At 40.1% G+C, this 144179-nt stretch overlaps 1 protein-coding gene across 1 annotated transcript; it reads left to right on the top strand.

Annotated features, from left to right (window-relative positions):
- The first annotated feature begins 6110 nt into the window (after positions 1-6110).
- On the top strand, positions 6111-101609 carry MME (membrane metalloendopeptidase). The gene is made up of 23 exons (XM_081085225.1): positions 6111-6230; positions 10589-10758; positions 11498-11533; positions 41648-41809; positions 42754-42834; positions 42921-43016; positions 43140-43258; positions 45917-45982; positions 53416-53550; positions 55765-55866; positions 58176-58312; positions 58422-58515; positions 59691-59819; positions 60994-61092; positions 63831-63911; positions 66933-67036; positions 81096-81154; positions 86451-86570; positions 88032-88165; positions 88284-88349; positions 91299-91394; positions 91753-91829; positions 100359-101609. Exons 2-23 carry the CDS (start codon positions 10599-10601, stop codon positions 100456-100458), a joined length of 2253 nt encoding a protein of 750 aa, XP_080941351.1. The 5' UTR covers positions 6111-6230; positions 10589-10598; the 3' UTR covers positions 100459-101609.
- Positions 101610-144179: the final 42570 nt, after the last annotated feature.

Genomic DNA, 144179 nt, shown 5'->3' on the forward strand with positions numbered 1-144179 from the left:
GAAGCGGAATATCTTAGGATGTAGGAGAAGGGTTGATCAGATAGTCTCTAAGGGGATTTATGGAAAACAATCAGAAGTCTGGCTCCAATTTAGCTCAAGGGTCTGGCAGCACTCAGCTCATAGAATAGTTTCTCCCCCACAGGTATCCATGGCATTCTAAGTTAAGGATAAAGCAAGACACCTTGGAGTTGTGAGGGAAGAAAGGTCATCGTCAGGACAATAGGAAGACAGATGATCAGTAATTAGATGTTTGCCTTGCCCTATGGATAGGTCATAAAAAGTTATCTCTGCTAATAATTCTTATTATTGGCAAGGCCCCAAATTTAAATTCTTTAAGGGACAGGTAAAACTTTCCCATGAGCCTGCAGGATCTCAATTGCCTTCAGCTCAACCTAATGCCAAAGAGACACATCTTGGGGAGGCCTATTCTGAACTGCTCTACCAACAACCGAAGTAAGCACTTTGGAATGTCTTAACTCTAATAAATACTATCTTAACGTACACAACACCATTATCCAGTATTTTTATCCTCAAACAGTTTTTTAGTCAATGTTTGTTCAGACTTACCTATGCTGTTACCATATTCTTGGTTTATTATTTCTTCTTTGTATATCAAATATTCTATCTAGTATCATTAGGCTTCATAAATTCATCCTTAAGAAGTTCCTTTAATGAGAATTAGGTGGTAATAACTCAATTTTTGTTTTGCATAGTCTAGCTGTGTCCACTTTACTATAAATTTTTAACTTGGGAATTTTCACGCCACACAATTAGTATAAATCCAAGCCTTACTTCCTACAACAAATCATCAGAAGTCTGGATTGATTGTGAATTTACAGCTTTTTGGTGTAAATTTACTCTCCTGAATAAAGGCAGAAAAAAAAATCAAATATGTTTGTTTGGTGACGGGGGGAAGAGGGAGTAGAGAGAGTGTGGGAATTGGGTTTCAGTTTTATACCTTCTTTTTCCTAGTTCACCTTTTCACTGCAGATGTTTCTTTTCCGTAGTATCAGATTTGTGTAGAAATCTCTGATTTGACATATCACCTTGCTCTGTACTAGGCTTTGGATGAAGTTCCTGGCATTTACAAGTCCTGTGAAAGTTGAAGTTCTAGATTTGGTGAGGCCTCCTAAGATAGGTAGATGACCAAAGGGCAGTGCCATTTTTAGCACTCAATGCCTTTTTTTGGATCCCTGGCTCCCCATATTTTTGGCTTCTAAAGTTTTCCTTCACTTTCTTGCTGGCTCAATGGTGCATTTAAAGAAACTTTAAAAAATACTTTATCAAGCATTTATAAGTACTGCATACAAAGACAGCTTTTAAGAATCTACTCCACATCTTGCCAGACCAATGCATTCCATGCTTAATAACTTATACATGACAGCCAAGACGACTATTTTTTCCTCCATTCCTGTAACTCAAAAAACGGCATGACCTGGGACAACTCTGTAAACCTCTGTTTTCTGAGTTTCCTTACTGGGAATTCTTTACTGGATCCCTTAAAAGAAAATTGCTTCAAACTTCTATATCCTCCTTCTGGAAAGATAGTTAGCATTTTTTATAAAATCCTGAAACTTAGGTAAACGTTAGTGAGATTAAGACTTCAACTGAAAGTCAGAGTCTAAAAATAACTTTATGCATTTTTTCTTTTGCTATATTCTCTATATCCATCTTTTTCCTTCATAAAGTACCTCTACCAAGAGTGAATCTTTAAATTGACTTCCTGTAGGGTTTTTTGTTTGTTTGTTTGTTTTTGCTCTCTTGCAACAAGTTAAAACTAAATGAAAATTAATTTTAGGTTGTAATAAGAAATAAAAGTATTTATTTCAGCAAAAAGAACTTCAGCCTGGTACTCACAGATGCAGGTAGCAACATAAATTGAGCTCCACTAAAGACGAAGGCAAAGTCACCTTGTAGAGAGAATTTTCTTGCCCATAGTTCCCATTGTAACTCCTTTCATGTAAATGAGGTTTCTAATTGTACCATTCTGATGGCTCTAAATCATGCAGTTTTGATTGGTCGTCTACAGATACAAATGAGCATATTATTTGTGAAGTTCTGATTGGACAGAACAAGTATAAGTCCATTGGTTGAAAGATAAAGCAGGACTTCTCTGCAGTGGTTGACTCAGATGGTGTAAACAAATTCAGTCTGAGGTTCTTCCTGGTATACAGAGTCCTGAGGCGCCCCTGTCAGCAAATAGCCAGTAGACTCTTATTATTCATAAAATTTGGGCCCTCAGTTTGATACCAATGTAATTAGCTAGTTATTAATAACTAGAGGCCTGGTGCACAAATTTGTGCACGGGTGGCATCCCTTGACCTGGCCAGTGATCAGGGCCAATGTGTGTGAGGGGGAACAGCCAGCTGGGGGGAGGTTGGCTGTGGGAGCACACTGACCACCAGGGGGCAGCTCCTGCGTTGAGCTTCTGCCCCCTGGTGGTCAGTGTGCATCATAGCAACCAGTCGATCCGTCGTTCGGTTGTTATCAGTTGTTTAGGCTTTTATATAGAGAGTTAGGAAAGGAGGAAAAGGGAGGCCAGCCATTATAAACATGGTCATTTGGGCAGCTTCATAAGGAAGCTCAATTTCACACGCCCTATTGAACCACCAGCCCATTCCCCACAAATCACTGGGACTAGGGGTCCAACAAAAGGGAGATGGATGTATGCATAGTAAAGTGGGGTTGATATAGGGAAGATGCCTGTCAGTCAAACCTGGGAACAGAGATCACTGGCCAGAGAGGGCAGGGCCAATGCAAGCTCATAAAAATTTGGTAATACATAATCCTGTAGACAGGACGGAGGGAAATGGGACCTTGGAATCTCAGGGGTGTAATTCCACAGAAATAAAGCTTTCTACATCTCATCCTCCTGTGCAAATCTCAGAAAATTCCTTTTCTCAAGTTATTGCAAGAAACCCACTCCCACCAGCAACTGTTGGGGATGAGGAGCACTCCCCACCAATAACAAGCTGACCATGGGGAGTCCACCTCAGTAAACAAATTTCTTCTCAGGGTTTATGTCAAAGAAATGTTTCTTCTTTGGGGTCCACAGAACTCATAACTGAATAGTCTAAAAAGTTTTAATTTACAAATCTTTTAATTAAAAAAATTAAATGAATTCTCTTTGTTTTCAACTTTCAGCTTAGAGGTGCTATAAACAAATGAAACCATCTTACTTTCTACTGGTACTAAGGTATTCCTGAACTGCAAGGATATACTAGTACCTTCCAAATAAACTTTTCTTGTTTTAAATTTTTGTGCAAACTAGAAGACAGAATCTAGCTTTAAAAGTTTAAACTGAAATGTTAAGACCAGGCATATGAGTTTATGAACTTTTCCTGTTCATATGCATTTTTAGGGATTATTCCCAAGGCATTTCCCTCCCCACCAACATTCATTATTATGTTAATTAGAAGCAATGTATGCACAGGACTCCTTATAAAGGAACTGAGGACTACATAGATGGGGAGGGGGGGGGAGGGGGGAGGAGTGGGGGGGTGGGGAAAGAAAAGAGACTTTTGTAACTCATTATAATTCTTTGTCGATTATGTAAGGTTGAAATAACATTTTGGTAATTTAGCTGAAGGGTAATAAAAATTAAGCACTGGAGTGTTAGAAGATGTAGCTTTTTCACAAAATGTATTTTAGCAAATCACCTTTCTGTGCTTCAAACATTCTGTAACATGAGGATAACATTTGAGTCAAAATGAACTGGGTTCACATTCCAGTTGAGACACTTCCCAGTGGTTTTAACTTAGCCAAGCTCCTTATAATCATTTGTGGGGTAATTACACCCATATTTTAGGATTGCTGTGAGGATTAAGTAGTGTCTGCAAAACACACCAATAAAGAGTAAAACAGAGAGTACCTTTGAAATCTATACATTAGATTTCTCTATATTAATCTAATTTAATGATGGTTATATTCCATTTATTTTATCATTATTAAGTATGACTTTTTTTCTTTTCAGCTTTCTCTATTATGAAAAGGGTGTAAAATTTATCAGTGCAAAGGGTCTCTCAAGCAGTGAGTCATTTTGATGTTAAAAAGAGATATTGCCAAGTTTAGAAAAACCCACCTATATATCAGTCTGAATTTCCCAAGGGGTGTGTGTGTGTGTGTGTGTGTGTGTGTGTGTATGTAACATTTATTTGCTCTTTGGCCCCGCCCCCGCCCCCACCTTCAATCTCTCATCTCCACAGACAACTGGTCAATCCAATCACTCTGATCCACTGCCAGAAACGAAGTCTAGGCCAGGCCATCTGGTCGACCCCCGCTCTCTCTGGATGGTGGTGTGTGTGTCTATGTGTTGGCTGTGTTTAACAGCACCAGGGGTGTCTATGTGTTTAACAGCACCAGGGGTTAAATTGGTGGAGTCAGACCAGACCTTGGTTCAGCAATCTGAGTTCTGACTAGGAAAGAATTCAGAGCCAAGACTCAAGCTATAAGAGAAAGTTTTTTTTAGAAAGTCACAGAGGTAGAAGTGAGTGGTAGAGGAAATGGTCTCAAGAAACATGTTACAGAGACAAAAGAAGGGCCCTTGAGCTTAGGAGAGCCAAGGGTAAGGGTAACTCACCTGGGGGGAGTGGAGAGAGAGGGAGAACACGCAGTTCCTGGTCCTCTGTCTTTAGGATTATTAAGGGTGGGGATTTTAGGGGAGGTCCCAGGTGAGAATCTCAATAGAAGATTCACCAGCTTCCCAGGTGTGCCCTTTTAAGGTTGTGGTCTCCGCTGATTGCTTGGCACTAGGGCAGGGGGTCATTAGTCCATGCAGCTGGTCCTGAGGTCAGCTTGTGTAGTTCTGCTGCTTTTCTGGACCTGAAACACCACTGAGGCCCAGAGGGATTTGATGCAGGTCAGACCTTCTTGTCCTGGGGGCTTAATGCTTAAGGGCTATTCTCAGGCCTCCTTGTTCGTCCACTTCCCCCCCTGAGGAGGTCTAACCCCCATGGGTCTTGTTTCCTCAGTTTTGCTGTTCGGTATGCATCTTGCTTTCTGTCCTGGTTATGTTCTCTACCTGGCCCATTGTCCTTGCTCTCTCTGCTCACATGCGTCTGACTGCCTACCACATATGTGTTTGCAATTATATGTGATTCAAAGGAGGAAAAGGATCAATGTTAAAGCTTCTTACACATTTGGCATTGAATAATTGAACTAAAAACAAGGCAGTTTTTTATAAAGGAAAGGCCCTTGTGCCCCTTTGAGAAGGAACCACTGGTCTTAAACTGTGTGCTATTTGGCTGCATTAAAATGACAAGGGCCCAGCCCTAGCCCTAGCCGCTTTGGCTCAGTGGAGGTGTTTCTCTCTCTGTCTCTCCTCCTTCCTTCCACTCTCCACTCGCTTTAAAAATCAGTGGAAAGATGTCTTCAGGTGAGGGTTAACAAAAACAAAAACTGACAAGGGTCCAGACACATTACAGCTAATGTTAGCAGTTAGAGCAGACACACATTAGCTTATTTTTCCCTGACTCTCTCACTCTCCATCCCCAAGCCCCCAGGTACGCTCATTTCTAGATTCCCTAGAGTCAGGAGGTGGGAGTGGTGAGTTTCAGTAGGGAATGTAGCTCTTGACATAATATTGATCTGCCCAAGGAAAAGAAAGGGAAGAAAGAAAGAAGACCGGAAAAGCAAAATGGGGGGTGGGTAGGAAGGGGGGAGGCAGAAGAGAAGGAAAGGGGAAAGAGGGCCAAAGAAAATAAGAACACGAAGGAAGGAGGGCGAGAAAATAAAGGAAAATGAGGAAGCAAGTAAACTTGGATTGAAGGGAGGAAAATGAGCAAGAAAGAGCAAACCAAGAATGTGAGAAAAAGAGAGAAGATCCTTTAGACATTGAACCTTCATCAGCACTTAACAGAATATCAGAGGCGATGTATTGTTTTCTTGATTGCCCCAAGCTAAGCAATTCCAAGAATGTTTGACAAAGCTCTTTTGGGAAGGGTGAGGTGGGGCACCGGCCGGGGGTGGGGCGCGCGGGTACACACACACACACACACACACACACACACACACGGCCTCCACGCATGATGTGACAGAATTGGGGAGACCTAGCGGAAACCTTCAGGTCACCCAGGGAACTGCTCCTCTCGCTGGTCCTGCAGCGGCGAGGCGCGGGGGGGTGAGAGCGCCGAGACGCGCGGGGCGCGGAGATGAGCAAGTGGCGAAGCTTGACCCAGCGCCGGCGGGAGCAGCCGCCCAACTCCCAGCGCGGGATCTGCTGAGAGGCCACGGTGAGTCTGTCCGGGTGCGGGTCCGAGGGATGCGCGGGGACCCCGTCGCCCCGGGCCCGGGCCGAGGCGGGCCCGTCACCTCCCCGGAGTCCGGCCTCGGCTCGGCGCCGCCGCCCGCCGCCCGGAGCCCCGCGCCGCTCGTGGCGCGCCCGGGTGGACGCGCGGACTGCCCGGCGCTCGGCAGGGCTCCCGGCCCCGCGCGCTCATTGGTCGGGATGCGTCTGCTCAGCCGCCTCCAACTTCTCCCGAATCGCACCGGTGAGTCCCGGGAGGGCGAGCTGGCACCTGGGAGAAGGGTCCGAAGGGCGCGAGAGCCCGGGGTGGTGGGAGCCGTGGGACGGGCGCGGGGAGGGCTCAGCCGGCCGGGGGGAGCCGCTGCCCGCGAGGCGCGCGGAGCAGGGTCCGCGGCTCGAGTCCAGCGCGACCCCCGCGCCCCGGAGCCCGCGGCGGTGGACGAGGGAGGCGTGCCCGGGAAGGAGCCGCGCCGGGACCTGCAGAGGGAGGGAGAGGGGCCGGGAGGTGACCTGGAGGAGGGCTCTGAAGTGCAGTTAGGTCGACTCGGGAGGTTCATTTCAGAGATGCCTGCAGCCGCTGCCAGGGGGAGTTAGGAGCGGTTACCGAGATCTGGGGGCTGGGAATTTGCCATTCCGCTGTGCACAGATTTTTTTTTTTTGATTTTTTTTTTAAAGCAAGGTTTGTTTTCATTTTGATTTCTGTCGGCTAGTCTCCTCATTTCCAACTCACTTTTCTATTTTGACTTTCCCTGACCTGAAGAGCTGTTCATTTTCTCACTTCTTCACCTTGCTTTAGAATCAGTTTCCTCTTATGTAATTTATGCGATGGGGGCACTTAATCACACTAGGGTTAGTTGGCAGGGGTGTGGGGGTTGGAGGGGGCAGTTTTTTTGTAAATGAAAGTTTCCTGGCTCAACAGATCGCAATCTATTTGTATTACTGGAAAATCAGGGAGATTGCAATCGAACAGTCCTCTTTAGCCACTCGGTCTGTTCCTTACCACATCTGATGCAAATGGTAATTTTGTTAAACCGAAAAGTAGTACCCGGCCTACAGTGTCAGTATTTGGGAACTCCTCATCCGCAAGTCAGCTGTGAAGGCCTGCGCCTTCTTCACTCGGTTGCATGATTGGCTGGGTCCCCGCACTCCAAAACAACTGCCCGGACAGTGTCTTGGGCTCCACGCAGTGACTTTCGTTGTACGGCTATGGGAGTAACGTGGCTGGGACTTCATATCCAGAGCTCCATATTCTGGGCCGGGCGGACACCTACAAATGAATGTCCCAGGAAAATAAGGTGATTTCTGTTGAAGTACCTGCCTCTTCGGCTTCTGAAGCTACCATCTAAACCTGGAACCTGTTTCTCCGGCTTCCTGTGCCTCAGTTTCCATCATACACACTGTAATGGCAGAGTGTACCCTCAGGCCCTTGCTGAACTGTAAATGTTGTAATGTGTTGTGAAGATGAAAACTGCTTAGGTTTATACTAGACTTCCTCTTAACAAACCAAGTATGCGCTAAGTTCTTGGAGTTGACTATGTGATAAAGTGGTGTGTATTCTCCACTGGTATAAGCATTCTTGCTTTATATTGCTTTGCAATTCAGCTTCTACTTAAGCAAAATAATCATTTATTCTTTGGGTGATGTTGTCAAGCTGCTTTACAGGGTTCTTTTGGGTTAGAATTCTTAAATTATCTAGTCTCTCCTTCCTGTTTAAACTTGCTAACATCTGCAGTTAAGGTGAAATATGTTTTGGCATAGTTCGCTTTATTTTGGGACTACAAGTATCAACTTTATTCTTTTGTGTAATTGCTCTCCTTTTCAAACTCTCAAATGATGTTGGGTGTGGTTGAGCTGGATACTGGGTGCGGTTGAGCTTTCATCCTGAGGTTCAAGATTCTGACCCCTATTGCCTTAAAAGAAGATATTGACTCCACCAGAACTATCTGGAAATGAATGCGAAAGTTAATTAATTAGGAAGTTCAACTTGCATCACTTCTGCTTTTGCTCAGTGATGGTAAAAAGTGCTATTGAGGAACAAAAACTGAAATTTGCAGAGGGCTTACCAGAAGATGGAGAGTTTGCAAGTGGTACAAAGCTGATATTCTTTTGACATAGGCAAAAGGACGAACCTTCTTTGGTCACTGCCCCCTACAACCATTCCTGCCACCTTAGGTGCAGAACCATTAAGATCCCAGTTTTCCTGTGGAAGCCTGGTGGTGCTAGAGAGCGCCTTTAATTTACCTCTGCGGCTGCCCTGGTTCTTGGCACTGAGTTTTACTGGAGAAACTGATGGTCGTTTAAAAGAAAGAACTAGAGACAGAAGTGGGTCCTGTGACACCAGGACAATGTTTCTCTAGATTATCTTCTGAGGTATTAGAGCAGGGGGAGAAATACTCAAGAAAGGGAAATATTTGTGTGAAGTGATTAATATTCAGATGTTCTCTAGGTCAGTCTTGACCCCTTATGGGAGGACTGGCAAAATTATTTTTTTATTGTTTATCTCTGTGTATGGTGTCCAAGTGTTAAAAGTGTTCCCATACCTCCCCCCCCCCCCCCCGCCCCCAGCCACCCCTATTAAAACTATGAGGACCACGATCAATGCAATTCCATATCATAACCCCAGGGGCTGTGTGAGACTAAGCCAGCATGAGTTGCATAACCATTAAGGAAGACATTTTAACATTCAGGTACATTACATCCCACTTTTATTGAGCAGACATGGTTTTCATGGTCTAATAAAATATTTTTATTTGAAAGTCTGTCCTTGGTTATAGCCTCACGTAAGCATGCTTAAGACTTTGTATCCAGAACTTTAAAGTCCAGTTGTGGCTCACTTATTAATAATTCACCAGAGAGATTAAATTTCTAGTAATTTGCTGGATCTCCCAGGCCATGCTTCCAACGTAGACTCTGTTTCTTCGTTATCCTGTGCCTCAATTTTCACAAAACACACCCTCAGGGAATTGTGTGTGTTTAACAGAGATCTTTAACTATAACAGCAATTCTGAGCAGAGGCTTCATCTAGGAACTAAATTATATGCTTAATTTGTATCAAGCTATAAAAAGCTAATCTGTTAGTTTACAGGGCTCTTTTCTACAGCCCTGCAGGAAAATTGAAGTTGTCTGGCTGGGCTTTGGTAGATGGCCCATAGGCAATCAATTGGCTTCTAAAAGAACCATAATGACATTTGATTTTTAGGCTTATATTCCTTAAATCCCCCCCCCCGCGCCCCCCACACTTATGCAGTATGATTTAATGTAGTTTTTATTGCAAGATGATAACATTTTATGTCAAACAGTAACCAAATTCGTGTGTGTGTGTGTGTGTTTTTATAAAGAACATTTACTATAGTTATGTAGCCTTAGGCTAATTACCTGGTCTTTCTGTGCCTCAGTTTCCTAAGATATAGGATTAGAATACTAATATCCACCTTAAAAGATTAAATGAATTAGTACAGGTAAAGCATGAAGAACTATGACTGACACATGGAACGTTCTCAATAAATGTCAGCTATTAATAGTAGAAATATTAATTTAAATACAAGTTAAATAAGCATCTTAACCCTTGTTACCCTGACATACAAGGTAGACTTTTTTAAATCATATTTTTGTTCTTCAGCTACACAAAGAGATTATGGTTAATATCTTTCATTCGTGGAGGTAAACCACTGGCTTTTGGTCCAACGAGTGACCTTTTCAGAATGCCGTCTAACCAGTTAATAGATACCATATCAGCAGTACTCATAATTTTGAACTGGAAAGTCAAAAGTTGTTTTTAAGACTGAAAGTATAAACTATTGCAGGTGTTTATTTCTTTTTGTTTGTTTGTTTTTTAATCTGTACTCCTATTTTAAATTATTGCTTAGTCAAAACCTCAAAACGTTAGTCATTGATTCCCAAGCGTATAAAGGAAGCCACTGGAACAAGATATAAAATTCACCTTTGACATTGTCCAAAGTTCAGAAGGGTGGTTGGTTTAAAACTCTCCTTAATGACGGTACAGTAATTATTTGCTTACTAACTGCTGAAGGAATCCTATGTAAGTATTTAACTGAGGCTCTTGTCTACTTTTGCTTGGATCTTCTGTGAATATTTCTATTAAAAAAAGAACCAAAAGGTGGTGACAGGGACCTATCCAATTCCTCTGCCTCTATATTCTTCACTGTAAGAATAAAAATTTTGATTTTCAACCTAAAAGTTGTATTTCTCATTTAAAATAAATTAACCTTTACTTTTATTCAGCCACATTTAGCATTTGGAATGTTATATATATAGTTCCTCTTCTTTTTATCTTTTTATTCATTGGTTATTCATATTTAAAAATTATTTCATAACTTTTTGCAGATTTTAGGTGATGGGCAGATCAGAAAGTCAGATGGATATAACTGATATCAACACCCCAAAGCCAAAGAAGAAACAGCGATGGACCTCCTTGGAGATCAATCTCTCCGTCCTCGTCCTGCTCCTCACCATCATCGCTGTGACCATGATAGCCCTCTATGCAACCTATGACGGTGAGCTGCGCCCACACCTGTACACACAAGTGCAGAGGAGAGTGGACTCTTCATCTCACACGTTTCCCATCTACCAGGGTGTTAAGGAGAAAGACAGTTAAATGAAAGATAATGCTATAAAGATTCCGTTACAAAATGCAATATCAATATGTCAAAACAATTAACTGACTAAAGTACAGTGTCTTTTATGTTTGAGCTAAATTATTAATTGCCAAGTATATTTAATGCACTCATGCTTACTTTATGAGGGTTCTAATGTATAATTTTATTTGATTAAAGTATACACAATTTTGTGGTCAGCTTCAATTAGTCAGTATTGTTGTGTTATTGAAATTCTAAAGGGCTTCACAGGAATTTAAGAGGTCTCATTTGAGTCTTAGAAGTGTTTTACAATAAGGATTAGAAAAGATTGGTTTCTTAATGGCAAAAACAAAACGAAAACCCCACCATGATTACCGGACTAAGACAACTGATTATTTCAATTTAAAACACCTAGAGCTTAGTGGGTAGAGATGATGTAATACATATATTTTTATTCATAATGAAAATTTCAAATTTAGGATTTTCCCACTTTATTCCTCTATGTCTTTCTAACTACTAACAATGACATGTAATACTAGGTTTAGTTCTTGCTTTACAGAATTGACCATTTAATTGGCAATTTTTAGAAGAACAAAAGATAGGGAGAAATTAGAAAATGTAATTACAAATATTTATGTATATACCCTACTTTTTCTAGATGGTATTTGCAAGACATCAGACTGCATAAAATCAGGTAAGAAGATGGCTTTTAAATTTAATAGTTTTATAATTAATGAATCACATTTAAAAATCAAATGCTAATAGCTATATCTCTACATTTGCTTTATGATTTTATTCATTTATTTATAGATCAATTATTTATAGTAAAAAATGTATTTAAATAGTAGATTAATTAACTTGTTTATTCTAAAAAGACCTCACTCTTTTCAGCCCTGGAGTTTATGGTAGAGCGGTAGAAAACTAACTATAGTGCTAGCTTTATGGAGCTTGCCATGTAGTTGCAGAAAGAAAATCAGCATATATAAAATGGTGAGCATGCAAGTCATGTGAGGGGCAAGAAGGAAGAAGGGGGTGACATGAGCCATTTAAGCTACGTGGAGAAGTTAACATTTAGGAGGGGCCTTGAAGCAGGGTCAGGATTTGGAAGTGGAGATACAGAAGAGGGAGTTCCCAATAAGGAGAAAGAACAGCAGGAGTAAATCATATTGTTGAGAAGCAGTGAAAAAGTAGACACAAGAGATAGGGGCACGTTGCTGAGAGCTTGGAAAATCTATGTTTAGCCTTGATGTTGTGATAACAGAGAAATGGTTATTTTTCTGAACAGCTCACTTGGTAAGGCAAATGTTGAAAGATGATTCTGGGAATGCTAGGCTGGTGGATTAAGTGAGAAGTAATAATCCAGGAAGAGTGGGCTGCAGGGGCTGCTGCTGTAATTCAGGTGCGATTGGGGAGGTCGGCCTGTGGTGGATGAAACAGTTATGGGGCAGCATGAAGAGAGAATTGGCTGGCTTGATAGAGCTGACTTGCTAAATGAAGGATATGAATAATTTGGAAATGATGCCAAGTTTTAAAACCTAAGGGACTCAGGAAAATGGTGTCAGTTCACACAGAAGTAGAGAAGTTAGGAGGTAAGTTTGTTTTAGGGAGAGATGTGATAAATACAGATTTGGACAAGTTGAGTCTAAGCTGGGGTAACATCCAAGACGGAGAGACAGCAGGAAGGTAGAGATGGAAGTTTAGAGAGTCTTTCATGGGATGGATTAGGATGTGTCAGCCCAGGGGCAATAACCAAGCCTTAGGAGTATTTGAGTTCCCAAAAGGAGAAGAGAAGAGGTGTAATGGCTGAACTTAAGAGGACATTGAACATCAAATTAGAGTAGAAGGTCCTGGATGGTGTTGCTAAGTGGTTAGAGTGTCAGCCTAGGCACCAGCGGGTCTTGAGTTTGGTGCATGTGGGAGGCAACCAATTGATGTGTCTCTCTTACATCGGTGTTTCTCTCTCTGATCGCTCCCTCTCTCTCTCTCTCTCTCTCTCCCCCCCCCCCCTTTTCTCTCTCCCTTCCACTCTCCCTAAAAATCAGTGGAAATAAGGCCCGACTAGTGTGGCTCAGTGGTTGAGCATCGACCCATGAACCAAGAGGTCGATTCTCGGTTAGGGCACATGCCCTGGTTGTGGGCTCAGCCCCCCACCATGCAGGGGCCAGCTGATTGATGTTTCGCTCTCATCGATGTTTCTATCTATTCCTCTCCCTTCCACTCTTTAAAAAAATCAATAATGACATATTTTTTAAAAAATCAATGGGAAAAATATCCTCTCTCCTCTGGTGAGGATTAAAAAAAAACTAAAGTAGAAGGAAAAGAAAAGTCAGAGAAGTTTGAGGAGCTGCAGAAGTCCCGTGCATTACAGTGTGGTGAAAAAAAGAAGAGCATCTTGACCAGGAGAAGAAAGGGGTCGCTGGACATAGCACCCTGGATATAATAACATATTATTGTCCTTGGACAAGAGATTCTAAACTTCTTCCCAAGGAATAATGTGTTCCAAGTGATTTTTAACCATTTGTTGGTGGATATTCTTATCTGGGTTTCTGTTATTCACTGACCTTTGCAAAATAATAATGGAAAAATATCTTGGGATTAAAGGTGACAGTCTAATATCCCGAGTATGTGCTCCTTTGCATTTCTGTATTGCTTTTTGATTATTTATTTATTTAGCTCTGGGTCTTAGTGCACTAGCTGTACATACACCTGAGACATGATGTGGGCAGCTTGAAGGAGACCTGACTGAGATAGCAGTCATTTGCTGTCCATGGGCTTTCCTAGAAATAAAACAAGTTCCTTTTTTCCCCAGGGAAATGGTTGTACAGGTGCTTTGGCTGGGAGATATCCAGGGTCCCTGTGCCAGAGCTGATATGTGCCCAAGTTGTCAAAGTTACCATTTGTTCTCTCCCCAAATCCTCCCCCTCCTTTCCCTCTACCAGCTGCCCTGTTATATGCTCACACCATCCGGTTTTGAGAAACTTGCACTTAGGCATTGACCTCTAATTAGCTCCAAGTTTCTCCGTCTTTAATACACCTGGCATGTCTCGTAAGTCTCTTTCACACATTCTCTTCTCTTCTCCCTCACACTCTTTTCTCTCTCTCTCTTTTTTTCTTGCGTTTGGTTTTTGAAGAAACTGCCTCCTTTGACTAGTAGGTAAACAGAGATCCCTCTCGTGGTACCTACCCCAATGAGCAATGAGATACTGGAAATCTGGAATCTTAGGTGTGACTTAATGTCTAGGGGTATGGCTTTGGCTTGTTAAATACTGTTTGGCAAGTTTCAACTCATTAAAATGTGTTTAACCTGTATCATGTCATTGTAGCTTAGAAATCATACCAAATGTAAAACGCTTTGTAGAACTGTATCTTGGCAGAGAAATGTACACAATAGAAATAGCTTCAGTGGTAAACAAGGTTGCTTTGTATGTTTTTTCATTCTGCTCTTTTGGTTCACAATCTGTTAGAATACTTTCATATTCATAGTTATTATTCTTCCTGGGTGAAAAAAATGAAGTTCAAATTCACCCTTATGGGTAACATTTTCACACCCATGCACACACACACAGTCCTTTGCTGGTTAAGAAGTCTTTTCTGCCATTGACTATACAACCATTGCATTTTGAAGTTGCTGCAAATTAAGAACAGTTGGGGAATTCTTGAACAGAATGAAAGTAATCAAGAAAGGGAGAGAATGAGAAGAGTGGAGAAGGATGGAAAAGAAAAGGAGGATGGAAAAAATGTAGAAAACGTATAAAGTCCTCTACTAGCAATCCTATCAGTTATTTTAAAGGGAAGGGAAAATTCAAACCAAAGCACAGAAATTCTGAGAATTGAAAAATTAAGTATTGAAAACATAAGCCAAGATGCTTACATATAAGTGAATGTTGATTCTAAGTTAAAATCTTTCTCCCAGTGGAGGGGATACCATGCAAGTGTCCTTCTCTCTTTGATCCTGTGAGGACGAGGGGCCATAGTAAGGCAAAAATAAAATATTGCAGAAAGCTGTGGGTCACCTTGAAATCTGTTTGGTGTTAGGTACCTCAATCTGAGCATCTACGAGTTTAAATATTCATAATATCCATAAAAATGATGTTTATAATAAACACTTGAAATGAACTTGTCTATATATGAAATGCAGCAGTGTGAAAGATTACGCCAGACCTAAAATAAAACAAACTACTCAACAAATAACAAGTTAGGGCAGTGCTTAAAACCCTGCTATTAAAGTATGAGTCATGTTATTCATCTCTTATTTACCATATAAGATTGTCAAAAACATGGAGTTATAGAGCTTGTATGTGATTCCTCAAACGTCTCTGTATAAATCTAAGTCCTGCAATGCTCCCATTGTGCGGCAACCTTACCAAACGCAGGAGATTCCAGGAATCACATGCTTTCAATCACGGGTTCTCAGCTTCCTCACTGTTGACCTTTTAGGCTGGATAACTCTTCGTTGGGAGGAGGCCGCTGTCCTGCACATCATATGATGTTTAACAGTTTCCCTGGATTCTACCCACTAATGCCCAGTAGTAACCCCCCTGCCCCAGTTATGACTACCAAAAATGTCTCCAGACACTGCCAAATACTGGTATCTCCTGAGCAGTATAATCACCTTTGGTTGGACACCGCTGGCTTAAGTGAAATCAAGAGTTCAGCCAGTGCTTTTCCCGTGGTGGTCAGCAGAACAATGCCTCCAAGGGTGTCCACTTCCTATCCCTGGATCCTGTGCACATGTTACCTCATATGGCAAAGGGCACTTTGCAGATACGACTGAGTTAAAGATCTTGAAATTGGGAGATTATCCAGAATTATCTGGATGGAGTAGTGTAGTAACAGAGTTCCTATAAGGGATTAGGGAGCAGGAGAATCAGAATCAGAGAAAGAGATGTGATAATAGAAGTAGAGGCTTCAGTGACATGGCCACAGCCAAGGAATATATGCAGCCTCTAGAACAGTGGTTCTCAACCTTCCTAATGCCGCAACCCTCTAATACAGTTCCTCATGTTGTGGTGACTCCCAATTTCATTGTTACAAATTAAAGCATAGTGCTTAATCACAAAAACAATATGTAATTATATATGTGTTTTCCGATGGTCTTAGGTGACCCCTGTGAAAGGGTCGTTCGACCCCCAAAGGGGTCGCGACCCACAGGCTGAGAACCGCTGCTCTAGAAGCTAAAAGGGAAAGGAATGGCTCTCCCTAGAGCATCGGGAAAGAATGTGGCCCCGCCGACCCTTATAGTTCTGATCTTCAGAACTATAAGATAAGACACTTGTGCTGTTTAAAGCCACTAATTTTATGGTAATTTGTTATAGCGGCCATAGAGAACTAACAATACTCCTTCCATAGTTCCTTGATTTTAAGACTGTCATGTCCGGCATGTGTTGCCCAGTGGTTGAGCATTGACCCATGAACCAGAAGGAAACGATTTGATTCCTGGTCAGGGCACATGCCTGGGTTGTGGCTTGATCCCCAGTGGAGGACATGCAGGAGGTGGCTGATTAATGATTCTCTCCCATCATTGATGTTTCTATGTCTGCTTCTCCCTTCCTCTGTGAAATCAATTTATATGTGTAAAGACTATCTTTGAAGAATTAAAACACAGACCTTCCCACGCACAGTGTTGGTTTTTTTTTTTGTTTGTTTGTTTTTTGTTTTTTTTTTTTACCAAACTGTTGTTCTATTAGTAACGTGAGTTGTATAATAAACAGGTATAAGGAAGAAATGTTAAATAGATCCATAGAGGACTATAATAATAGAATGCAGGACAATAATAACAGAATAATAGAGCATAATAAAATAAAAATAGAAGATAATGAAATAGAAGAGTCGTAGCTAACACTGCATGTTAATGTGTCTGCTCTATCATAGGCAGCTAACATGTATTAACACATTTGATCCTCATAATGACCCTGTGAGGCAGGTGCCATTATCCATTCTGTTTGCAGATGAAAAAACTTGGGTTAGGATCCCAGCCCAGGAGGCAGCCTGGCTCTAGAGCCTGTATTCATGGCCCCTTCTCCATGATGCCTTAAAGGAGACTAGAATCTGCCAAACTTGTAATACCTTATTCCTGTGCATACAGTTGATGAGAGCAGGCTGCTCCCACTCCTGCTAAGAGATGTAAGATGAGTCTCAGAGAGTGGAAATATTTAAATCCAGTCCGAGAAGGAGAATATCTCTTAGACCCGGAAACCAACTCCTTTACTGAAAACAATGCACAGCTTCATCGGTGATTTTTTTACATCAGATAGAACAAGGAATGGAGGGGTCTAAAGAAGCAGATATTAGCAGTGTGGTCCTAGACTCTCCGGGATAAAGAAGCCAAGATACCTCAGCAATGCAGTTCGCAAGAGAGAACCAGGCCACCTGTAGAATTGTGCAGGTTGTACGCCGAGAGACAGGCTCATGGAGCATCAAGACTGGAAAACTCTCAGAACTATCCATTTCCTTTAATCCTCTGCTAGCAAGCAAACTTTTGATGAGTACTTTAATTATTATTATCTTTTAAAAATATATTTTTATTGATTTCAGAGCGAAAGGGAGAGATAGAGAGATAGAAAAACGATGAGAGGGAATTATTAAACTGCCTCCTGCGTGCCTCCTGCCGGGGATCGAGCTCACAACCCTGGCTTGTGCCCTGACTGGGAATTGAACTGTGACCTCCTGGTTCATAGGTTGACGCTCAACCCCTGAGCCACACTCCCTGTGCAGTACTTAATTATTAATACAAGGCAAGGAGGCATTATGTTCACCTGAAAGATGCATGCAGCATGATGAATATATTCAAATGTGACTTATTATCACTTTTGTGTGGCTTGAGCTATGATCTTTAAAGTAAAGAAACTTCCAAATATCTGGTCATTTCTGCGAGTTCCAGATCCTGGTCATCCCCTAGGGGGAGTATCTTGGCACCAACTGGCCTTTTCTAGACAGCAACAGACGATCTCTGCCTTTCTGTGGGGCCACGGTCTCCCCTTGCTTGCCTATTAACACCACAAAAACCTCTGTAAAGAAAACTGGCACAACTAGATAAGTAATGCAGGGGCACTCCGGAGGGTTTCCAGAGGAGTTACAACCTTTCACAGTAGGAGATGAGGTTACTTTATTACACAATTAAGTTTGAAAAAAAGTCCTTCAGGCAATAAGAAGGCAGCAGGTATCTTAGTGGAAAGGCTGCTGAAGCACACCTTTGTTAATTTATATGTGGAATGTGGCAATTTGCTTTGGGCGGCATCCCTGACACCATCTTCTGACAGTTATGTAGCAATATTTACTTTAAATATTCTCCAGTTGAAATTAGCATCTGTCAATCAAATTCTTTCCAAGAGACCCAATTATATGATAAATACACACACACATATAACATATTTTTCTTACCTTCTGGGTACTTTTAAAGCAGTAGTAGACCACCATTTTTTAAATTCAGGGTCAAGGAATGGAAAAGAGGTAAGTTGAATTAAGTGGTTAAAGGGAAAGAAAATTAGCAATACCTTGTAAGCGTATTTTGAATCCAAAGGTTTGTTTTACAGCTGCAAAGATTACCTGTGTTTCAAGGGGAGTGGATATAAACCGAAGTTTACTGGCAGGACTGCGGCTTTAGTCAACATTTTAGAGGGAAAGCTATGGGAAGGTCCCCTGTAGTTGAAGGGTCTTATTTTGTCCTGCTCACCACCAAATCCAAGGTGCTTTTCAGTAAGCGCTTAATATAATATGAAGCTCAAGCTGATAGCATGTTTTAGATTTTTAAAGAGAAATTGAAAAACAGGGAATTAAAAAGATCAGAAGGGGAAGAAAGTTACACAGCATTAAAATTCTACAAAATTTTATTTCTGAGACTATTCAGAAAAGGAGATACAGGGAGCAGGGGTGAGGTAGGGAGAGTGGGTAAATTTTGATCCTATTTCTGACTGACTGAAAACTGAATAAATTATTTCTGTTCAAAATCCTCTAACCTCATACCCATTGGAAGGACCATCACAAAGAAGATAGAGAATACCAAGTGTCAGTGAGGATGTGGGGAAACTGGAACCATCATATATTGCTGGTGGAATGTAAAATATTTTACTGCATCCCAGCTCAAAATGTAAAAACCATTTTGGAAAAGGGTTTGACAATTTTTTCTTAATGAAAATTAAACAGATGCTTTCCATATAACCCAACAATTCCACTCCTAAGTATTTACCTAAAAGAAATAAAAACACATGTCCTTACAATGATGTTATGTCATTGTCCATTACGGTATTATTTATAATGGTCAGAACATAGAAAAACTCTGATGTCTGTCAACAGGTGAGTACCAAAATGTGGTACAACTACAAAGAGGAATACTACACAACAATAAAAGGGAATAAACTATGGCGCATGCAATAATGTGGATGAACCTGAAAAACATGTTCCGTGAAATAAGCCAGACACAGAAGAATGCATATTATGTAATTCTATTTATATGAACATTTCCAGAAAAGGCAAAGTTGTAGAGGCTGAAAGCAAAATAGCTGTTGTTTAGGGCTGGGGGTAGAGCATTTATTGCTGCAAATGGACACCAGGGAACTTTCTGGGGTGATGGAAGTATTCTAAAATTGGATTATAGTGATGGTTACACAACTGTATGGTTATATTAAAAATTATTGGGTTAATTTGTGGTATGCAAATTATAACTCAATAAGACAGTTAAAAATAGCTTTCATCCCCTTTTCCATCTCTAATGTCCATTTATAAGAATTATCTTATTTTGATCTTATGCTTGCTGTTAAATGTTGTCCAGTGATTCCCATTTTCTAATTCAAAATGAGTATGTATATTTTTCAGTGTCTACCAAATCTTTGCTAAATAACCTAAGCTTCTCAAATTGAGTGAGTATATTAGTGTTCTATTGGTGAAAAATCTACGGAAAGTAGTAAATCAACTAGCAAGTTAAAATTATTTCAGAGTTAGCGATTGGAAGCATTGTTGGCATGCCCTAGGGTTTTGCTTTCAGAAGTCCGAGTTGTATGTGGGGTAGTGGTGCCCGGTGGGCCAGCCATCTCTGAGTCAAAGTCAGATTATGAGGTCTGCCGGAGAACAGTCACCAGGAATAATCTTGCTTCTGGAAAAATGTCTGGTTTTTCATATGGGCTCTGTGAAATGTTTCCCTTTTCACTTTGACTGCTGGTTACGTCAAGAGTCAAATTTGTTTTTAACCCGTAATTATAGGACCTCTTTGTATATGTTTGATTCACTAGCATTACTCCCGTCCTTTTTCTTTCTCGTCTAATGTATTTTAGTTACTTTATGTATTCCTGTAAGGCCACTTTGAATGCTTTTAAGAGCAATGTTAAGTTAATAATTAGATGAGTAGAATATAGATAAATTCCAGCAATAGATATGCGCAGGAGAAAGGCTGTTAAATAGTAAGCTTTATTTCAAAGAGATGCAAATGTTATGAATAATTAAGGCACAATCTTTTAAAAGATTACTGCTTCTTTTTCCACTAAGCCAACTTAGCATGGGAGAGCTAAGATGTCAGTTTTGGCCACATCCTGCGTTTATTAGTAGGTGATCTTAATTAAGTCAGTTTAGCTTTCTGCATTTCATTCCCCTTATCTACAAAATTGGAATTAAAAGTGTCTCATTTTACAGAGAAACAACACAGACTAATGACAGCCCCACGGCATGTTATGCATCCTTCAGGGACCTGCACCGCAGATAAAATGCACAGGTATATTCCACTTAAAGTGCTCTTTCATGAACATTACAAATGCACTATTTAAAACTATTTAGTGAGAATAAAAAAAACCAGTCAGAATATTTTTGAAGAGAAAGGTGTGGCCAAAAAGAGGGAGAGAAGAGAGTGGTACATTTTACACTCTTAGGTAAAACTGTGTCATCTCTCTTATTAACATTTTCCTTGACCGTTGTGCTCGATCTTAGCACAGGGGGGTGACAGGGTAGCCCGTGAATCAGTTAAAATAAGCACAATGAGAAATGGGCACGTGGATCCATGTTTCCTATCAAGCAAAACCTGTCAAAAGGCACACCTGGATTTGAACACATGGCTACTCTGTGCATCCTGGAAGACCCTCACTGTTAGCCCTTGCCTAGCCATGGATTAACCCTTTAAAAGAAGGAAGCCAGAGGCCGGCAGCAAGAGGAGAATAACTAGATCTTTGCTGTTCAAGGTGTGGTCCCTGGACCAGCAGCATCTGTGTCATCAGATACAAATTCTCAGGCCTCACGTAAGCTGTACTTAGCCTGCAGCTGCAATTTTCAGTAAAGCCCCCAGGAGGCTAGTGTGCACAATAAAGTTCGAGAAGTGCTGAAGCGCAGTGATTCTCAACGATGGCTGCTTGTTAGGATAATTTGGGAAGCTGTTCAAATCTCTCCTCTCTGACATACGAAGTTCCTATCATTCAGCAGAGTGTTCTTTGTTAGGTGTTAGGAGAAAAAGCAATTGAAGTAAATGAATTGGCAATAAGGTATGTAGGAATTAGCTGGACATTTGCATTTTCTTAAGAGGGTATATGGTAACTAATTGCTTCAATAGGTGCAGTTTCAGGCTGTGCTACTTGGGGAAAACTAACTCGGAGTTGAGGTACTTCCTGAGCCTGTTGTTCTGCTAATAATGAAGCAGCCGGACCTGGAATGTCCTCCTGAGATTGTTCCCAGTACAATGTGGGCATGAGTGTGTTCACAGGGGCTTCAGAACAATGTCTCTCCTCACCCATTCATTACTTTATTTATTCATATATTCATTAATTTTTTTTTTAACCAGAAATATTAAGCGCCTTCTAAATGTTGAGGACTTTTCTAGAAACTGGGAATTAGATGACGCTCTTTCCCCTCAGGAAAGTGACAGTCTGGTCAGCATAGCAGACCAATAAACAAAATGATGTTATGGTTTCGCAAAGTGCTATGACAGGGATACGCAGCGTGTGCTACCAGCACTCTGAGGAAAGAACACCTGAACTAGATCAGTCATGGGAGTGGGCAGCTAGTGATTGTAATGGCGCCAGGGAAGCATTCTCAACAAGAAACGTCGCCCACTGGGTTCTGAAGGATAGTCAGAGATTGCCAGACCAGAGGACAGCATGTGCATTGGCTGGCTGCAGGATGCAAGCAAAGGCTCAGTGAGTTTAGGACCTGCTAGTGGTTCATGATGGCTGGATTGTAATGTGGGATGCCCCAGGCTAGTAAGAGATGATGCTGGAAAAGTAAAGGGGGGCTAGGTCATATGCTACATGGGCTGTAACTCCTAAAGTTGATAGAAAATGAATAAGTATGTTGCAGGGATCATCTAAAGCAGCAGTTCTCAACCTGTGGGTCATGGCCCCTTTGGTTTCACAGGGGTCACCTAAGACCATTGGAAAACACATATGTAGTTACATATTGTTTTTGTGATTAATCACTATGCTTTAATTATGTTCAGTTTGTAACAATGAAAATACATCCTGCATATCAGATATTTACATTACAATTCATAACAGTAGTAAAATTAAGTTATGAAGAAGCAATGAAAATAATTTTATGGTTGGGGGTCACCACAACATGAGGAACTGTATTAAAGGGTCGCGGCATTAGGAAGGTTGAGAACCACTGATCTAAGGGATTTTAAGCAGAGGTGTAGCATTCTCAAGCTTACCGGCTGTCCATCTCAGATCTGGGGAAGCGGAGGCAAAGATTTAGCCATATCAAGAATAACATTTATGTGTCCTAGGTGTGAAGGTGAGCTCAGCAAGATCGAGGGACTGAAAGAGTAGCTACAGGGCTAAGTCAGAGAGGGTGAGTATGAGGAAGTGAGAAGGAGTGAGAAGGGGAGGTGTTGCGCTTGGCCCAAGAGAGAAGCAGGAGTTGGGTCTTGCAGTCCATGTTAAATTATTTCAACCTTTGACTAATACCAATGGAAGTTACAGAAGGAAGGGTTTTAAAGGAAGCATGACTTGATCAGAATTGTAACTAAAAAAGGGCTGCAGGCAGGGTATTAGGCTGCTGCATACTTATCTGGATGACAGCTCATGGTTACCTGTATTTGAATGGTAACAGAGTGAAGAGAACAGATTTGAGAATATTTAAAAGGTATAATTCTTAAGACATGGTGTTTGCATAAATATATGAGTTAGTGAGAAAAAAGTGAGTAAAGTGTAACTCAAGTTTCTGGAATGGGAAATTGGGTGATGTGTTGCCATTCACTGAGCCAGGGGACACAGAGGAAGAGCTGTTTGGGTGATAGGCTGGGGCCAGTGCATGAAAAGTTCTTTTGAGACAATGTAGATCTGAGATACTGGCAAGTCTTACACAAGTCGAAGTTTAGGGAAGTCAGGGTTGGAGATAAGAATTCAGGGGTCATCAGCCTATAGATGGTGCAGCTGAGATTTCCCTGGAAGGAAATGGAGATTTCCAAAAGAGACGCACAGGAGGAGTCAGGGAAGTAGAAGGAAAATCAGTCAAGTGCCATAAAATGCAGCTGAGAGGTTGAGTAAGATAAGAATCGAAAGCAGAGAGGGAGAAGTGGAAGATGCAGGTGGAAGATGGGACAATGTGTAGATCTTGTTCCTGGGGATGTAAGAGAAGATATATCCAGAGAAAAGATGACAGGACTGTTCTTAGACAGAGGAGGGCATCCTCTTCCTCTATTATCTGGGGAGAGAGGCAATGATGGTTTAGAGGCAAAACTCTGTTTGAAGGCTGGGAAAGACAGGAAGCCACATGACTCATAATCCACTTACTCATCTGTGAAGTAAGAGGCACAATCTGCCCCTGGGAGAGAGAAGGTAGGAGAGTATTGAAGGCTAAAAAGGGTCAATGTGAGGAGTGGAAGGGAAGGCTAACCATGGCCATGTAGAAAGGCTGTACACAGAATTGATGACCTATTGAAGGCCACAGCCTGAAATGGCATTAAACCATGCAGTTAGGGGATTTTCCTGCCATCACAAATATCTTCAGATATTTATTGAGCACTGTTCTAGTTGCTGCAGATGCAGAAATGAACAACACAATGTCTCTACTTACAAGGAGCTTACAATGAAAAATGAGACAGACAATAAACAAATTAATCACTAAATATATAAAATACATGATTAAATATCTTAGCCTAGAGTTGGAAGGGAAAAGGAAGGCAGCTTGACAGCATTGAGACAGGCAAGGGAATGAAATTCTTAGGTGAGATGATGATTGAAATGATGGCATCACAGGAAGTAGGCTAGAAAGTACAAAAAAGGCAAAGGACAAGTAGAGTGGGCACAGGTTGAGAATTCTCAGTGAAGTTGAAGAGCAGGTGTATAGGGACAAAGAAATGAAAAAACTTCTAAGGATTATGGATGGTTGGAGCATAGGTTACTCAAGTTGAAGATTTTAAGGGTAGAACTGCTCTGGGTGATAACATCAGGAATTACCATGGAAAGGCATGTAAGGATGTGAAGTGCAGGTGAAGGTCCTGAGAGTTTAGAAAGGTAAGAAATGCTTAATCTAGAGAGTAGCAGAGATTTTTTTTTTTTTTTGTCCACATAGTCCTGAATGTTAGCTGGGAAGATGATAGAACTTTCATGGAAGGGAAGATGGGTAGTGAGAAATCAGTCTTTAATAAACAGAGATGAATGTCTAGGAAGTTAGTAGATGACAGATAAAATAGTTGAAGCTGGGATGGTCAATTGGTAGAAGCCTATATCAACAGAGTGGAGAGTAGTGATTTGGATACTGCAGAGATTGATAATAGAAAGCTAGTTTTGCCTTCCAATGTTGTGAAGTGCTAGGAGAGAGAGCTTCCAGGGAAGGGGTTGCAGTTAAATCAGAGAGCTGGAGGGAGCATTCTGTGAGTAGGTTTAAGACTAATTACAGTCATGTCTTCTTACCCAAGGGAATACCAGAAATGCTCTTCTAATTCTCTTTCCTTTCACATCCCAAACCCTTTTCTTACCTTCTCTAGAGAGATAAGTTAGCAGGAGACACTCTTCTGAATGGTTGTAAATGTTTGCTGACAAGAGTAAGATTCTTGAATATAGAATTCAGATAGATTAGGGTTTGGGACTCATGTGTTGTCACATGAAATTGTATCACTCAAGTAGGTAAAAGCAACCAGCAAGAGGAGATGTTGGCCTCATCTATACTAATAAAAGAGAAAGATGCAAATTGACCATACCTTCATGATGCCCATCAGCCAATCAGGAGTGAGTATGCAAATCAACCCAACAAAGTTCTGCACCGCCCCAGCCACTCTGGGCCTCTGGGCAGTGTGGGGAGGCTCTGGGCTGGAATGAAGGCGGAAAGGCGGCTCCGGGCCAGAGGGAAGGCAGAAAGGTGGCTCCAGCTGGAGCGAAGGCAGTGCTGGCAGCCAGGGGAAGGAAGGCCCATTCTTGCACAAATCTTCGTGCATCGCGCCTCTAGTAATATAAATGTATAACCACTATGCTGTATACCTGAAACTAATACATTACAATTAACTGTCAATTGTAATAAAAAAAAAAATTATTTTTTTAACAAAGAGGAGATGTCAGAGGCCCACCTATCTGGCATGTTGTTGTGGCCCTTATTTGATAGAATGAGAATTACTAATGAATTCAGTTTTATCTTTTTATTAGCCTAGATAAAAACTCAAAAGTGAATCAATGACTTTTTTCTTGAGACAAAATATTTGTTAAACATTTCCTAGAGGCCAGATCTTCCTTAGAAATTTAAAACAAACAAACAAACAAACAAACCTCAAGTGGAATTGTTACATTTCAGATATCAAAATGTATTTTTTAAAAACTCTTCAATCCAGAGGAATCTGTTAGTAGTAGTGAAGCTAAAAAGGGTGGTGGTGGTGGGGGGGTGGTGTTTCACAGCACAAACTAGATGATTGGGGAGTCAAATTGAAGCCAATTTAGGAGGTAGCTAATAGCAAGCAGTGGGTCTTGATTGCTTAAGGCAAAAACAAGCAAGCCAACTATAAAATGGTGGCTGTGGCCCAGGCCATATCTTCTGTGTAGTTTCTTTTGTTAATGAAGGCTTTCCTGAGCTTCATAGAAATTATTATTTAAAGAACTCCCAGATCATTAAAAACTTATGCTTTAAGATGTGCTTCAGAACCCAGTAGTTCCTTATAAACACTTCCAGTAAAGAAAGCTTTTGTTAAATCCACTGGCTTAATTCTCTGGTATAATTAAATTAGCTGAATAAAATTAGGATGTTTTTGATACTTCTGCCAGGCTCAAACCAAAATGAATTCATTGTCCCGAAGTACATGTATACAGCAATTAATGATATCACTAACTTAGAAGGCAAGAAGCAAAATATTAATAATTGTGTTTGTTCAGAGAAATAAGTTAATTATATTTGAGTGACTCAAATAAAGGAAACAATATAAAATGGTCGCTAGCAGAACAAAATTTCTCAAAGCACTGTATATACTAGTGAACCTTTTGAGCTCGGCGTGTCAGCATTTTTAAAAGCCCTAACTTAACTCTGGTGCCGTGTCACATATAGAAATTTTTTGATATTTGCAACCATAGTAAAACAAAGACTTAAATTTTTGATATTTATTTTATATATTTAAATGCCATTTAACAAAGAAAAATCAACCAAAAAAATGAGTTCACGTGTCACCTCTGACACGCATGTCATAGGTTCGCCATCACTGGTATATACTATTCTGTAGTAAGGATATGACACTGTGTTGAGAAGAAATGGCACAAGCGAAACCTTGACAGTCCCCTTAAACTCATATCCATGCAAATACAAATCTTTTAAAGGAGAATATAAGATAGTAGCAATAAGTGCTTTGAAATTTTACAAGATATAGTTCAACTACAGTCATACAATTAAGATAAAGAAGTGGGAAGATTCGAGAAGTTGATGACCTGGTTGAGTTCAATGCAGGCCCCCTGTTGCAGGATTAGCCAATCGCAGGCCCTGACACTCACAAAGGCCAAGGTCAGTGGCTCTGGCTCCACACCCAGTCAGTTTCATGCCTTCTGAGCTGCTTTTGACCTCAGCTCTAGTAAGTGGGTTCCTGCCTTGTGTCTTGGGATCGCACTTCTGGCTCATTCCCCAGTGCTGGAAACAGAGCTTGTGCTTTCCTTCCATCTTCTGGGACTGAAATGCAACTTAGCACTTAACCTCATCACGTTTGGCCAGACCCTGGATCTTGGATCACCACACATTGCCTGCTGGGCCTCATCCTGTGTAGCTTCTTTCCCTTGTTCTTAGCGGGCAGCTTCCTCTGTTCTGATCCCTTGCGATCTATCTAAGTAAGATTCAGTCACATTGCACTGCCACAGACTACTCCTACCTGAGCCCAGTTTATGTAAATGACAAACATTCCATATGGAAGAAAATGTTTCTTTATATATGGAGACAGGAACAGTTTACTAATTTTGTGAAAGCCAAGCATCCTGCTTTTCCCTCAACCATCAGCCACCACACCTATTAATTTTTAGAACTTAGGAAAAAGGAATCAATGGTCTTGTTTTATTTAATACCAGAAAATCTAATTATGTGAGAAAGTTCAAAATTTTTCAGATATTTCCTATCTGACTTTAAGGGAACAATACAAGTTATTTTAAAATTCAAGTATAGTAACAGGAAAAAGAAACCAGTATCAAAATATTTTAAGATTCTGCCTGGCCAGTGTGGCTCAGTGGTTGGGTCGACCCTTGAACTGGAAGATCACGGTTTCATTCCCGGTCAGGGCACATGCCCAGATTGCGGGCTCAGTCCCAGTGGTGGGGGTGTGTAGGAGGCAGCCAGTCAGTGATTCTCTCTCATCATTGATGTTTCTATCTCTGTATTCCTCTCCCTTCCTCTCTGAAATCAATAAAAATATATTTTAAAATGTTTTAAGATGCTGATATAGGGCATGTGTGGTTTTTAAAGTTTTTAAGTTAAAGATAATGATAATTTACTATACGAAGATTTTGATTAACTGAGAATGAAGGAATCTTTTGGAATGTCGGTTATGGACCTGTTAGTGTGCAAAGTGTTGGAATTAGAATCCTTGCTTTGGGTGGAAGATTATAGTTATCATTGCTTTTATAGTCTATGAGTAAACTGGAAATATACTTTGATTTATTTCATACTAATAATTCATTGCATTGTTGATGGTCTAAGGCTCCTTCTCTCACCTAACCATATAGTCATGCAAATGTGGTTAGCAACAGCTTAACATGTGCAATCCACAAGAACTCTAGATTCGTGGGGAGAACTAGTCCAAGCTAGGGCTTATGAAAGCATAAGTTGACTTGACAGGCTATGTGTTAAAGTGGTGATTTAGAACTTCATGATCAGCCCTAAGGATAGGCTGTGAATAAAGGGAGAGTTGTTCCCATGAGATGGCCATGATGAGGACTTCTAGGACATGCTGGCTCTTTCCTTTTTTTAAAAAAAATATTTTTATTGATTTCAGAGAAGAAGGGAGAGGAAAAGAGAGATAGTAACATCAATGATGAGAGGGAATTATTGGCTGCCTCCTGCACATTGGACCGAGCCTGCAACCCAGGCATGTGCCCTTGACTGGGATTGAACCTGGGTCCCTTTGATCCGCAGGCCAATTCTCTATCCACTGATCCAAACCAGCTAGGGCAATGCTTGCTCGTTCCTTCATCCTCAGCAAAATAAGTCCTCTTCCCCATGGTCAGATCCCTCTACTTCACCAGGTGGGTTGACAAAGGCCAGACCCCTGCCTATTGGCTCCCACATGTCTGCTTTCCCCAAAGACAGGCAGGGTTTCTCCTGAAGTGCTGAAGCCTTGAGAACGTAGACCTTCATCCTTTATCCATCCTGCGTCCTTACTTCCAAGGACGGCCTCCTTCACACTCACAGAGAACCACTCTACACTCTTGTCCTCTTTCGGTTGCCATCTTTGTCAAGGCCATTACCCACCTTCTCTGCCTGGAACACAGCTTGGGCGGTACCTAACTCAAATATTTGTTGAATGAGTGAATGAATGAATTGCTGTCTGTCTTTTCCACCTTTGCCCAGCTAGTTCCTCCTTCACTCCCAGCACACCCTACCCACTGCACACAGAACTCACATCTCACTTGTGGTTAGTTGGCCAATGTCTAGGTTGCCCACTATAATGTACATGTTGACTGTCTCTCTTATTCATCATTCTGTTCCAGCAGGGTGCATGGCACATAGCAAGCTGTCAATAAATATTGCTTGAATGAATGAATATTTTATTTACTTTTGGACTTATTCTCAGGTTCCTAATTCTGAGATCACAAAAGCATTGTTATCAAAGCGAAGTGACTTGTCAGGGCACCTGGTACACAAATACCAGGTTTTCAGTCTGGCTTTGCCCCATCTTTGTAAGTCAATTTACAAAAATGTTCTCTGTTCTGTATTTCTCTGTCAAAGCTCCTAAGGTTAGCCCTTTTCCGTCTGATCCATCTCCTTCACTAGCATAAAAGTCAATTGTTCCCTTAGTTTAATTTACCTTGAGAATTCTACCCTCTTAAGCTAGAACTAGGCCAGCAAGGAAATGGTTTCTAGATGTCTTTTTCTTTCCCACTATTTTCCTGTTGCAGGGATTATTGTCAACCGATCTCCTACTTGGGTAAACATTTCCAGCTCTCTAGGACTAAATTCTCCGCTAGTCTGGCCTTCCCCTTCCATCTTCAGTTCACTCGGAGCTTCTCCCTTCTCAGTGACTCCTTTCTGCTGTCCTTTAAGGAATCCCATGCCCTCCTTCTCTTGGATGCCACTCTTTAGCTAAGTGTTGCCACTTTTCAACCACCATCAACTAAGGTGCCTCCATCCCTGGTTGCTTCATTCATAGCACGCGCATTCTAATTCCCGGTCAACTCACACATACAAGCATAAGCTCACTTATAGAAGCCCACTGCGGTGCTCCTTACCTCTAGGTTACATATAAAATAGGATCTTTACAAGCCAGCTGAACACTGGGGACAACTGGGGATTGAAAATGTGAACTGAGTATAACAACCCTTCACTTCTAGATGCCGTTACATTAGAGGAGGCCAGGTGCATTTTGAAAAAAAACAGCCTCGTTTCAGAGGAAAACCTGCAAACTCTGTGAGGGCAGGGATTATGTCTGCTTGTTCACCATGGTACATTCAATTAGGAATAGTGTCGGACACAGAGGGGTATTCAAAAATGTTTGTCGTGCCCTAACCGGTTTGGCTCAGTGGATGGAGCCTCAGCCTGTGGACTCAAGGGTCCCGGGTTCGATTCCGGTCAAGGGCATGTGCCTCGGTTGCGGGCACATACCCAGTGGGGAGTGTGCAGGAGGCAGCTGATCAGAGAGATGTTTCTCTCTCATCGATGTTTCTGACTCTCTCTCTACCCCTCTCCCTTCCTCTCTGTAAAAAAATCAATAAAATATATTTTTTAAAAAAAAATGTTTGTCGCAATGTAATGAGAAGTTTCAGTCTTTTCATGCTCCACAAGGAAAAAAAATCTTTTTGGAGGAGGCAGATGATTTTGCATGATTCTTTGGGACTTCTATTATAGAAAGAACTATTTATTCATTAAAAAACATAAACATGTGGAGCCAGACACTGCCTTGTGTCAACTAAGCGCTTCCTTTACTAATAAGTGCTAAATTTACTAGCACTCACTAGAGAAGAGCTTTTTATAATTTTGATTTCACTTAGGCAGCATCCTACAAGCACTGTTGACCCAGCTCACCCTCCTGCCGTGATCTTTTTGTACCATACCCTACCAAAACTGATGCAAAGGCAGAAGAAGGTTTTGAGTTACTCTCACTAATTACCTGTTATTGAAGTTGGCCTGATTATTCTTGTTCAGTAACATGACCTAAAATAGCAAAATGTTTTCATGAGAGAAACATGGGCATGTAATCTCATTGCTTTCTCTTCGGAGATACCCACCCGTGTCCTGGGAACTTGGGATCTACCCGAGAGAGTTGCTAAGGGAATAACGTAGCCTTTTCATAACCTTCTGTATATTTCCCTTACAAAAGAACTTGATTATTATTCACTAACATTAGAATTAACACACAACACTGATAACTAATTTTAAGTGATATATTGCATTTAAGTGGAAGTTTAACCTCTAATAGCTTTTTGCTAGCAAAGAATCGTTTAGGATTCAAAATGCAAATTGGACCTGAAAAAGAAAAATTATTTTTAGACGTATGGCACTTCAATTTCACTGTAACACAGTTTCAGGGCTTTCATTTATTAGCAGAATATGTTTTGGGTTGTGAAATTTTAGAGGGATCCCTATTGGAAAATTGTTGAGTGTCCTCTTTTGGCTGTGAGCCATTCATTTAAATAGGTTATTTAAAAAGATAAAGCTGAAGAATTTTATTCATTTGGCTAACTAAGGGTTATTATTGTGGATCCATTAGACTTGGGATTTCTGTGATTATCTCAAGAAATTTTAAAATCCAGGGCCAAATGAGGTGAAAAAAATTCATGTAGCTGCTATACTCATGTTGTGGAGCAATTAAATTTTTAATTGGGCATTTAAAGAAACAGAAAAATACAGTGGTTTCTGTATAATTTAATTTGGATTTTCCCTCGTTATTTGGAGTGTGGCAGAATGATATTGTAGAAAAAAACTCAACTTAAAATTAGACCTGGGCACAATCTAAATTCATACTGGTGACCCAGGGCATGTAACCACTCTGTACCTACATTTCTTTCAAATAGAGATAGCACGTCCTACTTTACAGAGCAGTCATAAGGAGGAAAAATAATTAAAACCAGAATCATAGTTAAGAGCTCAGACTGGTCACCAGGATGCTTATGGTCAAGCTTTGCGACTTAATAATGGTGTGACTGTGGGTACAGATTCCTTATCCTCAATTTTTACATCTTTAAAATGGCTACACAAATATTGTTACCATATAGAGTTAAATAACTTAGAAAAGTGCCTTGCATGATTGACATATGTCAAACACTGACTTCATTGTTATTACATGTATCTTTGGCTAAACCCAAATGAAAAATTGTCTAGTTAACATTCTATATATAAAGCTGATAGTTCATCTATAAATCTAATAGTGAATGAATTCTTAATTAACTATTTACTAGTATAGGTTTGTGCCTGTGTGTGTATGTATGCCTATGCATTTAAGGTAAATTGGTCACATGTATAGAATAAATATAATTATAGGGTGTCCCAAAATTCATGCAAGAAGTAATTTTGATAGAAAACACAGGTTTATAATTAAAAATTGTAAATGTTTTATTGATTCATAAAGTATACAGTATAGGGTTATATATGGAATAGCACATTGGGTAAATGGCCTCCACAGCTTTGCTGGCACATACGCAAAGCTGTGGTCTTCACTGGTCTTCATTGTCCTTGCTCCTGGGCCATAATGGTACTTGGTAATGCTTATCAAATTGAAGGGATTGAAATAAAAGGGAAACAGATATTAGAATCTGATTCAATAAACCAAGTAAAATTAGGCTTTTCTTTTTTGTTGTTGTTGTTAATGCTCACGCAAAATTTCAAATCTTGCGTGAATTTTGGGACACTCTATATAAATTAAGTATTCCTCTAGCTAGAACATACACACAAAAAACAGGTCTCCTTTCTTGAGAGCCAAAGTTCTACAGAGTAAATTCTCTGTGCTTGAAAACTTCCCTCCGACTTACTTGTGTAAACCCACATACAGTTTCTGAACAGTTAGTTGTAGAGTGATGGCTTTTCTTGGAGCTGACCAATTAGACGGGTCTAAGACTTGACCTTGCCTTAGCTGGAACTTAACCAGAGGTTGACAGAGAGTGTTTGAATTAAATGATAAACTCCCAGACCAGATTACATTCAGCATCAGGTATTGCCTCACCCTCAATCTTTTCAATTCAGTTATCACAGAAATAGTCAGGGAGAGGGATTTTATTTAACACTGAGGAGTGGATTGTGGAAGAATCCAGAATGTTTGTAATGCAAACCATTTGGTTTTTATTAGCAGTAGTCTGTGTGTTTGCTCATTTTCAGTCATTTTCTCTTCAGGAATGGTCCCCCAGATTCTAGTTTCCACATTTCTGCCTTTTGAATGGAGTCCTTTGTGACCCATTGTGATTACATTGCATTTTCCTTGTGTCCTTTCAGAATGTTCCGACTGTGCCTTAATTTTGGTTGGGGGATGGGTGGGAGGATGGCGCAGCAGGAAAATGTGGTCAGCAATACTTTCAGAATGTTGTCAAAGGAGGTTCACAAATTATCAAAAATTGCCTAGGAGAAATGTCAGGCTTGGTGTTAATAAAGCAAACATTTAGGACAGAAGATTGGATTAGAAATGTGTTTCCTAAGGTCTTCACAGGAATATTTGCTCCTGGTACCTCAACATTTATCTGACCTTCCTAGGCACTTCCAGAACAGTCCGAAGCAAGACTGATTGTAGTGATTTTAAGATAGTGGAATGAAAATGCTGTGCGGTTGGGGTCAAAAAGCCAAGAGCTTTGGTGGAGTTGGGGAGAGCAAGCTGAAAACGGTTTTGCTCATATACCGTTCCCTAAACCTTGCTCCATGCAGCGCGAGACTAGCCAGTAAAGAAATTATGCTGTGGAGCCAGATAAGATGCCTAACCTATTTAACATGTTTACACTCAAATATGTTGTGGCTGAGAGTTTTTAAAATACAGTAGAAATGGAGAAAAAAATTATTTGCATCCCATTTCCACTTAATTTTGTTGCCTGTTTTATACATTTTCCTAGACATTTCAAAAAGCTTCAGACTAAAAATGGACAGAAGTATAAAAGATCCTAATCATTTGTGAATTCCCTATTTGACAATTTGCCTCCGGGCTAACCTTTATTTGTGATTTCATATTCAGTATTTGTGATTTCAAATTCAGTATTCAGACATGCTCAGATTGGTGAAAGATTTGAGTCGCCATACAGGTGCATACCCAGCCCAGGTCCAACAAGGAGATTGTAAGCACAGGTCCTTCACTTGGTCTGTTTAGTGTGACTTTTTTTCACATATTTTATGCATTTTGCTGGTTATTTCATTGTGTAAGATGGCCCTCAAGCATAGTGCTAAGGGTATACCTGACTTTCCTAAGCATAGGAAGACTGTGATATGCCTTCCAGAGAAAAGATGAGCGTTAGATAACCTTTGTTCAGGTATGAGTTATAGTGACTGTTGTGAGCTCATTGTTAGAATCAATGATATATATTAAATAAGGTGTCTTTAAATTCAACAGAAACACACATAAAACATGATTTTGTATTGATCGGTTTATGAAAATGTATGATCAGAAACTCATATAAACCTAACCTTGTGCTTCCCCAATGATTCAGTACTCGCTAATTCAGTGTAAGTGGTGACATTAGGACAAAATTCCAGTGAATAATGAAAATTAACTGTATTTGTTTTGTAATTCCCATAAATTACATTGCATTCTCACCGGAAAGCATCGATGACCTACTAAGTAGAGAGCAACATTAAATAAAATTAAGCCCACAAAAAAGTGCTACAGTACAAAGCTTTGTGCTATTCAGATGATTTATTTGTTATGTGAATCATAGTTATATCAGGTTACCTTTATATTACCGGCAATTTCCCCAGAAGCTCTGTACACATACAGAAATTTCTTTAACACACACACCCACAGGACCAGAAAAGTCATTTGTAGGGAATATACATAATATATATATATAGTATATAAACATTGACATATTTGCTGTATACATGTTTGTACACACAGACCCAGGGAAAAGCCCTGAGACTGAAAATCTATCTGTGTAAGCAGAAGGCAGGAAAAAATGGACGAAAGAGGCTGACAACTCCAGGATCAAGAGTGTAGTAAGGGAACTTACATACGAAGTGTGTCTTGGGCAATGGCAAGACTGTGTGGCAGGTGCTAAAGAATTATATAGAACAGGGCAGGATGGATGGGGTACTGGTGTGTGACCTGCCTCAGATAAGGGGAAACTGCCTTACATGCTTGCCTGGTGCAGGACAATGGCCTGATCCAGGAACCAGCATGCTATGGGGACATAGGGAAAGGGTCAATCAGACAGTCTCTGAGGCGATTTATGGGGAGCAACCTCCCTTCTGGCCCGGATCTAGCTTTGGGATCTCTCCTCCACAGTATAGTGCTTCAAATCCCATATTCAGTTAGCATCCGATTGATGTGATTGGAAGGGAGATAGGAAAGGGGACAGTCTTGCAGCATGAGAGGCATTGATTGGCAGAACAAGGCTTTTTTCCTCTGGAAGTAGACATGCAGCAGGGTTCCAGAGTAGCTGGAATTCCAGCATGTCTAATCGTGTTCTAGCAACTGGTGGAATGGTGATGCCTCACATCTGTTGCCTGCAAGGCATAGATGCTTCTTGAGATAGAGAGCTCATCTTAAATGCACAGAGAGTCAAGCTTGACAAAAATGTTTCTTGGACAAAGCCTTGACCATCAGAGATGAGAAGTGATCCTGAATATAGTGCAGTTTTGCTTCTGTGATCTACTCCCAAATCACACCTTCTGGTCCTTGTGGTTTTTGGGAGAGGGAAGCGTGGAGGTAAAATGGAGAAGAGCCCTTCACCTCGAGGCAGGAGCCCACCTCAGGACTCCTCTAAGACAATGGAAGATGGAAGAGAGGCATTTTCATGCAGCAAACAGCTCCAGCACCAGAGGGAACTGGGTCATGGATGGGATCTGGGGTGGGAGGTTGTGGAGGCCAAGTCAGCACAGTAGAGGGGAAGTGGGCTTGTACAGGAGACATGTGTGTGGCTCCCTGTAATACTGTGCTGGGGACGCAGAGACTGAAGTGCACTTAGAAATATGGTTTGTCAGGATGTGAGCCCACTCATACCCACAGGCTGGAAAGACATGAAGAAATAATTGGCCTCATTCATCTACTAATAAATGGGCCCATCTTTACTTTCTGATATTGGGTTCTCTTGTCCTTATTCTCCATGCTTCTCTATTGTCTGATCTGATGGTTCTCCCTTGACGGCTCATTAGAACCACTCAGGAGGCTTTAAAAAATGCCTGGACCACCCTGGCTGGTGTGGCTCAGTGGCACTGTAGGGTTTGGGTTAGATTCCCAGTCAAGGGCACGTGCCTGGGTTGCGGGTTCACTGCCCTTCCCCCCCCCACCCTCCACTCCCTACTCCCCACTCCTGTTGGGGTGTGTGCAGGAGGAAACCAGTGTATGTGTCCTTTCACATCTGTGTTTCTCTCTCTCTCCCCACTCCCTTCCACTCTCTGAAAAAAGCAATGGAAAAAATATCCTCATATGAGGATTAAAAAACCAAAAACCTGGACCACACAAAGATTCTGATTCAGTCGATCAGGGGTAGATCCTGGGCATCTGTATATTTAAAAGCTTCTAAGATGATTCACATGGTTAACCAGAGTTGAAAAGTATTGCTCTGAAAACATGACTGAGATTGTTCACTCTCTCTACCCCAGTGTATTCTATTCATCCAAGGAGAGGTGAGGCAGGAATCCCGCTAAATATGCAGACATTTCTTTAAAACATGTCCACATCATGTCCACGTCAAGAAAATGCAATCCCTGAGGTGCCTTTGAGAGTGAGTGGCTTCCATACCACTTTCCCGTCTGCTTGCCCAATGGAAAGAATGCATCTAATTTCCCCCTGTCCTTCTTCCAAGCCACTACAGCCCCTCCAAGTGCTGCCTTTGACCCAGCACTAGTTGCTGGTGATAAAGTTGGTATCGGGGAAGGAGGGGAACTGTGGTTATGAGAGTAGCAGGGAGAAGAGGAAGTAAAGAAGAGGGCAGGGCCAGGGGTAATTGAGAAGGAATGGAAAAGAAGTACAAGTTACTGCTTCTCATATATTCCCATCTGCTGTATCCAAAGTATAGTGGAAGAGGATGAGCTGAGAGCCACAGATACTTAAGTGCAAGTCCTGGGACTCCATCATTTATTAGTTGCTTGATTTGAGAAAAATCACTTAATCTTGTACAGTCACCCACCCTTATCCATGAGGGATATGTTCCAAGACTCCCATGGCTACCTGAAATTGCAGATAAGTATCAGACCCTATAGGTACTATGTTTTTCCTATACATACACACATCATACCTTTTTACTTAAAGAAAGCACTTTACAGCTACTCTTTAGCATACCTGAATTCCTAGCATCACTATTCTTGTGCTTGGGGGCCATTATTCAGTAAAATAGGGCTACTTGAACATAAGCTCTGAGATACCTGGACAGTCAATCTGATAACCGAGATAGCTACTAAGAGACTAACAAGTGGGGAGCATATATAGCATAGATATGCCAGACAAGTGATGATCCACATCTGGGCAAGATGGACCATAGCAGTGCGAGATTTCATCATGCTATTCAGAACAGTGTGCAACTTAAAACTTATGAATTGTTTATTTCTGGACTTTTCTATTTGATACTTTTGGACCGTGGTTAATTGTATGTAACTGACACCATGGAAAGCCAAACCACAGGTAAGGGAGGACTACTGTAGAACTAAAGAGTGGTGATGCTCAGGAATTCAAAGCAGGCCTGCCTGATTTAAGCACCCCAAACATTTCCCTAATCCATACCCACACGACAGACCCTTGGTAATGAATACGGCAATTAATAACTTCCCAGATGGTAGTTGAGCTTGTTTTTAAATTCCTATAGTCAAATAAGTTGGGAGAATGTTACAAGAAGATTAGTTTGGAAAATAATGGTGTGTCATTTATTATCAGGCTAGAAAATTCAGAATTGTCATTCACAAGAAATAAGCTCATTATTAATAGAAGATTACTTTTTCTTGTCTTTATGTGACTATTTTCTTCAATTAAAAATAGACTTTTTTTCTTATTGTGAAAGCAATACACGTTCATCTAATACAAATTAGAAAATAAAGATAAGCAAATAACACAAAATTAAACACACTCATATTCCCTCCACCTGGATATAACTGCTGTAAATGCCCTCTAGACTTTCTGTGCTTTTATACAGTTTTTTAAAAATCCTAGTATACTAGTACTCTCTCCTTCACCTTACAAACATCTGGTCAACAGCACTCCACATCAGTACATTTGCCTTTACTACATCCATTTTTATATCTACTTATTAAGGTGAATAACTTTGTTTTTAAACCACATTTGTTTACTCAGAAGTCACAGACCCACAGATAAGGAAACATCTGAAGAACCCAGGTGTGGCTCTGTAGAGAGGTTGAGTAATTCAAAACAAAGTGCAAAATATAAAAACAGTTACAACCAGTTTGACAGTCGTGTGTCTGTTTCCTACAGCCCTCTGCCCACACGTCTGCCGCTGACTTCAAAGAAAAGTCAGCACAGACGAGGTCCAGAGGATAAGGTGCAAAACCAGAATCAGACCCACGATAAGCGATTAAAGGAAGGTTGATCAAAGACCCAGCATAAAATTGCTAGCCCTTGACTTGCCTTGGCCCACGGCCCCAAAATACTCATCAGAACAGAGAGCTCTCTTTGAAGTGATTGGAGGCGCCCGTACCCAGATGAGCTCTCTGGCCAAAGGGATATTTAAAAAGGGACACAGGAAGGAGTTTGCAGACTTGTCTCTTCCTCTCTCTTGTCTGCATATCCCTCACAAATTGTTTGAATGCTGCTGCTTTGGTTTGTTGTCCAGATGTAAGTAGTTGAACTGTACTGGGTATGAAGGGAGGAATTTAGCCTAAGAGGAGAAGGGTTGTCTTTGTTCCTTGTGGGAGATTAGGGAAGTAGCGGAAGCATGCGCAAGGCAGTGGGTTCGCACTCATGAGCATAAGAGCTCTGCAACCACCACTCCTCCTTTTTGTTCCCGGTGTTTAAAAGGGTATTTCCAAAGAGGCAATAAGACATGCTCATTCTACTCATTCATTGCTTGTTCACGGCTCTCCCTACTGGGAGTTTACTGCTCTTTATGGTGTTAGGACATAAACCATCCATTGCCCCAGAGAAGGAAAGAAAATAGAAGGGCTCCCCAAATGGCAGTAGCCTTTACAACATTCAGGTTAAATTTTTTCAAGTGTTTTGAAAGACAAGAGTTACATAAAATTGCTAAAAATGTATGCTTAGAACATCGTAGTTAGCACTTCTTTCAGGCTTCAGTTTTTTGTTTTGTTTTTCTGTTTACATGATAATCTTCTATGTTTTTAGGATCTATATTTTCGTTTCCCCTGCTATCGTTTCTTCATTTCCTTTCAAGTTCAAGGGGATTACTTTTCTCTCCACTTTTTTTAGATTAATTTTTTAATCTTTACCTGGGGTTCCAAGGTAACGTTTTTTACTGACAAGTCTGGATTGAGCACCATGTTAGGCTCCATGAGAACTGGGATATGCATTTCCTCCTTTACCAGAACCCACAGTCCAGGGAAGGAGATAGGGATTTTCCAACAACAAATAACTAATATGATGCCAGCTGATGCCAGCTTTGTAAGGATTATCCTTCATAAAGAAGGAGGATTTGAACTGGGCCTTGAAAATGCCTGAAATTTCTAAGTGTGGAAAAATAGAGAAAGGATATTTTAGGAGAAGTTGAGGCAACATGGTCAAAGGTGTGGAAACAGGAAAACTATAAGGTCTTTCACAGCAGAAACTCAGTACATTCATTTTTTTGAGGCAGCTGGCTCATGTGAGGAAGGAATGAGAGAGAAGCTTCACTGGATATAATAGGGTCAGAGTATGCTGTGGGATCTGGAATTTATTAGGAATGCAAAAGGGTTATATTGAGACCGTGGGAGTAGAAAATGGTATGCTGAATTGTTATGACAGTTAATCTGACTGGCACACAGAATGGGTGGCATGGAGAGAAGCCTGGGGCCATAGTTTGGGTGTAAGTGCAAAAGTAGAGCCTGAGAGAAGGATGGGGGGAGGCGGGGGGGGGGGCGGGGGGGGGTGAGGAGTAAGGTCTGAAAGAGAATAGAAATGGTGGGAATTGGAAGGATGGGATGGACTCTGGAGCTTGTGAAATGAGAATTGGTCTGACGTGCAGAGTCGGGGAGGGGATGTGGAGGAGGAAGGAGTTACAGGACTCATTGATGATTTGGGAATATTGCCACACAAACATACTTGCACATGTTTTACTGAGGTACTGGATGATGGGAATACAAAGAGGTTAGGGTCATCATCAGAATGGTTATGAAGACAGATAGGTAACTACCATGAGAAACCCAATGTAGCTTCATCTAAGCATAAAAGACTGATTGAGGCCATGAGCTCTCAGTTCAGAGAAAGAAAAATTCCCTGAAGTTTGGAATAATGGAAGCTTCAGGAAAGAGATGTGACATAGCTGAACCTTGGATAGTGGATAGAATGTGAAGAGAATGGGAGGAGTTAAAAGGGTAAGGTGGGTGGGGTCAGGGGAGAAGCAAAGGCACAGGGTAGGGAAACACAGGTATTTATTTGTGAGACACAGAGCAAGCCCATCTGATTGGAGCAGGAGTTTGTATAAAAATGCAGAGAAGGAAAGGGGGAAAAGTGGAGATTTGATTGGTCTAGTAAAGATTTAGAGGCCAAATTAAGGAGTTGTAATTTAACCAACCTACTGTGAAGCCACTGACATTTGAGCAAGGGAGTGGGCCTGTGCTAAAGGGTATTTTTTGGAAAGTTTAATCTGTGAAACTGTGGAATGTATACATATAAGGAGATAGTACTAGGAAGGTGAATAATTGGGTGACCTTTAGTCAGAAGAGAATGAAGATAAACTAGGTTGACATTGATCATGGAAAGAATATAGAAAATAGACAAAGTTATTCCCGGTAAGTCCGAGGTCCTGGGAGAAATAGACTTTTACCCAAGGTTCAAACCTGGGAGGCTGTGAAAACAATTGTCCTATATATCAAAGACTAAAAGTCCAGGGAGAACTGGTTTGGAGGCAACCCAGAAAGTTGGAGCCTGAGATGGCAGCCAAGCCAGTGAGTGGGTCCATAAGGTGGTGAGAAGTGGGGGTTCGAGGCTCAGCTGGAAAACAGACTTACCATTCCAAGTTGAAATATTCCTCACAGCACAGCAATTGTGTGAAGTTTTTAATGAAATGATTTTAGTCAGACACTGAAGTATTTCCAGAAGCTCATCTGAGAACTTATACTCTCTTGATACAGATGAATTCTCAATTGCTCTCCTGTTTTCCTTGCAAAACAGTTCACCTTGTCTGAGAAAGAAAGAAAGAACATGCAGAGAGCAGTGGGGAGGTTTTTCTCACTCTTCCAGGTGTAGAGATTGTGGGCATTGGGCCTCCTTTCCGTGATTCTTTCCTGCAGTGGAAATAATTCATGTTTTATGCATCTTTCTATCCATTGTAGCACCTAGCACAGTCAGTGTTTTGTACATTGTAAGTACGCAGTGTTGGTTGATTTGCATCTTCATTGCAGTGCTCAAAGATAAAAGAGTGGACATAAGAAACACTAATGAGCTTAATGACAGACTCTACATAAACAAATGCAAATGTGATGTCAAATTTGAATTGCAAAAATTGTGTAAGCAAGGTTCAAGAAGTAATAAATGTAGCTTCAGATCTTGACTACAATGATCAAACCCATTAACAATCCCTCATCCCTTGGAGTTTGAGAGACATTCAAAAGTCATAGCTCCTTGAAGGCAGAGTCATCAGCTCAAATTGTCAGGATGAAGACTGACCTTGTATTAACTCCAAGCCCAGGACAGCCAAGGCTGACCTATATGTGGTTCTTCATCTGAGATGGGAATTAGCAAGAACCTAAGTTATTTGAGGGAGCGGGTGAGATGTAGGATGGAAGGCCTCAGACCTTTTAAGAATGAAACCAATCAACTGTGGTAAAGGAGGACTATCCATAGGTAATGTTCATCATTCCACTCTGAACTGACAGTTATATCTGAGAAAAAGGAGCATCAGGCCAGTTGACTTGCTCATAAGGTGGAAGCAACATACTTTTCCCCCTCCTCCAAACTAAAGGAACACACCCTTTGTTTTGTCTCACTTGTCTGGTCCTTCAGCTGCTCGACTCATCCAGAACATGGATCCCACTACCGAGCCTTGTTCCGACTTTTTCAAATACGCCTGTGGAGGCTGGTTGAAACGCCATGTCATTCCTGAGACCAGCTCCCGCTACAGTAACTTTGACATTTTAAGAGATGAACTAGAAGTCATTTTGAAAGGTTAGTGAAGTTTGTGTCTGTGCATCCAAGATTTCTCTCTTAATTTATCCATATTTAAAGATACAACTCTTGGCCTTTATGGGGAACATGTGCAGGATTAAAGTCGTAATCCCTCCAAGTTTTGTGGAACCACCACTTAGGCATGCTGAGGGTGGTAGACACTGAAATGGATATGTTGGCATCTCTTAGCATTCCTGCTTTCATTTGTAGCTACACAAACAATAACCCTATTATTTCTAGAGATGGCATCTTTATGCCATTATACAGAAGAAGAAATTAAGTGATTTCCACTAACCACCACCTCCCTAGTTTTCCCACCCTGACCCTGTGTTGACATCACTATAAAACATCTAACCCAGCTTTACACACTCTCCCTGGGAATTTGAAAAAGTCATATCTAGTCCCCCACTATCCTCTATCCTTTGTTCTCCACCAGAAGTTACTTTGTAGAACGAGTTTTGCTATTTTCTGACATCCCTATAAGCAGAACAATTCGTTCAATGTATTGGGAGCCTGAACAGTAAAATCACACAGAAATCAAACAGAATTGTTTCCAGTCCTCAGGAGGACTATCATATTAAATTCCAAATTCCTCTGTATTATTATTATCTTTTTATTTCAGTGTGAAACCAAAGTAACTTTTCTGTGGCAGAGCAATCCACATCACTGTTCACACACACACACACACACACACACACACACACACGATAATCTAGTTGAAAACACTTTCATGTAACTCGGCCAATGAAACTAACTCCCAGTCCTGCACTAGGAATAATGATTAGGAAAAGGGGCTGGTTTTCCCCTGTAGGGTTTTTGGCAGGGGAACGGAGTGAACATACATACAAAGAAGCAAGTTTGTTACTGAACCTGTGTTGAAAATGTTCATTACAGCTGCCAATGAGTGATTATATTCCTGCATTTTATTAACTGCCCCATTTCAGATGTCCTTCAGGAACCCAAATCTGATGATATAGCAGCAGTGCAGAAAGCAAAAACATTGTACAGATCGTGCATAAATGAATGTAAGTGCTCCTCACTCTATTTCATCAAGAGTGTGTCAAAATATGCGTAGACTTCTTAATACATTTATTTTCATTGCTTTCTAAAGCTATTATTGATAGCAGAGGTGGCGGACCTCTACTCAAAGTGTTACCAGATATATATGAATGGCCAGTAGCCACAGAAGACTGGGAGCAAGTATATGGTAAGGCAGTGTTCCTTCTTCGTTTGAAAAAATTTCCAATAAAAATCTATGTTATTATTATGCTGTGTATCATGTTACTGCACTGAAGCTTCTAAAGATGTACTTCACCTTTCATTGCTTTAGGTACTTCTTGGACAGCTGAGAAGGCTATGGCACAACTGAATGCTAAATATGGGAAAAAAGTCATTATTAATTTTTTTGTTGGCACGGATGATAAAAACTCTTCAAAATATATAATTCATGTAAGTTTGCATGGCTGTCAGCCAAAGTTATCTTTAAATTGTAATAAAACTTCCACACACGTTGCTGTTATTAATACTTAGAAACAACGCCCATTCTCATTTGAATTGCATGGGCAAGGAGGTAATACATTAGTGCTCCATCCCTGATATCTGGATTCCCCAAGTATATTTTGAAAATGTTTTCTTTATGTTGTGTTATAGACGTTCATCTCTCCTTTTTGCTTCCATTTTTAAAATACTTCTCCTTTCATAAAATAAATAAGCAATGAAAATCTTTAGGCTCCTCCTACTTAGAAAAAGCACCTGGTTTCTCTGTATGTTCACCAGTGTGGTCTGGTTTACAATAGCTTTGCAGGTCTGGAAACCAGATTTCCTAATTGCTTTTAAAAAGAACATAGAGAAGGGATTTTGAACACAATTGTGGTTCTCGCTGAAGAATGTCTATACTTTTTTCTCAATTAAGGTAAATAAGATGCCATTCTTTCCAGATGGCTTTGTTAGATTTTTAAAAATTGAATTTATTGGGGTGACATTGGTTAATAAAATTATACAGGTTTCAGGTGTACAATTTTATATCTCATCTGTACATTGTGTTGTGTGCTCACCAGCCCAAGTCAAGTCTCCTCCCATCACCATTTATCACCCCATACCCTCCTCTACCTGCCCCCACTCCCCACTCCCCTTTCCTTCTGAATTTTTAAAAAATATATTTTTATTGATTTCAGAAAATAAGGGAGAGGGGGAGAGAGATAGAAACATCAATGACGAGAGAGAATCATTGATCGGCTGCCTCCTGCACACCCCCATCTGGGTATCAAGCCCACAACCTGGGCATGTGCTCTTGACTGGAATCGAACCTGGGACCCTTCAGTCCACAGGCCAATGCTCTATCCACTGAGCCAAACCAGCTAGGGCTGGATTTTTATTTTATTTTTTTAAATGTAAGCCATTCAATTAGGTTTATCTAAGGTGTCACTTAAAATGGGATTTATACCTAATGAGTGTGTTTGGAACAGACTAAAAAATTTATAAAGCTTTTATTTTGTCTCCTATAACATAAACTAACTCAAAAGTTGCGGGTCACAGAATCATATTTATGTCGCTATTGCATAAATATTCATGGTTATTTGTTAAAGTCACGAAAGATATTTAATCTGACTCTCTTCTCTCTTTGGGCTCTCAGTATCCTGCATTATCATTATAAGAACATTTAAAAAAGTATATATTTTATTGATTTTTTTTAAAGACAGAGGAAGGGAGAGAGATAGAAATATCAATGAGAAACATCATCGATAAGCTGCGTCCTGCATGCCCACCAAAATGCATCTGGGAATCAAACCAGTGGCCTCTTGGTTCCTGGCTCGACGCTCAGCCGCTGAGCTACACCAGCTGGGCATGAGGGCTTTTTTAAAGGAGGATCAGAAGGTTGGAGAAGGAGCAGGGCCCTTCTTCTGGATATGTGTTTTGGCTCTTTCCATCCAGCCCTTCGGGTGATGTTTCTTTTGTGCTGAATTGTCTCTTCCTGCGAGGATTCTCACTTAAATCATCAATGCTCTCGATGGGCCCTGTATCCATCTTGTTTTCTTTTTTTTTAATCTTCAGTGGCTCAAAATATTTTATTATTAATAATAAACCAAGAAATATTTATCCATGATTGATCATGTCAAACTCAGTTTAGTTGATCATTGAAGACATTTCACTCAAAAGCTTCCCCTGCACCCACCTTCTTACCATGCAGTGCATAGGAAGCGCTCTCACGGAGCTGCGAGTGTGTCCAGGTAGCGCTCTCACAGGGTATGAAGATGGACTGGACACCACAGAGCACACCTGAGTTTGTCTTTTACACACTTAGCTCTCAGCCGCGTCTGCTGACGTCCAGAGCAGAGCAGCTTTGGAGAGAACCAAGGAGGTGTCTCCTCCATTCCCCTACCCGTGGTCGGCAAACTGCTGCTCGCGAGCCACATGCGGCTCTTTGGCCCCTTGAGTGTGGCTCTTCCTAAGCCTTAGGAGTACCCTAATTAAGTTAATAACAATGACCTACCTATATAGTTTAAGTTTAAAAAATTTGGCTCTCAAAAGAAATTTCAATCGTTGTACTGTTGATATTTGGCTCTGTTGACTAATGAGTTTGCCGACCACTGCCTCTATAGGATCTCAAAAAAAGAAAAAAAAAATCTCTGGCAAGATTACAGTAGCTAAAAATGTTCTAGACTTACCATAGAGATTTCCTACCTTTCCCACCTTTTATTTTTATTCCATCTCATTTAAGGGCCGGGGTAGAAGAGAATGTTCCCCAGGCACATATGTTAGAATCTCAGGAAGTAGAATGGCCTATAAATGTGTAATTTAGAAGCTCCTCTCTCCTAGATTCTGACATGTTTTTGTCCACCTGCACCTTCTGTTCTGTTAAAATCCTTACCAGTATATTTTCTGTTCAAGTTTTCCTTTGTTTTTTTTTTTCCCTCAATTATCTGCAGCACAATCTTCCAGATTATCTTTCAGCCATCAGCTTAATACTTTGACATAGTGTGAAAACCATTTCCTAATTATGTGTTCACTCAGTGTGTGATTGTTACCCTTATAAACAGCAAAAACACTGCCGTCTTGTTCTATATCCACTGAATGGTTTATATTCATCTTTTGTGTATTTTTTTATAGATTGACCAACCTCGACTTGGCCTCCCCTCCAGGGACTATTATGAATGCACTGGACTATATAAAGAGGTAAACAAACAAACAAACAAATGAAAAAACACACACACAAAAAGCAATTAACAAAATAAATCTACAGAATCATCTGGTGTAAACTTACAAATAATGAAAAAGACAAAGGCCAAGTGTATGTTCTTTATGTTCTTCACTCTGGACAGACACTTAAAATCAGACACAATCATGAGCTCCCTTTGATAGAATGAATATTCTCAGCAGAATGAAGGTGTTTTAAGAAACAAAGAAACTTGAAATTCCTTATTTGTGTCTTGATTTTCAGCATTTGTCTATGACCCATTTTGAAAAGTCAATTTCAAATGCTTTAATTCCCCTATAAATTGGATCATTTGCAAAATGAACAGATCAGTCAGGGTCTAGGCAGTGGTCGGCAAACTGTGGCTCGCGAACCACATGCGGCTCTTTGGCCGCTTGAGTGTGGCTCTTCCACAAAATACCACATGCAGGCGCGCACATACAGTGTGATTGAAACTTCGTGGTCCATGCGCAGAAGTCAGTATTTTGTGGAAGAGCCACACTCAAGGGGCCAAAGAGCTGCATGTGGCTCACGAGCTGCAGTTTGCCGACCACTGGCCTAGGGCAATATCAATGAGGACTGAAGCATGGTCCGGTATGAGAACATTCGTGGCACCCTTCCAGAGCCTTCTGATTTGACTTTCAGTGGACTAGCTAGAGCACCGGGATCAGACCATTGGTCAGCCAGCCAAGGGGCATCATACTACATAGAACTGATGGATGCTCTGGGGTGCTTCTTCTCATTCCCCAGCCTTACCTTCCTCAGGCTGGCGTTTATGCGCTCTTTTTTATTGATGTAAAGGAACAACAGAAGACAACTCGGCAATGTGACATATTATTAGATATTTTGGAAAGATGTTGGTACTATATATAATGTCTTCATAATTATTTTGTAGCTCAGAAGTAAGTTAACTTTACCTTTGATGATCACAGTGTAGTGATGTGGCTGAAATGAGCCCCTAGTCAAAATTATTAGCTAAATATGTTTATGCTAAACATGTATTTTGTGTAATTTAGTTCAAATAACATGGAATAAATTCACTGTAAGGTATCTTTTTGAATGGCTACATAATATTGAAATGAAGGAAAAGATATAAAAGGCCACACTAATAGCATCATCATGTGGGTGTGGGATTTGAGTTCACTGCAGTCTAGTTACTGTGTGGGTTGCAGCTACTGGCTTTATAAGCTGTCCAGCTGCTTCCTATTGCAGAGTTGAGGGTGACTGAGGAATTTTGGCTCATTTTACTACACTTTCATCATCATCAACCGGGATGTTTTTCATATTTAGAATTGTGTCCTAAAAACATGTCAAAATTTTTTAATCCTAAAAATATACATTTTTATATTAAACGTTTCTGATAGGAAGATACTTGGCAGTCAGTGTATATGTCTGATGTGGTAAATGCATTCTGTTGTTATTCCAAAATGCAGTTGTTAAGATGATGGCGTATTTGTGCATCTTACATTCAACACTATGTCACAACTGAGAACAGGTTACAAATTGGCAGGCATAAGCTTGAGTCTGATATAGAGGCATTTTTGTTTAACCTGCAGTTCTTTGTTTGTTTTTTAATTTGGATTAGTTGCTAATATTTTAAAATGTTAGAAGTTTTGGCTTGAGAATCCAGTTTCTTGATAAATTAGTAGAATTGGAAACCCTAGGCCTCATTGCCATGTGGCAGCAGTTAGGCCCCTTTAGGTAGGTCACTTGTTTTCTAGGTTTGAGCCGTTCTCACCTATATGATTCATTGATTTATGTTGACTTCCTGGTCCCTAGATGTTTGAGTTTGTAAATTAATTGGGTCCTGGCTAAGTTTCAGTAACAAAGAGACCTGAAAATACTGGAGCTCAAACAAGAGAGAAGTTTATTTCTATTTCCTGTTTAAGTCCAAAGGTAGGCAGAAAGTCTAGGTGAGGTAGGAAGCTCTGTTCCATGTGAATGGCCAGGAACATAGCTTCCTTTGATCTTTGACCTTGATAGTGTTGTATATGAGTCTAACTGGTCAAGGTTGATTCACCAGTGCCTGGTTCACATTTCAGGCCACAGGGAAAAGAAAAGGAGATTGGTAGACAAATGATTTCTTTTTTGTGTAAGTGATGCAGACGTTGTATTCATTCCATTGATTAGGACATTGTAATATGGCCACAACTAAATTTTAAGCAGGCTGGGAAATGTAGTCTTAAGCTGGGTAGACATGCATATGTGTCTTATTAAAATTCAGTTTTGGGGGAGGAAGGTTCTATTACTAAAAAGAAGCAATCTCTACCACAGTTTGGGAAATACTACTAGTATATTTGTAGTCAAATAACAGAGTAGGGATCAAATCTAGGAACAATGATATATTATGTTTATAGAGGTGATGAGTGAGACATCTAAAACTCAGAGGGTTATCCCAGAACACTCAGCAAAACAGTAGTAGAACCACAAGTAGAACTTTTGTCCTTATCTATTGCTCCTTCCATTGCATCATTCCAACTTCATAAGAGTATTCCTTCTATAGCACATGGGTTTCTGTAGACATTTTTACTTAATATCTTTTTTTTTTTCTAGAGAACTGTAAACTTAGAGGGAGCAGTGTCATATTTCACTTATCCTTGGCTTTAGTCCCAGTACCCAGCTCAGTTTCTGGTCCTTAGTAATTATCAAATAATTATTGTGGGTCAGTAGATGAATGGTTGAGGGGGAAGATGAAAAGGAAGAGAGGAAAGAAAAAGAAAAGAGAAGAACCCAGTTTCATTAGGGGTCCTTCCTAGTTCCTTACCTTGATTCTTAAGGATGTGTAAACTCTAGAGCATCCATAGCTCATAGAATACACTTCCTGAGCATCTTGTAAACATCTTACAAACCATGTATCCTTTCATCTTTTCAAACTCTGCTACAGTCAATTTGCCTGAGATATTTACACATTCAGTGAGCCTCATACTTTTGCATTATTTTATTGAAAAGAACCAACAGAAGTTTTGAAGAATTACATGAGGTTGCCAACATTTTCTTTTACTAAGAAAGGTGCTGTCTTTGACTAGAGAAGCCTGGCTTCTTTGCCTTAGCCAATGATTCTCAAATTATGGTGTGGAGTCTGGGTGTGCAGATATGCCTCAGGAGCTAGAGATAAGGGAGGGTCAAACCCCATCTTTAATCCAAAGCACCCTCATCAAAGATCTTTTTTTTATCAAGTCATTACTCAACCCCATTTCCCCAAGTTCTTTTTTATCCTTCCTTCTGGGATATCCAGCTCATCTGGAGAATCATCTTCCATAGTTCTAAAGCTTCATATAAACAATGAAAATAGCACCCACAATTATAAGAAAGCCCATTTCACTTCACAGAGCATTTGTTCACTACTGATACCTTAGGAATGGAATTTTTGTGTTGTGATACGGCATTTATACCATATTACAGCACAAGTAAAATACCTTGTTTCGTGACACTACTAAATAATGAAAGTAGGTAATGCATTTTTTTTCCCAAGAACTATATTGCGCCTCCTTCCTTTAAAACAAAGCTTACTTTACTCTTGTTAAAAGGCCTTTCAAACTTATTATGTGCTGTTATTCTGGCAGTTCTAAATGGTATATTTTGAGAAATGCATGTTGTATCCCTCTGGTTATTGTTCTAAACTTAAATGTCTCAGTTCCCTTTTCGTTTTCTGTACTTTACCTCTCACTTACAGAGGAAACATGCCCTAAGGCAATAGAAACCCAAAGATTTATATTCTTATAATTTTTACATGACAGAATCGTATATTTTCTTTAAATAATGAAGGTTACTCAGGCACAGACTCTAAGAGCCAAATGGGACATTAGAGGATTTAGTCCAACTCCTCATTTTACAAATGAGGGATCAGAGACCCAAAAAGTAAAATGACTTGCTTAAAGGTCATAGATTAGAAGAGCAAGGAACATTCATTGTAAGCAGTAAAACCTACTCTGATGAACTTAAATTTTGTAAAAGAAAAAAAATGTTTTTGTTTGTCTCACTTGACTGTAAAGCTCTAGGGATAAATCAGGCATGGTAGGTGCAGGGGTTCAATTAAGTCATCTTATCTCTTTCTTTATTCTCAAGGTTCTATTTTCTTTTGTGTTGGCTTCTTGCTCTAGAACTCTGTCTCCGTGTGCCATCAAAAGATAACCATTGGTAGCTTCACAATCCAGAAAAAGAGAAATCCCGTCTCTCCTTATGTCTATCAAATTCTGAGAAAAGGACCCCGATTTACCCTGAGACATCTGCTCTTCAACCAGCCACTGTGTCCAGGAAACTGAGTTCACTAGTTGATAGTGTCAGCTAATCTCCATGACTCAGGAAGGGAGACCCTTGATTGACAGTCCTACCAACAGGAAACAGAATAGAGGTTCTGTTATAAGAAGATAGAGGAGAAATAGCTACTGTAGCCTACCTTACCCTCTTCCTGTTTCTCAGTTCTCAATCTAGCTTTCCTTCCATTCAGTGCTAGTCTACAAAAACAGCTGAGAGCAAATCTCATTTAAAAGTATTAATTAAGCCAGCTCATGTGCATGACATACGTTGCCAAACAAGACTAGATAAACACTATTTTATTCCAGAGACTTATAATCTAAAATTGTTAACTCAGTGTTGTATAGGCCAAATATTAGGCAGAAGGCTGTACAAATACATACACTAAAAATTGACATGTTTTACCAGTTTGGTTTATCGGAGTGGCTCCTCTTTTGTGAAGCTTTCTTTCCCCGGAAATAACTAGAACTTTCTAAATGTCAAGGCAAAGGAACTGATCTCAAAATGGGTTCATTAAGGATCCTCTCATGCTGTCCTCTCTTGTTAAAGAGGTAGACACCTGATTTATGAGGTATTCTGATTATCTGAAGATGACTTAATGCCACACTACTATCTTAAAGGCTATAAGTAATGAGATTGAAACAGTCCCACTGGGGATCTAGCCCGCCACCAGGGCATGTGCCCCCCCCCCCCCCCCCGGGAATCAAATAGTGACCTCCTGGTTCATAGGTCGATGCTCAACCACTGAGCCATGCCAGCCAGGCCAGTGTTTTATTTTTAAGAGAAGAGCTGCATAGATATTTAGGTGGGTTTCTTTTTCACAGAATTCACTATATCAAAGCTTGAACAAGGTTGTCTTAGGACTCAAAAAAGATAGCCGACTCTAGCCCTTGCCCTAATAACTAATTCCTCTCACTAATACACACACAAAAACTGAATTTCAGTTTTAAAAATAGTCTGGCCAGTGTATTATTTAAATTTTACAATGTGTTAATTACTTTTCCCTCAAATCATGACAATTATAGTCACATGGCATTTTATATATCTATAAGTATCTCGAGGGAGGAAATTAAATCCTTAAGGTAGAATAATATCTTGTAGAAAGGATTTAACAGCAGCAGTAAGCCTGCGTTCTGACAGCTCCTATATAAATTTGGAAGCTGGAAAAGATAATCAAGATATTAAGACATGCTGCAATCATTCACATTGGAATAGTTGCCAAGTAATGAAGTTCATTAAAGGAAGTAGCGCATTCCATGTAGCTGTATTAAATATTTAAGCATCACAGAAGCCAGTGCTTCCATATATGCTTACCTTAGGCCGAGTTCCATAGTCTTTTTTAAAAAATATATTTTAATTGATTTCAGAGAGGAAGGAAGCGGGAGAGATAGAAACATCAATGGTCAGAGAGAATCATTTATCAGCTACCTCTTGCATGCCCCACACTGGGGATCGAGCCTGCACCCCGGGCATATGCCTTGACCAGGAATTGAACCGTGACCTCCTGGTTAATAGGTCAAGGATCAACCACTGGGCCACACTGCCCAGGCCCATAGTCTTTAGATACATCTATAAGAATTAAGTTACTAGAGTAGAATCAGTTTGCAGAATCAGCAAAGTGCAAGAGAGCATTCTTGTTATTATTTTCTTACTTGATTAACCAAAAAAATCCCATAGAGTGAAAACCAATCTCAGTAGGTTGATATTGAAAAATTCAAATTACCATTTTGTTCATAGTCAGTAGCAATTTCCTGATGAATGCAGATGAATTTATATGATTTGAAATACAGTTAATTAAAAAACACGGCATGCTTAGATTTTGGAATAGTTGGTCCCATTAGGTGTTAACTCAGACATATTTGTTTATTTCAAAATGAAACAAGAATTCTGATTACCTTTGAGTAGGAAAAGAATGGAGTTCACAAGAATTCACATAAAAACATTCTATTATCCTGTACCTTAGTGATTAGATTTTAACACAGACTCACAGCTGACTCTGTATTACAAATCTAATAGTTTGTTTTATTGAGTGTCAAATCCATAGACAATGCTAGCTAGACATACCAGCATCACAAGGTATCCATGGAAAAGAGAGCCCTCTCCCCAAGGGAACTGTTTGCTTAGCGTTTAATAAAGGTCATGGAATGCCAGTTTTTAAACCTTACTTAAAAGTGTCCTCTTGACTTTCAAATTGATAATAACTGTACATTTTGCTGAGGTTCTTGCTTGATAATATATTTTCATCTCTCCATGAGTTTTATGTTTAATCCTCTTAATGAGTCACTGTAATTCAGATGAATATAACACGGCCCTATCACTGATAATAAGTGAGAAGGGACATAAAACTCCCTTGGAACTGTGAAAGTGGTAAACGCTGGATAGCCTTCCTTTGTATCTACCCTGTGGACAGGTAATAGAGGAAGAGCAGTGCCCATCGATCCAAATTGTGTGGCTTCTGCAGTCTTGGTGGTTTGTCATCCAGCTGGTGCTGGGAACTTGGGTTTTGAGAGAATTTTCATGAGGTGGGATCATCATTTATTTTACTTGCTGATAGATAAATAATGGCTAAATTGCAATGGGTTGAGATTTATGAAAGTGGCATTCAATTTCCTGGAGTTAATGCCACTCTGAACTTGAAGAAGGCATTGATATATTCTATAAAAGTTTGATAATTTAACTAGTTTACCTTCACAAAGTTAAAATGTATGTGAAAGATAAAATGCGAAGAACTTGGATTCTTAGAAGAAAGCTGACATCCAAATCTATGGAATCTTATAAATTTCATAGTAATGGGAGCCAACTATGGAATTAACTAAAACCCACAGGTTTATGTTGGAGGAGCTCATGAGAACACAGTCTCATTTAAAAAAAGAAATACTGGTTGGCCAGAGGAAACAGATATAAAGGTATAAAGATATCCTGATAATATTAATATGAATTTGTGGCCATCTCTTTATGAATAGCTATATATATGGCACATTGACTTTCTAAGAATCCATGCAGGTCATTTCTTTTAGAATGTAGGAAAGCGTATCTATTTTATTGTGCTTTATCTGTTACCGGAAATTAATATTGAATGGAAAATAAAATTTTACATTAAAACACTGTGATATATATTTAGAAAGTTTGCCAGCAATTTACTGTTATTTGTTTCTTGCAGACTTGTACAGCATATGTGGATTTTATGATTTCTGTGGCCAAATTGATACGTCAGGAAAGAGGACTGCCCATAGATGAAAACAAGCTTTCTCTGGAAATGAATAAAGTTATGGAATTGGAAAAAGAAATTGCCAATGTAAAACACATTATCTCTGATACACTGAATAACATTAACTACTTTTTCTTTTCTCTCTATTGTATTTTAAGGGTGAAAGGTACAACTCTTTAACCAAGTGATAAAAACATAGTTTAGCAAAGGATCATTAACTTTACCAGGACCTTTGAAACTGTAAAATTTTATAGTAAACTGGGTTTCCAACATCCAGGAGACATACTAAGTTTGACAAATATTAAACTAGGTACATTTAATTACCTATTATAAGTGGATTATACCAAAATTCTAACTACAGCCAAACTTTTGTTGAGATGTCCTTGAGACTCAAGACACACTTGATTGCTAACTGTTGAGTAAAGCTGTTTTAGTCTTGATAGGAACAATTTTCCTTTAAAAAAAATTATAGTGATTAAAGAGATTACCTCTATCCCTTGGCTAAGAAATATTAGCCCCTGAACATGGCTGCATGACTGTGTGAGTTCAGACTGCCAGGCTGCTCAGCTCAGGAGGGGAGATCTCACAGGAAGAGTTTACCAGCAGAGCCCAAGGGTATATTCATGAATTTCCTCTAGTGGCAGGTGAACTCTTAGAGTCTGAGTTTGCATTTTCTTGTCTGACCGGGTCTGTAGTCTCAAGTGAGTGAATTCTGTTGGAGCAACATCAAGGTAACTGATTGAACCCAAGTTTGGTTTCAGTCTAGGGCTCTAGGCTCCACAGAGCTTTTGCTGACATTGCGAACAACAGCCTGCTCTCCTATATCCCATTGACTTGACTCTGCCATCAGAATCTTGAAGACTGGAGATCTTTGAGGACAATTTTAGCTTTCCTAGGGCCACATGAAACCAAAAATCTCCAGTCAGAGCCAGACTTTGCTTGGAGCTACAGCAGGATGAATGGAAGTTAAATGGGTTGCACGTGGCTCTGCATTGAACACAGAATTGTTAGAGAACAGTTTATTGCCCTAGGTTTTTACCACTTGAACCTTCCCAGACCATGCTCTCCTTGGATCAGCCTCAGCTCTTTAATAGTTGGATCTCAGAATTATTTGTGTCTATATTTTCTCTCTTCTCTTAGACTCTGAGGTCTGGGTGGTACCTTAGTCAGCTTTGAATCACTTGTGTATCTAACCGTTTCCAGCTTATTATTGCATGCTGGAGATGTTCAATAAATAATTTTGAAAATAAAGGCATAAATAAGTGACCTAAAGGGGAAATGGGAGCCATTGTCTCTGAGAAACAATTCTCAGTTTAATTCATTTCAGCCACTAGCTGGGTGGTGGGGGGGGGGGGGGGGCGGTGTGTGTGTGAAGGGGTTGTCATTGCATTTGTTTCTCTCCTTTATTTTTGAGATTCAGTGGGGAAAAGTAAAGCTGGATATGGTTGAGTATAGAGCAGTAAACTGCTTGGGCAGGATGGGAGCATAGTCACAAAAGTACAAAGTGCTAGCATTCCTCAGATACCTGGCAACCTAAACATGAATTTTCTCTGTTTTATTTGCTTTAAATTCTTGCAGAAACCATTGTGAGGTGGTTTTTTTTCCTGTCTGAATTATAAGTTGAACACTGAATAATAGTGGTGGTGGTGGAGGGGGAGACAGAATTTGCATGATAAATTGAAGATGACTATATTCAAAAAAATTATTATAATGTGAAACAGACACAACTGAGCTGGCCATTAACCACAGATGGAACCAGGCCACATATTGCTTATGTGACTTGGCCATTTTCAAAAATATAAAAATATTAAAATATATAAAAAATATATATAAAATATATAAAAATATTTTTTGAGAACTTTTATAGTCAATACTAGCCAAATCTTGATAATTGTTACTGAAAATATTTAAAATCTCTTAAATTTCACTTTCCTTTTTGATATGACAAAGTAAATTACAAAATAAGTATAGAGTGGAGCTTCAAGTATATTTACCTATCCCAGTGGTCGGCAAACTCATTAGTCATCAGAGCCAAATATCAACAGTACAACGGTTGAAATTTCTTTTGAGAGCCAAATTTTTTAAACTTAAATTATATAGGTAGGTACATTGTTATTAACTTAATTAGGGTACTCCTAAGGCTTAGGAAGAACCACACTCAAGGGGCCAAAGAGCCGCATGTAGCTCGCGAGCCGCAGTTAGCCAACCACGGACCTATCCCATATTTCTTTTTTCCTTAAATATAATGTTCTTCTAAAAAATTCTTAGTTCTAAAATAATGATCAAAATTTAAATCCATAGGCTTCAGCTAAACCTGAAGATCGAAATGATCCAATGCTTCTTTATAACAAGATGAAATTATCCCAGGTCCAAAATAACTTTTCATTAGAGATCAATGGGAAGGTAAGTAGCAAGTTTTATGTACTCTCTTATTGTGCCATTTCTAAAATTTACAACATTGAAATACAATTTCTTAAACTTTAATGATTCCTTATTTATTGAAGTAAATTGAACATTAAATGAATTTAGATGACACTGACCATCTGACTCATGACAGGACCAGGAAAAAAAAACCTATTTGAAACTATTATATTTATATTTAGTTAGAGGCGATTTTAAAAGTGAAAGTCCTTTTCAAGGCAGCTATGCAATAATGGTGGGAATGATCATAGAAAAGAGTTTGGAAAATATTAAACTGAAAATCCTTCAAAAAGACCATTATATAGCCATCAGAGTTGGACAGTCAGATAATAAAAGCATTTAATTTGTTTTTAACTCCTAAAAAGATTAATTTATTCATAGAATCTGCTATGTTCTCATCAAGGCATCTATGAGGTGTTCAGAGCAATAATGGAGAAATATAACACAAGAAATAAGAAAACTCTGTCTCATAGATTCCATTTATAAGCAGCAATTGACATCTTTTTGCTTAGTTGTAATTCATTAGCTAGTATGTAATTATCTCTTTGGGAGGCCATTCATGTGTATTTGTGTATTAGTTGTGGCACACAGTCAGGAAATAAAACAACATTCATGGGAAAATCTGCAAATGACTACATTCAGTGATGGATTTGCTTTGGCTATAATTATAATAAAAAAGGACTTTTAAAAAGCATAACCTTTCCAGTTAGGAATTTCTCACAGAGCTTTTTAAATTGAATTTATTGGGGGTGACACTGGTTAACAAAATATACAGGTTTCAGATGCACAATTCTATAACACATTATCTACACACTGTATTGTGTGTTCACCACCCCAAGTCAAGTCTGTCCTTCACCATTTATTTCCCCTGTACCCTCCTGCACCTCCCTCACGCCCTCTCCTCAGGACAACCACCACATTGTTGTCCGTGTCCATGAGTTTTGTTCTCTTTTTTCCCCCATTTTTGCTCAATCCCTCTACCTCTCCCCCGCAGCCCTGCCCCCGTCACCCTCCCCTCTCCAACAGCTGTCAGCCTGCTTCCTATCTATGAGTCTGTCTCTAGCTTGCTTGTTAGACCACTTTGTTCATTAGATCTCACATATGAGTGAAATCATATAATATTGTCTTTCTCTGGCTTATTTCACTTACCATAATGCTCTCCAGATCCACCCATGCTGTAAAGTGCCTAATAAGTATGTTCTGAAAGAATGATCCGAACCACCAAAGGAAATCAAGAAAAGAACATCGCACTTCATACTTAGAAAGTGATCAGCATATTATATACTTATCTGTATAACTATAGAGCCTAAAATATTGGTAATTGTAAACATTCTTAAGCACTGAAATGTGGCATTTCAGCAAGATGTGCATGATCTCCACTTCTGCAGTTTTTCCTTATATCCACTGGTGGTTGAAAAAACCAAAATTCCCATTTTAAAAAGACAAGCTTCCATCTTTTGGCAACTCTAAACGTAGCTTCTGAAGAGTAAAACTGCATGCCTGTAGGCCTTATATTGACAGTGTTCTGTTTGGCTTCGTTGCACCCTCTGTGGTGCATCTATAACTTCATTGAACCTCTGCTATAACTAATGTGCCTTCATTTACTGCAGGATCTTCACGGAGATATATTACTGTGTTAAATGGATTATTTATTTATTTTTTAAAATATATTTTTTATTGATTTCAGAGAGGAAGGGAGAGGGAGAGAGATAGAAACATCAGTAATGAGAGAGAATCATTGATCAGCTGCCTCCTGCATCCCTCCCCCAACATCCCCCACACCCACTGGGGATCCAGCCCAAAACCCTGGGCATGTTCCTGACCAGGAATCAAACCGTGACCTGGTCAATGCTCAACCACTGAGTCACAACAGCTGGGTGGATTGTTTATTAAAACCCACTTTTAAAAGATAAACACTTTGTACCCATTTAAAGTTCTGCATACATTTTAAAGCTAACGTTTTCTTCTATTTTATATTGATTAGACCAAGAAGATGGCACTGAGCCTAATTTCTAACTGTATTTTCTCTACACTTACAGGCTTTGCTTTTGTTCTTAAGTGGTTGGTTTAATTCTACCAAAATAATCATGCTGCCGAACTAATTTTTATTCAAAACCAATTGAAACAATTAAGGGAAAATCCCATACAAGTATCTGACTGGATGATTGTGATAATTATATTGTGCTGCAGCTGACGCCCTAACAATGTCTGACCCCTGAACATAATTGAGTGTTGGAATCAAGAAGAGAAATTCATAATTACTGAATGTTTTGTGCCTGCTTTTTTTCCAGCCATTCAGCTGGTCCAATTTCACAAATGAAATTATGTCAACTGTGGATATTAAAATTACAAGTGAGGAAGATGTGGTTGTTTATGCTCCAGAATATTTAACCAAACTTAAGCTCATTCTTACCAAATACTCTGCCAGGTAAGTATGTCAGAGTGCCCATGTCCTCAGAGTTTACATTTAATATCACTCTTTTGAAGCTTTGCAGCCTCATCTTTTTTGTTGCTGGGTGGTGGGTTTTTTTATACAGAGATCTTCAAAATTTAATGTCCTGGCGGTTCATAATGGATCTTGTAAGCAGCCTCAGCAGAACCTACAAGGAGTCCAGAAATGCTTTCCGCAAGGTGAAGATACAATCTCTCTTTTCTTAAGACTTAAAACATAAAGAGACACATGGTTATGAAGGTGCCATGTATACTGCTAGAATGTGGTGAACTTGGCCAAGAGACAAAATGCCGAACGTTGGTTATTTTGCCCATGTTTAGGCTATGATGTCTGGAAAAGCCATCATAGAAAAGCTAGTTTTTATGGTCTTTGCCATCCTATGTTTGTCTACTGTGGCATCGTGATCGAAATGCCATGGAAGGATATGCATTTGGTTATGTGAGCAGTTCATGAAATAAACATACTGGCTTGGTGTTTGTGTGGCATTAAAAACAATCGCAGGGATATCTCGATTAACTTGATTTTTCAGGTGTTCATAGCACACTAGAGTTACGCACAGATGGAGTGCATTGACGTGGACAATCCACTAACACATCTACCTGGAGACAACCTTAAGGCCTCTTATTAGCCTGTACCTACATTTAAACAATCATCATTTTAGTCATGTTCTGAGGGACGAAGACAGGAGAGATGAGAAAGGAGAAATTCTAGCGAATGGTTGGTGTCCAGTATTGGTTAGTGTCATGGAAAGGAAATAACTTTCTGATTGAAATTTTGTGTTTTTACCCTTTAAAAGAAAATACAAGCACAATTTTAAAATTGAAGAATGTCAAATTGGTATTTTGCTAAATTTCCCTTACCTAAGTTAGACCCCTTATTGGTACTTAAATTTATACACATAGATTTCTTCTAAGTGCTGGAAGTTCAGCTAAAACATTCAACAAACAGGAATGTGCCTTTTTGTATAGCAGATTTCTCTCATTACGGCATTTATTGAACATTACTTCACATTTATGTTTATGCAGCGGTAACGGCGTTATTTTTTGTTTGGGAGGGTTGTTTTGGGTTGCTTTTTTCCTAAAGCTGTCTAGAAGGATGTTAACTTGTAGTAGCCTGAAGTTCTACTGGGACAGGTACTGAAAATATACCTTATTTTCAGATTGTATGTAAGTAAACAATCCAATTGGATTGCATTTTATCATCGGCAAGGACAACGTGCCTTGTAAGGAGGACCAGTGAATATTGCAAGAACTTAGGAGACGTAAAGAATAGCGAGTCCTGTGAGATTTGTGTTGTGACCATGCTCCCTTGTCTTACTCCTGATCAAACACCATTTCCTTTTTCTCTCCCATAGGCCCTTTATGGCACAACATCAGAAATAGCAGCTTGGAGACGTTGTGCAAACTTTGTCAATGCGAACATGGACAGCGCAGTGGGAAGGCTTTATGTGCAAGCAGCATTTGCTGGAGACAGTAAACACGTGGTAATGTTCTCATCACAGTGCACTATCACTCACTCATTTGCGTTGATAGACAATTACAATGGTCCATAATTGGGCTAAAATTTTATTAATTGTCGGGTAACCTCTGAATCATAATTGGCCATTATTTCCCAGTAAATCTCATCCTCCCTCTCTCAAGGGTCTGGTTACGTTTCTGATCCTAGTATTATTTAATCCAAAGGCAACTGTCCTTTTTCCAGAAGCGGTAGGTTCTGGAAACAGTCACATGTTCTAGTGATACAGTCATTTCTAAACTCCTCTGTTTGCAAAATTGACTCAGAATTAGGGTTTTCTTAAAAACCTAGAAAATAAACCCAGGTTTAGTTGAAGTGTAAGAAATGTACTCTATTTTTCATTGTTACTGACATGAAAGCAATGCAGCTTGAAGATATGGTGAAATAATCTCTTGAAATGCTGCTTCATGCTTTACTAAATTACAAATGGTAATAATAGGTAATATTTTATGTTAATTCTTCTTTTATGATAATGGAAACCGGTTTATTCTTAACATGATTTTTGATAAATGTATATATATATATATATATATATATAATACCTATTTAATCATAAGTATTGATAAAAACAATGTTGCTTTAAAATATAATTTTTCACATATACCCATTTGTTTAGGTCATAGTCTGCCTATAAATTTATATTTATTAATATATTATTAAATCACATAAAGACAGATTATAGCTCTATTTTTAAATTTTTTTTTTAAATAAATTTTATTGATTTTCTACAGAGAGGAAGGGAGAGAGATAGAGAGTCAGAAACATTGATGAGAGAGAAACATCGATCAGCCGCCTCCTGCACATCCCCCACTGGGGATGTGCCCGCAACCCAGGTACATGCCCTTGACCGGAATCGAACCTGGGACCCTTCAGTCCGCAGGCCGACGCTCTATCCACTGAGCCAAACCGGTTTTGGCTCTATTTTTAAATTTTAAAAAAAGTTTAATTTATCTTTATTGCTGAAAGTATTATAGTTATCCCCTTTCCTCTTCCACCCCCCTTCCCCTCCCCCGACATTTACCCTTTCCACCCTGTTCCTGCCCCTCATCTGCCCAGGCTTTCACCCACTATTGTCTGTTTCAATTTGTGTTATAAAAAATTAACTAATGGCCTAAATTTGTCTTCTGTTCTTTTGGTTTGAGGTTGAGGATTTGATTACACAGATCCGGGAAGTTTTTATTCAGACTTTAGATGAGCTGACTTGGATGGATGCTGAAACAAAAAAGAGAGCTGAAGAAAAGGTAAAAAGCAAGGCAAGGCTAACTATCAAAGAAAAAAATTCTTTATAAAGAAATACCAATTTTTAAGACAATTCAGGAAAACAGATAATCAAGAATTGCATAAGAATTTGAATAAACACCTGATCAAAGGCAGTGAGAGAAAAAAAATGCATAAAATAAAAGCAAGTTCCTTCAGAATGTAATGTTTTCAGGAACATTTTTTATGGATAAATTTATTTTTCTATGATTTCCATTTTTTTATTTCTCTGTAATCAACTTCTACTCTCCATGTTCATTTCAAAACTTTGAAAGATCTCCACATTTTTTTTAAAGGAAAACTTCAGAAAACAAGAGTAAAATCTTATGTTAGCAAGTAAAAAATGTAATGATGTTATCAGTGGTTCATAATTTTTCTCCGTTTAAGAAATATACCTAAAAGGCCTCTAACAATGTCAAAAATATGCCCTCAATTTGTAATGCAAATTTCTAGCTAAATTTTTTAAAGCATGCCTCTAGTTTTTTATAGGAAGAAAAAAATACTGTATTTCTGTTCAAGCAAATGTAAGATGGTGCAATTTTTGAGTTTTATAAGGTGACCTGTCTCTTTTATTGGAACTTTTAATATTTTGCATATGAAGAAAGGTGATATTTCCAAGGAAATTTTAGGTTTGAATTTACTATGGGCATTTGTCTTGCTAACTATATAAAACTAAAAGGAACAACATGTCCTGTGACAACGATGTGCTTTATGAGCAGTATTCACATGCAGCTTGATTATTGGTCTGTAGTTAAGGTGGCAAGAAGAACAGACCGTATTTTGAACTGATAACAGAGGGAGTTAAAAAACCTAATATAGTAAGAGAGTCAAGCTGCAGTGTAGTTCTGTGTTGGATTAGATCACATGAAAGGACTATCTTTTTCAGCTTCACAGAGCCCTGAGTGGGTTAGGTCTAGATTTTTAAGCCCCCTTATATTTTCATTATTCTGGCAAAGTCCTCAGAAATTTGGGCTGGATTTGCTTCATTCATGTTCTAGCTCTCTGTGAAATGGTCCTGTTTGATGTAGGCAATTGAATTGTTCTAGATCAGTGATGGCGAACCTTTTGAGCTCGGCGTGTCAGCATTTTGAAAAACCCTAACTTAACTCTGGTGCCGTGTCACATATAGAAATTTTTTGATATTTGCAACCATAGTAAAACAAAGATTTATATTTTTGATATTTATTTTATATATTTAAATGCCATTTAACAAAGAAAAATTAGCCAAAAAAATGAGTTCACGTGTCACCTCTGACATGCGTGTCATAGGTTCGCCATCACTGTTCTAGATCATCATTTCCCAAGGTGGTGTCAGAAAACAGGTGCCAAGTTGTTCCACAAAAGAGAGTCCCCTGGTCAAAAGACGTCAGGAAACACTGCCTGTAGGAAGTCTTCCCTGATCTCATCTTAGTCTAGGTTACATGCTCTGAGAGTGTGAGTATGGCATCATACATCACACTGAGAGTAAATTCTCATTTCATTGCTTATCATTGATCTTTACAGTAAGCTCTCTGGGGGGCAGAAATTTTGCCTAGCATTGACGCCTCAGCCCCTTGCAAAGTACTGGGCTCATTGTAGACCCTTGAACATATATTGAATGAATAAAGAGACAAATTAACTCCTCCTCTTGGACACTCATAATAACCTAATTTTTACTGTAAGAAGTCCTGCAATAAAGAAGCCTGCTTAATGTTTTTGTCACAGTATTTATCCAAAGTATTTGACAATAAATTACTTTTATGCAGTAACTTTTATTTCAATAGAGTCTCTATCCCTTAGAACACTCTTTTGGGAAATGTGTTCTAGAAAATAAAGTGCTAATGAGAGGGGGCTGATTAATAATTTGTGGAAACCTACAAGAAAGTGGGCGTGGCCTAACTGACTTAGTGACACATATCCTGTCCCAGCCACTGGGGAAATCCTGGGCTTATGAAACAGATTGGTAACAAAACCACATCCCTTTGATGGCAAACCAAATAACGCAGAGATACAGGCTTAATTCCCCATGATAAATTTAAATTAATTAAATTATTTAAGAGCAAATGTGATATGATAGCATCAAAAGTCAGATATCTTTGAGAAAATAAAAAAATAGAAATAACAAGTAGTAAACAATGGGTAATCATGAAATAATAAAAATAAGTAAATAACTTTAAAATACTAAACATAAAAATTAGAAATGGCATAAGCAAGAGGTAAACGTGCGCTTGTATAACAAGGAAAACTCTTGTTTGCTACTTGTTTAATTAATGTCATTAATTTAACTTTGAGAAGATAGGCACACAGCCTTGGAGACTGAGGTAGAACATAAAAACTCCAAGAAACAATATTCAGGAAGAATATTAGCATGAACATATAAGCCTATATCTGTTTTCTCAGCCAAATCGGTAATGTGGAAAGACAATTATAAGCTGCTAGAATGGAAGCTCTAAGTATTACTCGCCCTATAAATTGGCCCACTTGTCAGCTTTCATTTTGGTTTTCTTGGGAAAGCTGCAGTCTGTGAGGACAGAGCATTAGAAGCTAAATTTCAGACCAACTTTTTGTTTCTTTTGAGCCCCAGGATGAAGCCACTTCAAATATTTTTTCTTAAGTGTTGTCTGATACTCTTTTTGTAAACAGTATGGATCAAGTTATTCAGTTGATATTCATGGGCAAATGACAGTGTTTGCATTTGAAAGTTATGTAATCATCCTCACATTCAATATTACAATTCTCATAGGCCTTGGCAATTAAAGAAAGAATTGGCTATCCTGATGACATTCTCTCAGATGACAACAAACTGAATAAAGAATATGAGGAGGTAAGTTTCTATTAAGACTCTGGGCTAATGGCACCTGGGGCTGGTGGCAATGTTATTTTTAGCTATTGGGTGCCAAAAATTATGTGAAGTAGCCTAAAACTATAGGTTTTATTATTTTTTTTAAATATACTTTTATTGATTTCAGAGAGGAAGGGAGAGGGAGAGAGAGCTAGAAACATCAATGATGAGAGAGATTCATTGATCGACTGCCTCCTGCTGGGGATCAAGCTGGAAACCTTGGCGTGTGCCCTGACTCAGGAATTGAAAAGTGACCTCCAGGTTCATAGGTTGATGCTCAACCCCTGAGCCACGCTGGGTGGGCCCATAGGTTTTATTACAAAAGTCTTTAGCACTGAAGACAGAGCTGTGTTTGTTTCAGTTTTAGCCTTTTATTTCATTGGCCTGTCCCACATCTGTTATTTTGGCTTCCATGTATTCTATTTTAAGAAGTAAGAAAAATCTGTTGTCCTTTAGAGTATCAAGGGTAGCCCTAGCTGCTTTGGCTCAGTGGATAGAGCATCGGCCTGCAGACTGAAGGGTCCCGGGTTTAATTCTGGTCAAGGGCACATATCTTGGTTGCAGGTTCCTTGCAGGCCTGGGTACTAGTCAGGCCTCGTGCAGGAGGCAACCAATCGATGTGTTTCTCTTACATCGATATTTCTGTCTTTCCCTCTTTCTTCCATTCTCTCAGAAAATCAATGGAAAAATATCCTCCAGTGAGGATTGAAAAAAAAAATCTCAAACTCAAAGAGTATCAAAGGTAGACATCAAAGTGCTGGAACAGCGGGCAGCACTCAGGCTCCTTATCTCATCTTACAGGCCTGAAAAGTCAAATCTTCAGGTTCCCACCCACTTTTTAATTTTCCTTCCACTGGATAAGCTAGATCATGCGTTCTCTGTTTAAAAAGCAAACAAAAAAATACCTGAGAACCAGAGATTGTTGTATTCTCCTTTGGTAATGTAACAGTGGTAAGAGAAGAGAATTGATTAAAGTCACTGCAGTACTTATTTCAGACTTAGCTGAGGGTCTTGTTACTAATCTGTGGTCACCACAACTACTTGAAACCCTGGTGATGACAAGGTAATCCTTGCGTAAATCAGAGATGACAGTGATTCCTAATCCATTGATTACTAGTCTGATGTGGGATGTGCAAGCCACAGTATTCTCTCGTCCTTTTCCATTTGCAGAAAAGCTTGACTGTTTCTTTTAAATTAGCTGGCTGTGGCATGGGAGTCCTGGGGACCCTTGTAGCAAGAGCCTAGTGGCTAAGACTGTAGACTCAAAGCTGACTGTGTAGGTTCAAGTCCTAGCTCCACAAGTGAACTTGTCTGTATCTCAGTTTCCTTAACTTTAATATATATATATATATATATATATATATATATATATATATATATACACACGCACACACACACACACACACACACACACACTAGGGGCCCGGTGCACGAAATTCGTGCACTGGGGGGGGGGGTGAGTGTCCCTCAGCCCAGCCTGCCCCCTCTCACATACTGGGAGCCCTCAGGCGTTGACCCCCATCACCCTCCGATCGCCTGATCGGCCCCTTGCCCAACCTGACGCCTCCGCCAGAGGTGTCAGGCTTGGACAGGGTACCCCCATCTCCCCCCGATCACTGGCTCTGGCCCCCGCCCAGGCCTGAGGCCTCTGGCCCAGGAATCATGCCTGGGCAGGGGACCCCCATCTCCCTCTGATCGCTTGCTCCACCCCCCGCCCAAGCCTGACGCCTCTGACCCAGGCTTCAGGCCTGGGCAAGGGGACCATCATATCCCCCCAATCCCTGGCTCCGCCCCCCACCCAGGCCTGATGCCTCGGCCAGAAGAGTTGACCCTCATCACCCTCCGATCACCAATCACCGGATCGGCCCCTTGACCAGGCCTGAGGCCTCCGGCAGAGGTGTCAGGCCTGGGCAGGGGACCCCCAGCTCCCCGCGGTTGCAGGCTCCGCCCCTGCCCAGGCCTGACACCTCTGGCCTAGGCGTCCGGCCCAGGCAGCGGGGACCCACAGTGGCAGCGGGGGGCGCCGCGATCGTGGGCTTCGCTTTAGGCCCAGGCAAGGGACCCCTAGCTCCTGGGACTGCCAGCTTCAACCGTGCCCAGCTCCCATCGCTGGCTCCACCCCTACTTCCTGCTATCACTGGCCAGGTCGGCAAAGGCGCCTGATTCTCCGATCATGGCTAGGGCCGCCTTTGCCCTGCCCCCCAGCTCTTAGCTCCCCGCTGGGTTTCCGATCACTGTCAGTGGCAGGGGCTTCTTCCTGCTTTCCCTTTCGCCTCCCTGCATTGTGCCTACATATGCAAATTAGCCGCCATCTTGTTGGCAGTTAACTGCCAATCTTAGTTGGCAGTTAATTTGCATATAGCCCTGATTAGCCAATGAAAAAGGTATCGCCGTACGCCAATTACCATTTTTCTCTTTTATTAGTGTAGATTATTGATTTCAGAGAGGGAGAGGGAGAGATAGACACATCAATGATGAGAGAGAATCATTGATTGGCTGCCTCCTACACACCCCCTACTGGGAAATCAAGCCTGCAACCCAAGCATGTGCCCTGACTGGGAATCGAACCATGTCCCCCTGGTTCATGGGTTGATGCCCAACCACTGAGCTACGCCAGCCAGACTGGGCTTCTCAACTTTTAAGTGGTGATAATAGTCCATCTTTATAAGATTATTAAAATGTTCTTAGAATGCTGCCTGGCCCATCGTAGGTACTAACAAGAATATGCTGTTATCACATCTGGTATATAAGGATTAATATCAATATGGTAAGGCTTGCCTGAAACTTGGTTTCATGTCATTAATTACACTGAAGTGGTGATTCAGCCACAGCAACAGTGGCCTATAATATAGAACTAGACTAATTGGAACTAAATCCTTCTTTGGTAAGTTTTTATTAACTTTATTAACAGGTAGAATTTAAGAAAATGTCCTATATATTTTTAGCAAAAGTTTTGAAAATACTGGTTTTAATATTTTCACCAAAATCTTTCATATAATATAGTACAAGTACAAGGAAGATGAATACTTTGAGAACATAATGCAAAATGTGAAGTACGGCCAACATAAACAACTAAAGAAGCTTCGAGAGAAGGTGGACAAGGATGAGTATGTATATTCCAGTTTTTAACATATTTATTCAGAAGAGGGTCTTTTTCCCTCCTTTTTGTTGTATGAAGAGAAAGAGTCTGACTTGGGATAGTGTTAAAAAGTACAATCGTCTCCTATGAAGTACTTTTAAGAACATCTAAGAAGATTATACTAAAGATGGGTCAGGATTTAACCAAATTAAAACTTTTTTTATTAAGGTACATCCTCAGATAACCTAATTTCTTTGGTTTCTCTTCATTTTATTGCCTGTCCCTCTGCTTTGCTTGTGGACAGGGTTTTCCAGAACACCTTAATCAAAGCAGCCCATGGCTCTTTCAAGCCTTCTCTGAGGCCTTTCTTAGTGTACTCAGAATTTTCTTCTACCCACAGCCCCACCTGTTTTCTGTCAGTGAGTCATTCCCCAAGTCCATCCCCTTCCTGGATTGCTCCATGTAACACTTCTCTCATCCTAGAGGTAGCCAAATATGAGATACCAGAAATCCTTCTCACTCATAGCTTTCAAATGCTTTTAATCTCTGTTTATTAGTGGGATTGGTCCTTCATATTAACTATTGGTTTAGCATTTACTTATCAATTAAATGGATGTGTCCAACATATTTATCAACCTATATGGTTGTGCACTTTCTAGAATTGCTTCTGTTGGTATCTCACTAGGTTCTTAGCTGCTAGAGAATAGGGGCCATTCCTTTTGACCATTCAGCACAGTACAGAATACATAGATTTTCAGTTAAAGCTGAATTAGTGAATGGATGACAAACAAGTGAAAAATAGACATACTAACTTGATTTGTGTGGTAACGAACAAAATAACATACCAGTGAGGTTCTTGGTTCATGTATGCATTTATTCTTTCATGTATTCATATTATTAAACTAAACTAATATTTTAGAACACTGGCTAAATCTAGGTGTCAGTGGGTACTTGGAGAATCAAAGGTAAACTTTGTTTATATTACATTGCATCATAACAGTAGAAAGTAGTGTTGAGGAGGGGGAGAAATTTCCACTTTGCCCCTCTTGAGTTCTTAACGCTGAACTAATAATGAAAATGACATAAGACCAGATTAACAAAGGAAAAGTAATTTAATATGTGCATGTGGGAGGTTACAAGGGATACTCTGAGAAATTATGAACCAGCCAGCTTTTTATGCCTTTTAGACAAAGAAAGAATACATTTGACAGGACAAAGAAACTTAGGTTTGTGTATTCCTTAGTGAAGAATCTAACCAAAGTTTGGGCTTCAATAGTAAATTAGTAAAGAAATAACAAGTTTTGTTTATACAGAATTAATGAATTAATAAAGAAATAATAAGCCGTGTAGCCCTGAATTCCTTAGCTCTAAGGATAAGGGTGTCTCAGTCTACTGTAGCAAGTAGGCTTTTCATAGGAGAGATTTAGTTCCTGCATTCAAGGAGAGAAGGGAGGGTCCATTTGCCCTTCTTGCATTGACTGCTTGTCAAGTAACTTTAATTCAAAATTATCAATATGCTATTGTGCGATATTTTGGGGTGGCCTTCCCTGACCCCGACAGTAGGAAAGACATGATGTAATAAATAAACTGTACCACCAGGAGGGCTAGACAACAGTCCTAAATGGAAATGCTAATACATTTCAATTCTTATACAACTTTTTGAACTCTTCAGGTATTCTGAAAGAGAGACTAGTTTCTTTTGCTGACCCCTGGGTTTGTACTGGAGCAAAGGTTGTGTTATCTGGGGCTAAAATCGGGGCTGTAAATGTCAGAGAATATTTGGCATCCCAGCTGGCAAAGAGGAAGGAAAATGGTTACATACCGTACAGTTGGTGTTGTAATAGATTATCAAGTTGTTTCTCTAGAAACTCACACAAAGTCATCAAAAAGAATACTGTGTGGGTTAAAATCTGAGAGGTTTCTGGCAAGTCTGAATATTTTCATTTCTTTAAAATATATATACTTACATTCAGTAAATGTAAGCACCGTGTAAATTATTGTCAAATACTCTTTCTGAAAATAGCTACTATAACTTGCACCATGTGAAACAAGAAGGTTTATTTATCATTTTAAAAAATAGTTGTTGAAATATCACTGATGTTTTCTTTTGAAGTTGATGTAGACCCAGTTCCAGAATCACTTTGTAATATAGTTTGCTCTTTTCATTCCCTTTCATCATATGGATTGATTTTCTTTAAGTTCTCTTCTCTTTATGGTAGGTAGTCAAAAGTCAAACTTGTATATAATATTTTAATGAATGTTTGGTGAGTAGCATGCATCACTCAGTAGTACTTTGTGGATGTTCTCCATGAGCTTCTGATAGTCAATCACAAGTGCATATGACTTCTTAGTTCTTCTCTGCCAGTCCTGGCTAGCTGGTCTTCCTTCCCTATCTAATGCCTGCATACTGACTACAAGGCTTCAAAATTCTTAACTGCACATGAGAGTCATCTGGGAGCATTAGAAATAGTACCGATTACCCAACCCTGCCTCCCTAGATTTTTGATGTACTTGCCTGTGGGTGGGGACCCAGGTACAGTATGTTCTGGAATAATGTCGTTTATTCACTGTTATTTCATTATAATGTTGATGAAATGCTTAAATAGAACTACATATATATATATATATATATATATATATATATATATTTCTTTATTGATTTCAGAGAGGAAGGGAGAATGAGAGATAGAAACGTCAATGATGAGAATCACTGATGGGCTGCCTCCTGCACAACCCCACTGGGGATCGAGCCTACAACCCAGGCATGTGCCCTTGGCTGGAATTAAACCTGGGACTCTTCAGTCCGCAGGCTAGCACTCTATCCATTGATCCAAGCCGGCTAGGGCTTAAATAGGAACTTTTAACTCTTCTTTGTATCAATTAACCTACAGTAAAATTGGTTTCATTATGCGTCATTTCACATCAATTCCAAGAAGCTATGGGTGAGATTAAGTGAGTACTTACTATACTGGTTCTTTTTAAGTACAGCATGTTACTGTACAAAACAACATGAGATTAAATCAAGCACAAGAGGAAATGATGTAATCAAGAGGCACAATAAACATGAAAGGTATGAGGGCTACTGCCTGTGTGACACAGCCTACCTTTACTCAGACTTTTATTTTTCCTGAGTAGAAAGACTGCACTCTAAAATAACAATAAAAGTGTAGGACAGTAAATATGTAAACCATTTCATATTCGTCCATTACCATTTTCAAGTATTATGTACTAGACATGGTTGTATGTGCTATATTTTTATACAACTGGCAGCACAGTGGGTTTGTTTGTACCAGCTTCACCACAAACGTGTGAGTCATGTGCTGTGGTATGACATTACCAGGCTACGATGTCTCTAGGCAATAGGAATTGTTCAGCTCTACAAGAATCTTATGGGACCACCATCGTATATATGGTGGCATTGACCGAAACGTTATGCAGAGCATGACTATGCCTAACATGATGTAGCGCCAGTAACATGATTATTTTCTTACAGTCCATAAAGCAATCACAAACTTTTAATGAGAAGAAGATATAGCAGAACAAAAAAAATGAATTTCTACTCTTGTTTTTAGGTCTAATGCTATTTTGTTCATTTCTCAGGCCAAAACATTCTATAATATAATTGGGACAGGTTAGTGCCAGTGTTTGTAAGTCACGATGATTGAGCTGTGGAGTTACTTTTTACAAACTGCAAAGACTTATTTCCTTGCTGAACCTTTCCTGCTGTGGTGCATGAACATAAAAACACTGACATCGGCAGCATAAACGTTCTATTGAGCAGCTACAGTGTGTGTGAAGCACTGCACTCTTCGCTCTAGAGCAGTGGTTCTCAACCTTCTGGCCCTTTAAATACAGTTCCTCATGTTGTGACCCAACCATAAAATTATTTTCGTTGCTACTTCATCACTGTAATGTTGCTACTGTTATGAATCATAATGTAAATATCTGATATGCAGGATGGTCTTAGGCGACCCCTATGAAAGGGTCGTTCGATCGCCAAAGGGGTCGAGACCCACAGGTTGTGAACCGCTGTTCTAGAGGCTAAACAACTAAATCGGAGGAAAGGCGGGATTTCAAGGAAACAAAAGTGCTAGGCAGCACTTGTTTAAAACCACAATGAAATCTTTACTTATTAGTAAAACATTCCCTGGAAGCATGTCAGCATTTAACTCAATATTGCGGTGGATGGAGGACCCACTACAAGCAAAACGAAACAGAAATGCTCAGTTCCGTTCTGCCTTCCCCTTCGTTGCTTCACGCCTGCTGTTTTTCTGATTGGATGGTGGGAAGCCCCTGAAATAAGTGGTACTCCTGTGGCAGACAGCCCCGCATCGAGGGCGCCATGGGCTCTTTCTGAAAGGCCAACACCAGCAAAAATGGCAGGGAGGTTGGCTCCCTGTGCAGTGACACTCTAGTTTAGCCACTGCTTGAGTGAGTAACACTCTTGTGTCCCAGTTCTGCCTGTTATTACCTGTGGCCTTTCAAAAGCCATGCAGTTTCCTTATTTATAAGAGGAACAGGGTGGTTCAGACTGCAGGAGATCCCTAAGGCTCCCTCAAGCACTACAGTTCCATAGCCCTGACTGCAAAGCTTTGAGAGGAGAGGATGTTTTCTTCCTTGGCGTCTCTGTATCAAGTGAGCCAAGAAGAGAAGAGCATATTCTTTTTTAAAAAATATATATTTTTTTATTGATTTCAGAGAGGAAGGGAGAGTGAGAGATAGAAACATAAATGATGGGAGAGAATCATTGATCAGTTGCCTCCTGCACATCTACAAACCCAGGCATGTGCCCTGACCAGGAATTGAGCCGTGACCGGCCTGGCAAACATACTCTGGAAAGCTAGGGAAGTACCTCACCTCTTTCTAAAATATCCCTTCTGATTTCCCCTTCACTGATGTTTCTAGAATCACTTTCTTTCTAAGTAAGTCCAGTGCCAGTGAACTTGATTATTAAAAGAAAAGCAGTTGTGCAGGGCTTACATGGGTCAATGTGATGGCACAGAGGTGGGGCATTAATAGGACCTATCCAGGTGGGTGTGCAGATTGGAGACTTGGGGCACAAATAAATCTCCATGAATATAGATTTATGGGGAAGATTTATGAAAAGAATTTGGCTCATCAAGTACTACTCAGTGATGCCCTAGTCCCGTGGTCGGCAAACCGCGGCTCGCGAGCCACATGCAGCTCTTTGGCCCCTTGAGTGTGGCTCTTCCATAAAATACCACGTGCAGGTACGCACATACAGTGCGATTGAAACTTTGTGGCCCATGCGCAGAAGTCGGTATTTTGTGAAAGAGCCACACTCAAGGGACCAAAGAGCCGCATGTGGCTCGCGAGCAGCAGTTTGCCGAGCCACAATTTGCCGACCACTGCCCTAGCTGGTTTGGTTTAGTGGATAGAGCATCGGTCTGTGGACCAAAGGGTCCCGGGTTCGATTATGGTCAAGGGCACGTACCTCAGTTACAGGCTCCTCCCCAGCCCGGGCCCTGGTCAGGGGTTGTGCAGGAGGCAACCAATCGATGTGTTTTTCTCACATCGATGTTTCTTTCTGTCTTTCCCTCCCTTACACTCTCTCTAAAAAATCAATGGAAAAACTCTGTGAGTGAGGATTAAAAAAAAAAAAAAAAGTACTACTCAGTGATAAGGATAGGATAACAGGTAGTTAGACTAAACTTGGACGAATCACTCTAACTCCCCATGATAGTATCTGCCATGGTATGCTCATGTTCTGCACGCATTATAATCGATACAAAAATTTAAGTTGTTATCTTTTATACTTCCATTAAACCAACCGACTTTGCACTTTTCCAGTGTGTTTAGGGATTATAAACAAAACACAGTTTATCACTAAAAATATCTGTCTTTTTAACTAGCAACCAAATGAGGGTTTTATTTTGTTTTTGGATGGGGAAGGAGAAGTAGGGAGAGAAGATAAATAGTTGAAAGGCTGAAGTGTTAAACTGGGAGAACTTTGCAAAAGAATTCTGGAACTTTCATGCCAGTGTGCCCTCTTGAGAGGGTGGTATCCAGATGGCACAAGGCTTCTTTCCAGCTGCCATCATTCCCTGCAGCTCACAGAGCAGCACCGCCTCACCACAGCCTGTGCCTTCCCCTCCCATGGTCCCAGGATGAGAAGGGTCATTTCTCTTGGGGCCTGGAGGTTCCATGAAAATGCTTAGGCCCAAATCTGTATTGAGCACCTATCATGCTTCCAACCTGTTCTAACCCCTAGAAATACAATTAAGAACAAAACATGAAATAAACCAAGAGGACTACATCAAACTAAAAAGCTTCTGCGCAGCAAAGGAAATGGTCACCAGGATAAAAAGGCAACTGATGGAATGGGAGAAAATATTTGCAAATCATATATGTGATAAGTTGTCGGGGCTGACCAGCAGCCCCTGAACGACGGATGAATAGATTACCCGGACACAATTTGACTGTGAAAGAGAGGGCTAAGGGGCTTCTGGCTCTAGTGGCCAGAGCAGCCTCGATTGCCTGCCTCATTAAGCTTTTATTGGAATTTTTATCTTTAGATGCAATCAGTAGGGTGAGTAATCTTGGGAGGACACATGTGCTTACATTGTCCTCAAGGTAAGGACATCCAGGGATTAAGCATAAGGATTCCAGTAAACACCGGGGGGTCTGCACATGCACAGACTTGTTTGGAAAGGTCAAGGAATAATTAGGGGCACTGCCTTTGACACTCCCCTAAGTCTCCCCTAAGTTGGAATTCTGATAAACAGGGCAGGCAGCCTTCCACACACTTCCCTTTTATCAGAATGTCCTCCTTACAAACTTTCCAGCCAAGTCTTGTGTACTCCCCAACAATAAGTGGTTAATCTCCCAAATATATAAGAAGTTTCTACAACTCTGTAACAAAAAACAAAACAAACAAACAAAAAAAGTTCCTAATGATCCAATTTAAAAATGGACTAAGGACTTGAACAGGCATTTCTCCAAAGAAGACACACAAATGGCTACCAGGTACATGAAAAGATGCTCAGCATCACTCGTCGTCAGGGAAATGCAATCAGAACCATAATGAAATATTGCATCACTCTGGCAAGATGGTATTGTCAAGAGACAGAAATTGAGAGAGAGAGAAAGAGAAAGAGAAAAAGAGAGAAAGAGAGAGTTGGCCATGATGTGGAGAAATTATAACCCTTATACCATTTATGGGAATGTAAAACAGAACAGCCACCATGGAAAACAGTATGAAAATTCCTAAAAAAAAATTAGAGACAGAACTACTGTATAACTCAGAAATCTCACTTCTGGGCACATATCCAAAAGACTTGAAATCGGGTTCTCAAAGAGATACTACATTCCGACTTTCATTGCAGCACCATTCACAATAGCTAAGATGTGGAAGTATCTGTTTCCATCGACATTAAATGGATAGATAAAATGTGGTATATACATACTAATCAGCCTTTAAAAAGAAGAAAATTGTATCATATGCAATGACATGGATGAGCCTGAGGACATTATGCTAAGTGAAATAAAACAGATAGAAAAAACATACTGTATGATTCCACTTATATGAAGTATCTAAGATAGTCAAGTTCATAAAATCAAAGAATGGTACCAAGGGGCTGGGCTTGGGATGTTATTAATCATCAGGCATAAAGTTTCAGTTAAGCAAGATGAATAAGTTCTAGAAATCTTTTGTACACATTGTACCTACAGTCAACAATAATGTGTTGTACAGTTAAATATGCTAAGAGGATAGATCTTGTGTTGGTGTTCTTAACACAATTTAAAGAAAGAACAAAGCCTGCAACCTCCCTGCCTTCATGGGTTACCAGCTAATGAGCTAGATAGACAATAAACTTACAATGCTGCTGTATCATTACTAAGTCTTATATGAGATGTAATAGGTTTCAATTCTTTTATAAAAGATCCCAAGATTATTCTAAATCAGGAGAAAAAGTCACCAAAAGGAAATTCTGACAGAAATGATGCATTGACCCATAACTCCCAAATCTGGAATTTCTCTATATTTGGCATATCACACACATCGGGGTGCACACGTATGTGCATGTACATACCTATAAACTTATTAAAGACTAAAACGATTGTGCTTGTTGTGAAACTCAGAACCACACACAACCAACTGATGACTTCTAGGAAGAAAATCAAGAGTAGTGATTTTTATTGCCTTTTGTTGAAAGAGAAGTGGATTCTCCCACTTTAATGTCTGAATAGGAGCTCTGGCTCTCACCACTCAGACAGAAAGATGATTCATGCAGAATACTTCAGTTATGTTAACAACTCTTATGCAACAACAATAAACAGTTTAATGAGGCTCTTTGGTCCTACGGTGCTTTTGCCTTTGGGTAAAAAATTGCACCTTATAGAATAGTGGGAAGAATTTGTGTTATGGAGTCAGGGAGCTGTGGTGGTGGGGATGGTGGGGGCTGAGGGGTGGAGGGAGTAGGCAGGCCTGAGTTAAGATTTCTGCTTTGATACTTACTAGCTGTACTAATTTAGACAACCTACATAATACCACTAAGCCTCAATGATTCCTTTAAAAACTAGGATAATATCTACTCTTGCCTTGTAGGGTCATTGTGTTCTGTGTTGTGTAATGTGCCCTCCACATAACATTGATGCTCATTAAATAGTAGCTGTTATTGTCTGGTCAAGGTGGGGCTTCAGGGTGATGTAGAAGCCAGCATCCTAAAACTTATTAAGATAAGAGGGAGCCCTGTGAAGTGAAGGGGGTCAGAACAAGCTCCCCAACCCTGACCTCCCATGAATGTGTTGATTATTTTGAGCTGAAGACAAGGCCCCAAAGTCTCTCGGATAAAGCTTTTCATCTCCCCCTTAACTGCCTAAAAAAACTTTGATGAAAGCTAATACTAGAGACAACTACAAAGCCTGTGAGTTAGGTGTGGGGAGCTCAGCAGAGACTGTCTCTGGGTGGCATGGCAAACATTTGTTTACCAAACATTTGCTCTTCCCATCTTCCTGTGAACTGACTTCCTTCCCTTTGAAGCCCTAGACCCCTAAGCCCTTCTGCTCATCTGGGGTTGTCCTGACTCTTTGGGCTTCTTATGTCTATGTGAGGCTCTTCTACATACATAATTAAATTTGTTTTTTTATATCAATCTGCCTTATATTAATTATTAGATTAGCCAAAAGTGCCTAGAAAGGTAGAGGAAATATTTTTCCTCCCCTACAGAAGCAATTTAAAAATAAGTGCTTTCATTTTAGAGGTTGGCAAGAAATTGGCATTCATCATTTGAATGAAATTTTGTGTTTTTATGTATTTATTTATTTATTTATTTATATTTTTTATTTTTTTTTTCACAATCAGTCTTTATTGAAGTACCACTGCCCTGGAAGTTTAAGATAGAGATAGAGCAAGTAAGAGGTCTAACTCCAAAATAAAATAAAGAGATCTTACTCCTTCCTTTTTGAAGAATTCTGTTTAGTTGGGTACTTTGAAGTCCTTGGATGTTTATATAATTCTTCCCATCTCATCCTAGTTTACATCTTACTTTCCTCCACAATTCTCAGGAATGCTTGGCTACATGTCTCCGAGAAAATTTGTTCCACTTAACAACAGTTGCTAGGTAGAATGTGGCTTTCAGACCTGTTCTTTGGGGACCAATTGAAAAACCAAAGGCTACAACCCATTTTCCCTTCACTCGATTGCCTTTGCTAGGCTCTGTGTATTATTTAGATAAAAAACTTAGAGAGGGGGATTAGATTGGAAGATGGCAGGGTCCTTTTTCTCCTTCGTTTACGTTTCTTTTAGTTTGTAAGTATTAGGACAAAGAATCTGATAACCAAACTGTGCCTTAGTTTCTACATGTGAGAATTGGACATGTCATTTATCTTATATGGGTGGTTTGAAGATAAATGAAGGTACATGGAAACCTCTGAAGACTTGATGAGATAATATTGATAAATGTAAAGAATTATAGTGGTCATTGCAATTACAAATGAGAATTCTCCTTTCCAGGAGTACGTGAGTAAGACAGAGAAAACCACTGCATTTTATTGATGAGTTCACAGGAGTTACGAGATGCTGAGAAATCGAACACTTCAGGGAAAGGGACATTCATTAACCGTTTGGTTGCTTTAAGTTTTAAAGTCACACACGAGTGGGTGAAAGAGAAGTTTTATTCCAGGTGCTTTCACAATCCAGTGGGTTTATTATATCTGAAAAGCTATAGGATCAGGCTGTCGACTTCTGCTTTTTTCCCCTGCTGTAAAAATGATGTTTGTGTACTTACGTTTTATCACCACTTAGATTCTTCAGGGTAATGAGAGCTGGAAGAGAAACACCTGGTCCCCCTCTTGAGTCTTTGTTATATGTCCCATCCCCATCGTTAGCTCAGCTTGGAGGGCCGCGCTGCAAATAGTGGCTCTTCTTTGTTCCATCATTGAAAGCCCCAAAGAACAAGTTTACTGGACAAAACTTTGGCTCAGAAGTTAAAAGTAAAATTGTCTTACTTCGTGTTTTCTCACGCTGTGCTTTGTACCACACCACACACATCTTTGCTCCTACACACCCAGACCCAGGAGGCAGGAAGAGAAACCAAAGAACAGGGTGATATTTGACTCCTGTCTCAGGCTTGATACCTGCCCAAGAGGCTGCTGGTGTCTGACCTGCAACTTTGAAGGTACCGTCAGGTAGCCTGCTCTATCCGTTATTTTAGGGCAAGAATCACCACCATCTGGTTTTCTCTTCTGCTGCACCTTTCCTCTTTTCTGTACTGTTCTTCAGGGGCGAATTTGTCTGTCTTTCATGAATGGAAGTGTCTTGGAGGCTACATCCAAATCAAAAGAATGTCTAGTTTTGGTACATCACCACTTAATTTGAAAAAAAAAAATTGTTTTAGCACTGTGTTTTTCTACTTTTAGAAAATTTTATTTTAAATGCTTTTATTGATTTTTAGAGAGAGAGGAAGGGAGAAGGATAGAGAGATAGAAACATCAATGAGAGAGAATCATCATGGATTGGCTGCCTCCTGCATGCCCACCTCCGGGGATCGAGTGCAATGCAGGCATGTGCCCTGACAGGGAATCGAACCACCAAGCCACACCAGCCAGGCTAAATTTTATTTTTTAATTACAGTTTACATTCAGTATTATTATGTATAGCATGGTGGTTAGGCTTTATAGATTCCCCCGATATTTCCAGTACCCACCTGGCACCATACGTAGTTATTACAACACTATCGACTATATTCCCTATGCTGTACTTGATATCCTCGTGACTACTTTGTAACTACCAACTTGTGCTTCTTAATCCTTTCACTGTTAATTTAGCTTCTTGACCACAAATCTTAGACATTGAGTCTGTAGCTGTTATCTTCATTCATTTAAGATGTAGTGATTGAATCAGAGTACTTCCAGTTCTGGTCATACCCAGGGACAGTACGTCCTGGGCAAATGAATCTGGGTAAATTAGCCCAGAGGTGATTGGAGGGCACACTGAGAAAGATCTCAAGGAAGGAAAGGCAAATGCCAAACACTAGTGCTCTCTGAACCTAACCACCATAATTCTGATTTTATTTGAGCATTCTGTGCTCATAAAAAGCAACCTATTTTCTTGAAGGTATAATTCACAGTGGACATTTTAATATGCAAAAACCTCCCTGCTGGAAAGTTACAAACATTAATCAAAATGCAATCTTAAGCCTTTCACAGTAATGTAACAGAAGAGCAGGAAAGCACCAAACAAAAGGTATGACATTTATTTTTACAAAAGCAATAAACATGACATGGGTAATATAAACTTCGTTCATCTATGTCCTACTTTTGAGATCTGTCGCTGTCTAAAATATTAGTTTCATATGTCTAGTTCCTTTCCTCTGTAATGTAATTATTTTTTTTTAAAGTTTGGGTTGGCACCTTTTGTATTTCAAGATTAGCATTGTGCCTGAATCCAGAACCAAATAATTTGTGTATTACTTGCGATTACCCATAAAAGCCCATGCAAAGTACACTATCATTACATCGGAAGTGTATAATTGAGTAACTGAACCTTAAAACAGCTGAGACCTGGAAACATGTTAACTTTTATAACAAAATAAGTATAAGCTGTTTTTGCATAAAACATATTGACATAGTTGCTATCAAAGTGTTGAGGACACGTCAGAGATACTGTCCTAAAGTCACCACAGGAAAGCACATTTTTCACACAACTTAGAATCATATTTGAACCTAAGTCATGATAACTGTGTGATGTGTATATATGATAGACCTAATCCATCACTTTTCCTGATCATGATTTTTATTCATATAAATATTTTCTTTCATAATAATTTTTGGTCACACAAACAAAATCTACTTGTGTTATATAGTTTCTGATCTCTTGGTTTTAGTCTGGCATCCCTATGTTTACAAATACATGTTTTTGTGGTGAGTCACCACAGAAGCAAGAAGAGTTTAATTAAAATAAATAACATTATATGACTGTAATCATCAACCTTCAAGAAATTAAAGTATTGATGACTCAGCTGCAATTAAATTAGGGAGGACTGATACGTCAGTCACAGACAGCATCCTATTTGAAATTTTTTTTTCTCTGTTTAAAACAACACCGTCAAACTAAAGAAGGAACACATTGATCAACCATCCCTCCTCCCACAATTTCCATCTTCAAACTTATTTTCTTCCTAAGGAAAAATTCACAGAAACATTATCTGGATTTTTAAAAATTCCAAATTCTTCATATAAATATCTTAGTCATGTTATTGGTGATAAAACCCATACTTAATTAGAATTTATCAGACACTTGTTATATCTGGCCCTCCCACAGTTATTTTTAAGAGAGCAAAATGGGACTCACATCTGACCTCCCACCATAGTTACAGAAATTGTAGCTAAAATGCTGACTTGGGCAGCTGACTTTGTACTGCTCACCTCACAAAGCAGGTTCTGGAAACAGTTCTGATTTAACCTCATTATACTAATTACTGTAAGCTCCTTGCATGAGTAGGATAATAATTGCTACACTAATTGTTGCCCAGAAAGTGGAATAACTGCAATGAAGTTGTTTTAAGTGTTTGCATGTGTGCTGATATTTAAGAGATTAATCTGAAGTTAATCAGTGTCCATTTTTCAATTAGTGCATAAGGATGTATACTAGTCTATTATTAGGCATATATATTTAACTAATTAGTCTATTAAGATGGGATTAATACTCCAGGTACACAAAAGTACTTGATTATGATTATTGATATGCAGTCTTTGTAACATATGTATAGAAAGACAAGGGAACATTGGTATCTATCCTTTAGCTTAACATTATCCTTGAATTACTGTCTGAGAGCTATTTTTTCCATTTTCTAATTCAGTCTTTTTTTTTTTTAATTTTTAATGTTGACATTAGTACAGAGTGCCTCCTTCCTCCCTCCCTTTGCCCACCTCCACTCTCCCCCAACTCCCCTTTCATAGGCCTTTACCAAATTATTGTCTGTGTCCATGGGGTATGCATATGTATTCATTAGCTATTTCCTTCACCTTCTTTATCCAGTCACCCACCCCCCTTCATCAACTAAACTAGAGTCTTCTGAATTGAGATGTTGTATTTTATAAGAGCTGTAGATTCTCTTCAGAGTCTAAGTCATGCTATACACAGATAGACAAATCTATTTAAGAACCACCTGGATTTCATTTTACAGTCATCATACAAAAATAAACCTTTGCTCAGTTAGCTGGAATGTCTCTTTTTAAAAAATAACTTTAAACAGCAATAATTGGAGGCATATTATCTCTTCATGTATTGTCAACTGCTCCAAAATTGTTGGCCATAGTTACCTGGTATTGGGAACATAAAGTTAAATTCATTTCAATATAACTTTAATCCATTGCAATTTCTGAAGAGATACATTCCATGCAAATGAAATAACAGATTGCAGACCTGGATATATTCTGATTTTTCAAGTAGAAATACTTTCAAATGAGCTTTCTCACCCAGCGAGCTAATTTTAATTTGTTGATCATATTTCAAGCAGAAAGTGAACATTCATCTGGGAATAGTAACAATCCTTTTATTGTGTTGAGTAGATTGAATCAGACAATGCAGTGTCATTTATAACATCTCGTCATGTTTTCCATAGGTGGATAAGCGGACCAGCTGTAGTCAATGCATTTTATTCTTCAGGCAGAAATCAAATAGGTAAGATCTATTCCTAAATAATGCTTTATTACCCCTTTATTGTTTTCAACCTGTAGTGAATTGCATGACTAGTTTGTAATACTACCCATAAAAGTATAGCTGAGCCGAGTTGCTGATTTATTGAATATACTCTGAAAGTAAATTTATTTATGTATCTCTTTTCATGATAGTTGAAAATTTTAAATCAGTACAAATCATATTAAGTAGTTTTTTAAAGCAATACTCTCATTTTTAGTTAAATGGTTTATTTCTAATTAAGAAGTTATCGGCATTTTCTTTTGTATTTTTTATGGTTTTTATTTTTTGAGTTAATCTTTAACCCAGCTGGAATTTATTTTGGTATGTGACATGCAAATGATGGATAATCAGAAAAGTTTGTTTTTATATAGCATGTAGATAATAAGTAAGTCATGTGCACCAGGTTAAAATCAATTAGCTCAAAGTCTTTTTTGGGCGCATACACATCCCAGCTAGTGGAATGATTACCTAAACTCAGACCAGAGCCTGTTTAATGATCAACTCGAACCTGTTTATCCTTTGTAATGTGGTCCTAGAAACCATTTCTTAGAAGTGCTTTTATTGCTAAAGAGTCTTTACTTTGAAGTCCTCTTTTTAAAAAAAAAATATTTTTATTGATTTCAGAGAGGAAAGGAGAGAGAGAGAGAGAGAAAGAAACATCAATGATGAGATAGAATCATTGATCGGCTGCCTCCTGCAGACCCCACTCTGGGGATGGAGCCCCACAGCCCAGGCATGTGTCCTGAACGGGAATGAACCATGACCTCCTGGTTCATAGGCCAATGCTCAACCACTGAGCCATGCCAGCCGGGCATGAAGACCTCTTTTTGATGCTCAGTAATTCTGTCAGTGTAACATCTAGTTCATTCTAGACTTGGACTTATATGGGATAAGTAACCTTTAATGGAATCCCAAGGCAAAGTAAGGCAGCCTGGATTTTGGTTCTGTGTTAGGCCAGACTAAGGGATATAGCTTCATTTTAATCCAACTCAGGAAGGGCCCCGGATCCTCTCAGACCTAGTGCTGAGTCAGGCCAATGAGAAGAGCCAGTCAGACCCTCCATAAGACCTCGCTCGTCTTCAGCTCTCCTCTAGAGCAGGTCCACATAGGTCACGCCCAGACAGATCCTTGTTTGGCTCTGAATTACCCCATATTTCTGGAGCTGGCTCAAAATTGGTCCACGTCAGAGATTCTCTTATCAGAGAAGACTTGGGAATGTTCCCATTTTGTATTTAATGCCCTCAAACCAAACAAGCACACAGCTAAAAGAAAACATTTCACAAAGTAGACCATTAACCTCTGAATAATCAAGAATTGGCTGCAATACCCATTCTTAATATATAAGAAAGACTTTTTTTAAGATTCTTAAGATAAAATCATCTGAAGGAAATACCAAATTTAAAAAAATTGTTAACTTCTTTTCATACACTTGTCTGCTAATAATAGCAGTTCAGAGAAAGGGAAAGTGTCATTTGAGAGGAGAAATTTTTGATATGAAACGTTTTCTCTTTTGACAATTCATTGAAATCTTCAAAGTGAGGATTGTCTTAACTAAAAATAATTGAATGTCCTGATTTCCCTCTTACTTCTTTATAAAAGTGTGTATGTGTGTGTGTACATACACAAATATATAATGTTTGCAACATTGTCTTCATGGATTTGGTATCATGTGCATTATAGAATTAGAATTGGTATAAAATAACATGTGTGTCATAGATGACCCTTCCACCTTCACACAAATACCCCAATTAAATTGCATACAATATCGCATGGGATTGTTTTTCTCATGTTATGGTAAAAAAAAAAATAGCATGTTTTATTATCATACAGGGAGTTATTCATAGTAATAATTTCTCCTTTTTAATTCAGTTGCTACCTTTTGTCATAATTCATACATGTAGGCTACCTTCCAATTTTTATGCACCCCACCAATTGACATCAACTAAAAAATAGTTATCTTCCATGGCAGCAAAGCACACTGAAAGTGTTTAATTCACTCACTGGTTTCTATTCCTTGCATATTTGCTCCATGGAGCTCTGGAAACCTTTCCTGCTGTCAAATATTCCCCTGTAAGTTCTAGGCAATATTCAATCATCTCATTAAACCTTAAAATCTCATCCAAGGAAATGATCATGTCAGAAGGGAATACTTACTTCTTCTGCTGCATTCTCCTTTTTCATTAACAACCCAATTTTTTTTTTAAACTTTAGGAAATCTGTAGATTATTTATATTTAGTTTATCCAGCCTGGATGGCCCATGACTATTGTGAGATAAGAAAGTTTTTTAAAGTTGTCTCATTCATTCTTAGGAGTCTTATTTTCAGACTTGAAAATTAAGAGTAAATATTTCCAAATATTTAATATAAAAAGAATTTAATTTTTATACCAAAAATTGATGTTACCTAATTATAATCATGAACTTTATATCAAAGATTGTAAAATTGAATTGTTTGCAGCCTTAAAAACATGAACCAGGGAAGTGAGGGGGAGGGAGCAGGGAGAAGCCTAGTCTTTTGTTTCATGGACTAATGACTTATTTAATTAACTAGCTTGTTGACATCCATAAAATATGCACAACTAAGCAGTTGGTTATTATGAAGAGTTGTGAAGTCTCCTAGTAAGAGTGATAAGGCTAATGGCATAAAGCCTCATCATAGAGGTTTAGCTGACAGAGAAAAAGGAGAAATCATCATTTGCAAAGCTGAACTTGAAGACTAGTATTTAATAAGAGCCATAAAAATCTTATCACTCGCCTGAAGAATGGCATATTAGGGTATAATTAAAGCAGCAGGATCTTTACAGATAACGTTTAGTCTTGCTAGCACGTTTCATAAGAGCATTTATATAATGGGTGGATTTTAATCAGAGTACATAGTGTGGGAGATAATGTTCACTTTCAGTTTATAAAGTACCACACGTGATTTTTATACTTTAAGCTAAAAGTTATTTCTTGGCACTGTTGATAGCTTAGGCAGCCACATATGAGGTATAACTTTCATCAAAATTCACCAAGGACAAAAGTATTTTTGTTGTTATTTGGTCATTTTGAATGCTATAGCAACTTTACAGGTTTTTTTTTTAGATGTCTGGGGAGCACTTAGATTGCCCAGTGTATTTTAAAAGTCTCTGTAAATATCTAATTTTTAGCCCTGAAACACATGCAAACCTATGTTATATTCACCCCAATATTTGCTACTCGGTGTTGACTAGATATTAAATTTTTTAAGGTCAGGGCACTTCTTATGTGCTCCTGGTATCCCACATAGAGGTGGCCCGTGGCTTTGCAAGCAGTTAGATATTATACTAATGATATTTTTTGTTCCAGAACATAATGTTTCAGTTATTCGGTGGATACTAGAGTTTTCAAACATGAAAAATAAAGTTACTAAACTATGAGCACTGTGAACTAAAGGGAGTTGCATGAGGGAGGCGGGCAAGTAGGAGAGGGCTGTGGGGCCAGACCAGGCAAAAGCGTTGGCGTTTCCTTAGAGAGCTGTAAGCCGTGCAAGGCTTTTTAGCAGGGAAGTGGTAATGAGTCAAGTTGCACTTCAATCTGCTGCAGGATAGATTAGATTTAGGATACATTATAGGTGGGTGAGATAGGAAGTGGTAAGAGCAATTAGGAAATTAATTCTAAGGTAAGGAAATTCTAAGGCAAGGAATGAGTGTGTGAACGAGGATGGTGTGGGTAAGGCTGATAGGAGGAGAAAAACAGAAGAGCCGCTCCTAGAAGGGAGGGTGGATGATCCATTCTTTTCTTTTTTATTGATTTCAGAGAGGAAAGGAGAGGAAGAGAGAGATAGAAACATCAACGATGAGAGAGAATCATCGATTGGCTGCCTCCAGCACGCCCCTTACTAGGGATCGAGCTTGCAACCTGGACATATGCCCTAACTGGGAATCGAATCAGTGACCTCTTGGTTCCTGGGTCGATGATCATCTGCTGAGCCACACCCAGCTGGGTTGCATGATCCATTCTTTTTTCTTTTTTATTTTTTATGATCCATTCTTTTACTAAGCAGACTGTGTACGACTTTGTAAAAGAAAGGAGGCATCTGAGATAAGCAGAAAATGTTCACTTTAGGTGAATTGAGACCCCTCAAATGCCATGAATAGAAATAATAAAGTCAAAAGAGTTATGGCTTACAGGGGAAAATGAGGAGTTTGATGTTTGACACATGAAATTTAAACAATAAGAAAGTGTAGAAAGTTAACAAGTCAATGTATATGTCAGAGTATACCTACAAAATTGTTATTTACTAAAGTCTTTAGGACACCATAGTAAATTTATTCACTTATTTATTACTAGAGGCCTGCTGCATGAATTTGTGCATGGGTGGGGTCCCTTGGCCTAGCCAGTGAGATTGGGGCCGATCAGGGTCATCTCCCCCAGTCCCACCCAGTCCCCATTGGGGCCATCAGGGCTGGCCAGCTGAGGGGAGGGGCTGAGGGAGGTTGGCCAGCCACTGGAGGTTGGCTGTGGGAGTGCACTGACCACCAGGGGGAAGCTCCTGCATTAAGTGTCTGCCCCCTGGTGGTCATTGCACGACATAGCAACCAGTTGACCAGTCGTAATGGTCGCTTAGGCTTTTATATATATAGAAGGTTATTAACACCTTTTCTAAGCACCTAGAATGTTCCAGGCACTATTCTTGTTTTAAGTGCTGGAGATAGTGAACTGAAAAAAACTCAAAACAAACACGAATCTCTGCTCTCCAAGGGCTAATAGTTGAGGTGTTGGGGGTAGGAGGTGGGCCAGTAAAGAACAAGAACAACAATCATAAAGGAAATATACAGTCATAGATTACTTGATGAAAGTAAAATACAGGTATGCGATTGGAGATACCTTCCACTGAGAGGCTCTATTATTTAGTAAGCCATTAAAGTTGGGTAAAATGTTAGAGCTAACATTAAAAATAATACTTGTGATATTAAGTAACTATTTCCCCCAAACATTTATAGTGGGGGAAAGACCTTCTGATTGAAGATGATAATTACCCCTTGCTTTAAACTCCTTTTGGCAAAAAACAATCTTACTAAGACTGTCAAGTAGATTATGGTTCTAAATCACAGATTAATGGTGTCACTCTGGGATGAACTCTTTGTTATCATCAATAATAAAAGACTTGCATGTGTTTCTATCACAAAAGATTTTTGTATGTGATTAAATGAAACGGGACATACTAGAAAACAGTTAAGCAGGCAAGAAGCCAACTCCAGGCCTGTCATCCCAAAATAAAGCCACAAGCAATCCTTAACCGTCTTCTTTCCTTGTAGTCTTCCCGGCTGGCATCCTGCAGCCCCCCTTCTTCAGCGCCCAGCAGTCTAAATCGTTGAACTACGGGGGCATCGGCATGGTCATAGGACATGAAATTACCCACGGCTTCGATGACAGTGGTAAAGTACACTTGACATTCCTTTGGCGGAGATATAGCCTCAGCAACCTGATTAAGAGCTATTATAATTTAGCAATACAAAAATAACATTCATCCATGTATCACTGGCTTAATAATCACCACACTTTTAGTGTTCCTTTTAAATTGTTGCTTAAGAAGATCAGAAATTTCTAGTGAGGTAAGGCCTGACAGAATAAAGCAAATATTCACATTGAGAAAACACTGATGATAATATTTAGTCTTATTTTATGAGTTTTTATGTCTTAGTTCTCCAGACTTTCAGAGGGCAAGGTCTACATCTTAAAATGAGATATAAAAAATTAAACATTAAGGTGCCCATAAGCCTAAGAGTCCTAAACCGCTTGTGGTGTATGACTTCTTCTTCTTTTTTTTTTTCTTCATCTTAACCTACTACCTAGTTTAGGCCTTGCAAACAGTGGGCGCTTAAATATTTACATAATACAAAATGGTTTTTTGATTGGCCAAATAGATTTAGAGTTTCAGTGAAACTGAGAAGAAACGTAGTAAAGTCAGGAGATATGTAAAGAGGTGATAGTTGAAGCTATGCCAAATATTGGTTTGCAAGGAGAAAGAAAATAGAAAGAGAACAATAAAGAGAAAATAATTACACCTTAACTAGACCTTTAGAGATCCAGAGAAAGGAAAGGAGATGTGAAGGGCACAATTTTGAAAAGGACTCACTAAGTATCTGTTAACTCAATGAGCTATACAGTAGTCTTCACAGGTAGATACTAATACTATTTCCATTTATTAATGGGGAAAAAATAGAGACACATAAAAGACTCACTTAAAGCCACAAAGCTAGAAATTGGTGGAACGAGGATGTGAGTTCAGCTCGTTTGTCTTCATAGCCATTTTCTTACTACATCATGCATAACTATTAAAAAGATGATAATAAAACTCAGTGTCAAATCAAATGACATCGATAAATATATCTCACAAAAGGAAAAGATCGATGTATTTAGGGTTAGCAGGAAAGCTCCAGGAGGAAAGGTGACTTTTTCTTTGTACTTGAAGTAGAGGGAAACTGAGTCCACCATATGTCATGAGAGTGTGAGGTATGAAATGAATGCCAGAATGAAAATATTGACCTTTTAAAATCTCAAAATACCAAATGAAACAGACATGGTTTCAGTAGAAACCATCTAACAGATATAAGGCATTATTTCAGAAATGTTTATCTGGCGGCCTCAGCTGAGATCTTAAGAGCCAGGTCGGTGAACTATCTGAATTAACACTAAGGCACATCAGCAAACAAAATCCTGGCAGTCCAGATGTCATCAACTCTGAATGAGAAAGAATAACAGTTCCTCTCATTATGTGTTCAATTTAATGTCCTCTCACACAGTGGTATTTCAGTTCTGGCACTTAGAATGAAAAATATCTTATTGTAATTTTTGATGTAATGAGTTCTCATTGTACTTGAATAAATATATTCTAGGCAGAAATTTTAACAAGGATGGAGACCTTGTTGATTGGTGGACACAACAGTCTGCAAATAATTTCAAAGACCAATCCGAATGCATGGTGTACCAGTACGGAAACTTCTCCTGGGACCTAGCAGGTGGACAGCATGTATGTCATCAGCATTCTCTTGAAAAGTTTTAGATATATCAAATCTTAAGTGAATTACTGATGCTTTTTAACAATCAGAATGTAGTTAAGGGTCTTTTTTGTTTTTTGTTTTTAACAGATCAATGGAATTAATACCCTGGGAGAAAACATTGCTGATAATGGAGGTATTGGCCAAGCATACAGAGTGAGTAATAATATTTTTCCCATTTTAGTGGTTGGATGTATATTTATCATATTCATTCATTCATTCATTCACTCACTCATTCAAAGCCTTTTGCAAAAGACACATAATGTAAGCAACAAAAGATTAAAATGGAAAATATAAGGAGAAAGGGGATGGTAAATATGCTAACCAGCAGGGACAATGCAGTTGCGACTGAGCTGAACACATGAAGCTGAGAAGAAGGAACGCGGAGCATTATATCAGCAGAAATAAGGAGATAGGCAAGTCCACAGAGGAGGCAACCTTTCTCTAAGAAATAATCTCTGAAATAAATTTATGACAAAAGAGGCCCCATAAAAAGAATTATTTCAGAATCATTGATCCATGTACCAAACAGGACCTTCAGTTTCACAAGTGAAGAAGTGTTGAGGAACTATAATCAGCATAAACCACAGTTCATTTACAATGATACACTGAAGGACTAAGTGATACTGTTTCGGTATATGGCCTTTTAGTCATCCAAATTATTATGGCCAGATAAGTTTATCACAAAGAGTTCCTTAGATCCTCATTTAGCCTTCCATTAACTCATGCATTCAACAAATACTCAATGAGGGCTTTACTCTGTGTTTGGCACTAGTCTCAGTGCTAAAGATAAAGCTGTGAACCCTCCCTAAATGATATCATTACTCGGTCATTTAAACAAGGATTGAAGGAGGATGCACAAGAAAAAGCAGGGATTTGCACAAAGAGTGGAGAAATACTGGTCTTGAAAGCAACAATGAGGAGCGAGGGTAATGTTGAGTGCTTCTTCCATCCCTGAGGTAGCCCAGATGTGGGAGAAGGAGCAGAGTCTATTTGATAAGGTTTCCCCATGATAAGGTGAATCGAATGTTCCATGGAGTGGATGAGGATGTAAGGTTATTTGTTCAACATAAACCATTTATAAATGAACTGTGGGTTAAGGAAGAGGAGGAGAGGCTCAGTAGTTGGATCAGGAAAGAAGAGGAAGCACCAGAACTATGTGGGAGAGAGGACAGTGGGGCCTGTGACCTGGCAGTCAACATGGATGGATTATCAGAGTGTGAGACTTGGGAGATTACACTGACAGCAAAGTTTCCTAAAGAACGAATCCCCGTCAAGTCCTGGGAGATGGTAAATTGCTGCTGCTTTGAATGCTTGGCAGTTTTTCTTTTACTGGATGCCAGACATTGGGCATTTTACAATCTTTGAGAGCTGAATATTTTTGCTTTCCTATATCTTTTAGCTTTATTCTAAGACCCAGTTAAATTCCTCAGAAATGGTCTGGTGGTCCTGTTGGGTCTTGGTTCTATAACTTGTTAAGTGGGACGAGGGAATTGCTCGGTCTAAAGACGATTATTCTCCACTGCTGAGGCAAGACCCTACTGTGTGAATCTTGAGGTCTTTCATTTTTGTTAGGTGTGCATACCAGACGTTTTTATCTCTAATCGTTGGCCATGGTTCCTTCACTAGTACTGAGTAGTTTGCTCACATGCATACCCACATACTCAGGTGAATATTCGAGAGAGCCATCTGATCGCTTGAGATCCTCTTATCCATGCAGTTTTCTCTTCTTCAGTGCCCTGTCCTTGGTATCCCTGAACTTTTTGTCCTCAACTCTAGGAGTCCCTTGGACTCTGATGGGTTTTCCTTTCTCTATGTTGTAGCCTGGAAATACTGAAGGCAATAAGCTGGGGCAATCACAGGGCTCATCTTATTTGTTCACCATCTCAGAGAGATTACTCTCCCTTTTCCCAGTGTCCAGTGTAATGCAAGCCATTGTTTCATATGTTTTTTCCATCATTTGGTTGTTTCAGTGGGAGTGTTGTTTACCCCGTCCCTGTCACTCCATCTTGCCTGGAAGAGGAAGGCATTGGTACTCTTAATACTCCTGTAGTTATTCTTATATACTGCCAGAATAAGAATCACTGATTTAAAAATCCAGTCAGAGTCCGGGCTGTTGGTACTTCCATGGAGATGCCCATCTAGAATAAGTACAGAATTACAATGCAGCAAAATAAATTTGTGCAAATATTTTGTTATAAAAAAAAATTATAATATCTAATGCTCTGTCCCCTACTAGATTGTGAACTCCCTAAGAAAGAGCAGTCTCAAGTATTCCCCATTTACCCAGCATTTTTACTTAGTAGAGACTCAATAAATCTATGATAATGGCAAATAGAAAGAAATGAAATATATTTTCTGCTTATCTAATTGGTCACTTTCCTTTGTAATAAATTGGAAATGACTCATCTCAAAAATGTAGTTGTCAATTCCTTTCTTAAAGTATATTTAAGTAGAAGAACACTACATTTTTCAAGTGTCCATAAATCCTCTTGATTTGAGATCACTTTTTGACATTCAAATAACCTAAATTCCTTTTTCCTAATGTAACTGAAGTTCACTTTGTTTTGTCTTGTCTTCAGGGAGCCAAAATAATTGCTCATTCTTATTTTTAGAGTCATAGGATATTAGGCCTCTAATGGATCTTAAGAGAATCCCTTAACTTTTGGCAAGAATCACCCAAACAAAGTCTGCTATGAGTATATTTTGCTAAGAGTAGTAACTAAGCTAAATATAGCAATTACAGACTCTCTTGGCAATTCATTCTTCCAACTAGCTGGACTTATCCATCTATCAGTAGAACAACATTTACATAAGCTTTTCATTGCTTATTTAAGCCATCCATTGATAACTGACATTTGTTGGTCATTTGATGTGTGCTGAACTCTTCTCATTTGTTAATCATTATCCTGCTTTTTCAAAGCATTTGTAAATGAATTCTAGTTTTCTTTCTAATCCATGAAATAGTTGTAGGTTGCCATATCTAAGTATATTATGATGATTCTGATACAAAAAGTTAATTTCCTGTTACATGGTCTTTTGTATAGATTTATATATAAATTTGTAAATGCTAAACATCATGTTTCTGTTTCACTACCTGCCTAGGCCTATCAAAATTATGTTAAAAAGAATGGTGAAGAAAAATTACTTCCTGGACTTGACCTAAATCACAAACAACTCTTCTTTTTGAACTTTGCTCAGGTATGCTACTATTCTTGATTGATAGATATGAAAATCATTTTGAGTTATAATTTTATAGTAAGTTAGATAATGCATGCTGAGTTTTCTTGATTTAATCAATTGTGGCAGATCGTTTGACTTGACTAAATTTTATTGTCAGTCTGTCAGTATAACAGACTGTCAGATTATATCAATGATAATTATGCTCCTGGTTGCCTATCATTGAACAGTATTTAAAGAGTAAACGGTTAAGGAATGCAGAATTCCAATTTAATTTTTGTAGTAGGAAGTTTGCTTTTTTCTCAGCCTGCCCAAACAAGTAACTAGTATCCTTGATTAAACTTAAGCACAAAATTTCCTTTTTCTATTCCTATGCTAGGTGTGGTGTGGGACCTACAGGCCAGAGTATGCAGTCAACTCCATTAAAACAGATGTCCACAGTCCAGGCAATTTCAGGTATGTGGATTTGAACAGCAGCCAAGGTGCTCTAATATTGGCTCCATTAGTTCTGAGTTTGGAAATTGGCCTTTTCTAATTCTGACTCTATAAAATTTGGAAATCCAGTGTTGTTGTTTTCTTCTCTTTTGAGGGTTACAGATGGGATCAACAGAGCAGATCAGGTAAATGTCATGTTTACACAAGCATAGCCTTCACTGCTCTATTCCTCAGAATATATGTGACCGGGGTTCAGTGCTTGATGAATTCCAATAAAGATGTCACCTCAGAACAGTGGCTCTATTTAAAGGTAGCACAAGACATTTCTAAAAGGCTGTAAAAGGTTTAGGCTTAGGACCCATGAGTAGCTATGCCAAAGAAAGATTTTCGTTCAGCATAAAGGGAAACTTTCCAGTAATTAGAGCTTGTACGTCATGGAATAAAGTTATCTCCAAAGCTCCAGGAGAGAGTACCTTGAAGCAGAGGTCTGAGAACAACCTGTCAAGGATGATGGATTAAAATGCTCTGCATGGTGGAAGAATGAGTTAGAAGAATCTAAAACCCTTCTCAAATCAGAAAATCTTTGAGAACATTGGATTGAAAGAGAATCACTCTAACCAGCATTTGAATGTGAAAGCCTAGATCCCTATCTAGCTGTTTTAGGACTAAATTCCTAATGCTACCCGCTCCACAGGGACTTCAACCGTTCTGATCAGCAACAACTTTTCTCAGGCAAGACTATCTGAAAAATAAATTTAAAATTTTGTAGGGTGATTGGAAAACAGAGTCTGAAAACAAAAGGGAACTAATGGGCTGAATTTCAAAAGCACTTCCTAAATAAACATGAGCATAGTGCCCGTATCATTCACTCCTAGGGAAAGACCACATCCAAATATGAAACAATAAAATACCACATTTAAAAATTCGTGTTGTCCTAATATGATCATTAGCAGCAGCAGCAGCAGCATTTATATTCGCCTTAACATTTCTTTCAAAATTCATTCACTCAACAATTGTTTATTGTATGTTCGTTTTGTGTATAATCCAAGCTAAATTTAGTCTTGCTAAGATATCCAAATAAACTGCTTTTTAGGTAACCAGCAAGAAAAGTCACTAGATCAATTGACATTATGTTTTATCCAAGTAACTTTTAGTTTCAATTTTTTTTAATATATTTCTTTATTGATTTCAGGGAGAAAGGGAGGAGAGAGAGATAGAAACATCAATGATGAGAGAGAATCATTGATCGGCTGCCTCCTGCTTGCCCCCCATTGGGGATCGAGCCCGCAACCCAGGTTTGTATGTGCCCTTGGCTGGAATCAAACCTGGGACCCTTCGGTCCACAGGCTGATGCTTTATCCACTGAGCCAAGCCTGCTAGGACTTAGTTTCAATTTTTAAAAGTTCTCTTTTTTATTCTGAAATCTTTGGAAGTTAAAATGTAAGAATCTTATAATTGCTCTCTGAGGATAATAGAGAGCAGTTATAAGCTCATGCAAATTAGTAACCACCATAACAATTGAATTTTGAAGTTCTGCCACACATATCCCTATGGCCTAAAGCATCTATATATATAAAAGCCAAAGCGACTGTTCAACCGGTAGCTATAACATGCACTAACCACCAGGGGGCAGATGCTCTGACCAGTAGGTTAGCTTGCATCTGGGGTCTGGCCAGTTGGGACTGGGCAAGATGGGCCAGACATGCCCTGGAGCCCTCCCGCAGTCCCTCCCCAGCCCCAATCCTGCACCAGTGGGGTCCCTTGGCCTGGCCTGCGCTCTCTCACAACCCAGGACCCAGTTTCTCTCAGAGAGCCAGTTTTGGCCTGATCCCTGCAGGCCAGGCCAAAGGGACCCCACTGGTGCACGAATCTGTGCACTGGGTCTCTAGTATATCCATAAAAACCTAAGTAAATTTAAGTAACATTATTGTAATACCTGTTACATCTGGGGTCCTTGGAGAAAGGAGACTGCAAATTAATTATTTGATAGCTAAATTTTGTCTCTTGAGTATTAACATTTTTATCTTAACCACTAGGTTAAAAACTTCTCTGTTTAAAATATATTTTCTACCTTCCTGCCTTACTAACACAACATTCTGAACAAAACGGTGTGTGTTTTTTCTTGATGACACAGACTATTGTTATGACTAATAGTTATGGTTTCACTGTTTATTAGTTTAGTGAAGTCCTCCAAAGCTAGTGTATGGGGAGCTATTTATTCCTACACTAAAGCCACTGATGGTGATGCTTTTCGAATTTTGATTTTGGCTCTTTACTAGTGTTTTTCTATTTGTTTCTTCCCTAATTCTCTTTCCTGTTACTCCATTGCCTGCTTTTGGCCATCCCATTCCCCCATTCTGATTAGCTCCGAAAACATCCTTTAGCTTTTCTGCTAAAAAGTGAACGTAAGCTTTGAAGTAAGAAACCCTTAAATTCCAACCATGTCTCTGCCATTTACAAACTGTTACTTAACCTCTGGGTCTCAATTTCTTGATATATAAAATGAGGATTAAATTATGAGAGTTGTTAGGAGGATTAATGTTAATGTTTCTGACATGCCTACTTCATATTTGTGTTTGAAGACTGGTACTAGGATTGGTTTTAAATAAGAAAGGTATGAGCAGAATAAGAATTTCTGTGAATAAAGCATATGGACTTTGCAACATTCCACCTTTCCTGACGGTCAAGTACGTTCTGTTGTTCATTTCTTATGTCTGGATAGTTCAACATGTTAATCACTGATTGCTGGTTAAGTGACATGTAGGTAACTATGTAACTTTTCTACCACCAATTATAAACTGGAAATAGTTTTAATATAATTAGCTGTAGAATTTTGTATTTGTAAAAATATGTATTTAGTATAAATACGTAAAATTATTTGCAACTTTCATTTTCTTTTTTCTGACCCAAAAGATGTCTCTGTGACTATTTTTCATTCATAATAAGAGAAGTATGTGTTGTTTTTTAAAGGGTAAATGGAATGCCAACCCTTTGTCAAGGAAATTATTTTCTCTGGAGGTAAAGGGATTTCCTTGGCAAAAGGTTGAGGTTACATTTAGTTTTGGAAACAGGCTGCTTCCTGGCTGTACAAAGTAAAACATATTTTTTAAAGAACTTTGAAAACTAAGAGACATGGAGTTGCTATTGAAAGATTGTGTACAGTGGTTTATGTAGACATGCTTGAAACATAGGAGGTTTTTACTCTTATGCTTACACAGTCGCAGTATGGAAAACAAAAAGGTGAATTATATTTGAGATAGAGCTAAATCTATAAAATAATTTGTTAGGTCTAAGCTATACTTGTTCTATTCTTTCTAACTAAAGTCTTATGTACTTTTAAATGAGCTTCTAAACTATTCGTATTTAAAACAAAACATTTCCCCTTGATATTCCAGAATTTGCAGTTTAATGACTTCTTTCAGTCACTTCAGGGAATGGTTGTTATGATAATATTTACTACATAAGCTGTAAATGTGTTTATAAAGTTATTTAGATGGAATATTCCTACATAATATAGAAGATATGGTAATATTTTCAAAGCAAGTCAAAATAGACCAAATTATACCTGTGTTGTATTCTACCTAAATAGTAATGGTGCTAATTTAGATGCTTAGATTGCTTGATATTTTTCTAGTCAGAAAAAAAAAAAAAACTTCAGAGAACAAACCCAACTAATAAAGCAAGAAATATTTTCCACAACTTTCTAATTCTTTTGAAAGAATATCCTTTCTAGGGTTTTATGCAGACACTAGAAGCTCGGTGCACAAATTCATATACCAATGGGGTCCCTCTGCCTGGCCTGCAGGATTGGGATGAAACTGGCTTTCCGACATCCCCCGAGGGGTCCTGGATTGTGAAAGGGTGCAGGCCAGGCAAAGGGACCCCACCGGTGCATGATTGGGGCTGGGGAGGGATGCGGGAGGTTGGCCAGCCGAGGCAGGACTGTGGGAGGGCTCCAGGGAGTGTCCAGCCCATCTCACTCAGTCCTAATCAGCCAGACCCCACCTGCAAGCTAACCTACTGGTTGGAGCGTCTGCTCCCTGGTGGTCAGTGCACATCATAGCAACTGGTTGACCAGTCAACTGTCTGCCCCCTGGTGGTCAGTGCATGTCATAGTGACTGGTTGACCAGTCAACTGTCTGTCCCCTGGTGGTCAGTGCACGTCATAGAGAGCGGTTGAGCGGTCTGAGCATTTCATTTGCATATTACACTTTGATTGGTTGAACAAACGACCTGATGACCAGACACTTAGCATATTAGGCTTTTATTATATAGGATTTTCAAGTACCATGGCTATTTTGTTCTTTATGATTCCATGATTTAGCATGCTTAAGCTAAACCTTCTTTGAAATACTGAGGTTTTCTCCATCTATCTTAAGTACTAGCATTGGTTTCTGATATTTTGTAAATATCAGTGGATTTCAGTGAGCCTTGTTGAATTCCCACTAGTAATGATTAATTTTCAGCCCTTACCTCAGAATCTCTTTACTTCTTTACCAATTTATAGTGGAACACATGCTGATCAATGTGACCCTACTTTAAAAGAATTATGAATCTTAGTTAATGGCAAAGATTGGATAGTTTATTCATGAATGAAGCTAGTTAATCTTGTAGCCAAGTCATTCATTTAAAAGAAGTAATAAAAAATTGTCAGTGGACCCATTAATTGCAAAAAGCTCATTCATTAATTCAAAAATCCAGTTAATTGCAGACAGGAGTAGTCAGATAAGTTGTAAGATACAAAGTCCATTCTTGGTCAAGTGATATTCAACTCCATATATCTTAGATGTTATTTTTGTTTTTATGCTTTCCAGTTTTATTAGGACATAGTGGTATACATCACTATATAAATTTTAGGCACATAGCATGATTGCTTGATTTACATATATTATGAAATGATTACCACAATAGTATCAGCTAACATCTATAATTGCTTGTACCTTTTGATCACCTTCTTCCAATTCCCCATCCTTCCATCTATAGATGTTTTTAATATAAGTGATTATTTGCTAAGAGAATAAACAGCAGCAGAATAATAAAATAGTTTATGTAATAAAGTAAACATTTCAAGCAAATCACTTGAGAAATAATAAAAGCCTTTATTATATTTTGTTATTATAAACAAAAAGTACATAGTTTTCTTATAGCATGAAATTATGTAAGTAGTCTATGTAATATTAATGCGATGTGATCCCACGCTCAGAGATAGGATTCATTTTTTATTAATAATGTATCCACTTTTTGAAATAGAGTACTTATGTCATCCACCCAAAGATTTGGTGTTATAAACAACCAAGCAGTAACTAGAATCCTAGAAAAGTAAATTAAACTGAGGTATGTTGTTGGCCTAATTTATTCAGAATCAAATTATCTAAGTGAAGCCTTTGGCTGGAAAGAGAGGAGATGGAATGGAGGCCGAGAGCTGAGTGTGCGTTGGGTTGACTGCTGTTGCTAGTGATGTTCTGTGAACACCTTCCTGTTTTGTAGTGTGGTTCTTTCCTTTTTAATTTTCTTAATGCTTTTAAGGGAAATGTAGAAGAAGTCATAGGTTTGGACTCAAGTACTTGTCCCATATAATTATATCTAAGACACAATCCTTTGAAAATAATACTTCTTTTTTATTTTATTTTTTATATTGATCCTCACCCAAAGAAGGAAGATTTTTTTTCTTATTGTTTTTTTAGAGCGGAAGGGGGGGGGGGGGAGAGAGAGAGAGAGATGAGAGAGACACATTGCTTGGTTGCCTCCTGCTTGAACCCCGAATAGGGCTGGGGATTGAACCTGCAACCGAAGTACATGCCCTTGACCGGGGAATCGAACCCATGACCCTTCAGTCCGTGGGCCAACACTCTAACCACTTAGCCAAACCGGCCAGGGCTGACAAAATATTTAATAAAATAAAGACAAAAAAGAGCTGCTCTTCAAGTCAGTGGCTCTTGGGTGCTTTTCTGTCAGTTCATCCAGAAGCTTGTGGGGTAGTCAGCCACCGTGATGACTGTTCCCCAGTCAGAGATAAGGCTTCCTAAAGTGGGAAAGGGATTGGATTAAAATCCGGGGTGGGGAATGTCTGGACTGCGGGCCAAATACAGCCCATAAAATCATTGCTCTGGCCCTGCCAAGGCATTAGGGGTGAGTTAATTGAATATTTGACCAAATATAGCGGGCTAATTTTTAATTTGATAATTTTGTATGGCCTGTGAATGATGTTATCAATATCCAAATGGTCCTTGGCAGAAAAATGGTTCCCCACCCCTGCAGTAAAGGAATCAAAGCTCTCTCCATGAGCCTAGAACATAGACTAAGGACCTGTACAAATCCCTGGTGTCTAAATCCTTTCATTCCTATATACACAATCATTTTTGACCATGTATCAAGTGAATTTGTTCTGAACTTTCAGATGTAAGGAATGACACCCTTTTATTATTGTTACTTTTATATCAAATTAATTCAAGCTCTGAGCTCCCACTGGACATCAGGAGGTGAGACATTTCAGTAGTTTTCAGAGTACTCCTTTCTGGGGCTATACAGGAATCTAAGGCATCACATGAACCGAGAAAGTAGGGAAGAGCCTCCACCCTGCTGTGCTCACAGCTGACACTCTTACAGTCTGAGGGCTCCATCTGAAGTCAGGTGGCTCTGTCTCCTTCCAATGGTCATGGGCAAGGGCCACAGCAGCCACGAGTATTGATGTTAAAGTCGCCCAACAGCCACACACCATCCTATCGGGGCCCTGCTCAGAGTGGAGGCATATCCTGTCATTCACACCACCCACCGTTACTGGACTGGCCCCTCCTCAGGCTCCTGGCAGTGGGCCAGCCTTCTCTCTCTCAAGTGGACTAATAAATGTCAGTTCCCCAGCTCTGGCTTCCATCCCTTCTTGACCCCCAACCCCGTACCAGGAGGATTCCTCCCTGAAGTTTACATCCTCCCCGAAAGCTAGGGGAGTCAGGTTGGGGAATTGAGAGATAGTTGACGGGGTCATGAGTGACACATTAGGAAGTCAGACTTTGAGAAATGGGATATGGGTCTTTCTTTCCTAGAATGGGGATAGGGAAATGCTTTCTTTCCATCCCAGTTGGTCTATAATAGCGAGCAAACAACAAAAATACTAAACAGTGTTTTTCTTCATAATGCCCTATCACTCCTGCATGTAACTGCCATGATCAGGCAACAGGCTCATTCATCCAGTGCGTACTGAGTCCTGCATATGCATGCAGTCTCCCAGGCTTTGGGGTGCAGCAGGAGCAAGGGAGACATAATATTTTGCCCTCACAGAGATTACAGTGTAGTGGGTATGTCAGGAAATAAAGAACAAATAACTCTGTGATAGGGCTAGCACAGGGAGGGGGACCCAAAAAGGACAGTATTTGAAGAGGAGCTTGGCCATTGTAAGGAATGGAAAGTAGGTCAGTGTCATCCCCATAAGGAACAGGAAGGGAAATGTACCACGAGGAGGCAGGGATGGTAGGCTGGATCCATCAGGATGTTGGAGACCGTGGTGAGGAGGTTGAATTTCCTTCAACGCCTGGAAGGTTTTAAGTCAGGGAATTCTGGAATTTGATCTATATTTTAAAGATCACTCTGTGTGCCGAGTGGAGAGTGGGTTAGAGGGGGCAGACATGCTCACAGTTATACATGTTAATGCATCTGTGTTGGAGATCTCAGTAGGTTAAAAGGTACTCTTAGGTCATATGCTCCTAGCCTTACACGACTCCAGTCTGCTCTCCTCCTTCCAACCCAAGGTGGGTGTGGCCATGGTCTCTGTGGGCAGAGAAGGGAAGGAGGCGTTTCCGGGTTGATGGTAAAACATCACCCCTGCATCACCGTACTGACCTGTCTCTCCCCTCAGATGCTGCTTGGTGCCGATGGTAGGGTGGACCCTGTTGTTTTGCCCATCAGGGTCAGAGATAAGAAGCGCTTGGCATTTTGCCAGCCCTTTCCAGTTATTCAGGCTGGATCCAGTTTCTGATATTTATGAAGTTCTTTTGGAATAATAGATAATAATTGTTGCCTTCCCTATTAAATCAAATCAACTAATATCTGTTTAAAGTCTCTTATATTTAAGTTACCATGTGAGCCCTTTCAAGATATCATGAAAAGTCATGATTTTATTCTTTGACCAAACTCTCCTTATATTAACTACAATTCCAAATATGAATTATGCATTTATATTACAAATGTGTATAGAATGCTTATAAATTAATTCCCCATGAGAACCTTAAGATCCAAGTATTATTATTATATGCATTTTACAGAAAAGGAAACCGAGGCACAGAGAGGCTAAATAAATAAGTCATAACCAGGATTCAAACCATACCGTCTGTCTTCAACATCTGTTCCTTTAACTCCTATACTTTGTTAACCTCTCCATCTAAAAATTCTGTTAATGAGAAGAATGAACTCATTCTACCAGTTTCTTTTTCTTTTTTTTCCTTTTTTTAACTATATTCTAAATTCACTCACTTGGCCTAATAGAGAAATGCTATAGCCCTACCACGTGGTATGGACATGAGTGTCAAATGCTGATGGTGACTTTCATTTGTTTCACAGGATCATTGGGACTTTGCAGAACTCCCCTGAGTTTGCAGAAGCCTTTCATTGCTCCAAGAATTCATACATGAATCCAGAAAAGAAATGCCGGGTGTGGTGATCTTCAAAAGAAGCAGTGCAGCCCTTGGCTAGACTCGCCAACACCACAGAAATGGACAGCTCTATCCAAGAGACTGGGCCATAGAGCTCACTGTTATTATGCACAGGGATACCTGACAGAGATGAGAGCATCAGGATAAAAATGAAGTTAGGGTATTCTAGAAAAGGGTGGAGGGATGAGGGCGTCTATTGTCTATCAAATCAATCACTTCTCACTGTGTAAATAATGCTTAATCTCTAAAGATAGTATTACCGTTCACTTCTGTTTCTCGTCTGATCTGCCAGTGTGATGTTGTCTCTTGAAGAGTGGTAACCATTATTAGAGAAGGATTTCTAATCCAAGGAAGAAAGAAAAAGTTGAAGAATACAATTGGCACCTAACACACATCAGTGACCCGGGAGTGAAAAACACATTGTTGAAGTACTTATTTGTATTTATATTTGCAACCTTTATGCTCCTTCAAATCTCTTCCAAAGAATTCTTATACGTATCGGGGCCTTGGGACTTACGTAGTTTTAAACTAACTTTTCCAGTCATCAGTTATGCATTCTGAGATCATTTTATTTTAAGTACTTAGGGCTAAAATGAAATGTCTAAAACTGTGTTTTGTTGTACCTGTTTTGACTGATAACCATATTCTTGAGGTTTCTTGCAATTTTCTAAGCAATTTCTTGTTCTCTCTCTCTCTCTCTCTCTCTCTCTCTCTCTCTCTCTCTCTCGTCAAAACTTGGTCTTTTTAAGAAATTTGTAGCAATGTATAAATAATTTTTATATTTAATTGTTGACTACATTTATGACTAAGTAATTGTTATTATAGGTAATCATTGACTATTGAAGTTTCAGACTGAGATAAATAGTTATGAGCCAAGATCTGTAAAGCGATGTACAGATGAACATTTGAGACTTTTTAAACTTATCAATCATATTGATGAAAAGCTTTAAGTACACACTTTGGCTTAAACATTGCCATTGGACGGTTGTCTAAAGATACATAAGACTTGTGGTTTACAAGCAGGATTTTCCAAATTCAACCTGTCCCTTCCGTGGCTGAAATGAAAGGGCAAACCTGCATCTATGTAGCTCCACATCTCCTTATCCTTTCAGATTTGTTACCTGATGGAAATATTTTGATAATAAATTGAGATTGTGAATCCACTGCTCACTATGGTTGTTGCGGCTGCCATTTAGCTCTGGAAAGTGCATTTTTTGACTAGAGGGGCTTCTGTACCTCCGTCTCCAACAGACCTGCTGCTAAATTTCTAACTTGCTTAGAGTTCTGGGAGGGGATTGTTTAGTCTCTGATAGGAGCTCAATCTTTTCACATTCTTTTCCTATCCTGTTCACGACTTCAGTTCATTTCATTACTTGATTAATATTTTACAAAACAAGTACACTTCCAAAAATCTTTATTTTTCCTGACAAAACATGAAACTGAAAATTTCGTATTTTTCCTGCTTATTGGTTTTTCCTGCTTCTTGAAAAGTGTTATTGAAATATAACTTAAATACAAACATTTCATAAAGCATTAATGTGCAGCTCAGTGAACTTTCTCCAACTGAACACAGTCCTGTAAGTTATCAAACATTACCAACCACCGAGAAACCCCTGCTCCCAACCGTCACTTCACTCCTCCAAGGACAACTGCTGCCCTGACTTCTAATGTCACACGTCAGATTTGCTGTTTTTGTCTCTTATGTAAATAGAATCAACCAGCATGTATTCTTTTGTGTCTGGCTTCTCTCATTCAGCATTACATTTGTGAGATTCAGCATTACATTTGTGAGGTGCATTTGTTTGTGGATCCCTCATTCTCATTGCTGACTGATACTTTAGTGTGTGACTATACTACAGTTAATCCATGCACCTGAGAAGTTTCCAGTTGGGGCTATTATGAATATGCTTACATATCACCATCTTTTAAATATATATATATAGTTTTATTGATTTCAGAGAGGAAGGGAGAGAGGGACATCAATGATGAGAGAGAAATCTGGGGATTGAGCCCACAAGCCTGGCATGTGCCCTGACGGGGAACTGCAACATGACCTGGTTCATAGGTCGATGCTCAACCACTGAGTCATGCAGGCCGGGCTCACCATCTCTTTTTACTTGAGATTTTATTAGACTCATTTCCACAAGTCCTCCCTAAAGTTACTATGAATATTGAACATATAGTTTCAAACTAACCCTGGATATTCTTACCCTTTTCTCCTTTATCACTACCGCCATTATGATGAATAACTTAAAATATGTTTCTGTGGATATTTTCTTAAACTGAAAACATTTCTAAATGATAGTAGTCAGAGCAATAGGAGCATCCAGCTCTGAAGAGAACAACTATCTTTGAGTCATTTAATTTCTATCCTGTTACAGCAGCTGAAGAACCAGAAATGAAGAATGACTAGTGCAAATAACAAAAAAGACACTAGACTCTCCACTGCTAGCTCTTTAAAACATAAGCCTTCTTTCTATATAAAGGGATTTGAGTGAAATTGTCGGGGGGGGAGGGGGGTGGGGTGGGGAAGAAACCCAACCCTCTTCAGTGCCTCACTCTCCTTTCTCTAGAAATACCAGATTTTCTGAGGTTAAAGTACAGACCAAAGTCAGAAGAGCTATACTTCCCCATCCCTCGCACACAAGGACATCAGTTCTTGTACGTAGCACTGTTGTTGAGTTGTATGAGGACTGATGGTCTCTCCCCATCATCTGGAGTTGTTCATCATATAAGGCCCATCTGTAATCTCACACATAAATCCAATTCCATCATGGCTGACTCCTGGTCAAAGAGAGTCTAAAAGCTGAGACACTCAGTTGGGACCTATGTCGGTGACTAGGATAGAAAGCTCTCAGGAGAACCAATGGGAGGGAGTCTGCCTCCAGGCTACAGTGCCCGTGTGGATGCCAGGTGCAAGGCGGAAAGAATGCCACCCTGGGAGAAGATTTCTTTCTTGTTCTAGCCCTATTCTGCCACTAATGACAAGATGACCATGGGCATTAGATCTGTTTTCTAGGGCCTTTGGTTTTCCTACCTGAAGAAAAAAAGAGGATTTGATTATTCTCTCAGTGGTTCTCAACAAGAGAAGGAGAATGCCTGCGATGCTGCCTTATGTGTAATCTGTCCTCCAGGTTAGAACCACCACTGGATAAGATAATTTCAAAACTCCTACATAAATGCCTGAATCTAAAGAGACCACATTATAGTCCAAAGTAAAGGGTCAAAGTTTTATGGAGTTTAGGGTCTGTGCTGTTCTTACAGTTTTCCCAAAAGCCGTCATCATTCCTGTTGGCATCGATGGCGTTCTCCAAGTAGAAGATAATTTAGAAATAAGACTCCACCCTCTCAAAGATGGAAAATCAGAAAGTTTTACCAGGTTCCAATCTCAAGAATTTAAAACAAACATTGCCTAGCCAGCTCTGTTCTGGCTTCCCTGACCCCACACCCTTCCCCACCCCTGTCAACCTCCACAGCCAGTATGTCTTGAAAACTTAAGGTCAAATGGAGCATTCTATCAATGTAATCTTACACTTCCCGCTAGCTTTCAAATTAAATCTTTTTAAATTGAATAATATTAACTATTAGAGGCCTGGTGCACGAGATTTGTGCATTGGTGCAGGGCTCATCCCGGTCAGCCGAGCAGCTGTGGACCCATCCTCTAAGCAGCTACTCCCACTGCAGGACCACCATTCTTCCCAGTCAGCTGAGTGGCGCTCCCACTGTGGGAGTGCACTGATCACCGGGAGGCAGCTCTTGCATTGAGTGTCTGCCCCCGCCCCCCCCGGTGGTCAGTGCGTGTCATAGCAACTGGTCAACCCGTTTTTCCGCCATTCTGTCACTGGGCTTTTATTATATAGGATTTTACCAATATTTTCTTGTTTTTACCAACCCATTCTTCCAAAGATACCATAGTGTTCTGTCCTGATTTCTTTTAAAAAGTTCAATGAAAAGGTTGCCAAATGCTGTAGGGAGTCACAGACCTAATCAGATAACTTAGGCAGAAAACAGAAGTGTCTTTGTGCACAGTCCCTGGACTGAGGTACTTGACTTTTGGTTGATGAGCTGAAGAGAGGAACCATCCATGGCTGGTGCCAAAGTGGCACACGTTTATTGTATTCTAATCTATTTTTAACAGTGTTGTCTTAATTCCAACACCTTTGCATTTTGCATGTCCTCTAAATCAGTGAGAAACACTACTGTCATTTTCAACTCCATACCCAAACTACTGTGCTTCTATTTTGTTCTTTGACAAAACAGACCATCAGGTTGTGCAAGGGAAGCCTGGCAGAAAAATGAGCATTGCTCTGCAGGACATGATGGGCTCGCAGCTTGTGCAGTGTAGAAAGACTAGGAAGTCTAGCCATTGTGACTAATTTGTATATTTGTGGATTTTCTTTCTACCCAGAAACTGACAATTTTTTTTCAGGTATCATTCATGTTAACATCTGAGTCTACCTCTTTAAATGAACTTGATGTCACCTCTGATCTGATCATCTCAAATTATAATGCATCCTAAAAGTTTCCTCCATATCCAGGAAGATGAAAGTGGGATCAAGTATCTCGATTATCATCGCCTTGGTGAAAATCTCACAACACACACACTATCCATGCCCTGTCCCCTGAAATACAGCATCAAATATGTATTGATAAAATGTTTATTGCAGTTTTGTCTATAATATGGAAGAAAGGGGGAGAGAAAACTAAACAGGAGCAAACATTTACATTTGTACAAAGAAAATATGAAAAGAATGCAATGTTGGATATTCATTAGAATGTCAACTATGTTAAAATATTGCTGCATAGAAAAAGTTGGAAGAATATAACCAAAAATTAATAGGGAATATCTCTGAGTGGTGTGATATAGGTGATTCTTAGTTCCTTTCCCCCCCTGAATTTTAAATATTTCTGTAAGCTGAAACATTACATTTAATAGATAGATAGATAGATAGATAGATAGATAGATAGATAGATATAGATAGATAGATATAGAGATTTAAGAGAGGAAGGAAGAGGGAGAGAGAGATAGAAACATCAATGATGAGAGAGAACCATTGATCTGCTGCCTCCTGCACGCCCCCTACTGAGGAGTAAGCCCACAACCTGGGCATGTGCCCTTGACCAGAATTGAACCCAGGACCCTTCAGTCCGCAGGCCGACACTCTACATACTGAGCCAAACCAGCTAGGGCTGAAACATTACATTTTAAAAGTCATCTAAAAAATGTTGTTTGGAAGAAAGGAGGTAGTAAGGGAGAAAAGATGGAAGGGAGGGAAATGAGGGGGAAATTGACCACAAAATTGAAACATAATTCCATTGAATTTAAGATGTGTTCATTTATTTAAGAAGCTGTTCAGTTTTGTATCTTAAGGAATCCAGCCAATGGAGTTTGGTCAGCAGCTCTCCCTTCCCCACACCCCAACAGGCCAGATCTCACTTTTATGAAGTGGCTTTGAAACACGCTGCTTAACACAGAGCAGGGACATTTGGTGGACCTTCTGCTGATGGTGCTTGAGGTGGTTCTGTGAGAACAAAGCCTTGTACTCTCAAGGTTTGTTTGTGTGTGTGTGTGTGTGTGTGTTTTCTGAAATGCTGAAGGGTTCACTGATCTGGCCACACTCTCCCACCTGGTCTCCCTCCCTACAAAATCCTAGCATCTGTCAAACCCTGACTAAGGTTAAGGATACAACCTATAATGTGAAATAGGAGCCAGTAAATTATACCGTGATCAGACCTGAATGTTCCACCTGGTAGGCACCATGATTTACCTGGGTGTCAGGTGCTAAAATTTAGAGGTTGAACAGGGAGGAGGCAGAAGGAGACAGCTAATCCCAGGTGACTCACTAGTTATATGTGCTTATATTCGACTTTGGTTGCAAATGTGAAAATCAAACATTTTCTGGTTTAGCCAGAACTAGGGGCTTTGTTGAGCCAACACTACCAAACCTGGGCATGTGTGAGTAATTTGGCCTTCCTTCCATGTGTCGACATGACTGTTGCAGACTGGCTTTCTCCAAAAGAAAGCCATGAAGGCCTGTCCAGTGTGGCTCAGTGATTGGGTGTCGACCTATGAACCAGAAGGTCATGGTTCGATTCTCAGTCAGGGCACATGCCAGGGTTGTGGGTTTGATCCCCAGTGGGGGGCGAGCAGGAGGCAGCTGATCAATGATCTTCTCATTATTGATGTTTCTATCTCTCTTCTCCCTTCCTCTCTAAAATCAATAAAAATATAAAATTTTTAAAAATGATGGTCAACCACACCCAGGCTCGAAGATGTTCTGCTTCCTTTCCAGGGGAAGGATCACTCTAACTGCAGTCTGTTAAACCCTAGAGGAAATCTGATTGGCCATTTAGGAAACATGCCTACCCCTGTGGGTAGGGCATGAAGAAGGGGGGAGGGTATAGAAATGATGATCCTTGAACTCCTACAGAGTCAGAGAAGGGGAGTTTCCCAAAAGAAAAACACCATTCCTAGAAGGGAGAGGATAAGAAACAGATGTCTAAACACTCATGATACTAGATACTCCTTGAGCGCTTTGCAAAACATCTCAGTGTGGATTGGATTGTGCATGTTAAAATGTTATGTGTCGACTTTAATTTTGTGTGAGCACAATGAAGACATTATGCATTTTGGTTAGATTTAATACTTAAGAAAATTAAAAACTATTAACAAAAGAGAGTGGAAAGGAAAAGAAATCATCCTTATTTTTGTTGAGTGAGGCATAAAATCTAGCTGTTTGTAGAGACTTTCCATTTAATATAGCTAACCTGTGAGTTAATGTTAGTACTCCTGATTTTACAAGTGGTGAATTTTCACTTCACAGATTTGTCCAAATTCACACAGTAAGTGATAAGGCCAGGGACCAAACCACGAATGTTGAAGACCAAAATCTACATAAACTTACCATCAGAGCGCTCTACCTAAAGAGTATTTTAGATCAACACATTTGTAGGTCATCATTCCCAAAACATATATCTTTAAAGAAAAATGAACAAAAAATATTTTCAATTACTTTTATTACTTTACATAAGCTTTTGATATTTTTAAAAGAACATTAAGTATTTTAATTGTATCAGCAAACATCTATGTTCAAGGTACTATATTAGAAGCAAAAATAAAAACAGCTGAAAAGAAAAACAAGGTAAAGTAATATTCTTGGGATTGGCATTATACTTGTCCAATACATCCATTCACATATTCACCGATGAAACATTGAGCACCTTTTCTGTGTGATGTACTATATCGCACGTTAAAGGGCCTATTAGACAGTTATTAGAAAATGAAAATTGCTGACCTTTTAATATAAGGCAGACATTAAAATACACACAAATAAATGTAGTAGAATGTGTGATATGCCAAGAGATATCAGGAAAAAAAAATTGAGAAGTCAGGGAAATTTTGATTCCTAGCATGCCAAAGACATTCTGGAGAAAGTAACATTTACGTTGCATTTGAGAGTATGGATGGGATTTTGACAATTGGAGAAGGAGGCAAGGACATATTTTGGCTAAGTGTATCTCGTATTCAAAATTACACAATTACTCTATGGAGCAATACTAGTTCTGGAAAAACAGAAAAGGGAGTATACACCCTGAGACTGCTGACCATTATGCACAGTTGGCTCTTCAACATGTTTTGTACCAAGAAAGAAGTATTCCTATGTATTTAAATATTCTATGCTATTCTCAAAGTGTACTCATTATCATTTCACTTTGATAGAAGTCCTGTGCACTGCTCACATTTACTAGAAGTTGAATGATGAGGATAGTATTTGTCTTCTTCCTGGGGATTTAGAAGTCTACTCTTAGTCCGGTCCTATTGTGAAATCACTGCCCAGAGCAAATAACTAGTTCCCTGCATTTTCGTGTCTCAGGATTAAAATCAGAGTTGGGATCAAGGCCTCCTCAAAATCAGAAGACAGGCAGATGGAATGTTTTGCAAACCAAATTCCTTGGAGATTGCAAAAGATACCTTCGTGCAGAGAAACCAGGGCATGGTGTCATGGAAAAATTCAAATGCAGGGAGAGCCAGCTAGACTCAGGGACACTCAAGGTCAAAGCTTGGCTACATGCAACATTTGGCTCCTCTAAGCCTCAATTTCCTCCTCTTTGAAATGGTCATAATCACATATACCTCTCTGGGAAGGATGCTGTATCAGCTGCCAAAAAATTATGTTTTCAGCTGCATTGAAGTTTAATACTTTGATCATTACCTCTGACTTTTCCTTGATGCTAATTAAGCCTGTGAGTTTTTAAAAGCATAAGGAGTTTTGGCTAAAAGACTAGAATTTTATTTTTTTTAATTTACCATATTGTCTTTTATTTTACTGTAGGTGAGTCACTTACTTGATCCCTTTTAAATCATTTTTCTCACTAGATACTCATGAAACAGAAAAGGTACAAAACATGCAACCTTTTAAATAGCAGAGAAGTTCTCAAAAAATCAAAAGAGCAAAAGGTAGAACACACTCAGAACAAAATTGAAATTCTGAAAGAGATGATTAAAATTTTGGGGAAAATAGTTTAGGCAAGCACCATTACTTGTCTCACAAATATATCATTGGCCCAGAGACCTTAGAAAAGCTAACTTCTTTGAAACTTAGCTTGCTCAGAAGCAAAGTATAAAAATGTAGACATACTTTTGTCACCTAGTTAGGTAAAAGGTAGAATAATTACCCCTCTCCTTCTCCGCCGCCCCCCCCCCCCCATAAAAAAATATGTTCACATCCTAACTTCCAGAACCTGTAGAAATCAGGACACATTTCTAAGGGGAATTAAAGGTTGCAAATGGAATTAAGGTTGCTAATCAGCTGACATACAGAGGGTGATTATCCTGGGTTATCCAAGGGGGCTCAGGGTAGTCATTAGGGTTCTTAACAGTGAAGAGAGAGGGAGAGAGGCCAGAGAGATGTGAGGTGAGTGCTTGGCCAGCTGTGGCTCACAGGACTGTAGACAGCCTCTGGGAGCTGCAGAGGACAAGGAACAAATCCCGCCCCAGAGCCTCCAGGAGGAACACAGCCCTGCCCATGGCCCCAGGAGACTCCTGTCAGATTTCTGCCCTGCAGAACTCTCAAATAATAAATGTGTTTTGCCTCAGTGGTTGAGCATTGACCTATGAACCAGGAGGTCACGGTTTGATTCCCGGTCAGGGCGCATGCCCAGGTTGCAGGTTCAATCCCCAGTGTGGGGCATGCAGGAGGCAGATGATCAATGATTCTCTCTCATCATCAATGTTTCTCTCTCTCTCTTCCTCTCCCTTCCTCTCTGAAACCAATAAAAATGTACTTAAAAATTAATAATAAATGTGTTTTAAGCCACTAAGTTTGTGGTAATTTATTATAGCAGTTATAGAAAAAACCATATATGTAAACATTCATTATATAATCCTATATAATAAAAGGCTAATATGCAAATCGACTGAACAGTGGAACAACCGGTTGTGATGCACACTGACCACCAGGGGGCAGACGCTCAACACAGGAGCTGCCCCCGGGTGGTCAATGCAATCCCACAGGGGAGCACTGCTCAGGCAGAAGCTGGGCTCATGGGTGGCGAGTACAGCGGTGGAAATGGGAGCCTCTCCTGCTTCTGTGGCAGAACTAAGGATGTCCGATTGCCACTCCCTGGGTCAGTTGGACATCCCCCAAGGGCTCCCAGACTGCAAGAGGGCACAGGCCGGGCTGAGGAACCCCTCTGAGTGCATGAATTTCATGCACTGGGCCTCTAGTATTTCATATTTATTTACATTTTTGAAAATTATGCTAAGCTTAGATATTATCATCTAATAGAAAAAACATATAACTATAAAATTTGGTCAAAAATAATTACTATTCTTCACTTACCTGTTCTTAAATAATGAAATATGTGGATACAACATCAATTTGGGATAACTAGGTATGAGTTGTCATTATTCTAAACAAATATGAGTAGTCATAATTGATTCACTCACACAGAGACTAAAACAGTGGCCTTTATAAAATAAACATAATTCATCTTACAGACGTCAGCTATTTGACACTTAACAAGCCTTGCCCATCACCCACCTTTCATCTCAGCATGCAAACTAATTAACCACTGCGAGGACCTTCCTGGTATAAGCACTAATATGTCAGGAAAATATTTATGACTTTATCCATTAAAATAGATAAAATATAAATTGCTTAGGCAGAGCTTTGAGAAAATAGAAACCCAAGACCATGGAGATGCTAATCATAAAGCAGTCTTGAGATTTTACTGCAGGTGGCACAATGCATTTTCCTGAAAGGTTATTTAAAGGTATTATTTTTACTTTAGACAAGCTAATGAATAATGAATTGCTATGTCTCAGGAACTTCTGTATGCAGCCTCAGGAGTCTGCCATGAAAAAAGGCCTATTGCCCCAATGGTCAAACATTAAAAATAAAGAGATAGTCGCACAAGTGCGTGCTGTCCTTGGTAGCAACAAGAATATTCCCTGATTTTTTAAATGTACAACACCTTTCCATATTCACATTACCCAGGACTTATTCAATACTTACTGAGTTCCATAGAGAGCAAAATGAATGAACAGCCTCACTCTGGCTTACTTCCAATCCATCATGCAGGAACAAACTCCCTATCCTCTCGACTTTTTCCCAAATATTTCTTCAGGGTCCTATGGAGGCCACACACATGTTCCATGTAAGTGGAACCAAGTCCATTAGTCTTTACCATTGAAGAATTTCCTTCTCTCTATGAATGCTGATTCCTAATGCAGTGACCATTCTCAAACGCCCACAAAAGGGGCTACAGCTGCTAATCCCCACCAAAGGGCCAGCCAGCCACACCTACCTGTCTCCGGTGATACAGCTCTGAGTGCTGGTGCCAGGCACTGAGAGCACTGTCATCTGACATGAGGGCTCTGTCTCTCGTTACTGCCAACGCTTTTCCAGCACAGGACTTTTCCATTGGGTCAACTACCATGTTATTGACGTTTTGTGTTCTCACATCTCCTCAATACAAAGAAAAGATTTTTATTTGTATTGAGGGGAGGGAAGAAATATATACACAATATATGCTATATATGATATATGCTATATATAATCTGTATGTATTAAAGCTTAAGCGACCGTTACGACTGGACGACCAGAAAACCGGCCGGTAGCTATGATGCACACTGACCACCAGGGGGAAGAAGCTCAATGCAGAATCTGCCCCCTGGTGGTCAGTGCACTTCCACAGCCAACCTCCAACAGTCCCTCCCCCTGGCTGGCCGGCCCTGATGGCCCCGATCAGGCTGGCCGACCAACCTCCTGTGGTTTCTCCTCCCAGCTGGCCACCTACCGCCCCGATCAGCCCAATGGGGACTAAGTGAGATGGCCTCAATTGGCCCCGATCACTGACCAGGCCAAAGGACCCCACCTGTGCATGAATTCATTCACCAGGCCTCTAGTAGAATATATTATGCTATATAGCATAGAATATATAATACTATATATACATATATATATATATATATATATATACATATATATATATACACACACATACATATACATATATATATACATATACATATATATATATATATACATATACATATATATATAATAAAATCAATGACATATATAGTGCTCATTTGCTTTGTTATTGAAGACCCCTTGATCTAGGACTCAAATTTGAGCTCATGGCACCACTTTGAATGGCAGAATCACAACTCTCACTTCCCTTAAGACACACCATTTCCTGTGAGGCTCCTCACTTCACTCTAAGGAACAGACTCCTGTTGTGCATGCCCAGCCCTAGACAGTGCTGCATGCAGCTAGGAGGCACCTGTATGGATGTGCTATGTGTTTACAGCTGGAACCCATTCTGAGGGGTCAGTAGAAAATATTTCGGCTAGTCTCTTGCCTCCAGGACTTCCTAAATCCTAGCGTAAATATGATGGAGGCTCACAAGGGCACACTGAAAGGAATCACAGGGAAGTGCACTTCCCATGCCTTAGTTCTTTAACAATGGGAAAGATATTATTGCTAAATGATAATAAAGGTGTCAATTTTTTATTTCAGGGTGTGTCAATGGATCTCATTTGCAAGGATATTTACTATAGAATAGAACAAACTATGACAAACTATTCCCTTCTGATACTGAAATGTGGCTCAAGGTCCCAATGTAGCCAGTCAAGTAGAAACTGCTGTGTTCCAATGTCCATTCTCCTCTTCCTTTTTATAACAGACTAGAGGCCTGGTGCATGACATTTGTGCACTGGGGGTGGGGGGATGATCCCCAACCTGGCCCGTGCCCTCTCACAGTTCCGGACCCCTTGGGGGAGGGGACATCCCCCAAGGGGTCCCTAGCACTGTTGTGGAGGCGGGAGAGATGCCCACCACCACTACTGCACTCATCAGCTGTGAGCCTGGCTTCTGGCTGAGCGGCACTTCCAGTGTGGGAGCACACTGACCACCAGGGGGCAGCTCCTGCATTGAGCGTTTGCCCACTGGTGGTCAGTGTGTGTCATAGCAACCGGTCGTTCTGCCGTTCAGTCAATTTGCACATTAGCCTTTTATTATATAGGACTAGAGGTCCGATGCACAAAAATTTGTGCTCTCGGGGGGAAGGGAGGGCCCCTCAGCCCGGCCTGTGCCCTCTCGCAGTCTGGGACCCCTTGGGAGATAACGACCTGCTGGCTTAGGCCTGCTCCCGGGTGGCAGAGGGCAGGCCCAATCCCTAGGTGCAGCCCCTGGTCGGGCTCAGAGCAGGGCCGATTGGGGAGTTGGGGCGCCACCCCTGTCATGCACAGAGCAGGGCTGATGGGGAGGTTGCAATGCCACCCTCAGTCACGCTCAGGGTAGGGCTGATTGGGGGGTTGGGGCACCGCCCCCTGTCACACTCAAGGCAGGGTCGATGGGGAGGTTGCGGCGCCACCCCCTGTCACGCACAGAGCAGGGCCAATCAGGGGGTTGGGGCACTGCCCCCTGTCACTCACAGAGCAGGGCCCATCAGGGGGGTTGGCGCTCCGTACACTGTCACGCACAGAGCAGGGTCGATCAGGGGGTTGGGGAGCTCCCCCCTGTCACACAGCTGCAGGGCGATCAGGGGGTTGGGGAGCTCCCCCCTATCAGGCACAGAGCAGGGCTGATCAGGGGGTTGGGGCACCTTCCCCTGTCACGAACAGAGCAGGGCGGATAGGGAGGTTGTGGCCCCGGCCCCTGTCACACACAGAGCCGCAGGGCGACCAGGGGGTTTGGGCGCTGCCCCCTGTCATGCTGATTCCAGTGCTGGGAGGCATATTACCCTTTTACTATATAGGATAGAGGCCTGGTGCATGGGTGGGGGCGGGCTGGTTTGCCCTGAAGGGTGTCCTGGATCAGGGTGGGGGTCCCCACTGGGGTGCCTGGCCAGCCTGGATGAGGGGATGATGGCTGTTTGCAGCTGGTCACACACCCTTCAGGGTGGGGTTCCCCACTGGGGTGCCTGGCCAGTCTGGGTGAGGGGCTGAGGGCTGTTTTCAGGCTGGCAGGTGACTGAAGCTCCCAACGGCTCCTTTTTTTCTTTTTTCTTTTTTTAATTCTGGGCCAGCTTTAGCTCTGAGGCTCCAGCTCTTAGGTCCTCCACTGCTAAAAGCAGGTTTCTGGCCTTTGTTTACCTTCTATATTTGAAACAATGTTGCGATCCTGCTGGCTGAAGCCTGGTGGACTAAAGCAGGTTTCTGGGGTTTTGTTTAGCTTCTATATTTGTAACATAGTTGCTTAGAGTTGCAGCTCAGAGGCCGGCAGTGGCAGGCAGGGAAGGTTGGAGTCCTCCATCACTGAAGCAAGCAGGCCTCATGTTCGCTTCCAGATGCCTGGCTGCTGGCCACCATCTTGGCTGGCAGTTAATTTGCATATCGCCCTGATTAGCCAATGGGAAGGATAGCGGTCATACGCTAATTACCATGTTTCTCTTTTATTAGATAGGATTCCTGAGATTTGTCTGAGCACATAGCCACTCAGTTAGAGAGGAGTAGACATGTGATTATGTTTCAGCAAATAGAATGTGAACAGAAGCACAGTGTACAACTTCTGGGTCATATTATTTAGGAAGGAGATTGGTTGCACTCCATGGTGCAGACTGGAACATGCAAACGTGCTGATGAGCTAGTTTCAACCAGGAAAAGTAACATGATAGCTAGAACCTGGGTCCCTGGACAAGCTTACTCTGGGCCTATTCTGGACTGTTAAATGAGAAACAAAAAAAAGCCTTATCTTATTTGAGCCTGAGTGATTTATTGGGAGGAAAGGGGTTTCTTTGTTACAACAACTTAGTCCCTGTGCTAACAAATACAATGAGTCATTATAGAGCCATTAGCTTCTGAATAGATGAAACAGAAGTTTAAAATTTGTATGTGACTAACCAGAGAAACTGTATGAAACAAATTCAGGAACTGTGTAGTCAATGTGGGCCTGTTGAGAAGAAAAACTGTGGGCTTAAATCTTAGATGTTACACTTTACAAATAGCATGATAGTCTGGAAATCAACCCTATACAAGATTTCATATGACAAAAGAGAATTATGTTAAAATAAAGAAAATTTTTGATGTCCTCTGTAGCCATTTCTCTCATGTTAGTTCCTAGGCCATCATAGTAAAATGAATAAATAAATAAAATTTAAAAGACAGTGATGTCTAGTCTAGCTGCTATAACAAACACTCCCAAAATTGGAAAGTACAATGAAAATTTTGTTACCTTCACTTGACATCCAGTGCAGCTGGGCAGGTTTCCCACGGGGCTCTTCTGTAACCCATGACTGCTACCTGGCTCCTTCTAACATTTTACTCACCATCTTGAAATTCTTTGCTCTCACCACATGGATGGGAGGAATATAGGGAAAGGGCCTGGGGAAGACTCAGAGATACATTTTTATGCAGGCCTAGACTTAAGAGCCAATGTTTTCACTCACATTTCAATGGCTAGTCACAGGCAAGACTGGGAATATTCATAAGTATTTACAGTCTCTTCCACAGCAGCCATTTTGACTGCTCTGGAAAGCAAAATCCCCAAACATACTGGTTATGACCTGTTGTCCCCTTAAAGTCCTCATCCCCTGCAATTCTGTAAAATGTTCTCTGAAGTGTAGCCTGCAACATATGCCAGATAGGAAGGATTCAGAAATAACCTCCATTCTGTAGGCGGGCAGAGAAAACAGCACCGGGGATTAGACCGATGGGGTCAGACTGGTCCTGGGTTCAGCAAACTTGGTACTTGAGTTCTGGCTAGGAAAGAATTCAGAGTCAAGACTCAAAACTATGAGAATATTTATTTGTAAAATCACAGAGGGGGAAGAAGTAATTCGTAGAATAAATGGGCTTAGGAAGCAAATTATAGAGGCAAAGGAAGGGCCCTTGGAGCTTAGAAGTGATGACGGTAAAGGTGACTCACCTGGGGAGATGAGGAGGGGACAGGGGAGGGAAGGCTCCGCTGTGCTCTTGGGAGGAAGAGCGCTCTGGGTCCGCTGTCCTAAGAGGTTTAAGGGTGGAGTTTTAGGGGAAGTCCCAGGGGAAGATCTTAATAGACTATTCAGCAGCTTTCCAGGTGTGTCCTTTCAGGGTCTGGGTCTTCACTGATGGATTGGTCGGTGCCAGGGCAGGGGGTCATTATTCAATGCAGCTGGTCCTCAAGTCAGCCATGGTGTGGGGTTGCTTGTCTGATTTGCTGCTCTTCTGGGCTTGAAGTTGAAATACAACTGAAGTCCAGATGTTATCTCTAGGGAGGAAAGGTCAGGGTGTCCAAACCAAATGAACAGCAATATGCTAGGGGAGGAAAGGTCATCCTGGGGGCAAGGTCCTGCCCTACCATTGTCCTTCGCTAGGCACCTAGGACTTTCTGCCCTGCTGACCTTCTGCTCCTGGCCCATCGTCCTTGCTCTGCTCATGTTTGTCTAACTGCCTACCATATTTCTACAACCCTGGTCCTCATTTTATGGGAGTTGAGAGATCAAAATTTACTTTCACATTATTTCACTTGAAATTCTTGCTGAAATTATAAATTGCATCCTAACTTAGTTCTGAGCCAGAATTTATTTGGCCTTTCCAAGATATACCCATCACTGCTGTGGGCAATGATGAACCACCTTAAAAAAAAAAGGGCTGGGCCAGGAGACAGAAGACTCGTGCTCATCGTCTGGCTGCATTTCTACCTGTCTGTGTGGGTTTGGGAGAATCACCCTCTCTGGACTCTGTTTTCTTATCTGTGAGAAAATAAGCAAGCAAAACACTGAAAGCTGGATGATCCTCCAAAGAATCCTTCTTCAGATTCTCACAAGACGGATTTCACTGTGGCTCAGTGGGATCCACCATGCAGGGCTCCTCCAAAGTGGAACATATATTGAAACACACTAGTCTTAAGAAACGGTGAGTGCATGAGTCCCTGCGCGCACTTGGGAAGTTACAGGAGCTGGAATACAGTTTGGCAGAAAGGGGAGCCTAGCATGAAAGGAGACCCAGAGCTATTTAAGCCATGTGGGTCAGCAGCCCTGATGGCTGTTATATGCTCTCCCCATGTGATTGTGGGGGCACCTTTGGTGTATTGAAAAGGATCTAGAGATTTGAAACAATTTAATTTTATGTGGAAACATTTACAGCAGTCAAGGTATGAGAAAGTGGGAAGTAGACACCTAAAAAAATTACATGGGTTATTATATGGGTCTCTAGAGAATTCAATGGGTTGAGTCCTTCCTGCAAAAAGTTAGACAGCATGCACAATCAACATTTCACATTGACCTCCATGGGCCCAGTGAGAACTGTTGGCTAACGTGTAAGTCTGCCCTATTCCCCAGAAGGGCAATCCAGCTGGAGACACTCCTGAGATGTTCATGAAAAGAACAGCACTCCTTCAAAAGGACATTCTGCTTAGGGATCTCTGACCCTGTAAATCCAGACTCAGCCCAGCCAGGCATACAGCCAGGTCTACCCACTCACACCGCTCACTTCTGAAGATTCCAGCTCTTCCTGCATAAGTCATCTGGGGGTCAATGCAGATCATCTGAGCTGATGAAGACTTTGTCAACCCAATAAATTCTTAACAGGCACACCAATATGCCATGCAACAGTCAAAATAAAACATTTGTGGCAACAAAGACTTCCAAAATGTCTATCACCACAGGTTGGCCTGATGGCTAATAACCTTATTTATCACTTGGATCTACAGAGGGAAGATAGGGAGGACTTCTTTCTTAACACTGATAAATTTGGATCTTTACGTAATTAATGCCTGCAAGATACCAGCCTTATTAAGAAATATGAAACTTACATAATAATCTCTTTATTTGAATGCCTGTGGCTTATGTACTATGAAGAAAACACTTAGAATTACTTGGCCTTCCCAGCCTGATGATTATGAGATACGTCTATTTTTTTTTTTTTAAATTCAAGATTACAAATAAAGCTGTCATGTAAGGCCAGGAGTAAAAATTAGGGAAAACTATTTTAAAACCTTGGTTCATACTGAAATCTACTGGCTTTGGCAAGCACATAACTAATTACAGACCTATTTTGTAATTTGGAATTAGGCCAAGCCATTAAGAGAGCTTATACGAAACAGCCCAGACTAATAAAAGAGGAACTCAAAAATGAGGATGAACCAAAAATGAGCAGAGCAGCTGCCGAACACCTGGTAGTTAATAAAAATTGAAGTCAAATGGCTGAACTATACAGTAAAAACCGTGTCAAGATGACTATTTACAGAAAAGGAAGGAACTCTACAAAGAGAAGAAAAGAATTCAAGTTTCCCAAAGTAATGAATTCTACTTCAAATAATCCAAGATTAAACCACAGAGGATCTCAGGAGCAACCAATAACCTGATTTCGATCGAAGTGGAGAAAAGATAGCAGAAAATTCATGTTCTATCTATAAGTACATGTAGAGAAACTGACAATTAGAAAATTAAAATGATCTTACTGCTTTTTCTTATTAAAAACTCCAAAAGAAAAGAGAGTAGGACTGGAAGTAAGGAAACTTGTCATGAAGGAGGCTGTGACCTTGGGCAAATTATTGAACCTCTTTGTGCTTCGATTTCTCTTCTAAATTGAGGGACTTGAACTAGACATCTAAAGTTTGTTCCAGCTCCAACATTCTGTCTCACCGAAGCGCTTGCAAAATCTCAGCATGACTAAATCAGGGGAATGGTATGTTACTAAGAACAAGAGCCTAAGAGGGCCTTTTTCACTTCTCATCATCAAATTAGGCCCACAGAGCCTAGAGTCAAAATTATCTCCTAATTTCCTGAATAGGACATTGTTTCTTGTGCCTAGCAGACAATATGGCTGCCCTCATGATACTGTGCAAAGTTGCCTAGAAGCTTTTCAGTGTGCTTTGTCTTGAAGTGGATTCTTAACAGCACAGCCACAGTAAAAACATTTGCCCTTACTTTGTCACAGTAACTCCTGTTTAAGGGGCAGACCAGTTCTAAGATCTAAGTGAAGAGAGTCCTTGAAGCTTTGCCTTTCTTGCCCACAATTCTTTTTTTTTTTTCTTTTAATATATTTTTATTGATTTCAGAGAGGAAGGAAGGGGGAGAGAGAGATGCAAACATCAATGATGAGAGAGAATCATTGATCAATTGCCTTCTGCATGCCCCTACAGGGCATGTGCCCTGACCAAGAATCAAACTGTGACCTCCTGGTTCATGGGTTGACACTCAACCACTGAGTACACCGGCCAGGCTTGCCCATAATTCTAATAGCATCTTTTCCTCAGTACCCTCCCTCTGGCTTCACCCAACCCTCACATGCAGGACTGTGCCTGTGCAGACACCACTCATGCTTAGAAGCACGGGCTTTCATGGTAGGAAAAGGTGAGCTTGTCAAAGGCAGACAAACACCCAACACCAATCACAACCCCTGGCACAGAGTAGGAGATTAATAAATACCAGCGAATGGCTCACAAGCATTTTAAGAGTAACCAACTTGATCTTATATTCCCTCAAGACCCTGCTGCCTCATCCAAAAAAGAGCTCCCATCAGAGTCATTGGATGCTAATGTGTTTACATGACCATTTACCAGGTCAGAGGAAAGCATTCTAAAACAAACCAAATACCTTAACCCTAATGTTTAACCCAGCACTCAGAATGGGAGACAGAAAACAGTTCAGAATTTCTTCAATTTTTCCAATACACACACAGCCCCACCTTTCAATCACTTACCTTAATTACAATAAGATGGTATCAAACCTCCACTTATTTGAAGTCACTAGGATGGGCAATTTAAGAGTTAAAGGAAAGAGGGAAGGAGAATGGAAAAGGGAATGGAAGAGAAGAGAAGGAAAGCTCTATTGTTGAGCTCTGCTGAATTACAGGTACCATTCTGGGCACTTTACATAGTGTCTCACTTAGGCCTCACACTGTTAGATCTTCTGTTACAGAAAAAGGAAAAGAGGTCCACAGAAGCTGATTTGCTTAACTGGAAAAATGGCAGAGCTGGGATTGAAATCCAGCTATTTAAACAAAAAAATTTTTTTTTTTTACTATTTATCTCTTTTAAAAAATATTTTCATCTGTGTTTGGCTCAGGTGTTACATACTAGTATAAAGGGATCAGAGTAAAGCCCTATTCCCTCGGCTTGTGGCGCATCTGTCTTTCTCTCTACCAGGCCTCATACTCTGCCCCTTTAGGACCCAACTCAACACTTCAAAGAAATTCTATTTTTTATTCAACTTGCCTTACACCTTCCAATGATATGCCACTATTATAGGTTGAATTGTGTTCCCCCGAAAGATGTTGAAGTCCTAAGCAATAGTACCTTATTTGAAAATAGGGTCTTTGCAGATATTGGCGTTAAGATAAGTTCATTAGGGTGGGCCCTAATCCAATCAGACTGGTGCCTGTATAAGAAGAGGAAATATGGACACTAACAAACATGCACACCGGGAGAATGCTACATGGAGACAAAGGCAGAGATCAGGGTGATGCACATACACGCCAAGGAATGCCAACATGGCAAGCAAAGCCCCGAAAGCTAGGAGAGAGGCATGGAACAGCGTCTCCTGCACACCCTCCGAAGGAATTAACCTTGCTGACACCCTGGTTTTGGACATCCAGCCTCCTGAACTGTGAGACAATACATTTCTGTTGTGCAAGCTACTCTGCTTTGGGACTTTGTTAAGACAGCCGCTATGCAGCAAACACTAATAATACGTAAGGCAACAGGAGAACAGCTGCAAATTATATAACACCAATTATTCAGAAAGATCAAGTAGAAATTCGGAAGGCAGAAGTAATCCAATATTTGTTCAATATATATTTATTCTACTCTGATCAGCCTAATATTCAGAAATGAGGCCATCAGATGTAAGCAAGTATTTTAATTACATTAATTGCTCATGAAAATAACAGCTTTTAGTCTGGTAAGTAATTGTAATGCTCCCTAGAACTACAGTCTCTGAGATTCATGCATTGACAAATGTGTTTTTAATTCAAAGAGGAAATTGATATTGCCCAGAAACTGGAAGAAGTTTAACTATTGAAACTCAGGCATAAGTTTCAGCTCAGTGCAGGCAGGTTATGAGTTTGAAGACCCAGGGAATAAACAGCAACAGAACTCTTCGGAGTAGCCTCTGACAAACCCAATGCAGGATATACTTGCATATGCATTTCTAGTCTGTTTAAAAGCACAAAGGAAATAGAATTCAAATAGTATGGAAAATAAGTTTGTGCTTTAGTAGACCCAATTCAATTTGTTGGCAAATAGAGAAATCTACTTGTGAACTAGTTGGAAAAATCATCAAACACAGAGTTTAGATAACTTCCATTGTGTATCAAATGAGGGTAGTTGGCACCCAGAAAAGAAAAAGGGACCATGATAATCAGTTATATAGATCAGCACACTCTGTATTCTTCTGTGTCTTATTGCTCATCAGCCTCCAGCCACCACTTTTCTACCAGCTCCAGCTCATCAGAATGTAATATTTAAAAAAATGTTTTAAAATTTACTGAGCAACTATAAATTCTTCTCATTAATGGAACAAATATGCATTTTTCTCGCATAGTAGGCCAGGCACCGTCCTAGGGTACAGTGGTAAACTGAACAGCTACAATTTCTGCCCTCTTAAAACCCACCCTCGAGCTCATTTATAAATCTGTGTTTGAGGCAAAGGGAATGCTTAGAAATATAATATACCTACCAGAAGTTTATGGTGTTTTGTGATGGCCAGACCCAGTCAAGATCTCTCAAATAACAACACAATGTACAACACAGGAGTGAGAATCCAAGAGGTGATATTAACAATTACTCCCGAGTTACATTTAAAAAAGTAATCATTGTCACAGACACCCACTGTTTTCTGCCTAACCCCTCTCCCCTTCTTCTATGAATTGTTCCAGCCCCATTCCAGCGGAGGCAGCCATGATTTAATATGACCCTGCCCTCAGGGACTATATACATTGCCTCTATCATCTATAATCTAAAATGGACCGTGATCACTGCTATAAACTCAGATAGCAGCTCAGGTTTTGCTGTCCTTTGGGATCCAAGGAAGATTGACATAAATCCCCAGTTTTGTCCTGAAACTCACAAACACTTTCAGCTTCTACATTCTGCTCTGCCAACTTATTTTCACTCTGCCTCATGAGATTGCTTTATTTTTACCATTTTCAAACTAAATGTGCCTCTCAAAAACAAATAACAAAATAAAAGCCTCACTCTAAAACACCCTAAAATGAAATACCAATGTCTATATCCTGACTCTTGAGTTTACTCTTGTGTTGAGGTAAAAAAAAAAAAAAATCCAAATCTTTAAAGAATTTTTAAAAAATACATTTTTATTGATTTCAGAGCAGGAAAGAAAGATAGAAACATCAATGATGAGAGAAACTTATCGATCAGCTGCCTCTTGCATGTGTCCCACACTGGGGATCTAGCCCACAACCTGGCATGTGCCCTGATGGGAATTAAACCAGGACCCCCTGGTTCATAGATCGACGTTCAACCACTGAGCCACATAGGCCAGGTTGTAAAGAATTTTTATAAGAGTTTATTTGAGCCAAACTGACGACATATGCAGGGAGCAAAATCTCAAATGCTCTGGAGAATAAGTTTTTCAGCTTCTTTTATGCATTTGGAATTAAGGAGGGAATGCAAGGAAGATGACATGGAGGTGGGAGAAAGAAAGGTGGGCGAAAGAAAGGTGGGCATTGGACTACATGATAGTTAACAAGGTCATGTGCTCTCTTGAGGGTGGTCCACTTTAGAAGGAGGGGTCTGAAAGAGGCATTTCAAAGGAGTGTTAACCTAGATGCACAAAAACAATGGACAGGGCTTGCTTGGGACAGAGGTAAGTAAATTTTCTCCTAAAAATGTTATAGGCCTGGGGCATGACTATCCCGCCTGACCTGCCCAGTTAGGAAGTTATGGTCAGATCACCCAGTGAGGTCACTTTCCACAGAACCATTTTCTCACCCCCATCCGCCATGTCACTCGGCTGTTTCCCCCAGCCCCTGCTTGTCTCACAAACCCAGATTCATTGCTCATGCCCAGTGATTGGGCCACTTCTTTTATTGCCCTATCTTTTGCTCTTCTATTACCTGTTTGAGGGATCATCAAGACCTTATTCTAAACAAAAGCAATTTCTTCCCTAAGAATTCTGTTACCTGTTAATGAGATTTTTTTTAAAAAAATCTCCCCTATGGACTATTAACCAAGTACTTTGGTAAAACATAAAATGGAGATAGTGCCAAAACCGGTTTGGCTCAGTGGATAGAGCGTCGGCCTGTGGACTGAAAGGTCCCAGGTTTGATTCCGGTCAAGGGCATGTACCTGGGTTGCGGGCACATCCCCAGTGGGAGATGTGGGAGATGTGCAGGAGGCAGCTGATCGATGTTTCTCTCTCATCGATGTTTCTAACTCTCTATCTCTCTCCCTTCCTCTCTGTAAAAAATCAATAAAATATATTTTAAAAAAAACTTAAATTAAAAAAAAAGGGGGGGGGAGAAATGTAAGAACACAGAGCAGGTTTCAGGAGCCTTAAGTGGTATCCCAGACATTTCACAGGTTCAATTCCAGATCAGTTTGAAAAGTACCTGAAGGTGAGGGAGAGAGAGCATCTTGGAAAATGACCTATGGAAGTGAGGCTTTGTTATTGATCCCCCACAGTTTTTGCTTTTCATGACATGGCTAATCAGAGTTTCACATTATCAGCTCTACAGATTGGTTTGTACCAATTCAGTGCCATGTATTAGGTACTTAGTATGTGATAGGTAACCTGCTAAGAATTGGTGATGTAAGATGAATAAATACTCAAAATGTTAATACACTGGGAAGAATTGGTGAAGAGCTTCCTAGGTAGCACGTCAGGACAGACACACCATCCACATCAGTAGCTGCATCAAGATATTGATCCCTTAAGTCTTTGGGGCAACTAGGAAGAACCTGGGGTGGCCAGAATCTCCACCTAGTTGTCTCCAGCCATAAGCACCCTTCTCAGTTGACATCAGTGTGCAATACAAATATTGTGCCCCATGGGTACCATGCTGTGGAAATGGTTGGGACACACTAGTAGAGGTTAAGTCACTTGCAGAAGCCCAGGTGAGCTGGATGAGCATGCCGCTGTGTGGTGGTGAAGAACACATGAACTTGAGAGCTACTAGTATTTATGAGTTGGAATCAACAGATGTTAACTTTATATCTCATCAGCCGCCAACCACAACATTGCTTCCAGCTCCAACTCATTAGAAAGCATTATCTAAGAACCTATTTTAAAAGGTACTGAGCAACTACTGATTTTTTTTAATGAATTGAACAAATATTTTGCTTCTGTAATGGGCCAGGCACTGTGCTGAGATATAGTGGTAAACAGAATAGGTACAGTTTCTGTCCTCATAAAACCTATCCTTAATCTCAGTTATATACTTGGTACTTAAGGAGTTTTAATAGGTTTTTTATTTTTTATGGGAGGTGAGGCTGAAGGAGAGGACAATGGGGGTTTAGATGAGGGGAGCTTCTACAACAAGCCATTCATTAGAGAAGAGTAGGTACAAAGTTTGGAGAATTAAAAATGGTTGAACCTGGTCCTTGGGGGAGAGATTTTTATAGTCAAAAATGGCTGAGAAGTTCTGAATTTCAATAATTTGTTTTCTGCTGTACCTCTAAATATTTCTCTTGTTGGACAGCTCCAAATATGGGCCTTGAGAGAGTATTAGTAGAGGGAAGTCAGAAGTGGAGTATCCTGGGAGCTTTATAGGAGCTTTTCTCAACTTCACAGCATTAATCTTATTTTCTTATATCTACTATACATTCTTTTAAATTTCTTATTTGTGTGTTAATATCCATTTAGAATAGCAACTTGCTCATGCCTTAAGGATGGACAATCTTGTCTTGTCTTTTTAAGGATAGCAATGGCAGTTTTCTCTTTGATGTTTGTAAGTTTCTGCATAGTTTTTGGTTTCTTCAGATTGTCTATATCTGTGTGCTTTTTTAGTTTTATCTTTTATGTTAAGGTTCCTTGGGTATCTGTTTATCTGCTCATCTTTTAAGGAAAAGGCAATAAAAAGCTGGACTAAGTTTTGTGTGGTGGATGCGTTTTTGACTGTGGGCTCATGTTTTTTGGTCTTTAACCCAAGGGCACAAAACTAGCAATCCACAGGCTGAACCTGAGACCAATGTGTCTGTGGTTTGTTTTGGTTTTCAGTTTGATTTGTGTGCCTCTCACTATGGATGTAACCTTTAACTACCTGTAAATCCCACCACTCCTTTTTGGTTAAGCTACTTTTAAGCTTGACATTCCTACCTAATACTTTTTGTAGGAGTCAAAATCTTGCTTATCTTTTAACATAAACTCAGATGCCCCTTGCTCTGTGACATCTTCCCTAATACCCTCAGGTCAACTCAAACTAAGCCTGATCTGGGTTCCACCAGGTTTCATTCCTCTATCAGAGTCCTTGCCTCAGTCCTCCTTACTGCGATATATATGATGTGTACGTGGACATGGGATCCTCCATGTGACTGCACATCCTCTGGAGGCAGGGACTCTATTTCAGGCATGTTAGTCTCTCCTATAATAGCTTTGGTTAAAAAAAAATAAAATCAAGAAATGTTACTTAAAAACCTTGTGTTCAATGGGGCAGGGGTTGAAGGTAGAAAAGGAGAATAGGGAATCATAGATCAAACTTGATGCTCATCCCTGAGTATTTGATTATTAAAATCATGACCTGTAATCCCCCCACCTCAACCCCCAAAGTAAGCAACATGCCATGCCAGGCTGCAGTGTGGCTTCAATCTACTCGCCAGTGACTTCACAGAGCCTAGTCTGTTTCACACGATAGAGCGTTTCTCAAGCTGTAGGAGAAAGAAGAAAAAAACAACCCCCCAACATATCCAAATGAAAGAAGGAAGAGTTCTGCATTTGAAAAGGTAATTTATCCTCATTTGTGATCATGTGCCCTTTGAGAATTCAAATCAGATAAAGCATAAATCTTGGCATAGCTGCAAAGGTGCCCAGGCACGATAAATCATAGTTTGTGGCAATTTGAAGGCAGTTTTCAGACATCTGAGGCCTTAGCATCTCTCTGGTTTTATTTCACCATGGCCTTGATTGTAAGTGTTCCTAAGCGGCATGCATTATTTTATTTATCTATTTTTATTAAGATATATTTGACATACAGCACTGTATAAGTTTAAGGCAGCGGTTCTCAACCTGTGGGTCGCGACCATCGGAAAACACATATAGCATGTCAGATATTTACATGACGATTCATAACAGTAGCAAAATTACAGTTATGAAGTAGCAACGAAAATAAATTTATGGTTGGGGGTCACCACAACATGAGGAACTGTATTAAAGGGCCGCAGCATTAGGAAGGTTGAGAACCACAGGTTTAAGGTGTACAACATATTAATTTGACACACTTATATTGCAATATGATTGCCCTTGTAGCAATAGCTAACGTCACATAATTATTATTTCTCCTAGGGCTCGGGACTAAGATCTGATCTCTTAGCAAGTTTAATGTTTCTAATACAGTGTTGTTGTCTATAATCACTGTCCTGTGAAGTAAATCTCCAGGACTTATTTATCCACAAGAATGTACTCTCAGCATCTCTCCCACTCCCCTACCTCCTACCCCCTCAACCCTTGGTATTCACCATTTTACTCTCTGCTTTTTAAAAAAATATATATTTTATTGATTTTTTACAGAGAGGAAGGGAGAGGGATAGAGAAATAGAAACATCAATGAGAGAGAAACATTCATCAGCTGCCTCCTGCACATCCCTCACTGGGGATGTGCCCGCAACCAAGGTACATGCCTTTGACCGGAATCGAACCCAGGACCCTTCAGTCCACAGGCCAACGCTCTATCCACTGAGCCAAACCGGTTAGGGCTACTCTCTGCTTTTTACACGTTTGTTTTTTTAGATTCCACACATAAGAGATATCACAGAGTATTTGTCTTTGCCTGATTTATCTTACTCCTTTTTTTAAAAAAAATCTTTTGCTTTTATTCGGACCATAATGTCCTCAAGGTCCACTCATGCTATGTGTGGCAGGATTTCTAAGCAGCAGGGACTTTTGCGTCACATCTCATCGGTTTCCACTGAAAGCTCCAGGAACACAATCTGCACTCTCCTCCGTGCAGCTTTCCACCATAGCTGACCTGGCCTTTTCCTGTTTTATTCAGCCACTCACGCTGGCCCAATGACACAGCATTAGCTAACTCTTCCTAATAATCTTTTCCTTCCAGGATGGTTTCAACATCGTGTGTTTGAAATTATTTGAGAGAGCCATGGAAGTTACCAAATATAGACGCGTCCATGGGAACAGTAAGCAAAGTATGTTTGGATTCACACAAAGTTATGACTCTGCAAAGACCTTGAAGAACCAGATGGAGCTTAAGGACTGTATCTCCAAGTCCTGTTCAACTGGACATGGGAGTTAAAGGGCAGATGTGGTGCAGGCGGCCTGAGTTCCTCCCCTTCCAGCCACTGCTCCATACAAACAGGGTGGTCTTGGGAGCTATATAAACTCTCTATGAGCCCAACCCCCATCCGTGAAATGGGCAAAATAATTGCTCCTACTGCAGAAGACGTTTGTGAAGATCAAATAAAATAATGTGCTTGAAACACATTTCATAAATATCAGTTGCCTTACTTTTTATTAACAAGACCACCAAGGCTGAAACACGCTGTCGTACAAATAAACTACCAGAACAGTTGTCCATAGTTTTAGAAACTGGTTAGACCTCTATACCTTCCAAGTCCAAAGCCGGAATAAGCTGGTTGAATAAAACCAGAAGTGTTCAGAATTTAATATTTAAGCAAATAATTTTTAATACAACATTTTGGAAGCAAGTATCACAAAGAAATGAGAAGCATACGGCTTCCAATTTTTTATTATTATAAAGAAAACTTTAGAAGGAATGCAATAAACTGCCAGGTCAATAACAATATTTTAACAATCTTTTGCTTTTATTAGAAATGCGATAGGACCTAAAATTCAATTTTTTCCTCCTGCCTAAAGGTGTACATCATGACCCATATGCAGAAACCCCTTACTCACCCAACGGAGGCCCAGATGGTGATGACAAAGGCTCTGGTAACCCAAACTGAACAAAAGAATAAACCATTGCCTAAGAGAATCCGCTTAATCACTTTTATTTGCCTTTCTAGGTCAAAAAACAAATAAGCAATATTTTTAAGACAAAGCACTTTATAAAATGTAATTTGCTTTGCTACCAGTGTGTTTATTTTGTCTGGTTTAACTAAGTCAGTAGTAAGTTGACATATACAAAATAGTTAATGTTGTTTTTTTATGTATTTGGATAAGTTGGCTGATTTAAAATTAATCTAAATTAGTTTTTCTCTAACCGTCATTCTACAGAACAGTGTTCCTGGAATGTTAATAAATATGCTAAGAGAAAAGCCTACGAACACAAATGAGTTTGAGATGGAGGCATTCATTATATATATTTATCAGCATGTCAAATGCACATTAGCATATAAAAGACTGTAAGATGTCCTGTGCTGGAGAAATCTACTTTTTCTTTAACCCGTTGTTTCCCAAAGTTATTTGAGCCCAGAACCCATTTTTCCCAGCTCCTCTTTTAGCATCCCACAGAACACAACTTGCAGAATTAAAATTTGAGGATGCATTGATTAAAATTGGGCAGGGTTCATTTTCCAATTCACCGAAGGGCTGTTAAACTGAAGATTGTCAGGGTTCTGCATATTAATAATAACGATAACAACTATAATAATATGCAGCACTTATTGAGCACTTACTAAATCTTAAGGAAAAGTATGTCTTCCTTATTCCTTGCTTTTGATTCCCTTGGAAATGGTTTTCCCCTCAATATTTCCAGCCTCTTGCCCAACCTTGACTCTTCTTTGGTGAGGTGGAATGGTATCTTTGGCCAAAAGCCATTGGTCAATGTGGAGGCTAACAGATTGAAAGTGAGCATGAACAAAGACACTAATCTTCCTCTATTTTCTCTGCATCTGGACCAGGGGCAATTAGTTAAGTGTCTGCTCCTCTGAAGCAAATTCTTTCTGGTAGTTTGTTTCAAGGCCAAGAATGAAAAGTAGGGAGTTAGGAAGCTCATTTCATTGCTCATACTAACCTGGCCGTTATCATTGATGATGGGGATAGTTTAGTTCTCCATGGAATGACTTTATTGTATTTCAACTGATTCAGATTGGCCAGTGAATAGGGGTGTTGTTTCCCCCCCTCCCCTCATAACCTCAACAACATATGTCATTAATTCTGCATGATATTTTACATGCACTATACCACTTAGTCCTCACAACAACCTTTTGAGGTAGACACCAGTAAATCCCCTGTTTACTACTGAGGAAATGGAATCAGAGAGGTTACGTAAAATACCAGAGGTGATGTAGTAAGTGGTCAATTTCAACATTAAAGAATGAAACATCATGCACACGATTTAATTACACTGTTACTATAACTAGTGAATCTCCTAGAATGGTGTTTGTTTTTGGACCCCTTTATTATTTATCTCTCAGTCCCACCTCAGTTATATAAAAGGAACATTAAAAACAAAACAAAACAAAACAAAAAACACCTGGTCAGTGAATGAGATACTCATGGAAGGTCTAAAATCAGAGAGATCTGCCCTGACCGGTTTGGCTCAGTAGATAGAGCGTCAGCCTGCAGACTGAAGGGTTCCGGGTTCAATTCCAGTCAAGGGCATGTACCTTGGTTGCAGGCACATCTCCAGTAGGGGGTGTGCAGGAGGCAGCTGATTAATGCTTTTCTCTCATCGATGTTTCTAACTCTCTATCCCTCTCCCTTCCTCTCTGTAAAAAACCAATAAAATATATTTCAATAAAATAAAATAAAATCAGAGAGCTCTAAATTAGAAAGTTCCAACTGACAGCCACCCCATCATCATGTCTTATTAGGCTCCCAAAGCGTTAAAGCTCTGAGTTAGTTATTCTGAAAAGATAGATTTCTGGCTTCTCTTGGGAAATGTGAACATCTGGGCAGCAGTGAGCCGGAGATGAAGAGCTAACTGTCTCCTTTGGATGGAGCATGTATAGCACAGTTCACCTCGGCCTCCACTATGTCACTTCATTTAAGTAATTTGCCTGCATGTGGTTCTGTAAACATTTCAATGTGCAGCCATCCCTGCTCCATTTGCCCCTGTGGAACATCATGGCCATTGCAAGAATCCTGAGGCTAGATGTTCACATTTGTGGTCCAGCCACTCAAAGAGCATTAGGTGTCAATGTGAAACAGTCAAACGGTAGGTGGCATCTCTACAGAGGAGTGTCATTCAGTGTGGATGCCCGTTTCAATCCCTCCAGCAAAAATGTTCCAGCTGCATCTGTAGAGACAGCATGGAATGCGGAGAGCAGCTGGACTGGTAGGGGTCTGAGTCCACCACACACACTCAGCTCAGTGTGAATCTGCTTTGGGTATGAGGCGTCTGTGTAAATGTTAATGAATTAGGCTCTCCTGTGGCTCTAAAAATATTGTAAAACCATTGTCCTCAAGCCCTTTATATTCTCATCTTCAATAATGACAATTCTTTCTATAGCAGTGTCTTTCATGTAGCAGTTGCTCAATAAAAGTTTGTTCAATGAGTAAGTGAATAGACAGACTATGTGCGTACTAAGATGGTGATTGTCCTTCTCTTAAGAAATGTATATTTGAATAAGAGAGAAACACTCTGCTAAGGCCTCTTTCCATCTTCTATGAGGTTCCATTTCTGAATCTCACTCCCACCCATCACCAGGATGAGGGAGGTTACTCCCCATTAAGATTGGGTATTACCTCTTTCAGCAGGATCTATTGAAAGGATTCTCTAATGACAATGATAAAAACCTGTTCCCTCTTTGTAGGTACATCAAACATCAGAAAGCAGTGGACGATATATTTGGGGGAGGCACATTCTCATCCTAAAATAAGGTTTTATAGGCCTGATTTTAAGATCAAAAGAAAAGTCAGGTTCTAAATGTAAATAAACCATGGCTTATATTTTTTTCATGTTTCTTTTCTTTTCTTTTCTTTTTTCTAATTTAAATTTTTTGTTGTTTAAAGTATTACACGAGTCTCATTTTTCCCCCATTGACCTCTCCCTGGCCGCTCCCACCCCCAGCACATGCCCTCATCCCCCTACTGTCAGTGTCCATTGGTTATGCTCACATGTATGCATACAAGTCCTTTGGTTGATCTCTTATTCCCCTCACCCCGCGCCTTCCCTCATAGGTTGGACAGTCTGTTTGATGCTTCTATGTCTTTGGTTCTGTTTTTTGTTTTTTTGTTTTGTATGTGCTTCATTATTATATTTTTTCTTTTTTATTGTTTAAAGTATTACATGTCTCCTTTCTCCCCGTTTGACCCCTCCCCGGCCACTCCCACCCTCCAGGACTAGACCCCACGGCCCCAGTGTCCAAGCCCATTGGTTATACCTAATATGCATGCATACAAGTCCTTTGGTTGATCTCTTACCTACCTCCACCCCCCCTTCCCTTGTCTTCCCTCTGATGTTGGACAGTCTGCTTGGTGTTTCTTTGTCTCTGGATCTGTTTTTGTTCATCAGTTTATGTTGTTCATTATAGCCCACATATGAGTGAGATCATGTGGCATTTATCTTTCTCTGACCGGCTTATTTTGCTTAGCATAATGCTCTCCAGTTCCATCCATGCTGTTGCAAATGATAAGAAGTTCTTCTTTTTTACAGCAGCATAATATTCCATTGTGTAGATGTATCTACCACAGTTTTCTAATCCACTCATCTGCTGATGGGCACTTAGGCTGTTTCCAAATCTTAGCTATTGTAAACTGTGCTGCTTGGAACATAGGGGTGCATATATCCTTTCTGATTGGTGTTTCTCTTTTCTTGGGACCATGGCTTATATTTAAACATGCGCAACTATAGAATCACAGAACTTGAGAAGGAGTTGGAAGGAATCATCAGACAGAGTCTGTTGTGCCAATCATAATGTTGAAATGCTGTACTGTGTTATTATACATATCAATTTGCTGAATGTCTGTACAATGTTAAGTATACTGTGTTTCTTTTTTAAAAAAATATTTTTTGTTGATTTCAAAGAGGAAGGGAGGAAGAGATAGAAACATCAATGATAACAGAGAATCATTGTTCGGCTGCCTCCTGTACTCCCACAACCCAAGCATGTGCCCTGACTGGGAATCGAACTGTGACTTCCTGGTTTATAGGTCAATGCTCAACCACTGAGCCATACTGGCCTGGCAGGTATAGTGTGTTTCTTAAAACAGTCATTAAAAAGTTTTCAAGATTGGATTTTAATAGGGTGAGTATTTAAATTATTCTTCAGTGCCATATAAGCCTGTTGGAGAGAAGGCATGCTTTGGGGTGATGGCAGATAAACACCATATTAAAACTGTATTTCCTGATTAGGAGTATTTGCTTGCATTTTACAAGACTTGGCTTAGATAAATTATTTGACTGGGCTGAGAGGTCGTATGCAAATCTCTAATAGTCAAATGTTCAGAACTTCCTTTTAAGCTGCCAAAAGTGCTGAAATAATCTAAGTAGCTCAAGGCTGAGAGATTTATCATCAGGGGATTTCTTGAAGTGCCACTCTGCCCATTAGGGTAGTCAGCGAACAGACTTCCTCAAAAGGTCATGAAAGTGCTTAGGGATAGCCATTTTTAAAGTTTAAGATATCATAATAATATGAGCCGGGGATTTAAATGGTATTATTTTAAAGGGCATTATACTTGGACAGCTACAGAAAATTTAGCTGGGTAGTTCCTAGAGGGTAGAGGCCCAGGAAATTCAAAGAAATCTCATTTCATTGTCCTTTACTATAGGTGAACTCAGCCTCAAGTAAGCCTCCAGCTGGAGATCTGAGAGGGATCAAGTGAACAATGGACTTGAAGAGGCTGTGGACAGTGTATTCATCTTCAGGTGGCCTATGGGTCTCAGCTGGGTAGACATTATAAGTAGCCCCGTGCTTATCCTTGGGATACATCCAAGACCCCTAGTGGATGTCTGAAACCACGGATAGTACAGAACCCTGTATATACTATGTTTTCCCCCTATACATACATATCTATGATAAAGTTTAATTTATAAATTACACACAGTAAGAAACAAACAAAAATAACTAATAATCAAATAGATCAACCATCACAATATCCTATATAATAAAAGGCTAATATGCAAATAGACCGAATGGCGAAACAACCAGAACAACCCAACAACCGGTTACTATGATGTGTGCAGACCACCAGGGGGTGTGTGTGGAACATGGTGGGCGTTGGCCATGGTGGGATGGTGGAGCAGGTAACTGGGGGTACCAGACCAAGGTGGGGGCACCAGTCGCTAGAGCGAGCCTCTGGTGGTTACTGAAAATTCTTTGCTCCCGCACACTGTGGTACCTGGCGCTGGTCCTGATCACTCAGTGCCATCTGAGGGTGCAAGCGGCGGCTGCTGGCCTGATAGCCCCTGAGGGCTTCTCCACCTCCTTCTGCTCCTGAGGGGCAATAGGGGCAGCAGCCGCCACTCCCACCCACTGACAGCACCGGCCCCTGCCTCACTAGCTTCTGGCACCGGCCCCAATTGCTCTGCGCCATCAGCAGGTGGGAGCAGCGGCAGCAGGATTGGGGCTGCCAGCAGACAGGGGACCACAGGGCCATGGCGGGAGGGGCTGGGTAGGGGCCTGCAGGATGAGCCAAGACCCGCCCCTGTGCCCACTGCGGCCTCATGGCCCACAGATCCTTTCAAGGTGCATGAATTTGTGCACTAGGCCCCTAGTCTACACTAATAAAAGACAAAGATGTTAATTGACCATACCTTCGCTACGCACACCAGCCAATCAGAGCAACTATATGCAAATTAACCCAACCAAGATGGCAGTTAATTTGCATATACCAGCTGGGAGCGAAGACTGAAGACAACGTAGAAGGAAGCCAAGCGCTGCAGAAGGGAGCAAAGTAGAGGCGGTGGAGACAGGAACAGAGCCAAGGCGGTGGAGGCAGGAGGCGGGAGGCGGGAGCGGAGCAGGGGTGCAGCAGGTGGCGGGGGTGTGGGGGGTGGGGGGGGCGGGTGGCGGTGGGAGGTGGGAGGGAGCCGAGGCAGCAGAGGCAGGAGCAAAGCCCTATTCTTGCAGGAATCTTCCTGCAACGGGCCTCTAGTATTATAATAAAAGTTATGTGAAAGTGGTCTCTCTCAACATATCTTATTGTACTTACTCACCATCTCACTTCAAGGAAGCATTTTATGGCTTCTCTGTGGCATCTTCGAATAGCCAGCATCACTGCTCTCATGCTTTGGGGTCAGTATGAAGTAACATAAGGGTAAGTTGGACATGGGCACTGTGATACTTTGACACTCAATCTGATAACCATGCTGGCTACTAAATGACTAATGGGTGGGGTGTGTATACAGTGTGGATACACACAACAAAGGGATGATTCAAGTCCTGGGAGAGATTCCATCATGCTACACAGACAGCATGCAATTTAAAACTTATGAATTATGTCTGAAATATTTCATTTAATATCTTTGGGCTGCAGTTAACTGCAGGCAACCGAAACCATGGGAAAACAAAACTGCAGATAAGAGGGACTACTGTAGGCTAGCTAACCCAGCTCACCTTTCCTGTGCTCTTGTCCCTTCCCACGGAAGTTGACAAAGCTAAATACTAGCTACCCCAATCTATACCCTTGAATTAGAAATGGCCACATGACCCAGTACGCCAGTGAGGCAAGAAAAAAGTATGCTGGGGGATTTGGGCAAAGTACTGTTTTTTCTTATAAAAACAATGGCTAGCACGCACTTCCTCCTCGTCATCATTTTTGAGCATGCATGCTCATGTTTGGGGCTTTGGAAGCAATTTTGTAACATTGACTCTTGAACCAATGTCAGAGACCTACTTCCTCCTGGTGATGACACCATAAAGAGGGTTTTTGTGTTGTTTGTTTCTTGCAGCCAAAATACATAGTTGAGGACTAGTAATTCTTTTTGTGTGGTTTTTAGCCTCTTTGTAATAACAGTTCACTGGATGGATTTCTCTCATTCAGAAGGGAAAAAAATCTTTAAACACCTAGAGCTGGGACCAGGGGATTGACTTTTACAGGAAGTTCTCAGATGATTGTCAAGTAGGTGGGTCTGCAAAAGTCAGTGAAGTCCCACCTCTGGACCGCTGACTTCTAGCCTGAAAAAACAAAGAGCCACAGAGCCAAAAAGAATGAGAAGGAATGACTGGCCCCAACCCATTGTCTTCATTGTAAGTGAAGGATTCACATGAGCTTTGTCTCTCCACATGTCTCAGAAATCCACAAACACCATCGGAAGCTCAATTTCAAAGTCATCACCCCAACCATCAAGAATTCTTGTCTTTCCACAAATGGTCTGTCTGGCTTTAGTTTGAATCACTTTCTTTGTGTTAAATTTGACCCCAAGAAAAGGAAAAAAAGAAAAAAAGAATATCCTCTGAGTTTTAAAAGTGTGCCAGGAACTTCACACGTCATGATCTTTTAACTTGGCTTTCCCACAAACCTTGTGAAGTGGATATTAGTGTCTCATATTCACAGTTAAAAGGGAAGCTGGGAGAGATTATGTAACTAGTCCAAGGACCATCAGTGTTAGAACAAGTATTCGGGAACCCTTTTGTCAAATCTTTCTGAGAGAATAAAATGATTAATCAGCATCTTTCTATGACCCTGCAGACAAAACTCATGATTATTTAAAGATACAGTAATCAAGCAATTTTTAGTCTTTATATATTTGCATTCTCTTAGATACTACATTGGACCTAAGGAACATATTTTTTAAAACATCCTTTAAAACTCATCCCTCTCTTTCACCTGCCTGGTGTTCCCTCAGCCCACTCCTCTGCACCTGATAATATATGCTCTCATCTCCACCCATATTGCCTGCCTTGACACTATGGCAGTGGTTCTCAACCTGTGGGTCGCGACCCCTTTGGCGGTTCAATGACCCTTTCACAGGGGTCGCCTAAGACCATCCTGCATACCAGATATTTACATTACGATTCATAACAGTAGCAACATTACAGTTATGAAGTAGCAACGAAAATAATTTTATGGTTGGGTCACAACATGAGGAACTGTATCTAAAGGGCCAAAAGGTTGAGAACCACTGCACTATGGGCTTTTAGGCTACAAAGAGTTCCAAAGGCCTGTCAATCAAGTATCTGCTTCATGAAGCAAAGACAGGGGAAACATCATATTTCTTTACTTTCCTTAATTGTACTAAATATGGTTCATTCCATAACCCACTAAGGTCTGTGGGAAATGTAACCTTGGTCATTTTGTGGGATGGATCAGTTAGAAAACGCCTTCAGTTGTATGTAACTGAGACTTAATGTGGCTTAAAGAAACAATGGTTACTGCATCAAGTGAAATACATTAGAAGTAAGAAATCCAGATATGGAAGCTTCACAGTCTTTAATTCCCAGGATCCTTTCCATTTTCTGCTCTGCCATTTTTAGTGCAGCATTTTCATGCTGGAGCTCCACCCATGGCATCAGAAATCCAGACAGGCAGGAAGTAGAAATGGCAAAAGGACATGTCCTGTTAAAGAACTTTTCCAAAGGCTTGACCCATCCAATTCCTCCACCCCCTCTGCCAGATGTGGCCATGGAAACCTTCTCCATGGCTCCTGCTGACAGGCACTTGGTGCTCAGTTTCCTGATAACCATGCAGCTCAGAATGCATGGAAGAAAAGTGCATTGTGGAGACAGAACAAGATGCAAGTTTCAGCCACCACATTACCCACCAACTCTTTATTCCCAGTCCTCAGCCATCTATTAGTTTTTTTTTATCCTCACCCGAGGATTTTTTTAATTTATTTTAGAGAGAGTGGAAGAGAGAGGGAAAGACAGAGAGAAATATCGATGTGAGAGAAACACATTAATTGGCTGCTTTCTGCATGTGCCCTGGCCAGGGTCCCGGGCCGGGGAGGAGCCTACAACCAAGGTATGTGCCCTTGACTGGAATCAAACCCAGGACCCTTCAGTCTGCAGGCCAACACTCTATCCACTGAGCCAAACCAGCTAGGGCTACTAGTTATCTTTTGATGATAACAAATACAGTGGGGCCTTGACTTACGAGTTTAATTCATTCCAAGACCGAGCTCGTTAAGGAGCTTGTTAAGGAGCTCGTTAACTCAAATTACTCTATCAACTCAATGCAAAAAATTTGCCGAGAGACAGCTGGTATCTCAAAAAACTCGTTAGTCGGGACACTCGTAAGTCAAGGCCCCACTGTAAACCCAAAGTTTAATAGCTTAAAATACAACCAGTTATTTACTCATGGGCTTGAATGCAATGATTCCTTTCCTGGGAGTAATTACCTCCAAGAGTGTCCTAGAAACGGGTAACTTGTGGCCTGACCTGAATGGTGTGGTGTTTCTTGCTCAGGAGTCTTCAATCTGGGCAGATCTCAGTAGGAAAGTTTCATCTTTGTTCCAAGTGGTATTGACTGGGAACATTCATGCAACTGCTGTCAGCTGGGGGCACTGCTGGAGCTAGAAAGTCCAAGATGGTCTTTCCTTTTTCTCCAGGGCTTCTGTGGCCTCTTTTCACTTAGTGTTCTAGTCCATGCTTCTCCCATGGTGGCTGGATCCTTTGAGGGAGTATTCAAAGAAGGAGTAAAGAGAGGCTGAGAGTCCTTTAAGGAGCTGAACTTGAAACGAGCCAGGGATCACTTCCTCCATATTCTATTGGTCAATGTGAGCCATAAGAGCAGCCCAGATACAAGGGGAGGGGAAAGAACCTCCACCACATTAAGGAACGTGATCAGTGTAATCCCCATTCTATGCTTTCCCTTTGACGTTAGACCCGTGGTCGGCAAACTGCGGCTCGCGAGCCACATGCGGCTCTTTGGCCCCTTGAGTGTGGCTCTTCCTAAGCCTTAGGAGTACCCTCATTAAGTTAATAACAATGTACCTACCTATATAGTTTAAGTTTAAAAAATTTGGCTCTCAAAAGAAATGTCAATCGTTGTACTGTTGATATTTGGCTCTGTTGACCAATGAGTTTGCCAACCACTGGACCATTCTTTCTTTTTATAAACATCAGGGTCCACATACTACATCCGCTCAGGACAAGCCCATGATAATTTCTTGGTGGACCTCACCTTTCAAAACAAAGATTTCCAGGCCTGAAAGAAAAAAGTTGCTACCATTCTCCACATGTCTTCCAGGAGGCAAGGGAGGGAACTTACATGAATAGACTTTTTATGAAAGAGAAGTATCCTTGTCTTTCCTTTTGGGACTGAGAAAACAGCAGCAAAAAAAGTTAAAAAAATCATTATTTCAATAACTTATCCACTATGGTCACATTTGTGTGTATTTAAATATAGTTAGCTTTAATTCTCTGTTGTAGTTTGGTAGAATATAGCGATAAGAAACAAAGTTTAATGATGTTTATAAAGACTTGTTTCGACAGTTTCAACCTCATTTGCATTCAAGCCTAGCTATCATACTCCTTAGAAGAAGCACAAAAAATAATTAGATGGCGCCCATCTACTTTCCCTTCTCATTGTTTAAAAAATATACATGGGGAATCATTACTATTAAAATTCAGCTCAAAGTAGCTAAGACAAAAAAGAGAACTTACTGGTTCCTAAGCCTGGAAAATCCAGGTTAAGTCTGATTTCAGGTGTAGCCGGGTAGAGGAGCTCCAACATTATCATCACTACCCTTTGTTTTCATGTTCTTGGCTACGATCCTCAATCACCTGACTTCATTCCCTCCTGCTGCAGATGACCTTCCTCCATGTAACCAGCAAAATAGTTGCCAGCGGGCTCCACGTAATTTTCTTCAGAAGTAGCCACACCCAGGAAAAGTATCTTCTCCCCCCATCCTAATAACAACCTCAGGGAAGGCTTTAATTTTCCTCGTTAGGTCACATGTACTCCTTTGGCTGGATTGCTTTCCTAGAGGGATTGTGTTATATACAGAAAAATGACACCACCCACCCCCGAAGATGTTCAAGTCCTAATTTCTGTAACCTGTGAATATGTTACTTTCCTAGCAAAAAGGGCTTTGCAGAAGTAATTAAATTAAGGAGCTTGAGATGAGGAAATTATCCTGGATTATTTAAATGGGCCCAGTGTAATCAGAAGGATTCTTATAAGAGGGATGCAGGAAGAGCCAGAGTCTGAGAGATGGTAATAGGGTGATAAAAGCACACGTTGAATTGATGTGAAGATGGAAGGAGCCACAAGCCAAGGAACACAGGTGGTCTGGAGAGGCCGGGAAAGCCAAGGAAACAGCTTCTTCCCTAGAGCCTCCAGATGGAACCATCCCTTCCAATATTGATCTTGGACTTTGGCCTCTAGAACTGTGAAAGAATAAATTTTTGTTCTTATAAGCCACTAAGTCTGTAGTCATTTGTTACAGCAGCATAGGAAACTAACATAAATTGGGTTTCCTGATTTGGCTTAGTTTAGTTTATGTGTCTGATCTGTGGTCAGGGAGTGGGTAAGAGTTTCCAAAGGGTGGTGAGAGTGGGAATGCATGACTGATGGCATAGCCAGGAACACACGCAATCAGGCAGAATTTTGCTCAGAGGAACATTCCTTGTTATAAGAGGAAATGAATAAAAGAAAGGCTTAATATATCCAAGAACAAATAGACAACAACAATAGCTACCACAATCTAGTACTACCCAAAAGTAAAAATTCTAAGTCAGGCAGAAAAAAAGGAACAAGGGAGGAAAGGGCATGTAGGATTTAGAACTTGGCCTAGATATTAAAAAAAAATCCACAAGCAGTAATAGCCAATGTTTTCCTGCTCTAACATCCTGAAAGACAGCGAATTATGAAGGACAAAGCACATGCCTTAGAATCAGTAAGACCTAAGCTCAAATACTCAACGAAGAGCTGACCCTCTAATCATGGTTTGCAACAGTGAAGTGAGTGAGCTGGTGCTTCATCAATTCTTCCACAAAGAACACCTATTTTCATGGACGAGGAAAACAAATGCACACACTGAGCCCCTGGGAGCCCCACTAGGGATCTTATGCATGTGAACGTTTTCTTGGGTATTATTTCTATTACTTAAAGTTCAGCTTACTATTTGCTTTAATGCAAAACTAAGATTTTAAAAGTTCTGTGAGTTAAATAATGTCCTCTTTCAAGGGTTGAATTTGGTGAATAGTTAGTTCCAAGTAGTGTAATGCTGCCTGAAGATGCAATGTCACCAACTCCATAACCTACCAACTGAGTGACCATGATACTTCATAGCCTAAGACACATTCCTCACACTCAAGTACCTGAAACAATGGAACCAACTACCTCCCAGAAGTATCAGTTGTACTCTACTCATTTGTTTTACAAATATTTATTGAAGATCTGTTATATTGCAGACACATAGGCAAGCAATCTAAAATTTTGTATTAAAGTAAACACAAATGTATTATAGAGAAGAATGCAAAATTAGCATGGGTTTTTAAGAAAAAAATAAAGAACCCTCAAAGAATATTCCACCCTTACAATGGTCTCATGCTATATCCCCAGAACTTCTCAGCTGGTAGGAGTGCAGAGTTTTATAAACTCCCATGTAAGGCATTAATAAAAATGCTTGTATTGTAATGTTTTCCTTTACCACAGGTCAAAATGGGTAGCTCAGAGCCTAATCTGCAGACATGTCTTATTGGAATCACAGAGTGATTTGTTTTTACACCTTGAACTAGTGGCTGATATTTAAAACCCAGGGGTCATTTACTAAGTTGAACTTCTGGCTTCTCCTGAAATAAACTGAAAGAGCTAGCAACTTTGGGCCACCTCCTCATGTGTCAACAATCAGCTGGCCAGCCAAGACCCAGCAGCTGGCCACTTCCTGTCCACACCACCAACCAGGCTCACGGGCTGCTTCTCTACCCATGGAACCTACTTTGGCCTGTGAAGCATTTGGACCTACATCCCGAGTTCCAGTTTGAGTCATTTGGGTCATTTTGTAGTATTTAACACTGACTGATCCACATTTCTAAACTTGTCTAAAATTTTCAGAATACTAGTCTTAAAAGTCAGATATAGAAATTGGGCCTTCTCTTCCCAAGTCCCAAATCCGAGAATCAGAGAGCTGGAAGGGACCCACTTTTCTGATCATGATCATAGGATTCTGAAGGTTGCCACATAACCACAGGGATCAGAAAGAACCCAAGACTCCAGACTTCCTCTTAGGAAACAAGCAGACTCAAAATGTGTGTCTTTGCCAAACACAGTCCCAGGGAAAGTGGGCAAAGAGGGGATTAATGGAGGCTAAATTTTAGAACATGCACTCTCCTTATAGGACATAGACTCCTCAGTGTTGAGAAAGGGGGAGAGGGTTCCCAAAATGTCTTTGGATTCTGTCAAGCACAGAGGGCTGGCCTCCTCGCCAGGACAGGGACAGTCAAGTAACTGAGTCCAAGTTCCCACGGTACCGTGTGTGCGCGTGCGTGTGTGTGTGTGTGTGTGTGTGTATGTGTGTGTGTCACAGTACCCACCTCGGGGGCAGTGAAGGTTCACCATGAGTCATGCTTTTGTTTTCTGGCCTCGGTACCCTGTGGTCTGGCAAGAATCAAGGTCTGGGATTTTGCAACAGCTGTTCATGTCACTGGGAAGGTGTGCACTGGGGTTATTTTTCTCAGCTCATGAGCACAAGTTTTGCTGCCTAAAGGCCATGTTTCTCAGCTAGAAAAATAATCTATCTGAAACCTGTGTGGAGTCTTAAATGCCAGGGTCTAAAGTCTTACTGAAGCCATATAGTCTTTTTTAATTGAATTTATTGGGGTGACATTGGTTCACAATACCATACAGGTTTCAAGTGTATTACTCAAGAAAACATCATCTGCATAGTGCATCGTGTGCCCATCGCCCCAAGCAAAGTCTCTTTCCATCCCCATTTATCCCCCCTTTGCCCACCTCCTCCCCTTGCTGTCACCACGCTGTGTCTATGTCTATGTGTTTTATATATATCTTTTTTGCTTAAATCCTTAAGTTCGCGAAGTTTCTAGTTCCAATTTAAGGTGCCTAGCTTCTAAAGGGAACAGCTGTGACAACTTTTCAAATGCTACCATAATTCTGGAGAAGCTCATCAGCACATAGTGATGAGCATCAGCATATAGATAGAGGCTCATTCTATATCTTTAACTTATCATAAAATGACTTCCTTATTGTTTCAGGAAACAGCCATTTTGTCCTTCATTCAGAAGTTCAATGTACAAACTTCTCTCTACCAGGCCACCATTACAGCCTCCTTCATATCACTTGTAGCCCTGGTCTTTCTAGACCTCATTTTGACCCCATCCTGTGGGGGAAGTCTCCCTAATCCTTGATCTAGCATTTGCTTTTCCCTGGACCCTTTCCAGCCTCTCCGTGGAGAGAGGCACTGTGTCCTCTGGATTGTGGCCATGGGAGAAATGTTGATTATGTGATGACCACAGGCACTACCTGTTCCCTGCAAAAAGCACACAGCAATGCCACAGGGACTGCTGGCTCCCCTCTTGCTGTGGGAACCTGTTTTAACATGTTTGGGATAACAAAACCAGCTACTTTCGTTAACAGATGTAACATAAAATCTCACCAAGCACACTTAGCTAACAAGCCAAGGATCTGAACCATAATTGTCTTGGGAGACAGTTAAGGGTCTGAAAAGTCATAGTTGGGCTATCAATACCATTAATTAGGAACTCATTAAAGCTCTCTGATCTCAATGCCCTCAAAATAAGATACTTATTTTGAAGGCAGTCATATTAATAAGGAAAGATTTTAAAGCCAAAGGCATTTATGTGTATTGGAAGGGAAGAGAGTGGAATTTTTTATTTAGGTTATTATCTTTTTAAAAATCTGCCTCATGTGTCCAGATCCAAAGGTAGTATTAACAGAAAATTCTAGATAACATTTATTGCTGCAAGCATGTGTGATTGTCACTTTCATATGCAATGATATACTTTTAATAGTGATTCTTTGTCATCAAATCTGGGCCTCTTACCACAAAGTATTGACTCCTACACTAAAAATTATTCTACTATAATTATATTTTTCTCTCTGCTTACGTAGAATTCTTAAGGCTTTTGGTCTTGAGTCTTGTATAAGATGCAAATAACGCTGAGAGGAAGCATACCTTTTGTTATTACTAGTGGATATAACAGAAAAAAATTAAACCTTAAGAAAGATTGTCACAGGTAGCCCTACTTCTAAGGTCTCTTGGAATCTATCCACCTACCCACCTTACTCCATCCTGGTCAACGTGTAAACTAAGAAGAAGGCACAAGGTAACTGTTCCGTGCACAGATCAAGGGAGAGATATTGAGAAGAGTAAACAAGGAAACTCCAAGTGGCTGAGCAATACCTAGAGACAAAGAATAATGGGTTGGTTCCAAGAAATACCACACCACTCAGATCAGGCCACAAGTTATCTGTTTCTAGGACACCCTTAGGGGTCATTACTCCCAGGAAGGGAATCGTGTGATCAGTCCTCTGAGAAGCCAAGCATGCCTTCCTGATGAAACAGAATGCAGTGTGCCAGCAGATAAGGATATTGTTCTGGAACAGAGGGGAACACACGTAGGCTATTCTGAGAATACTTAAAAGTCATGATTACCCCACCCACTGACCCAGACAAGTTAACTAGTGTGTGGGGAATGCAGAAGAGAAGCATTTTATTGACACAATTTTCCTTTTTCTTTAATTGCAACTGGTAATTCTCTTCTAGTTACCATGAGTTGACCCAAAAAAGTGCAGAAGAAAAAAATATTTGCATTTGATTATATGCATTGTTGTTTTTCCTTAGGATAGGGGATGGGTGGGAGTGAATATTGAAAATAAGGAAGCAGAAGCCATAAACTAGACCATACCCTTGGCTGAAGGAGGCAGGATGTCTGGAGCAATATCACAGTCATCTGTGAAGCATCCATGCTCTTTGGTCTACCACAAACTGGTACTCTGCAAATCACAAAGATATACATGTTTTTTCCAAAAGAAGATAGTCCAAAACCATTGTGTTATTCACCCTATTTTTCTTAAAAATGTTGTTTCACGTTTTAAAGAACACAATATTATGATGAATCTTTTTCCAACTCTTTTTCTATTCTTCCTTCTTTTAAAAGTGAAGGTTTCTTTGTGGGAGATTCTTCGGATTTTTATTGTTGAGGCAATTTCTATAAATAAGCTAAAACATTGCTCTGTGAGTAATTTTCTTCTGCACTAAAACAGCTCATTCATTTTGGTTGTTATTGGTAAGAAAATATCCACCTGTTGAATCTTGATTTTTTATTTCCATGAAATGTAAAAAATAGTGACTCAAAGATACTTACGTCCCAGGAAGTTAACAAGAAAAATGTAT

This window comes from Myotis nattereri (genome assembly GCF_964212035.1).
Source record: "Myotis nattereri genome assembly, chromosome: 3".
NCBI lineage: Eukaryota > Metazoa > Chordata > Mammalia > Chiroptera > Vespertilionidae > Myotis > Myotis nattereri.

Excerpts from the sequence above, each read along its gene's own strand:
- MME (XM_081085225.1), top strand. The coding sequence starts at position 10,599 with ATGGGCAGATCAGAAAGTCAGATGGATATAACTGATATCAACACCCCA. Across the intron at positions 53,551-55,764 it reads TGGAAAAAGAAATTGCCAAT|GCTTCAGCTAAACCTGAAGA; the intron begins GTAAAACACATT and ends TTAAATCCATAG. Across the intron at positions 59,820-60,993 it reads CTGGAGACAGTAAACACGTG|GTTGAGGATTTGATTACACA; the intron begins GTAATGTTCTCA and ends TTTTGGTTTGAG.